General features: G+C 42.2%; 2 protein-coding genes and 1 long non-coding RNA gene across 6 annotated transcripts; 2 read left to right on the top strand and 1 right to left on the bottom strand.

Moving 5' to 3' along the window:
* Nucleotides 1-2,372: 2,372 nt before the first annotated feature.
* wdr32 (WD repeat domain 32) lies at nucleotides 2,373-103,936 on the bottom strand. Of its 2 annotated transcripts, none has more exons than XM_059645580.1 (14): nucleotides 103,832-103,936; nucleotides 96,797-96,964; nucleotides 94,010-94,109; nucleotides 88,430-88,691; nucleotides 84,978-85,067; nucleotides 73,535-73,742; nucleotides 59,280-59,400; nucleotides 56,900-57,248; nucleotides 44,819-44,932; nucleotides 34,770-34,967; nucleotides 27,539-27,741; nucleotides 17,364-17,480; nucleotides 5,705-5,850; nucleotides 2,373-3,371 (listed from the first exon to the last, which is right to left on the bottom strand). In XM_059645580.1, the coding sequence occupies exons 8-14, from the start codon at nucleotides 57,148-57,150 to the stop codon at nucleotides 3,003-3,005; spliced, it is 1,398 nt and encodes a 465-aa protein (XP_059501563.1). In that variant the 5' UTR covers nucleotides 57,151-57,248; nucleotides 59,280-59,400; nucleotides 73,535-73,742; nucleotides 84,978-85,067; nucleotides 88,430-88,691; nucleotides 94,010-94,109; nucleotides 96,797-96,964; nucleotides 103,832-103,936; the 3' UTR covers nucleotides 2,373-3,002. The 2 variants fall into 2 exon arrangements, with proteins under 2 accessions (XP_059501563.1, XP_048414260.1); XM_048558303.2 differs by lacking the exon at nucleotides 103,832-103,936 and adding an exon at nucleotides 103,592-103,729.
* Nucleotides 56,855-94,847, top strand: LOC125465237 (uncharacterized). Of its 3 annotated transcripts, none has more exons than XR_007250222.1 (3): nucleotides 56,855-57,324; nucleotides 73,057-73,191; nucleotides 94,029-94,847. It is a non-coding gene; the product is annotated as an uncharacterized LOC125465237 (long non-coding RNA). The 3 variants fall into 3 exon arrangements; XR_007250220.1 differs by lacking the exon at nucleotides 94,029-94,847 and adding an exon at nucleotides 74,404-74,771; XR_007250214.1 differs by lacking the exon at nucleotides 94,029-94,847 and adding an exon at nucleotides 74,389-74,771.
* A 2,416-nt stretch (nucleotides 103,937-106,352) lies between the features above and the next one.
* Nucleotides 106,353-110,521, top strand: smim19 (small integral membrane protein 19). Its single transcript, XM_048535538.2, has 3 exons — nucleotides 106,353-106,619; nucleotides 108,190-108,314; nucleotides 109,549-110,521. The coding sequence occupies exons 1-3, from the start codon at nucleotides 106,498-106,500 to the stop codon at nucleotides 109,602-109,604; spliced, it is 303 nt and encodes a 100-aa protein (XP_048391495.1). The 5' UTR covers nucleotides 106,353-106,497; the 3' UTR covers nucleotides 109,605-110,521.
* The last annotated feature ends 357 nt before the right edge of the window (nucleotides 110,522-110,878 follow it).

The raw sequence follows: 110,878 nt of genomic DNA, 5'->3' as shown, positions 1-110,878 counted from the left end.
CCATCCCAACCCCCTACCTGCACTCACCTGTTCTGTCTTCATCCCCACTCCTTGACCTGTCCATCTTCCCTCCACCTATCTGCTCCTCTATCCACCTTCTATCATCGCCTCCCCCTCTCTGTATTTATTTCAGAGGCCCCTTCCCCTTCCCATTTCTGAAGAAGGGTCCAGACCTGAAACGTCAGCTTTCGTGCTCCTCTGATGCTGTCTGGCCTGCTGTGCTCACCCAACTCTACACCTCTGCCCAGTGGATCTGGTTCTGAACGATCAGCATCTCAATGCAGGGCATCATGGATTGTGAAAGGATGTTGCCATTAGACTTTGCTTGCCATTAAATCTATAGAACCTTGGGGGTAACTCTCCAATGTTTTGACACATCTGTTCTGAGTTTATTCAATTCTGTTAAGGATTAGCAGCACAGGGATTGTTACTGCCTAGTGAACTCTGATCTTACTCGTGTTTGAGACCCTGCTCTTCAAATGCATTTTCTTATGTTGTTATGAGTGAGCTGCACACTGGAATCAATGATAAATTTTAGCATTTGAGGGGAAGTTCCCAGGCTATGAAAAATGTTCCACATTTTTTATGCTCTGACAATTGGTACTGATTTAGAAATAGGCAATGCGCAAGGCTAGAACAGATGTTTTGCTGCAGAAGCTGGTGAGAAGAGAACGTTACCAGGCGTCTAGTGAAATGCCAATTCTTTACCGCATCCTGTTCCTCAAAACTACACTGAAATGACAGCCTGAATTTGGCGCTCAACTCTCAGAACCCTTTAATATTTACAATGATAATGCTTAAGATGGTTTTGGGATATGGATTCTGGAAGATGTAATTTTTTTAAGCCCTATAGACTAAGTGACAAAACTTTTCACGTCAATTCAGTAAATTTTTATTACCATGGTCTAGTCCTAGTAATTCAGCAACAATTCACATTTGTTGCTGCCAATTTTTCCTACAGCATTCCTATAGTCCTACATTATCCTTGATGTTTATTTCAAATCTTCAGATCATTCAAAAAGCATCAGCATAAAAAGTGAGCAATTTATCATTGCCAAAGAATGGCAGATGAAATTTAATGCAGATAAATGCAAGTAGTAGCATTTTGATAAGACAAACGGCGCAGGATTTACGGAGTTAATGGTAGGGCTCTGAAAAGCATTGTTGAACAGAGACACCTAGGAGTGTGAGTACATAGTTCCTTCAAAGTGGCGTCACAGGTCGACAGGGCGGTGAAGGTGTTTGGCTCACTTGCCTTAACCAGTCAGAGTACTGAGTACATGGGGTGGGACGTCATGTTATAACTATACAAGACATTGATATGGTCAAATTTAGAATGCTGCCAAAATGATTTAGAAGGATGTTATAGACACGATAAGGTTGGTGTCATATAGATAGGCTGGGACTTTTTTCCTCTGGAGCATAGGAGGCTGAGGAGTGATCTTATAAAGATTTATAAAATCATAAGGGCCATAGATAAGGTGAATAGCCAAGGTCTTTTCCACATGGTTGGGAAGTCCAAAACTAGAAGGTATAGATTTACAGTGAGAGGGGAGAGATTTAAAAAGAAACTGAGGGACAACATTTTCACACAGCTGAAACAAGCTGCTAAAGGAAGTGGTAGTGACAGGTACAGTTACAACATTAAAAAGACATTTGGTAATACCTCTGAACAGGTTGACTAGGAAAAGATTTAAAAAAAGCAGACCCAAGGGCTCTTGTGGCACAGTGGTACAGTTCCCGAAATAAAAAAAAGACATTGGAACAGGTCCACAGATAAGAAAGGTAGTGTCCCCATCTCTAGACTGAGAGGACTGTGTTCAAGTTTCACCTGTCCCAGAGATGTGTAACAACATTTCAGCAGATTGATTAGAAAAATAGGTTAAATTGAAAAAAATAAAGCAGACCCAAGGACTCTTGGTAGAATTCCTAAACAAAAAAGACGTTTGCATATGTCCACAAATAAGAAAAATTTAGAGGGATACGAGCCGAACAAAGGCAAAGGGGACTAGTTCAAGTTAGAAAATCTGGTTGGACATGGACGGTTGGGCTGTAGAGTCTGTTTCCATGATGTATAACCCTCAGCAGATTATATATTCCAAGGAGGGACTAACAATTCAATCATATATACAAATATTAGCTGACCTCCTCACACTTTGACTTGTACATGGCCCAAATGGTATAATCAGAAAACACCTTGTGAGGTTTTCTTTGCACTATAATTACACTGAATTGTAATTCTTACGTATTGGCAATGTTACAAGTATAAAAACTTTACTGACAGTAACAGCACTCATACCTGTCAAGTGCTTTACATACGCTACAGTATACTATTTAGCGTTACAAATAAAGAAAATTAAGTGAAAATTGCATCATGCTAATTACTTTATTAAAAGTTGACTGACACTTTGCCGTATGGATTTGATGTCAATGTATAATGTTAGTTGCATGCATCCTCTAGCTGTTCCAATTCAATGTCTGGTAAGGTAAACTTTCATGTCAAACACAATGTACGTTTGCATCTGAATTTAAATAATTTAATTCCACTGTTACACAATATGTATAGAAAAATCAACAAATATTTTTTGCTAGCATCGCAATTGAACAAAAACAGAAGCTGAATATAATACAAGCTGAAGAAACGTAATGTTTATGAATGGACCAACAGTGCTTTTAAACTCATTTGGCTTTTCACTAAATGAACAGCATTTTTCAAGATTACATGTACAAAAACAAGCAAACAAACTTACCATACAAAGCACTGATATAACTCACATTAATAGCAGAGGGAAGGATCATCCTTTATAGGAAATGTAAGAGAAGAAACAGTATGTACTTCTGCAGCTGATGCTGAGAATTAATGGTTTATTATATTGCACTGAAACCTGTTAAATTTGGATTTTTAAACCCTGACATCAAATACTTTAAACATCAATTACTAATTATTGAAATACTTTACTTTTACTTGATGTTCAACACTTCTTGTAAGTATTTCAGGTCACTCAGAACTTTGGCTGGTATAGGTAAACTTGTCCACTAAGGCACCCAGAGGCAAGCTGACAATGAGTTGGTGAAAACTTCGTTGTAAGCACAACATCACTATGAGAATAAATAGTTCTGATTTCCTGCAGTGTACTGGCTTCTCTGGGTAAGCAATCACAGAGTTCATTGCACCTGCTATCAAAACCCAACAAACGGATTCCATAACCAAAAGGTGAGCAAATCAGTCGGCCATCTGGACTGAAGCAAAGTTCCTTAATGTAACCACGACCCACATTAGCCTCTTCAATATAGTGCGTAAGGCAGAGGGAACAACGAGGGGCAGATGCACGAACTGGAGGCCCGTCCTGAAACTCATAGATGCACGTCCACTAGTAAAAACAAAAACATAAAACATTGATGACCTCCTCCATTACCTCACAAGCTCATTGTTTTCTATTCACTCTTGGGACATGGGAATCACTGGCTGGCCAGCATTTATTGCTGGTTGCCCTTGAGAAGTTGGTGGTGAGCTGCCTTCTTAAACTGCTGCAGTCCACATGCTATAGGTTAATCCACAATGCCCTCATAGGAGGGAATTCTAGGATTTTCACCTGGCGACACTTAAGGAACAGTGATCTATTTCCAAGGAAGGACAGTGGGTGGGTTGGGGGGAGAACTTGCCAGGGGTGGTGTTCCCAAGTCCTGCTGTCCTTGTCCTTCTAGATGGAAGTGGTCAAGGGCTTGGAAGATGCTGTCTAAGGATCTTTGTTGAATTTCTGCAGTGCATCTTGTAGATACTACACACTGTTGCTACTGAGTGTCGATGGTGGAGTAAGTGAATGCTTGTCGGTGTAGTGCCAATCAAGCGGGCTGCTTTGCCCTGGACGGTGTCAAGCTTCTTGAGTGTTATGGAGTTGCACACCTCCAGGCAAGTGGGGAGTGTTCCATCACACTCCTGACTTGTGTCTTGCAGATGGTGAACAGTCAGGTGGTGAGTTACTCACTGCAGCATTCCTAACCCCTCACCTGTTCTTGTAGCCACTGTGTTTATGAGTCAAATCCTGATGGTACCTAAGGATATTCATACCAGTAACACTACTGTATGTCAAGGGGCTGTTATTAGATTGTATCTTACTGGAGATAGCAATTATCTGGCATTTTGTGGCACGAATCTAACTTGCCGTTTGTCAGCCAAAGCCTAGATACTGACCAGATCTTCTTTAATTTGCATTATTTCAGTATCAGAGAATTTTAAAATTGTGCTAACATCCCCATTCTCACCTTAAGATGGAGGGAAGGTCATTGATAAAGCAAATGAAAATGGTTGTGCCTGAGACACTACCCTCAGGAACTCCTGGAGCTGAGATGACTGATCTCCAAGAACCACAACTATGTGCCAGGTATGACTCCAACCAACAGAAAGTCCATCCCCCTGATACTCATTGAGTCCAGTTTTGCTAGGGCTCCTTGATACCACATTCAGTCAAATGCAGCCTTGATGTCATGGGCTACCACTCACCACACCTCCGGAATTCAGCTTTTTGTTTTGCCCGTATTTGAAAAAGAGGTTGTAATGAGGTCAGGAGCTGAGCGGTCCTGGCAGAACCCAACCCGGACATCACTATGCTGTTTAGCATGTAAGCAGGCCTGTTGGTAGCTTCACCTAGTTGACACCTCAATTTTAGCTACACTTGGTGCTGTTCCTGGCATTCTTTCCTGCATTTAAAACTGAACTAGGGTTGATCCATGGCTTGATGATTAATGCTTGAGTGAAGGATAGGCCGTGCCATAAAGTTTCAGATTGTGCTAGAATACAATTCTGCTGCTTGATGGCCCACAGCGTCTCACAGATGCCCAGTCTTGAATTGCTAGATCTGTCTGCAGACTGTTGTATTTAGCATGGTGATAGTGCCACACAACACAATGAAGGCAGGACTTTGTCTCTACAAGAACTGTGCAGTGGTCACTCTTACTGATACTGTCATGGATAGATGCACCTGCAGCCAGGAGGTCAGTAAGGATGAGGTTAAGTATGTTTTACCATTTGTTGATTCCCTCATCACATGCTGGAAATCCAGTCTAGCAGCTAGATCCTTTAGGAACCGACCAGCTTGACCAGCAGTGTTGCTGCCAAACCAATCTCGGTGGTTGACATTGAAATTCTTACCCAAAATGCCTCTTGCCATCCTTAGTGCATCTTCCAAGTGCTGTTCAAAACAGATTTGTACTGATTGATCAGCGAGGGAGGACAGTCCGTGATAATCAAGGTTTCCTTGCCCATGTTTGACCTGAAGCCATGACACTTCATGGAGTCTGAAGTCAGTGCTGAGGACTCCAAGAACAACTCTCACCAGACTGTGTACTCCCCCTATTGGGTCTGTCCTGCTAGTGCAACAGGACTTATCCATGCTTGGTTATGGTTGCACACACAAGTTATGACTTACATGTTAAAAAACGGCAAGACTATGAAGTGTTTGTTTGAGAGTCAGCTACTAAATGGAGATTGGGTGGGGGGTCGTGTTGAAAGATTAGTCAAAAAGAAAAAGAAATCTGATAAGGCTCCTGAAGAATATAAAGGAGGCAAGAAAGAACTTAAACAAGGAATCAGAGTTAAAAGGAGCCATGGCTAAAGGGCCTGTTCCTATGCTATATTGTTCCATGTCTATGCCCTCCACACTGAAACAAATCATCTCAGATTTGAAATATTATCGAAACCACTCACCTCTTGGTCATCAGTGATGCTAGTGCATCTAATCAATGTAGCCCAGCCTTTGGGGTGCAGTTGTAATGATGTGATACAATTCCCTCGATCTCTTTCTGCAGGAATTTCTGGTGTTAAAACTTCAAGGCTATTTCTTGGAAATTCAGCTGTAATAAAAAATTTAGTCATTTTGAAGCAATGGGATGGAATGCCTAGACAATATGTAAATTTGCATTTAAATTATTACGTTGACTTTAATAAATTTATAGCATTAGAAAATTGCAGATTATTGCTGAAGAGATATGTTACCGAACTTTTTGTCTTGCACCCATTAGGATAAAAAGAAAAATTTCAAACAATCACAACTTTTACTACAGGAGGAAAGTGATCGGGAATTATTGGCCATAATGTGGCTACAAAGAAAGTGAAAGTCAAAAAGGCACACTTGTATTAGTTTTGTTCATGAAGAATAGGTCCCTAAGTAAATGCCAACCCAATGCCAGCACTCAGGCCACACCCTTGATGAGCTGATTGAATCAAACAGCACATGCCTCCAGTTGTTTACAAATGGCATAGTACAGACAGTCTTAAATCAGCCTGTGCTTGCAAAGCCCAAAACAAAATATCTGCTGTTCGCTGTGATTCTGATTGCTCAGCAAATACTGCCAAATCCTCAGTGTGCTTACAGCTATACTCATAGCAAATTTAAGATGTTGAGTTTTGCTGTCAAAAGGCACCTTTTCATGCAGTTTTTCATCTTACAATCATCAGGACAATTTTCAAGGGGAAAACCAACATTATACTGCATGAGAGGAGAGTGCTGATTGGATTCTGATTGGGATGGGTGTTGCCACAGAGAATGTACCAATTAATAACGATTGAATTCCCATTTTTCAATGTCTCATTTGAATAAACTTTGTTTTGTTGAGAAACTATTGAGAAATTGACCAGGACGTTCTCTAATAAAGTCTAGTGCAAATCTATCTTCACTGGTCAGTATACACATTGAGATTCCTATATTTCCAAGTACCGTTAACAAAAGCGGTCTTACAATCTCATAAATAGGGCCCAAACCATATGTCACCATGCAAACCTGATGCTGAAATAGGGTGCATCAAAAGTATTCTGCAGGATAAACGGCTATCTTGATCAGATCATTTCTTGCTACATATACAAATCATTAAAGGCCCTAAGACAATCATTCCTGAACTCGAAAAATGCCCAGTCTACATCCAATTACCCAGGAAGGGCAACATTTTGCCAACATTAGAGTAACAGGTAAAGCTAGCTGTTACACACTGCAAATAAGCAGTAGCAACACAAACTTCATTCACACTAGCAGGATACTGCTGTCAAACCAAAATGAGATTCTGCCCATTTCACATAGGAGTCATGTGATATGTAAATGTCAATGTCATTGTGAATGCACCATGTCCCAAAGACTGGCAGACAGTATTTACCAACACATCCTTGCAGCTGGTCACAACAAGATACTGACTTGCAAAACTTGCATTCAAGTGCCCAATACTAGACGCAACCCACCATTTAGATAATTCCGAATCTGTGAAGTATTACACTGATAACGTTGACAACATTTTCAGATTGTCAGTCGGACTTCAGTATGGTGCACTCACATATATTGGAGGCTACATATTAATACAGAAGGGACACGTACATGCACTGTGTATGTTTCAACTTAATAAAACAGGTATCAGCCGTTTGTTGGCCTATATTTCAGGGCAAAGACCTGACCATTCAGTCAACTTGCCTGGCTTTAGTCAGGTCGTTAAACGTCAGTCATCAGAGTGCATTCTTCATGGCAAAGCATCTACCAGAATTCACTTAGCAACTACATGGAGATGACAGTCTTGCAGTACTGTCACTAGACTGTTAATCCAGAGACCCAGGTAATGTTCTGAAAGAGTTTAATGATGACTGTGAATTCATTGCCAATTGTCAGGGAGAAAAATCTGCTATCTGTTCCTGGTCTCCAAACCCACAGCAATGTGGTTGACTTTTAAATGCCAATTGGGAGTGGGCAATAAATGATGACCTAGCCAGCAATGCCTCATCCCATTAAAGAATGAAAACAAACAAATCAGCACTCTCCTTATGCAGAGTACAAGTTAGTTTTCCCTCAAATTGGTATTCCTGCAAACCGGCCTGACGAGTGCAAGATGTGAACTTTACCTTCAATACAATATGGCATTTTTCAGCAATACTCAAGATCTGTATTACCAAATTTAAGACGATCAGCAAACTTGTAGTGAGGTTCATTCGCGTTTGGCAGGTGTGACATACATTCATATGTAAAAACTCGCTTTCTGCCGACAAAAAAACACATACTTAAGCCTTGCATGTTTCTCAAAGTTCCCGAAAGCATGGACAGCAAGTAGTTCCCAGTTGTTTTCTCCATGACAATGCCTCAGACATAGCAGGATCAACTTGCCAACCAGTCATTATTGCATAAATTCTGATGATTCTTTGAAATCTAGCATTCTTTTATTAGTCACAGTAAGCACAAGATGAAAAGCTTTGGCAACGTGTCTCTCTTGTCAGCTGCATTCAAGTACCATACGACCAAGCAACGAATTGCAGATTATCACATTCCATAAACGATAAACTGAAATTTTAAAATATAACCTGTGCAATGATTAACAAGATAGTTAGCTAGATGAGATAGTAGGAACTGCAGATGCTGGAGTGTACAGCTGGATGAACACAGCAGGCCAAGCAGCATCAGAAGAGCAGAAAGGCTAACATTTCAGACCTAGACCCTTCTTCAGAAATGGGGGAGGGGAAGGGGTTTCTGAAATAAATAGGGAGGGAGGAGGAGGCAGATAGGAGACAGAGGACAAGATAGGAGAGGAGACAAACAGGTCAAAGAGGCAGGGATGGAGCCAGTAATGGTGAGTGTAGGTGAGGAGTTAGGGAGGAGATAGGTCAGTCCAGGGAGAACAGACAGGTCAAGGGGGTGGGATGAGGTTAGTAGGTAGGAGATGGGGAGGGCTTGAGGTGAGAGGAGGGGATAGGTGGGAGGAAGGACAGGTTAGGGAGGCAGGGACGAGCTGGGCTGGTTTTGGGATGTTTGTAGGGGTAGGGGAGATTTTGAAGCTTGTGAAGTCCACATTGATACCATTGGGCTGCAGGGTTCCCAAGCAAAATATGAGGTGCTGTTCCTGCAACTCCCGTCCTCACCCTCAAAAACTTCTCTTTCAATTCCTTCCACTTCCTACAGACAAAGGGGTGGCCATGGATACCCGCTTGGGTAAAGCTATGCCTGCCTCTTTGTAGGTTACAATCCCTCTTCCATACCTACACTGGCCCTAAACCCCACCTCTTCCTCCGTTACATTAATGACTGTGTCGGCGCCACCTCGTGCTCCCACAAGGAGCTCGAACAGTTTATCCAATTCACCCCAACCTTAAGTTCACCTAGACCATCTAAATACCTCACTCTCCTTCCTGGACCCCTCTGTCTCCATCTGTGGCAACCACCTAGAAAGCGGTGTCCATTTCAAGCCCACCGACTCCCAACCACCTTCCTGCAAAAAAATGCCATCCCCTTTTCCCAATTCCTTTGCTTCCACTGCATCTGCTCCCAGGATGAGGCATTCCACTCCCATACATCTCAGATGTCCTCGTTTTTCTAGCATCGCAACATCTCCCCCCCCCAACCCCCGTGGTCGAGAACGCCCTCGACAGTGTCTCCCGCATTTCCCAGGACTCATCCCTCACGCCCCCACCCCACAATAACCGCCAAAACAGAATCTCCCTCATCCTCACGTACCGCCCCACCAATCTCCGGATCCAATGCATCATCCTCTGACACTTGCGCCATCTGCAATCCAACTCCACCCTTATCTGCTTTCCGAAGGGACCACTCCCCCCGACTCCCTTGTCCGGTCCACACGCTTCTCCGGCCCCAACACTTTTTCCTGCAACCGCAGTAAGTGCTATACCTGCCCTACACCTCTCCCTTCACCCCCATCCCAGGGCCCAAGAAGACCTTCCACATCAAACAGATGTTCACCTGCACATCTGCGAATGTGGTACATTGCATCCGCTGTTCCCGTCGCGGCCTTCTCTACATTAGGGAAACCAAGCGGAGGCTTGGGGACCGCATTGTAGAACACCTATGCTCGATTTGCACTGAACAACTGCACCTCCCAGTCACAAACATTTCAACTCCTCCTCCCATTCCTCAAACGACATGTCCATCCTGGACCTTCTGTAGTGCTACCCGATGCTACCCAAAGGTTGCAGGAACAGCAACTCCTATTCCGCTTGTGAACCCTGTAGCCCAATGGTATCAATGTGGGCTTCACAAGCTTCAAAATCTCCCCTCCCCCTACCACATCCCAAAACCAGCCCAACTTGTTCCCACCTCCCTAAACCTGTCCTTCCTCTCACCTCAAGCCGCAACCCCATCGCCTACGTACTAACCTCATCCCACCCCCTTGACCTGTCTGTCCTAACAGGACTGACCTATCTCCTCCCTAACTCCTCACCTACACTCACCTTTACCAGATCAATCCCTGCCTCTTTGACCTGTCTGTCTCGTCTCCACCTATCTTCTCCTCTATCCATCTTCTATCCGCCTCCCCCTCTCTCCCTATTTATTTCAGAACCCGCCTCCCCTCACCCATTTCTGAAGAAGGGTCTCGGCCCGAAACATCAGCTTTCCTGTTCCTCTGATGCTGCTTGGCCTGCTGTGTTCATCCAGCTGTACACATTATTATCTCGGTTAGCTAGATGGGTAGCTTGGTGGTTCAGACCAACATGAACAGGACAAATTCAATTCCTGTTCCGGCTGAGGTAGACTAGGGGCCTATCTCCTCACCCTTCAAAGGAGTGGAAGGCAATGGCAAACCACCACTCTCAAAAACTGCCCAGAAAACAGCTCCAAGAAGAATCAGCAATGAACCAAATGTTACAATCCCCTCACAAAAAAGATGGTGGATTCAGAGTAGCTTGGATATTGCAGCTGCTACTGCGATTGCAACCTTACTTCTAGATTTCTTATAGTTATTACATTTCCTTTTATTTTATTTCATAAAATTTTAAAAAAATTCATGGTTCTTTTCTTGATTCGTTTTGTTTCTTTTACAATAAAAAACACTTTTTTAAAATGCTTGTGTTTATGGTGCTTTTGGAGAGGCCTACATGTGGATGGCTGAAGATTTTTTTCCAAATTATACACTAAAAAGAATTGATGTGCATAGAAGGAGCGATTACATTCTTAACATTGTGAAAGATTTTTTTTAATCTTGGAGGAGTTTTTTTTAAAAAAACGAGTTGTGTTTACAGAGTTTTTAAGAAAGGTCAACATGCTCTGGAGTGAGACATTTTTATACATCGGGATATTGAAAGCTGTCTGTTGGGGTACTTAAGGATGCATCAATTTTAATGCGATTGTTCAGCTAAGTAGTTGATTTCATTTAAGATTTTTTTTTGCATGCTTAATATTAATTCTTTAGGTAGGGAAAAGTAGTTTATTTTATATACAAGATGCTAATGAAAGCTGCTTCTTTTTAGACGTAATGTCACCAAGAGAATGCAAGACTCCGAGTTAGAAAGCTAATAGATTTAGAGAAGCAATCACACAGAAAGATTAGTCAGATAGATGGGTGACTGTCAGGAAAGGTAAGAAGGTGGTTCAGAAGTCTCCTGTGGCTATTCCTCTCAAACAGTTATTCAGTTTTGGGTACCATTGAAAGGGATAGTCTCTCAGAGGGGTAAAAAAGATTCAAATCTTGGGCACTAAAAATCAATCTTATATTAGGTGGAGTTTGACAAAACTTAAAAGAACATTTGTTATAGGGAACTCTCCTGTCAGGGGCACAGGCAGGAGATTCTGCAGCAGTGAGAGTATATCCAGGATAGCATGTTGCTTTCCCAATGCCAGGATTAAGGACGTCTCAAAATGTTTGAAGCATATTGTTAAAAGGGAGAGTGAGAAGCCAGAAGTTATTGCACATGTTAGCAGGAATGACATCATTAAGAAAAAGATTAAGGCTTTATATACTGAATATAAGAGGTTAGGTTGAAGATTAAAACGTAGAACATCAAAAGTAGTAAGCTCTGGTTTGCTTCCCATTCCAAGCTCGAATGAGGGAAGGAAGAAACAGATAAAGGAGATAAAACAATGGCTGAAGAGGTGGTGTAATGTTCAGGAATTCCGGTTCTTGGATCATTGAGATCTCTGCTGGGACAGAAAAGGCCTGTTCATAAAGGGTAGGTTTTACCTGAACTGGAAAGGGACCAATATGTTAGTGGAGAGATTTGCTTGGTCTATTAAGGCAGACTTTAAATTATTAGAAGGTTGTGGGGGGTGTTCCTTAATTAACAGAGTAAATACAAAGAAGGACTGTTCCGAATCTGAAACAGACAGGATAATAAAATAGCCTTGGCAGATAAAGCAAATTAAGGATAATCCAAAGAGATTCTACAAGTACATTAAGAGCAAGAGAGCAACTAGAGAGACCTGGGCCCCTCAAAGATCAAAGTGGTCATCTTTGAGTTGAATCTCAGAAGATGGGAGAGATATTCAATGGATGTTTCACATCAGTATTTATTGTTGAGAAAGAAAGAGGCTAGAGAGCGGAGAGAAATAAATATTGATGTTTTGAAAATAGTTCACATAGCAGAAGAGCAAGTGCCAGCGACCTTAGAAAATCTAAAGAGTGGATAAATCTCCAGGACCTGATCCAGTGTATCCCAAGACGTTGTGCAAAGTTTGGGAGGAAATTTCATACCCCTTGCAGAAATATTTGTATCATGTATGACTACGGTGAGGTGCTGGACGACTGGAGAGTGTCTAATATTGTGCCTTTGTTTAAGGAGGGATGTAAGGAGAAGCCTGGGAACTGTAGACCTTAAAAATATGCCCGCTATCTTGAAAGCCCCCACCCTAGGGAAAAGACACACTCCCTTCACTTTATTGATATCCTTCATCCTTTTTGGTGGTGGCTAAGTTGTTTGAGGTGATTCTGAAGGATAGGTTTTACATGCATTTGGATAGGTAAGGAATGATCAGGGATAGTCAACATGGGTTTGCGCAAGGAAAATCATGGCTCACAAACTTGATTTAATTGTTTTGGGGAAATAACCAAGAAGATTGATGAGGGCAGAGTGGTAGGCTTGGATTGTTTGCTTGGACTTCAGTAAAGCCCTTGACAAGATTCTGAATTGTAGACTAATTAGTAAAACTTGATCACATGGGATTCAGGGTGAGCTTGCCAATTGCATACAAAATTGGTTTAATGGCAGGAGACAGAGTGGTGGTGAAGGGTTATTTTTTGGACTTGATCCTGTTACCGGTGTTCCACATGGATCGGTGCTGGGTCCACATTTGTTTGTCATTTATATGAATGATTTATGTGAGAATATAGAAGGCATAGTTAGCAAGTTTGTGGATGACAACAGAATTGGTGGCATAGTGGACAGTGAAGAAGGTTTTCTAATATTACAAAGAGATCTTGATCAGTTGGGTCAATTGACTTAGGAGTCACAGATCAAGGTCAATTTGGAAAAATGCCAGGTATTTCATTTTGCTAAAATAAACAAGGCCTGCATTTATACAATTAAAAGTAGAGCCTTGGGTAGTGCTTTAGAACCGAGACGCAGGGGCTCAAGTACATAATTCTCAGAAGTTGGTATCACATGTAGACAGGGTGGTTAAGAAGGCATTTAGCACGCTTGCCTTCATTGCTTAGACCATTGACTATAGGAGTTGGGACATCACATTGAGGTTGTACAGGATATTGGTGAGACTTCTACTGGAGTACTTTGTCCAATTCTGGTTGCTCTCTTATAGGAAGGATATTATTAAGCTAGAGAGGGTTCAGAAAAGATTCACCAGGGTGCTTCCAGGAATGGAAAGTTTGAGTTATAAGAGGAGATTGGATAAGCTGGTACTTTTCTCACTGGAGTATAGGAGGTTGAGGGGATGACCTTATAAAGGTTATTAAATCATGAAGGAAATAAATAAGGTGCATGAAAGGTGGCTTTTCCTAGGGTGGAGGCTTTCAAGATTAGCAGGTATATTTTTAAGGTGACAAGAGGAAGATTTAAAAAAAAGACATGAGGGACAACTTTGTTTTGCACAAAGCGTGAGTTGTGTGTGGAATGAACTTCGAGACGAAATGTAAGATCCGTGTACAATTACAATATTTAAAAGCCATTTGGATAAGTATATGCATAAGAAATGTTTGGAGGGACATAGGTTAAGTATAGGTGGGTGGGACTAGTTTAGTTTGGGATTATGGATGGCATAGAATGGTTGGACCATAGACGTCTGTTTCCGGCTGTATGACTGTATAACAACTTCCTACCAGTTAATAGCAGATTGCATTTTAAGACAATATCTTATGTATTCCAATCAGTGTCGCAAACAGACTAAACACAAGATTGACTAAACACCTTTTATTGCAATTTATACTATAAGAACACAACTTGTGGATAACTGTTGATAGAGCTAAAAACAGCATCAGGTATATACTACAATGTTCTTTAGTTTAAAGAAACAGGACACAACATACCTCTCAACCTAATAATGCTCAACATATTATAAATAATACAATAATTGGAAATTTAGATGAGGAAGAACTTCTTCACTTAGAGGACGATGTATCTTGGGATTCTGTATGCAAGAGCTGTAGAGGCTGAGTCATAGCACATTATTTAAAACGGGGATTAATAGATTTCTAGATAGTAAAGAGAGGGATAATGGGACCATGCAGTATAACGGGGTGATAAGTCTAAATATTTTCCAGGCCTTACTGCATTTGTACATAGGCTTCTTCAAGATCTGTGGAGTCACAAGTGATACCAAACATTACGCAATGAGCAGCAAACATCCCCACTTCCGATCTTATGATACAGAAAGCTCATTTATGAAGCAGCTGAAAATGGTTGGACTTTGGACATTACCCTGAGGAATTCCTTGCCCTAAAAACATCTATACTTATGATAGTTCCATTGCTAACAACATAAAACAAAAAACCCAAATTAATTAAGCAGTAAGAGCTTTAAAAAGGAAGCATAAAAAGAAAATAGCATCATAATGAACCCCAAAAATCTGACTTAGCAGACATTCTGATTGGCAAGTTGAGATTTGTAAGGATTGGTGTTTGGACCTCAACTATTTCATGTATTTATTAAGAAAGTAGATATAAATATTAGCTACATTAGATATAGAAAGACAAATTATCAAAGATTGCCATTACTGAATTTCATAGAATTCAGTTTTGATAGGGGTCCTTGTTGCTACACATTGTTAAATGCTGTTTCAGTATCAATGTCAAGGGCAGTTACCCTCACTTCTCTTCGAGTTCAGTTATTTCATCCATGTTTACTTACCATGCTGGTAAATCTATTCTGTAATGTTTCACATACCCATATGTCTTACTTAAAATATGGTCCCACAATTACAATGTTTAAACACTGGAGATATAGTTAGTAAGTTTGCAGATGAAACCAAAATTGGACGCATGGTGGACAGCGAAGGTGATTACCTTGATAAGTCTCATACAATGAGACCTTGATCAGATTGGCCAATGGGTCAAGCATTGGCAGATGGAGTTCAATTTAGATAAATGAGGTGCTACATTTTCGGCCAGACAAATCAGGGCAGGACTTGTACACTTAACGGTAAGGTCCTGGTGAGTGTTGCTAAACAAAGAGACCTTGGAATGCAGGTTCATAGTTCCTTGGAAGTGGAGTTGCAGGTAGATAAGATAACGAATAAGGTGTTTGGTGTGTTTGCCTTTATTGGTCAGTGCATTGAGCATACATATTGGGAGGTCATGTTGCGGCTGTACAGCACATTGGTTCAGCCATAGGAAGGATGTTGTGAAACTGGAAAGGGTTCAGAAAATATTTATGAGTGTGTTGCCAGGGTTGGAGGGTTTGGCCGACAGGGAGAGGCTGAATAGGTGAGGGCTATTTTCACTGCAGCGCCTGAGGCTGAGGGATCATCTTCGAGGTTTATAAAATCACCAGGGAACTACATAAGGTGAATAGCTAAGGTCTTTTCCCCAGGCTGTAATGGTCCCACAATTACAATGTTTAAACATTGGAGATAATGGTTAGTAGGTTTACAGATGAAACGAAAGGGCATAGGTTTAAGGTGAGAGGGGAAGGATTTAAAAGGGACCTGAGTGGCAGCTTTTTCACACAGAGGGTTGTGTATGTATAGAATGAGCTACCAGAGGAAGTGTTGGAGGCTGGTACAATTACAACATTTAAAAGGCATCTAGATTGGTATATGAGTAGGAAGGGTTTAGAAGAATATGGACCAAATGCTGGAAAATTGGACTAGATTTATATAGGATATCATAGAATATCACAGAATCCCTACAGTGTGGAAATAGGCCATTTGGCCCATCGAGTCCATACCGACACTCCAAAGAGCATCTCACCCAGATCCACCCCCGACCCTAGACACTGTAGGCAATTTGGCATAGCTAATGCACCTAGACTGCACATCTTTGGACTGTGGGAGGAAATCTACGCAGACATGTGGAGAATGTGCAAACTCCACACAGAGAGTCACTCAAGGCTGGAATCAAACCAGCGTCCCTGCCTCTGTGAAGCAGCAGAGCCAACTACTGAGCCACCATGCTGCCCAAAACAGTTGAGCCCCAGAAACTGGCAAATATCTGGTTAGGATGGATGAGTTGGACCGAAGTGTCTACTTCCATGCTGTATATCTCTATGACTCCATGTAGCTGACAATAACTTTGTAAAGAAAGGCCCCAATTTACGAATATCTGACTTTACAAAAACTTGTATGAATGGGATTCCATATGACTATTAATTTCAAGGATACAACATGTGAACATTTGCTCATATTTACTGTTTGGTACTGAATTGCGTTTCAACTTGTGTACAGATCAACATATGGATATTATCAGGAACAGAACATATTAATAACTCAGGCCTCTCCTGTACAGCTACAGTACAACATCCATCCATAGTGTTCTAGTCTTCCAGCTTTAAAAGCCAGCATTCCCTTACCATTCTTGATTAATTTCTACAACCATTCATAACATTTTATATGAACTACAAAACCCTTCAGACCACCAATGTTTCTCAGTCTGCATCATCTTGAAAGTACCCTAAAACTGTCATTAGGGTATCTGCTTTGGACCCAAGAATGTTTGCTTATTTTAAATCTGTTTGTCACAGCTTTTCACATGTAGTTTGGCTGCTTGACAGACTTTCAGAGGTTCCGAAATTCAGTAAAGGCAATCTGTGATAATGTAACTTTCTATATCCAACGTATCTAGTCTTTAGACATAATTCATTAATCAATACATGAAACAGTTGAGGCCACAACACACATCTTTACAAGTGTCGCCCTGCAAATCAGAATATCTGTCAAGTTTGCTCTTTGTTTGGGTTCATTACGATGTTCCATGCAAGTTTCTTTTGATGCTTCCTCCTTGGAGCTCTTACCACCTGTTTAATCAAACTTGTTTTTGTTCTATATTGCTAGCATTGGAGCAATGATAATGTTAGATGTTTTCAAAGTTGGCTTTTCACTTTTGCCTCAATTAAATAAGTTGAAACTAATCATCACTTTCACGTATTAACACTTAAAAATTGAAACAAACTCTTGTTGTAAAGGAGAAAGAAAACTAATGCTATATACTGCTATGATTTACAACCATTACCTTCTCTCTCCATCCGAACACAAGACTGTGATGGGTCTTTTTCAGAGTTCTGCTTTGTGCTTATTTGATGATGTTGTGATCGTAAACCAGGTAAGCTGCAAGACGACATGGTTAAATCTAGACATAAAAGCACACAGGTAGTATTTAAAAGATTAACGATTCGAAATTACCAGTACATTTATAAAATAATAGAGATTTCCAAGTACAGATAGAGTAAATAGCTATACCAACAAAGCAGAGATGGGGGTGGCTGAAGACAGAAGGTCCAACAATTAGTGATCAAAAAGAAAAAGATGTCTAATTTTTTTTTGTACAAGGAATCATGTAACTTGAGCATTTTTTATGATCTACAGTGAACTGTAAATGCCTCTCAACAAATTAAAATGAGTGAAATCATTAGATTTAGAGTAGAAACATTAACGATGATTACTGTCAAGTATGTGGACCGATATATTTGTTTTAGCATTTAATCCAGTCGGTGAATGTAATACAGGATGAAATCTGTATGACCAACAGTCAATAATCTTGCTGGATATGTTCTCAGAATTCCTGCAGTATGGAAGCAGGCCATTCAGTCCCCCAAGTCTGCACTGGCCCTCCAAAAAGCAGACACACACACGCGCACACCGCCCCCCCGCACCCCCCCCACCCCCCGCATTTCCCATGGCTAATTCATCTAGCCTGCACATCTCTGGACACCACGGGCAGTTTAGCAATGGCCAATCCACATAACCTGCACATCACTGAACTGTGGGAGGAAACCAGAGCACCCAGAGGAAACCCATGCAGAAATGGGGAGGATATGCAAACTTCAAACAGACAGTTGCTTGAGGCTGGAATGGAACCAGTGTTCCTTGTGCTGTGAGACAACGGAAAAAAAACCACAGAGTCACCTGGCTGCAAAGCAAAGTTAAGTGTCTTGAACAGGCGTGAAGGAGGTAAATCAACTCCCCTCTTTTCAAATTCTCGATTAGATGCTACAAAGATTTATTTTCTTTCTAGCATGAGGCTACACCACTCTCCAATTAAAATACTGTAAACTAGATCAACAGAAACAATGATGAGCAATTTTAAGGTTTTGACCAAAAGGAAGAGCAAATTTAACATCCACTAAGCATGAAAATAAATAGACCTGTGTCAAATATGTAAGCAAATACAATGTTGAAAAAGGATAGCATCCAGTTCAAATCATCCTGCTATCTATCTTACTTTCTACAGAAGGACATACTTAAAATCAATCCCAAATAGTCTATTCCAAAAAAACTTTCATGCATCAGCCTATCTCAGTTACAATTCCCTTTGCTATTGAATTTCCCCCTGTCGAATTATAATTTAAAATAGTGTTTACCAAATTTCTTCCCCACTCTGACCCTAGTTGAAGGCTTCAAAATTATCATGACCTCTCAGCAACAAATGCAAAGTGTGAGCAGCAAGTAAAGAATGCAGTGGAGGGATCAGTATTCCACAACAGTCATAGTTACCTCTGTCCTCATGATCCCACTTGAGGTCCAAACCACATTTTGGAAACATTAATCAAGCTTGTGGCTCTACAAGTCATCATTCCTCAGCAAACAAAATCTGTGTATATTTTGCTCTCTTTTCAAGCCATATTACATATTCACCACCTAAATCTATCACACTAAATTTACTTCACGTGGAAAATATTTTCATAATGGTTTTTTTGGACAGCTTGACGGCTGAGTTTGATAGTATTTTCATAAAACAAGCTTCTATTACTTCCAAGTCCTGCATCCTTTATGCTAATTAAATGGTATGGTCTTAAAAAGGGCACAGCAGTACTGTCATAATGCCCTCTGATTTCTCTGACCTTCTGAATGCAATGTGAGATGGATGAAAGAATTTATACTGCTAGGACAAGGACATACGATGTTTCTGACTTAGAATTATGTCTTTTTGAGGTGTGGTGGTTTTTATGCAAGTGTTATATTGAGTCTGATGTGCTTGTATCAGAATTAAAAATCAAAAGCACAAAAAATTAGCTCAATAGCCTCTATTTCGTCCAAAAAAGAAGAAATCTTTTTCACTTGTAAGATGGATATAGCTAGATGAACATTAAATATTTTGAAGGCCAGATTCTCTGTAACCTGTGGGTACATTCAAAACCAACAATAATTCCTCAATATTGATTCAATGTTGCTTCATTATAATGTTGTTGATAAAACAGATAAAGTCTATCTTTTTGACAATATGATGTTCATTACAATGTTGCTTGCTAGAATTCCTGTCTCTCCCTGCCCCCTTGCCAATCCTGCCAATTTACACTGCATCTTCATTTAAAGTCAGGGTTATGTTCTGAAAACTTCCAACTTGAAATGACATTGATTCTAATGAATCAGTGCTTCAATGTAAAAAGTTGGTATTAGGTTCTGAGGGGAATTCTCAAGTAGAGAAAAAATTAAACATTACGCTTGTACCTTCTGAACTAAACTGCAGACTTTTAAATAACTAAATTCCTACAGTTGTAAATAACTGAAAATAAAATAAATTGAGAAAAACTTGTAAAAAACAATTATAACATTTTACTTACGATACCTCCTGTAGCAAACGTTCCAACTGTGAAGCTTGGGTTACGACTGCACGTGATTAGTGCTCCAGAGTGTCTGTTTATCAGGCCCTTGCTTGTTTCTGAGCACATTATGGCTGCTCTCTGGTACTGCCCATTATCAGGGACACTGCGCCCCTTTTGTCCAGCATCCACCTGGGCCACCGCTGGATAAGGCTGCACCTTAGCCAATTTTAACAAATCTCACAATGGACAAGATTTTTTTGTCCAAATAACTTACTAATGTTAAAGCTAAACAGGATTATTTTAAATGCAAACTACCTGTACCTTAACAAATAAGCTCACAGTGTACCTCAATGGTAACCTTCATTGTTGAGATTTTCACTGTTCTGCTCTCTCTGCTGCACCTTGGTTGAGGTGCAGGTAGCGGACATGGGCTCTGCAGCTCATAGTACCTTCTCACTTATTGGTAACCTGGGAGGAGATCCAACAGTCAGCTCCAAGGTTGCCACAGATTGGCATGATGTTTTGCAAATTTTCTTTGCACCATTAGGGTCAGTGCGCCAACACAACAAAAGCCTCTCAGCTGCTCCTCTTCCCCAGCTCCACTCCTATCTGGTTTCACCAATGACAGTCCGAATATCTACTACCAATACTAGTAAGTTGTTAGGCCGCTCAGGCACTGATATTGTCATCTGTCACCAGATGAAGCCTGCAGCTGAGCACAATCCTAGAGTCACACAGCATGCAAACAGACCCTTTGGTCCATCGAGTCCATGCCAAGCATAATCCCAAACTAAAATGGTTCCATCTGCCTGCATCTGGCCCATATCCCTCCAAACCATTTCAATTCATGTACTTAAAGTGTCCACTGTCAACTTTAATTCTTTTAAAATAAATTCAACAGTTGCTCATAAATGTAGGAATTTAGGAAAGAACACTATTTCAACTCAAGAGTTTAATACACTTAGTCTCGTGTCAAACCATCTGAAGAACTAAACTAGACTCACCATATTGTAGACAAACACAGCAAGTCAGGCAGAACTTGGAGAAAAGGAGCAGTCAACATTTCAGGTATAACCCTTCTTCCAGCCCCGAAGAAGAGTTATACCCAAAACGTTGACTGCTGCTTTTCTCCAGACGTTGCCTGGCTTGCTGTATTCTTCCAGCCTCCTGGTTTGTCTATCTTGGATTCCAACATCTGCAGCTTTTTTGTCTCTATACTTATCATATTAGTTGCAATGAGGAACTCTAATTTGTTCAGTTTTGTTTCATTGAAAGTCACACACCTTAGGAAAGAAACATTGTTTATTGAGAACTTACTGTATTCCAGGATTGCTTTTTTATGCAAAAATAGGAATTTGAGAATGAATGGACATCCACTCTTGGATGTTATATCTCTGCCAATGTTGTCCCTTTCAGGACAGCTTCAATAACAATGTGAACATGGTCAAAGGTAGAAGATAGAGGGTGGTGGTGGAGGGTTGCTTTTCAGACTGGAGACTCATGACTAGTGGTGTGCCACAAGGATCAGTGCTGGATCCACTGCTTTTCGTCATTTATATACATGATTTGGATGTGAACACAGGAGGTATACTTAAGGTGTTTGCAGAGGACACCAAAATTGGAATAGTAGTAGACAGCAAAGGAAGTTACCCCAGAGTACAACAGGATCTTGATCAGATGGGCCAAAGGGCTGAGGAGTGGCACATGGAGTTTAACTTAGATAAATGTGAAGTACTGCATTTTGGAAAGCCAAATCAGGGCAGGACTTATACAGTTAATGGTGAGGTCCTGGGGAATGTTGCTGAATAAAAAGACCTTAGCATGCTAGTTCATAGATCCTTGAAAGTGGAGTCACAGGTAGGTAGGATATTGAAGAAGGCGTTTGGTATACTTGCCTTTGTTGGTCAGTGCATTGAATATTGGAGTTGGAAGGTCATATCTGCAGCTGTACAGGACATTAGTTAGGCCACTTTTGGCATATTGCGTTTAATTCTGCTCTCTCTGCTATTAGAAGCATGTTGTAAAACTCGAAAGGATTCAGAAAATATTTACAAGCATATTGCCAGCATTGGAGGGATTGAGCAATAAGGAGGGGCTGAATAGACTGGGGCTATTTTCTATGGAACGTTAGAGGCTGAGGGGTGACCTTACAGAAGTTTATAAATCATGAGGGGTATGGATAGGGTGGAGAGCCAAGGCCTTTTCCCCAGGGTGGCAGAGTCCAAAACTAGTTGGCATAGGATTAAGGTGAGGGGGGAAATATTTAAAAGCGACCTGAGGGGCATTGTTTTCATACAGAGGTGGTGTGTGTCTGGAACAAGCTGCTAGAAGTAGTGGTGAATGCTGGTACAATTACAACATTTAAAAGGCAGGTGGATGGGTATACGAATAGGAAAGGTTTAGAGGGATATGGGCCAAGTGCTGCAAAATGGGATTAGATTAATTCAGGATATCTGGTCAGCAAGGACAAGTTGGGCAGAGGGGCTGCTTCTGTGCTGTTCAACTTTATGACTGTCAATCAATCTGGAATTACTACCTGAATCATCCACTTTTTCAAGAGGGGATACAAGTCAGGCTTTTATTCAGTACTCAAATGAATGAGAGGAAGCAGCTAAGCTGAAATTCATTCATTCAGGGTGGTAGTTAGATTGTTTCAGAGACACTAGGAATTGCAGATGCTGGAGAATCTGAGATAACAAGGTGTAGAGTTGGATGAACACAGCATGCCAAGCAGCATCATAGGGGCAGAAAAGCTGATGTTTCGGGCCTAGTCTTGGCCCAAAATGCCAGCGTTCCTGCTCGGCCTGCTGAGTTCATCCAGCTCTACACCTTATCATCTATGGTAGTTAGATTGTCTGTTTTTTTGGAGATGGTCATTGCCCGACATATGTATAGCATGAATGTTACTTGTCACTTTTCGGCCCAAGCTTAGATATTGTTTACAACTTGTTGAATTTGAACATGAACCACTTTCGTATCAGAGGAGGTGCGAATAGTGCTGAACATTATGCAATCATTGGCAAACATCCCCACCTATGACTGAAGATGGTTGAACCTAGAACACTACCATGAGGAACACCTGCAGAGATGTCCTAGAGCCGAGATGTCTGACTTCTGACAACCACAACCATTTTCCTATATGCCAAGTATTTAGAGAAGAATAGACTTATTAGAGATAGTCAGCATGACTTTACGCTGGGGAGATCTTGTCTCACAAATGTGACTGAGTTTTTTGAGGAAGTAGCGAAGATAATTGATCAGGGTAGGACAGTGGAAGTTGTCCTTAAAGACTTTACCAAAAAACATTTGACAAAGTCCCTCCTGGTAGTCTGGTCCAGAAGATAAGTCACACAGCATCTATGGTGAGTTGGCAAGTTGAATGTAAAATTGGTTTGGTCATAAAAGACAGAGGGTAGTTGTGGAGGAGTATTTTTCTGACTGTGACCAGTGATGTTCAGTGAGGATCAATGCTGGTACCTCTTATTTTATAAATATGTTTAAAAATGATTTGGATTGAAAAAGTAGATGATCTGTTTGATGCAGATAATGAGAAAGGTTATTAAAGTATGACAGAAAAGTTGGATGGAGAAATGGAAGATGGAGTTTAATCTAAGTGATGTGACGCATTTTGAGAGATCAAATGCTAAAAGGGAATTATACAGGAAATAGCAGGACCCTGAGGAGCACTGATGTATAGACTCATCTTGGGGTGCAAGTCCATAGCACCCTAAAAGTGGCAAGACAAGTCTTCAGTACTTTTGCAAGCATATTGTCAGGGCCCATAACCTTTAAACTATCCAGTGCCTCCAACTGTTTCTTGATATCACATGGAGTGAATGGGGCAACATAGTGGTCAGCGACTCCAACATCACAGCACCTCTGAGGAGGGTTGGTGTGGACTTGATGGGCTGAATGGCCTGCTTCCACACTGTCAGGATTCTATGGATTAGGAGACTGGCATCTGTGATATCAGAGATCTCTGGTGGAGGCTGAAGATTGTTGCAAATGCTTTAGCTTTACCTTTTGCACTAATGCCTTTTCCACATTAAGAAGACTCCTCCATCTATCAGTTGTTTAATTTTCCACAACCATTCAAGACTGAATGAGGCAGGACTGCAGAGCTTCAATCTGATCCACTGGTTGTGGGATCACTAAGTTCTGTTTATCACTTGCTGCTGATACTGTTTAGAATGCAAGTAGTTCTGTTCCGTAGTTTCAAAGGGTGACACCTCATTTTTGTGTGCTTGGTGCTGCTCCTGGTATGTCCTCCTGCATTCTTCATTGAACCAATATTGATCCTGACTTGAGGCTAATGATTGAGTGGGGAATATTTCAGGCCATGAGATTGTAGATTGTGTTGCAGTGTGAATCTGTGGCTGTTGATGGCCCACAGTGCCTCATGAATGCCCAGTCATGAGTTGTTACAACAGTTTCAAGTCTGTCCTGTTTAGCACAGTTATAGTGCCACACAACACAATGTAAGGAATAAGTAATGTGAAGGCAGGAAATACTTAGAAATGCATGGTGAACTAAAGCTAAGCCAGTACAGCTACATTCAAGGGAAGGTCATAACTGACAAATCTGTTAGAATTCTTTGAGGTGGTAACAGGCAAGTCAAACAAAGGAGGACATAATCAGAGATAATGGGAACTGCAGATGCTGGAGAATTCCAAGATAATAAAATGTGAGGCTGGATGAACACAGCAGGCCAAGCAGCATCTCAGGAGCACAAAAGTTGACGTTTCGGGCCTAGACCCTTCATCAGAGGACGTAATCAATTTGGATTTCCCAAAGACCTTTGATAAGGTGCCACACAGGAGGCTGCTAAATAAGATAAGAGCTCAAGGTATTAGAGCCAAGACACTGGCATTGCTCAGAGGACTGACCAACTGGCAGAAGGCAGAGACTGAGGATAAACAGGTTTCTTTTTCAAGATGGCAGCCGGTGATTAATGGAATTTGACAGGGGTCAATGTCACATTGTACATTAACAATCTGGATGAAGGAAATGGGTGCATTGTTACTAAGTTTGTAGAAAACACAAAGATAGGTGGAGTGACAGGTGTTTTTGGGGAGGGGGGGAGGCTGCGAAAGGACTTGGACAGGCTCGGAGAGTGGGCACAGAAGTGGCAGATGGAATACAATGTGGGAAAGCGTGAGAATATACACTTTGATAGGAAGAATAATAGCATGGGCTATTTTCCAAACGGGGAAAAGGCTTCAGAAATCTGAAGCACAAAGGGATTTTGGAAAAGGATTCTCTCTGATGAAGGGTCGAGGCCCGAAACGTCAGCTTTTGTGCTCCTGAGATGCTGCTTGGCCTGCTGTGTTCATCCAGCTTCACACTTATCTAAAGAGTAACATGTGGGTTCAGTAAGGAAGGCAAATGCAATGTTAGCGTTTATTTCAAGACGGCTAGAATCCAACAGCAGAGATGTACTGCTGCGGCTAGATAAAGCCATCATCAGACTGCATTTGGAATGTTGAGAGCTGTTCTGGGTCCCGTATCTAAGAAGGGATGTACTGGCCTTGGCGTGGGGTGAACAGGAGGTTCACAAGAATGATCTTGGGAATGAATGCTTGTCATACAAGGTGCAACTCAGTTCTTTGAGTCTCTACATGATGGCTTTTGGAATTGAGTGTGAGTATGAGGGACTCTGGCTCCTATACCTGTGGTCTTATGGTACATGGTAATCAATAAGAGGTTTTCTTACCCATCTGACTTCATGGGGTCCAGAGTATGTGTTTACTGAAAGGCCTGGATAGAGTACATGTGGAGACTAGGTTCCCAGTTGTACAAGAGGACTCAAGGGCATAGCCTCTGGGTGCAGGCAAGACCTTTCGATTGATAGGCAGAATTTCTTCAGCCAGTAGGCGGTGAATCTCACTGCCACAGAAGACTGTGAAGTCAAGTCACAGAGTGTCTTTAAGACAGAGATATTTAGATTCATGATTTCTAAGGGGATGAAAGGCAGAATACCAGGTCAATAGAAAGATTCTTGGTAATGTAGATGTGCAGAGGGATCTTGGTGCCCATGTACATAGATCCCTGAAAGTTGTCACCCAGGTTGATAGTGCTGTTAAGAAGGCTTACGGTGTGTTAGGTTTTATTGGTAGAGGGATTGAGTTCTGGAGCCGTGATGTCATGCTGCAACTGTACAAAACGCTAGTGCGGCCTCACTTGGAATATTGCGTGCAGTTCTGGTCGCCCCGTTACAGGAAGGATGTGGAAGCATTGGAAACGGTGCAGAGGAGATTTACCAGACGGTTGCCTGGTCTGGAGCGCAGGCCCTATGAAGAAAGGCTGAGGGACTTGGGTCTGTTCTCATTGGAGAGGAGGAGGCCAAGAAGGGATTTAATAGCGACATACAAGATGATCAGAGGATTAGATAGGGAGGACAGTGAGAGTCTTTTTCCGAGGATGATGACTTCAGCTTGTACAAGGGAGCATGGCTACAAATTGAGGGGTGGTATATTTAAGTCAGATGTCAGAGGCAGATTCTTTATTCAGAGTGGTAAGGCGTGGAACGCCCTGCCTGCCAATCTAGTTAACTCAGCCACATGAGGGGCATTTAAACAGTCCTTGGATAAGCATATGGAAGATGATGGGATAGTGTACGGGGAGGGGCTTAGATTAGTTCACAGGCTGGCGCAACATCAAGGGCCGAAGGGCCTGTTCTGCGCTGTATCGTACTATGTTCTATGTTACAGGGAGAAGACTGGAGAAAGGGGTTGAAAAATGTACCAGCCACGATGGAATGGTGGAGCAGGCTCAATGGGCCAAATGGCTTAATTGTGCTCCTATGCCTGTGGTCCAGAGTCAACATTGAGGACTCCCGCAAACAACAGTCCTGATTGGTATACCAGTGTGCCACTACCTCTCCTGGGCCCATCCTGCCACTGGAACAGGACATATGTGTGGGACGTTGTAAAGTATGATTCTGTAATTATGACGAGGTCAAGCTCTGAGAGACAGCTCTCCCAGTTTTTGGCTCTAGACCCCAGATTTGGTATGAAGGACTCTGCAAAGTTCACAGGTCTGTTTCTACCATTGTTGTTTCTGATGTCCAGGTCCATCTCATGTGGTACATCAAGTTTCACTTCTTTTTTGAGACTTTATAGCAGCTGTCACAACTAAACGACTTGCTTAGCCATTTCAAAGGATGGTTAAGAGTCAACCACATTGCTGTGACAGAAACCAGGCAAGGATGGCAGTTTTATCCCCATGTAGGTTCATGATCATCATGTGACTCAATTTCATATTTGTTAATGAATTCAAAATCAAGTCTCCAGAATTTTACCTGAGTTTCTGGATTAATAGTTTAGAGATAATACCGCTATGCCATTGTTATAGTTGAGGGGAGACAGTCATTAGCGAGAAGTCATTAAATCATCATGTGCATGCAGGAGATTCTTGCCCAGCATGTCACATTGCGAGGATAAGCAAGAAGCCAGATAATCTTTCCAAACTGATCATACCATGCCTGCCACAGAGCAGATGAAGAAATCAACACAAAATTTAAAATTCAATCTGTGTGACTATTTTAACAACAAAATATAGTAGGAATAGATTCAATCAACAAACTTACTGGTTTTTAAGACAGCGACTTTCAGAATATGATAGTCATAATGTTCAATGTACTCGCCTGTATTTGAAGCAGAACGCTTGCCTCTCAAACTGCGATAGTTAGAAACTTCCAATGATTGGGTTAAATCAAGGTCATGAAGAATTAGAAGATAACCAGATGATGTTGATATTAGCATCTTTGAACAATCTGGTGTTAAACGCATTCGCATCAGGTAGCGGGTGTGGAAAAATTTCTTATGTGGACAGCCTTCCTCTGTGCATCTGTTTCACAACAATTTGATTGTAATTACTACAACCGTACACATAGAAACACAGAAATTAGAAGCCTGAACAGGCAAATGTCCCTTAACTCTGTTCCACCACCCAACATGACTATGCTGATCCTCTATCTCAATGCCACATTTCTGCTTTCTCCCCAAACCTTTTGAGGCCTTTATAAATATATCTATTTCTTTCTTGAAAATATTCAGTGATTTGGCCTCCACAGTCTTCTGTGATAGAGAAGTCCATGAGCAAATAAATATCTCATGTCAGTCCTAAATGGTCTAGACTGCGACTGCTGGTTATAAAAAGCAGGGAAACATCCTGTCTGCATCTGATGTGTAGCCCTTTTTGAATTTAATTAATTAGTTTTAATCACATCCCTACTCATCCTTCTGAACTTAAGAACCAATCTGTCGTCATCAGCCTCTGCAATACAATGAGGGGGCTATGATAAGTCTGTAGACATCACCATCAACAGTCCGGGGAAAACAGCTAATGCAGTCTCTGAGACTTACAGAAAGCAGTCAGCGGTCTGGGCACATTGGTCGGGGGTAGGTCATGGTAAGTCCCTTAGGTCGGACTTCAGGAATTAAGGGGAAAGAAGGTTTTTTTTTGGGAGGGGGGGGTGGGAGATGATGAAACAGCAGCTGGAGCCTCGGCATTTTAGCTTTCAGAACTGAGAGCTACAGGCCCTGGACAAGGGTGTAATACAATTACGAAGGGGGTTGGCAAAACTGTACAAGATGACTTGGAAGAGTGTAACAGGAAAGGATGGTGGTGATTGGGGCTTGTACATACTCAATTGGCATCAAGAATGGGCATGGGGTAAAAGATGAATTACAACACCAAGCACAGCCGCCTCTTCATATGGCTGCATGAGTAGGAAAGTTAGAATCAGTGGAGATGAATGTAGATGGGCTGGGTAGGGACATGCTGATGTGTGAACCCTATGGGTTTGAAGGGGTAGGTGACACAGGCTTATTAACAAGGTCAGCTGAGGCTGAGAACTGCTGGAAGAGCAGTGCTCACTGTTGCCATCCATCTTGCTGGAAATATAAAGTGTGCAATGGGAAGAAAATGGCTGTAACCACACTCTGAATAGACAGGGCAAATGACAACCTGTAAGGAAGGGTTCTGCAGCACACTGTTCAGAGGGGTTTTAAAGGGCAACAACATAGGTTATATGTCTCAAAAGTCCAGCACAAAGTCCTGTAGGACAAGCACTTTTGGTCACTCTACACCATTGACCTTCTCTGAAAGTCAATCACAACCACTGCCAGACAACTCTTCAGCAGCTTCAACATTATGCATAGAGGGATCCAAACAATAGGGATCATTATCATGAAGGCCAAAAGTACCAGCAGCACAATGCGTACACATTGTTCCTGCCAACTGTAGCTGATATCAGCAACAGTGTGCACAAACCTCAATTTGTGAAGCCTATTGACCATGAACTGCTGCTAAATGGCTTGCCCTGACAATGCCCCAAGGTGGCCTTCTTCATTGTGGCACCAAAATGTGCTTAATAAGTCTTCCTCTTTTCCCCTCCCCCTACAGCCAAGCGCACTCCCTGATTCTGCAGCTGAGGTGGAAGGAGCTAGCTCTGATGTAGAGGCTGTTCACCCTTGAGTTTTGACTGGGTAATCCTGGGGTTGCTTTTGTCTACACGGGTGAGACATGCTGAGGATTGCAAGTTAACTTTCCTCAGCTTGAAATTCCAAGGGTGAGAGAGGAAGTGACAAGGTGGAGGTGGAAGGCCCAGCCTCGTGAGAAACTGCAGACGGGCTCATGTGTAGTTCCTCCTTTAGCAGCATGCCTCCTGGCACTGCCCTGTATCTTCGAAGTTCCATTAAAATTCACTAATATCATAAAGCTTATGTGATGACGTAGAAATGGATGGTTTTCAGAGACAGAACATAGAACAGTACAGTCCCTTTGGCCCACAATGTTGTGCCGAACTTTTACCCTAATCCTAAGGTCTATGTAACCTCCACCCCTACCTTTTACTACCATCCATACAGCTATGTAACAGCCGCTTAAATACCCCTCATGATGCCGACTCCACTACACTCTCTGGCAATGCATTCCACGCCCCGACCATGCTTTAGAACAAATAAGACAGTGGTTTCAAAAATGGCAAATGGATTAAACATACATAAATTTAACAATGTATTTAGGAACGAGAAATGTCAACCACGTGTACATGAATTTATAAAGTAGTAAAAGATTAGCAAAGGATAGAGCAGGGCCCTAAGGAACAAGTGGGGTAAACTGTTCACTGAAGCAAACGTATGGCAGAGGTCCAACATGGATAACTGGCTTCTATCTTGACCGAATCTCAACGTGGTGATAATGGCTGAGTTGAAAACATGGGTGTTGAGCAACTGAGCAGTACAATGATAAATAAAGACAAAGTGCAAAAAAAAGGGCTGGCAGCATTCCAGGTAGAGAAGTCGCAACGCCTGGATGGGATGTATCCAAGATTGCTAAGTTAAGGGAGCAAATCATGGAGCCGTTACAGAAAGTTTCCAGGTCTCTCTGAACACACGATTAGTTCCAGGGGACTGGCGGATTGCAAATATTATTTAAAATAGGAACAAATTATAATCCAGGAAACTACAGACCTGTCATCTTGACAGCAATAGTGGGAAAATTGATGGATGCCATAATATCGGATAAGATAAATAGCTTGGTTAGCAAATTGGAACGTTTGGGATTGATGCGTCTTTGGCTGCATGGAGTAGAAGTTAACTAAAAGAGAGGAAAGAGGACAGGTACAGATGAGGATTCCTCAGATTGCAGACAAGTTGTAAGTGGCATTCCCCAGGCACATTTGCTTTTTTGGATTTATGTAACTCGTCTAGAGTTGGGTGTTGAGGTCAAAAATCTCTTAAATTTGTAGATAACGTTAAGCTAGGGAAAATAGTGATGACGATGCTGAGTGGCTTTAAAGAGACACTGACAAGTTGGTTAAATGGGCAGACACCTGGAAGATTAATTTTGATGCAGAGAAATGAGAGGGGATGCATTTTGGTAAAAGAAACAGAGACAATACAGGCTCAATGGTACAACTTTGAAGAGAGTACAGGAATTGAAGGACCCTGAGATTCACACGCATTATTCTCTGAAGATGGCCAGCGAAGTTGACTCAATTGTTAAAAAGGCTTATTGGATCCTTGGGTTTATAAACAGAGGCATAGACTCCACATTTGGAACACTGTGTTCAGTTCCGAGCAGCTTACTTAAGGGTGGATGTTAATGGCATGGAGAGAATGCAAAGATGATTTACTAGATTGACAACAAAAACAAGGGAATTCAGATACAAGGAAGGATTGGAGAAATTGGGCTTATTCTTAGAGCAGAGAAGATTAAGACAATCACCTTATTGAGGTGTTCAAAATTATTAATTTTGACAAAGAAGGATATTCTGTTTCCACTGGTTGGTATGTCAGTAACTAGGGGTCACACTTTCAAAACCGTCAGCGAGAGAGTTAGGAGTGAGATGAGGAGAAACTTCTTTATTCAGAAAGTTGTTAGGATTTGGCTAGCCATGCCTGGGAGAGCATTGGAGGCAAACTCCATAGGAAGTTTCAAAAATAGAGCTAAATATATATTTGAAAGTGATGAAGTTAGAAGGCTATGGGAATAGGGATGAAAAATGGGACGAACTGGTTGGCTTTTGGGAGCCACACAGATACAATGGACCGAATCATCCTCCTGTACTGTAAAAATTCTACTCAATGAAGAATGCTATTTACTAGTCACTGAATTATGCGGAGTCTCCAATGCCGTCACATGGGAACAGTCGAGCATCTGCCATCTACAATGACAGTACTATTATAAATTAATAAATTCAGGTGTTTGGAAAATGTAAGGACTGATTGGGGATGGTCAACATGGCTTTTTACATGGGACATTGTGCCTCACTAACCTAATTGAGTTTTTTGAAGAAGTAACGCAGAGGGTGAAGAAGGCAGAGTGGTGGGTATGATCTACGTGGACTTCAGTAAGGCGTTCGACAAAGGTTCTTTGTTCCAGACTGGTTATCAAGGTTAGATTTCATAGAATACAGGGAGAACTAGCCATTTGGATACAGAGCTCAAAGGCAGAAGACAGAGGGTCGTAGTAGAGGGTTGCTTTTCAGATCAGAGGCCTGTCACCAATGGTGTGTCACAAGGATCAGTGCTAGATCCATTGCTTTTTGTCATTTATATAAATGATTTAAATGGGAACGTAGGAGATATGGTTAGTAAGTTTGCAAATGATACCAAAATTGGTGGTGTAATGGACAGCGAAGGTGGCTACCTCACTGTACAACGGGATCTTGATCAGATGGGCCAACAGGCTGAGGAGTGGCAGATGGAGTTAATTTAGATAAACATGAAGTGCTACATTTTGTGCCAGGCAAATCAGGGCAGGGCATATACACAATGGTAAGGTCCTGGGGAGTGTTGCTGAACAAAGAGACCTTGGAATGCAGGTTCATAGTTCCTTGGAAGTGGAGTTGCAGGTAAACAGGATAGTGAAGAAGGCATTTATTGGTCAGTGCATTGAGTACTGGAGTTAGGAGGTCATGTTGCGGCTGTACAAGACATTGGTTCGGCCACTTTTAGAATACTGCATGCAATTCTGTCTCCCTGCTATAGGATGGATGTTGTGAAACTTGAAAGGGTTCAGAAAAGGCTTACAAATTGTGAGGAAGGGTCACCAGACCCAAAGAGTTAACTCTGACTTTCTCTTCACAGACGCTGCCAGACTTGCTGAGCTGGGGCTATTTTCCCTGGAGTGTCAAAGGCTAAGCGATGGCCTTTTAGAAGTTTATAACGTCTTGACGGGTGTGAATAGGGTGAATAGCCAACGCTTTTTTCCTCCCTATGTAGGGGAGTCCAAAACTAGATGGCATAGATTTAAGGTGAGAGAGGAAAGATATAAAAGGGACCTAAGGGATAACTTTTTCACACAGAAGGTGATGTGTGTATGGAATGAGCTGCCAGAGGAAGTGGTGGAGGCTCATACAATGACAACATTTAAAAGGCATCTGGGTGAGTTTATGAATAGGAAGGGTTTAAGAGCAATATGAGCCAAATGGGACTCGATTAATTTAGGATATTTGGTTAGCGTGAATCAGTTGGACCGAAGGGTCTGTTTCCATGCTGTACGACTCTACAACTCTATTCAGAGAGCCATAAACAGCAATCACATCACTGATAAATACTAAGCCTAAGTATTGTGGGTCACAGGAGTTTAAAAAAAACATTTTGTTTCCATGAATGTGTTTAACTCAATACAGGTAAGGAATCCTCTATCTGAAAACCTTGGGACCAACTCAGATGAAGGATATATGTGGTTTTCAATTCCACTTATCATATCCTGTATGATCTTTTACAAAGTATCTCTCAACCAAAAGGAATTAAAAGCTGACATTAATAATGGTAACTAAGCCATTACCAAATTACTCTTTCAGGAATTAAATTTCTAAGTTGACCTCAGATCTACCCTCCGAAATGGCCAAGAAATTCATTCCAGAAGGTGGCTTACCATCACTTCTCAAGAGCCATTAGGAGTGGACTTTAAAATGCTAGCCTTAACAGCATCACCAATGAATGACAATGTTAAAAAAAAGTTTACATGGGATTAGGAAGTGTGAAGATGGTGTCAAATCATTGAATCAGGTAGCCATATAAACAGATAAGAAAACTGAACTGAATGGTCTCTTCTTGTCCCAAGGTTCAAGTTACTGCCTCCTTAGTGAAAAATAACAACCAAGATAATCAAAGCAATAAGTAACCAGCATAAAAGTAAAAAAAAGACAATTCCTTAATCAATATTTAAAATATATGACTGGCACTGAAGACATAATCTTTTCAACGTCACCTAACTAAGTTTCCAGGGCTGTTACATGGATGTATTTTGTTTTTTCTCCTCTCCACAGTCATTATCACTCTGCTTTCCCATTTTTCAAACAGTTTTCTTTCAGTGGATGCAAGCATTGCGAGCAAGTTCAGCACTTGTTGACCATCCTTAATCGTCCTTTAACAGAGTTGCTTGCTCGGTCATTTTGGAGAGCAGTCAAGAGCAAATTGCACTGTTGTGGATTTGGAGCCACAGGTAGGCCAGACTGGGTAAAAATATATCAGAGATAATGGGAACTGCAGATGCTGGAGAATCCGAGATAACAAAGTGTGAAGCTGGATGAACACAGCAGGCCAACCAGCATCTCAGGGCACAAAAGCTGACGTTTCGGGCCTAGACCCTCTCTGAGGAAGGGTCTAGGCCCGAAACGTCAGCTTTTGTGCTCCTGAGATGCTGCTTGGCCTGGTGTGTTCATCCGGCTTCACACTTTGTTATCTTGGGTAAATATATAGATTCTTTTCTCTAAAGGAATCAAATGGGTTTTTATGACAATTGGTGATAGTGTCACGTTCACCATACTGCTCTATATTCCAGATTTATTATTTGAATTAAAATTCCACCGTCAACTGGTTGAAAATACAATTATGAGGTGGAGAACAAAACTATGGCAATCCTGAATGAAATGTCACATTAGCGACTAGATAAACAGTGACATATAATTTTCCTCATTAAAAATGTTGACATAGAAATTGCACTTCGGGTGTTGTGGCACTGTGGTCAAACTCCTATCTCTTAAATCAGAAAGTCCAGTTTCAAATCCTATCTGCCACAGAGGTGCATCATAACAGGTTGATAAAAAGAACTTAGAAACTGTGCCTCAACAAAATGACAAAGCACCTACACAGTAAGGACATGCTAGTTTTATTTTTAAAATCTCATCTATTATTCTTGCTGAAAAATCATTCTTGAAATGTATTTCTGTTGTTAAGATTTAACCCTTTGGGCAAGAGATAGTATCAAAAAAGTGATGCCTTCCAAAGATTAAAAATAATATTTCACAATTAATTTTGCACAATTTTACACTTCCTCCCAGATTTGTACAATCTTACATAATACAAACACGGGTTATTCAGCATGCAAAGGTTTGTTTAAAAAAAATGCAAAATATCAACCTATTTGTGTCCCATGTAATTACGTTCCCATCAAATCCTGATGTTACCAGCAGTCTTGTATTTGTATCATATTCAATGTTCTTCACCCAACTAGTATGGCCATGCAGCGTGCAGACTTTTGAGTTGAGGTTACGTAAATCCCACAATGCTACTGTAGTATCATCAGAGCATGTTGCAAAGAGCCTGTTATCAAGAAACCTGAAAAAAAAAGCAGTTGCTGAACATTATTTAACAATATACATTAGCCACAGCACATGAAAGGAATATCTGAAGTAGTTTTATTAAGAAGCTATATTCAGAATTTATCCAAAATTATAGTACCTCATAATGGGAAATTTCTACCTATGTATGTTTTTGAGATGATATATCCTAACACAAACTAGAGAACAGTAATTCATAAATTAAGGGTTAAAATTATGGATACATTAACTTCTTCATGAAGAGAGTGGAGAATATGTGAAACAGTTTTTCAGTCGGCTATGAATTCAAAGTTTTTTTGTTCATTCATAGGTTCAAGGCATTGCTGGTTAGACCAGCATTTGTTACCCATCCCTAATGGCCCAGAGGGCAGTTCAGAGTCAACCACATGTGGGTCTGGAGTCACATGTAGGCCAGACCAGGTAAGGATGGCAGTTTCCTTCCCTCATAGACATTAGTGAACCATAAGGGTATTTGCAACAATTGACAATGGATTCATGGTCATCATTAGATTCTTAATTCCAGATTTTTATTAAATTCATATTGTGCCTTCTGCCATGGCAGGATTTGAACCGGGTCATTACTTGGGTCTCTGGATTAACAGTCTACCACTAATACCACCAGGCCATTACCTCCCCAAGGAATTTAAACATTCTCTGAAGTTATATTTTTTGACAGTCAAACTTACTGAAATACAATAGATACAATAATAATGGGATGTCTAAAACTTTTGGTATTGCTCCCAAGGATGGAACAAAGGTGGTGGGAAATACTGGTGGAGGGAAGATAGCAGTTAGATGTCCACTGCTATCATGTGGGCAGCATTAGTCTTCTGGACTTTGATAGGGAACCAGGAAAGAAGTTTTATAAGAAGAAAGAACTGTGGATGCTACAAATCAGGAACAAAAACGAAAGTTGTTAGAGCAGCTCAGCAGGTCTGGCAGCATCTGTGAAGAAACATCTGAGGAAGGGTTACCGGACATGAAATATTAACTATGATTTTTCTTCACAGATGCTGCCAGACCTGCTGAGCTGCTCCAGCAACTTTTGGTTTTGTTCAGAAATAAAGCCAGACAGTGAAGGAAGAAACAACAGACAATCATTACTTTGATTTATTTGGAGTAAAAAATATGTTTCACCACAGCGGAAAGCTCACCGTGCCAATGTCTCAAGTAACCAGCTGATCAATAATCCCCACTTAACCTTAAATGATACAGTTCACAGAAATATCAAAGAACCTTTCCTGACAGCCACACAGATTCCATTTTCCTCACTTGTCAAAGGTATCAGCACAACTGATGACTGGAGATTATTTTTGCCCACATTTTTTCATGGGAATGTGCAGCATTTGTTGCCCAACTTCAATTGTCCTGGATCTGAATCGCTTGCTATGCTATTTCAGAGGACAGTTAAGAGTCAACTGCATTGCTGAGAATCTGGAGTCACATTGTACAGCATGGAAGCAGGAAGCAGAACCTTTGGTCCAACTTGTCCATGCTGACCAGATATCCTAAATTAATTTCATCCCATTTGTCAGCATTTGGCCCATATCCCTCTAAACCCTTCCTATTCATGTACCCATCCAGATGCTTTTTACATGTTGTAATTGTACCAGCCTCCACCACTTCCTCTGGCAGCTCGTTCCATACACGCGCCACACTCTGTGTGTAAAGGTTGCTCCTTTAGTTCCCTTTCAAATCTTTCCTCTCTCATCCTAAACTTTTGGATTCCCCTAGTCTGAGGAAATGACCTTGGCTATTCACCCTTTCCATACCCCTCACGATTTTATAAACCTCAGCCTCTGATGCTCCGGGGAAAACAACACCAGTGTATTCAGCCTCTCTCTATAGTTAATGTAAGCTAGACCTGGAAAGAGCTAGGAATTTAAATAAGCCATTACACATAGCTACTATGCAGTGATAACTTGATTGTATATTCCACAAACAGCATGCTGTCAGTCCAGAACCAAAATTCTGCCTACCACATAACCATGCAATGCTGTCAGTTAGTTTCGGTGCCAGTGTGATGTCTGGTACATTGGCCATGTATCCTGTTGACAGTGATTTTTTCCCTCTTTATTCACGCAAAGGATATGGGCATCGTTGGCTGGGATAGGATTTCTTGCCCATCCCTACTTGCCTTTAACATGTTGGTGAGTTCCCTTCTTGAACTGGTGCAGTCTATTGAACCAAACAATATTGTTTCTCCATCTGTTCCTAATCACAGTATAAACCTAATTCAACCAACTCACACTTGTGAAACCTTAAACAAAATATTTATTGTTAGATGTGATCCTGTGAAAGGGTAGCTTTTACTGTACAATCCCAAGTGTTGTTAATACCACTACAACTAGTTACCAATTTCAGACAGTGAAGCTTATAGTGTGGCTCATTTACATTTGCTACAAGTGACAGTACTGCCAAGATTCATTGAGTAAATAAAGAAAAGTGTTTTTGTAAAATTGCCTGTAAATATGGAGTCTATAGTTTCCATTACTTTCTCTGTGGCAAAATTTTGGTAAATCAGAATCAATCTGTCAATTACTCAGCACACTTTTTCTCCACTTGTTAAAAATTAGCACGATTGTTTGGAATTTGCACATTATCCTAATAAATGCAAAGTGGAAAGCTTTGGGACCTTTTCTCTTTTTAGCAACAAGTCATGTTCTCTATAGGGAAGCAATGCATTTTATTTCATTTATGATCAGACACTGGAGATTTAATCAGTCACATTCCTGTTGGAGTAATCCAGCACGATCAGTCACGTCTCCTCCAATGTCAGAATCATGCAGTGGCACGACTCAACTATGCAACCATTTAAAAACATTCTTGCCAAGTCAGAATGCGCTGCGCTCTATCAACCCAAAATTTGAGTGCAAAGTTCAAAACTGACATTCCAGTGCATTACTAAGGCAATACTGTACTTTCCCAGGTGCCATCTGTTTGGATGAGATGCTAATCCAAGGCAACAGCTGACCTTTCAAGTGGACTCAAATGATCTATCGCACTATTACAAAGGGAGTTAACTGCAGTGTTGTGTTTAATACTTATCTCTCAGTTGACATTATAAAAATAGATTATCTGGTCACCACCACATTTCCTACATTACTACAGTTCAAAAATATTTGTTGCCTGCAAGCACTTAAGGACGTATGAGGTCATTAAAAATACTATACAAGTGCAAGACTGCCTCTATGTCTTTAAATATCAACAATTTAACTTGCTAAAAGCCCATGGGTTAATCCAAGACAGTATTTAATATAACCGTTAAGATTTGATAAGGAATATGCTGACTGAAATAGAAAACAACTTTCATTGATTGGGGAAGTCAATGATGAGGGTGAGCAAATTAAAATTCTCATTCAATGTGAGGCAAAAGGTTAGGACTAACTAAATTACAGAGGATTGTAGGTGTGAAGCAGAATACTTTGCCACTGGGAATGGTTGAGGCCAAGAATATTGCATATTTGAAAGGAAAACTAATAAATATTTGAGGCAAAAGAACACATGTTTGATATCAGTGCAGTTGAAGACAATCCTGGACCTTGTGCTAAACCAAAATGGATTTAATTCATTCACCTGAATGTATGCTGCTCTTATATTCCTCTAGTTGATCTCATATTTGAGCCCTCCTTAAAGGAATGTGTAGCACAGATGTTACAAATCTTCAGAAAGCTAAACTAGGAATCTGTAATACCACAGCAAGAGAAAAACCCATTTACATCTAAATGAAATTCTATTTGATTATTTGTCACTTTTTCCTCCTAACGCAGGGACTAAAACCTTTTCTCAGGCCTCCACCAATGCCACTTTACAACTAGCCACTGGGAGGTGCATAATAGTTTGGAGATGAATCGCCTAGCGTTTTGTTTTACAATGTTCTTGTGGTACAGCTTGGGAATTTTATTATACTAAAAGGCACTGTATAAAATTGAGATGGTACAAACCCAATCTGTGTGGATCTGTGCTGCACTATTACTGTGCATCACTGTCTGACAACAAATCTGGCATTACTGACTTTCCAAGTGTTGGAGAAAAACACATCAGTGAATTAGCATCCATTAATAGTTATCAAAGTAATTGCTGCGTGGACAGTTACTACAGCGGGTATCTGGAGACAAATGATTCACCAAAATTTAGTAACCAGCATTAAGACCAGATCCAACTGGCCTAAACAATATCTCCAAATATACTAAGTAGAGCAATGGGCTATGCCAGAAAAAGAAAATCAAGAAACACCTGCCATAATGCATATGGTAAATTCCTGATCTTGCCTCAGCCATCAAGAAGAAACACTATGTGCAGGCTTTCCCAAAGGGAGTGCAATAATAAATGAAGCTATAGCCAATCTCATGCACCTTCCAGCAGCCACTTACAGAGAAACATCAGCAGAGGCCTAGGAGCAGGTCACCTGCATGCCCTCTCAAACGGTGAACTGAGCATAGCATGGGGGAACCTAAAAAAAAGGGGAAGAAGAAAAATATATTAAAACAAAGTGCCCCATGCACTACTCCTACTAATTGTTAACCAAGGTTTGCACAGTAGAACTCAAAAAAAAAATCAATAAGTCCCATGTGAATCCTTATTTAACATGATTACATGGAAACAGAAAATAGGAGGAGTAAGCCATTTGGGCCTGGTCTGCCATTCATTGTTGATCATCCAACTCAATAGCCTGCTCCCGCTTTAGCCCTAACTGCTCTATCCAATTCCTTCTTGAAATCATATTATTGGCCTTGACTGCTTTCTGTGGTAGCAAATCATGCTCACCACTGTCTGGGTGAGAGAAAGACCTTTCTCCTCAACTCAGTCCTATATGGCCTGACCCCTGGTTCTGGGCTCCCTGTAACCAGGGACATCTTTACTGCATTTACCCTGTTTAGTATTGTTAGACTTTCGGAGATTTCTACAAGCTCCTACCCTCATTCGTCTGAGCTCCACTGAACACAATCAAAACTAATTCAACCTTTCCTCTCGTATCAGTTCTGTCATCCCAGGAAACATCCTGCCTCAGATGAGGAGACTAAAACTGCACACAATACTCTAGATGGTGTCTCAACAAGATCTTGTAAGATTAAAGCAAAATATTCCTGTTGCTAAACTCTCATCCTGTGCTCTGAATGCCAACATACAGTTTGCCTTTTGACTGCCTCCTGCACCTGTCTGCTTATCTTCAGTGACTGGTATAAGACACTACTCTAGTCTCACTGCACATTTCCCTCTCTCAGTTTATAGCCATTCAGATAATAATCTGCCTTCCTGTTTTTACTACCAAAGTGGATAACCTCATATATATACACATTATACTGCACCTACCATGCATCTACCCATTCACTCAGCTTGTCCAAATCATACTGCAATATCTCTGCATGCTCTTGACAGCTCATCATTCCACTCAGCTTTGTGTCATCTGCTGATTCAGACAGATTATGTTTTCTTCTTTCAACTAAATAATGAAGATATATATAATGGATCTCTAGGGTCTTAGCACTGACTCTGCTGTATCCCACTAGTCACTGCCTGCCATTTGGAAAATGACCCATTTATTCCTACTCTGTTTCCTGCCTGACAGCCAGTCTTCTGGCCATCTCAATACCTATTTGTAATCCCATGTGCTTTAACGTTACACGCTAATCTCTTGTGGGACTTTGTCAGATACCTTCAGAAAGTCAAAATATCCACAGCAACGAGCTCCCTTCTTTAAATTTTACAAGTTACATCCTTGACCATTTCAAGTTGATTTATCAAGCAGGATTTCCCTTTCATAAATGCATGGGACTCTGTCTGATCCTTCTACTGCTTTCCAAGTGTTCAACAATTAAACTTATTTATAATGGACTCTCACCTTTTCTCCACTAGTGATGTCAGGCTGACTGGTGTATAATTTCCGATTTTATCCATGCCTCCATTTTTAAATACAGTGGTCACATTAGCCACCAACTGGAGGAACTGTTCAGAGTCTATAGAATCTTGGAAGATGATCACCAATGCCTCCAACTATTTCTACAGCCACTTCCTTAAGTATTATGGGGCGTGGATTGTCAGTGCCTACACATTTAACAGCCTTCACTCCCATAAACGTCCCCAACATACCTGTAGAAGCTTTTAGTGCCAGGTTGATTAGTATATTTTCACAAAATTTGCAACTATTTTGTTTCTATGAGCCTTCCTTTGAATCTCTTCATAAATCTATGCAAATTGAAGCTTAAACATTGCAAGAACAAAAACGATCATCCGTCATAATTGCAACAAAATTCTTAAGTTACGATGAAGGCAAATTTTAAAATCTGCACTTGGAACAGCATAAATATAATGGGCAATCATAAAAATGGAAACACTGGGTCGTACAGACATGTTCTGCAAGACATATAAGAAAATTAATCATGGGATCACAGAAGTGATGCCACCCCTCCTACACCAGCTCTTTGACCCCATACTTATCAGTATTATTTTCCTATCCCTAGACTCACTAGAATGTGGCACAGAAAGTAATCCCGAGGTTGCAACCCTAAAGGTCCCGTTTTTCAACTTAACTTTGCACCCAGTTCCTGAACTCCCATTGCAAGGCCTCATCTCTCTTTCTGCCTATGCATGAGTATCAATATGGACCATAACCTCTGGCCGTTCAGCCTCCTGCTTCAGAATATCATTTGCCCACTCAAAGACATCCTTGAGCCTTGAGCAGAAAATGCTTTGCAACTGCAGGGGATGTCAAATTCCAAGTTTTTTTTTTCTTCATACATAAAGATTGAACCATTTAAACACCCGTGCATGTACATAGAGACTTTTTCATGAATAAAACACATTTTTCCAGTTTAAAAAGTGTTAATGACTTGGAGTCCGAGCTTAGAACACTGGGACACATCAGGGAGAGGGACAGTTAGCCAGACACTGTGCTTCAGGTGGCAATCAAACCTCTTTGACTGACTACCTCAAATTCAGTGAGTGGACCAGGACAGCACTATGTGATAATGAGCAAGGCAGACTGAAGGATCCAGGAAGGGATGGTGAAGGAACATCAGCTCTCGAGCTTTTCTAAAGGGTTTGAGATCCCGCATCTAAGCCCTCACATCCCCACCTCACAATAAAAACAAAGACAGAATTCCCCTTGTCCTCACGTATCACCCATTAATCTCCAGATTCAATGCATCATTCTCCACCACTTCCATCACCTGCAATCTGACCCCACTACGAAGGAAATATTTCCCTCCCCACCCTTAACAGCCTTCCGGAGGGACCACTCTCTCCGCGACTTCCTCATCCGCTCCATGCTTCCACTAGCCCCAGCACCTTTGCCTGCAACCGCAGGTGGTGATACACCTCCCCGCTCATCTCCAACCCAGGCCCCAAGAAAACCTTCCACATGAAACGGATGTTTACCTGTACATCTGCTAATATGGTCTATTGTATCCGCTGTTCCTGATGTGGCCTCCTCTACATCAGGGAGGCCAAGCGGAGGCTCGGAGACTGCTTTGTGGAGCACCTACACTTGGTTCACAACAAACAACAATACCTCCCAGTCGCTGAACCTGCCTGTTTACTTTATTTGACTTGCGCACAAGTATGTATATAATAATTGAGGCCCAAGCACTGATCCCCGTGGTACACCAGTAGTCATGCCTGCCAGCTGAAAAAAGACCCACTTATTCCCACTCTGTTTCTGGTCTGTCATCCAATTCTCAATTCATGCCAGTATGTTCCCCCAAGTTCCCATGTGCTTTAAACTTGCCCAATATCCTCTTAAATGGGACCTTAACAAAAGCTATTTTCAAATTCCCGCTGATCTATTCCTCTAGCTAAGTCCTCGAAAGCTCCAGTAGCTTAATTCAGCATCATTTCCCCTTCATGAACCCATGCTGACTTTGCCTAATCCCATTAATGTTTCCAAGTGTTCTATTATCATGTCTTCTACATGAGACAGAAGCATTTTACCCACTACTGATGTTAGGTAACTAGTCTGTAATTGTGTTTTTTCTGTCCTTCCTTTATAAGTCCATAAGATACAGAAGTAGAATTAGGTCATGTAGCCCATCAAGTCTGCTCTACCATTTCTTAATCCCATTCTCCCAGTAACACTTGATCACCTTACTAATCAAGAACCTACCTATCTCTGTCTTAAATACACTGAATGACTTGACTTCCTCAGCCTTCTGTAGCCATGAGTTCTAAAGATTCACCACACTCCAGCTGAAAAAATTCCTCTTCAACTCTCTTCTAAAAGGTCATCCCTTCACTCTGGGGTTATGCCCTTTGGTCCTTGTCTCTCTTACTGGTGAAAGAATCTTCCCCACATCCACTCTATCCAGGGATAGTAGGAAATGCTGATGCTGGAGTCTAAGAGAACAAGATGTGGAGCTGGAGAAACACAGCAGGCCAGGCAGCATCAGAAGAGCCAGAAAGCTGACATTTTGGGTCTGGACCCTTCTGCAGAAATGGGGGAGGGGACTGGGGCTCATAAATAAATGGAGGGTGTGGGGGCGGTGACGGAAGGTGGACAGTGGAGCAGATAGGTGGAGAGATGACTGACAGGTCAAGAAGGTGGGGATGAAACTAGTAACGGTTTCTTACTGCAGTTTTATACAAGGCCTTGATGAGATCATAATTGTAGTTGTGTGTATTTGGTCTCCCCACCTAAGACACTAACTTGCCATACAGGGAATGATTGGGTCAACTCAAGAAACTCACAAGTTCAAGTTAAAGAATGATTGGACAGCTTGGCTATCTGGGATGTCCATCCTGTGGCACGTGGAGAGTTCTACATTAGTAATAACAAAATAAGTAAATAGAAAGGGCAATGTGGTCCTGCAATTGGAGTTTACGGAGCTAGGCAGCTAATTAGCAAGCAAAATCTCTAAAGTGCAAGTACACGAAGAAATTGTGGAGACAGATGATTGTGTGGTTGGAAAGATGATGCTGGAGGGAAGGCTTTGGATTCCTGGAACACTGGGGCTTGCTCTGTTTCAGAGGTCACCCGTACCAAATAGGTTGAACAGTGCTGAGATAAAATTCTTTGCTGGATATTTTACGAGTGCTGTTAGGGAGGGTTTAAACTGACTCAGCAAGGGTGTGGGAACCAGGAGAGAACATTACCAAAGTAATATTCAGGTGCACAAAACGTTGGGAAAGGGTGTTAGCACTCAGAGAGACAGACAAAGTCAGAGTAAGGGAAAAAGTAATAAAGTTATCTGATTGGTTAGTTTTCAGCCAAAGGCTGTTTTTCATTTAGTTTATTGAGGATTTGAACTCAAATGGACTTGATGTTCACAGCACTTGCATCTTGGACATCATGTTCATGTTCTTAGAGCAAACCCTAATTTTGCAAATGCAGTCAAACCACATCATTGCTTCTCAAGAAATTAAGGAATAATATCACATATAAAGAAATAAGTGTGGTAGCATAATGTTTAACTTGCCACTAAAGCATCTCTACGTACTTGACATTGAACTTTGAAGTACATTGGTTCATTACTTACGTACAGGGTGGAGTAAGAGAGAAAAGCTTTGCAACATGATTTGACACAAAGTTTAAAGTAACAAACAAACAGAAAATTCTGGAAATGTTTAAGGTATTATCTGCAGAGAAAACCCACAAGTTAATGTTTTGGGTAAAACCTTTTTCCAAGAGGTGTTTGGAAATGTTTTGAAAAAGGGGTTTATCTACATCCAAAACATTGTTTTTTTTTCCAGATGTTGACAGACCTTATTCAGTGTTTTCAGCACAGGGACAATTTTTTTTGAGGTTCAATACAATGCAGCATTTTGCTCCTTTACCAGGGTAATGCTACAATCTGCTGATGGGAAGTAAACACAAATTTACAATATGCATTTTTGCAGTCTTGCTGTAGAACTGACCTGATGTTATTGACACAATCTTCATGAGCTTCAGACAGAGTTTTGATGTGTTTTGAAGAAACTGGGTCAAACAAAAGAACTTCAGTCTGCTCGCATGCTACTGTTAACACAGATCTACATAGGGAATAGAACAAAGACTTGGCAGCAAATCAATTAAGCATTTATTTTCAAACTGTAAATGATATTTGTCTGAACTATTTAACCTCCTTAAAATTGTTAAAAAAATTAGGTTCAAAAAGTTTAGTTATCTTTTTACTACTAAATAATGCAAGAACAACTGCCCTCAATATCAAGGTGGCATTTGACGAAGTGTTGCAACAAGGAACCTTAACAGAGCTGCTATCCAGCAAAATTAAAATTGCAGCTGATCGCCATTTATTCCACTCACATGAATGGCTGGAATATCTCAGAATTGTTACAATCCAGAAGAAGCCCATCAATGCTGGCTTCCTGAAGGAGCAATTTACTGAGCATCAGCTCACCTGCTTTTTCTGCCATAGCCCTGCACGTTCTTCCTTCTCAGATAATGATCTAAGTTTCTCAAATATTTCACACGAATCGGTCTCCATTCAGTTTGTACAATCCTGAGCAAACCAGAGACTGGAAAGAGATGTCCTCAAGTGACTTCTGTTTCTTTTGCAAATTACCTTAAATCTGTGCACCTTGGTTCTCAATCCTTTCACCAATGAGAATAATTCCTCCTCATCGATTTTGTCAATACCCCTCATGATTTTGAATACTTCTTTCAAATGTCACCTTGACATTTTCTTCTCCAAGGAAAACAGTCCAAATTTCTTAACTTATCTATACAGGTGAAGTCTATCATCATTGAAACCATTCTCATTAATCTTCTGTACCGTCTCTCGTGTCTTCACTACCTTCCTAAAGTGACGAACCCAGAACTGATGCCACACTCCAGTTGAGTCTGAAGAGCATTTTAGAAGCCTAGAAAATTCTAACATGATCAGATAGGATAAACTCGGGAGGAGTGTTCCCAAAGAGTGGAAAATCCAGAACTGGAGGGGGTTGCAATCTAAAGACACACATTAGGCCATTTAGAACCAAGATGAGGAAAACTTTCTTCAGCCAAGAATGTCGAGCTAGTGGAAATCTCCACGATTGAAAGCAATTGAGGCCAAAACATTGAATGCTTTTAAGGAGGGGTTAAATTTAGTTCTTAAGACTAAAGGGATGAAAGGGGAGAAAGCGGGAACAGAATGATCAAGAATTTGACGATCAGTCATGATTATACTAAATAGCAGACCAGGCTTGCAGGGCAAAATGGCCTGCTCTTATTCCTATTTTCTGTGTTTCTATGTTTATACAGGTTTAAAACAACTTACTTACTTTGATACTGTATGCATCTATGAATGAGGCTGAGGATGTTATAACTACTCTCTCAACCTGTCCTGCGACTTTTAATTTTTATGTATATAAAATTCCAGGTCCATCTACTCCCGTACTGCCTACAGAATTGTGCCATTTATTTTATATTCTCTCCCATTTTCTTCTTACCAAAATGAACCACTTCACATTTCACTGTACTGAATTTCATCTCTCACTTGCCCGAACATTCCACCAATCTATGTCCTTTCACAGTTTACATTGCTTCCAGGTTTTAGACCATTAACAAATTTTGAAATTGTGCCCTGTCCACCAAGGTACAGGTAACTAATACTGCGATAAAGGTTAATGATGTATTTAATATTTGGAAACTTTGATCCTAAAGTACACAGCACCGTGTACAGCTTTATATATGCTTTTATTTTTGTGGTTGTATTTTAAGGGTGTAGTTCTGTCCTAGGAAATGGCACAAGGTCTGAAGTCTTTTGATACATGCATTTTAAATATGGGTTTATTGCCTTGGAGTAGAAATTCAGGTGAACACCGGTGCAATGGGGGGGGAAAATGTCTGAAGTAAACTAATTATTGCTGAGTGACAGGTGTTCTGTCTCTAAGAAGTCAGGGCTGTAGAAAAACATACAGCAACAGAAAACTTAGAAAAAGAGGAAATATGCAAACATTCCTCATCTGTTTGCTCTGAAAATGTTTGGATATCACTAAGAAGAAAGTTCCAGAGATGAACAGTGACTTAGGTGAAACAGGTGGTGGCGATCAGTCACTTGTTTTCTCTCACGGGTGAGTACTTCTGTTCTCTAACACAAGAGTAAGGTCTTAGGCAATCTACAACATAAGGGGAAAGAACTCTTACAGTACAGAACACTGGAAGTTAGAGACAGCACAAATCTGGCAAGAAGCAGCTGAATAGAGCAGTAAGAAAACTTTCAACAGAGCAGCCCAATGTGACCTTCACTCAAAGGAAAGGAAGAGCTCCCCAGGTGACTTCAGGATTCAAAAATGACACCAGGCAAATGGAAACTACTGATGGAATGAATACAGTTAGCAACTGTTTGTATTACCACTATTGTTTATTGTTTGTCAACTTTTGTGGTTTATAGTTTGTAAAAGCTATATTCTGTCTTAACAAGGGCAAAAGTAGAAAGACCCTAACATAATTGATACAATCTGACTTTTAAGAAACTTTTAAAGCTTTAATCCAAAGGAGTAAGTTATGGCAGGACAGCTCAAAGCCAGGTTGGCTGGAAACCAGACACATTTCCAGTGGTGAGGCATGTGTGCAGAAGCAGATCTCCAGCCACAGTTCCTGGAAATCCTGATTTTGGAGAATGAGTAACCAAAAGCGGAGAAAGAGAATTAAGGAGGCAATGCAGGAATGCCTGTCACTATTCCCCTACAAAACAAACATATCGCTTTGGATATTGTTGGGGGGGAAATGGCTTCTTGGGAGAAGATAGAAACAGCCAAATTCATTGCATCATTGTTGGCTCTGGTGCTTGGGAGAGAAGAAGAAATTGTAGAATGCAACTGTTACAGGGGATTCGATTATGAGGGGAAAGAGGTATGCATTTTGGTGGCTGCAAACAAGGCTTCAGGATGATAGATTACCTGCCTGGTGTAAGGTCAAGGATGTCTCAAAGCGGCTATAGGCCATTCTGGAGTGAGAGGGTGAACAGCCAGTTGTATTGGTATACATTAGTACCAATGGCATAGGTTTAACAAATGGATGACGTCCTAAAAGCAGCATATAAAGAGTTACAAAGCAAATTTAAAAACTGGACCTCACAGGTAGCGATCTCAGGATTATTACCAGTGCATATGACAGTCAGAGTAGAAATAGCAGGATACATCAGATGAGTATGTGGCTGGAAAGATGGTGCATAGGGGAGGGTTTCTGATTTCTAGGACATTGGACCAGTCCTGGGGAAGTTAGTACTAGTACAAACTCGACAGGTAACACCTGGGCAGGACCAGAGCTGAGGAAGGGTCACCGAACCCGAAATGTTAACTCTGTTTTCTCCTCCACAGATGCTGCAATACCTGCTGAGTTTTTCCAGCAACTTTGTTTTTGTTGTTGTTTAGGACCAGAACTGATGTCCTAGCACAAGTATTTGTTCATGTGGTCGGATAGTTTTAAACTAGGATGGAGAAGGGTTGGGAACCAAAGCAGGATAAGAGAAAGAGAAACAAGGATGAAAATAAAAGAACAGTAAAATGAAAAAAGTTAGCAGTGTCATCAAGGGTGCGCTGCAAATAGGACCACTCAATGAAGAAAAGTTAGGATATTTAAAAATGGCAGAAAGGCAAGCCTAATAGCTTTGAATCTCAATGCACAAAGCATTCAGAATAAGGCAGACAAACTGACAGCACAAATCGAGGCTCTTTGGATATAATCTTGTAGCCATTACAGAGACAGTTACAAAGAAATCAACTAAAAACTTAACATTCAGGGATATTTGAACTTTCAGAAAGTGGGAGGGAAGGATAAGGTGGTGGGGTTGCAATGCAGTGAAATGAGGACGATTGTGAGAGATGATCTCAGTTCAGATGGCATAGTGTCCATTTGGATGGAGGTAAATAACAACAAAGAAAAGAAGACATTGGTAGTGGTTGTGTACAGACCCCCAAACAGTAGCCATACTCTAAGGAAGGGGAGAAATCAACAAACATTAAGGCCATGTAAAAAGAATAGAGCAATGACAATGGTCAACCTTAATCTTTATGTTGATTTGGTCAATCAAATTGGACAAAGTAGCTATAATAATAATTTCAGAGAGTATATTAGGGATCATTTCCTAAAGCAATATGTCATAGATACAACTAGGGAACAGGCTATTCTAGATCAGGTAATGAGACAGGACTAATAAATGACCTTTGAGTAAAAGATTCCCAAGGAATTAATAATCATAACATGATAGAATTTAATATTCAGTTTGAGTGAGAGAAATTTGGGTTGGAAACCATTGCACTTAACTTAAATGAAGGGAATTACAATGAAACGAGAACAGAGTTAGCTGAAGTGGAGTATGCAGATGGATTGAAAGGAAACACATAAGCAAACAATGGCAGGCATTTAAGGACACAATTCATGACTCTCAGCAAATATATATCCCTATAAAGAGAAAAGATTCTAAGGTATTATTAAGCTGGAATGGGCTCAGAAGACATTTACTAGGATGTTGCTGGGAATGAAGGGTTTGAATTATAAGGACAGGCTGGATGGGCTGGGACTTTTTTTCACAGGAGCGAAGGATATTGAGAGGTGACCTTATATAGGTTTATAAAATAATGGAGTACAGATTAGGTGAATGGTTGGTGTCTTTTCCCTCGGGTGGGGGATTTCAAGAACAGCAGGCAAATTTTTAAGGTGACAAGAGAAAAGCAATTTTTTTTATATACAGAGAGTGGTTCGTGTGAGGAATGACCTTACGGAAGAAGTGATGGACTTGGGTACAATCATAACATTTAAAAGACATTTGGATAGGTACACAAATGGGAAAGGTTTGGAGGGATATGGGCCAGAAGCAGGCAGGTGGGACTTATTTAGTTTGGGATTATGTTCAGCTTGGGCTGGTTGGACTGAAGGGTCTGTTTCCATGCTGTTTGCCTCTATGAGAGCTATAAACCAACCAAGGAAGTCAAGGTTAATATAATGTTGAAAGCAAAACCATATCAGGAGGCAAAAGTTGATGATAGTCCCGAAGGCTGACATAAATTCAGAATTATACAAAGGAAGACTAAAAAGGTAATGAAGACAGAGAAAATAAACCAAGCGGGCAAACTAACAAGGAACATAAATGCTGACAGTAACAGCTTGTTTATGTATACAAAAAGGAAAAAGAGGCTGACCATAGGCCCCTTAGAACATTACCATGGGGACGTGGTTATAGGACACAAGGAAATGGCAGAGGAGTTAAGACCATAAGACATAGGAGTGAAAGTAAGGCCATTCGGCCCATCGAGTCCACTCCACCATTTAATCATGGCTGAAGGGCATTTCAACTCCACTTACCTGCACTCTCCCCGTAGCCCTTAATTCCTTGCAAGATCAAGAATTTATCAATCTCTGCCTTGAAGACATTTAACATTCTGGCCTCCACTGTGCTCCGTGGCAATGGATTCCACAGGCCCACCACACTCTGGCTGAAGAAATATCTCCTCACTTCTGTTCTAAATTGACCCCTTCTAATTCTAAGGCTGTGCCCACGGGTCCTAGTCTCCCCACCTAATGGAAACAACTTCCCAGCATCCACCCTTTCTAAGCCATGCATTACCACATAGGTTTCTATTAGATCTACCCACAACCGTCTAAACTCTAGTGAATACAATCCCAGGATTGTCAGCTGTTCATCGTATGTTAGGCCTACCATCCCGGGGATCATCCGTGTGAACATCACTGGAAATGCTCCACTGCCAGTATGGAGTTAAATGGATATTTGCCTAAGTCTTTATTTTGCAAGATACTTCAAACATCCAACTGATACCAAAGAATCCAGTGGAGGTATAATGTATCGTCACCATCACTGGAGGAATATCGCTAGGCAAATTAATCAGGCTGAAGACAAATAGGTCCCCTGGTGGCTTGCATCTGAAAGACATAGCCACAGAGACAGCTGACACATTGATTGTAATTTTCCAAAAACCTGTGGATTCTGGAGAAAGACCAGAGAACTGGAAAACTGCCAATATGCCTCCTTCCCTTTTTGACTAGAGTGTCAAAGAGAAAGTAATTTCAGCCACTTAGCCTTATTGTGAGGGGGGAAAAGGTTAGATTCAATTAAGGAAGTCATAGCAGCACATTTAGAAAAACATAATGTAATCAAGCAGAGTCAGCTTGGCCTCACAAAAAGGGAGATTGTGTCTGATGAACTTGTTACAGTTTGAGAGAAGGCAGCCAGTAGATGTGTACTCTACTACAGGGAATTGGCTGATGGGTAGGAAGCAGTGAATGGGGATAAAGGATTCTTTTTCAGGCTGGTGACCTGTGACTAGTAGGCTTCCACTTGGATCAATAGTTGGACCACAACTGTTTACAATATGTATTAATGACTTGGAAAAAGGAAGCAAACGTACTGGAGTCAAATTTGCAGACAACACAAAATTAGGCATTCAACAAGGTTTCCAAGGTTAGATCACATGGAATTCAGGGAGAACTAGCCACTTGGATACAAAATTGGCTTGAAGGTAGAGACAGACGGTGATGGTGGGGGGTTGTTTTTCAGACCGGAGGCCTGCGACCTGCAGAGTGCCGCAAGTGTCCGCTGCCTTTTGTCATTTATATAAATGATTTGGATCTGAATATAGAAGAAATGGTTAGTGCATTTGCAGATGACACCAAAGTCGGTGGCATACTGGACAGTGAAGAAGATATCTCAGAGTAAAAGAGAACCTTGATTAGATGGCCTGAGGAGTGGCAGATGGAGTTTGATTTAGATAAATGTGAGGTATTACATTTTGCTAAGGCAAATCCGGGCAGGACGTATACGATTAATGGTAGGTTCCTGGAGAGACCTTTGGGTGCAGGTTCATAGTTCCTTGAAAGTGGAGTCATGGGTAGGCAGAGTAATGAAGAAAGCTTTTGGTCACTTGCCTTTACTGGTCTGCGAGTTGAGTATGGAAGTTGGGAAATCATGTTGCAGCAGTATAAGACATTGGTTAGACTACTTTAGGAATACTGCATTCAATTCTGGTTTCCCTACAATAGGAAGGATATTGTGAAACTTGAAAGGATTCAAAAAAGATTTACAAGGGTTTTGCCGGAGTTGGAGGGTTTGAGGGAGGGGCTGAATAAGCTGGTGCTATTTTCCCTTGAGTGTCGGAGGCTGAGCAGTGACCTTCTAGAGGTTTATAAAACCAGGACAGGCATGGAAAGATTGAATAGCCAAAGACTTTTTCCCAGCCGATGGGAGTCCAAAACTAGAGGACATGGTTTTAAGGTGAGAGGGGCAAGTTTTAAAAGGGACCTAAGGGGCAACATTTTCACGCAGAGGGTGGTGGATGTATGCAATGAGCTGCCAAAGGAAGTGGTGGAGGCTGGTACAATTACAACATTTAAAAGGCATCTAAATGGGTACATGAATAGGAAGGGTTTAGAGGAAACACGGTGTAGAGCTGGATGAACACAGCAGGCCAAGCAGCATCAGAGGAGCAGGAAAGCTGACGTTTCGGGTCTCCAGCATCGGCAGTTTCTACTGTCTCAGGGTTTAGAGGAATATGGGCCCAATGCTGGCAAATGGGGCTAGATCAGTTTATGATAAAACTGGCACGGACCAGTAGGATCGACGGGTCTATTTCTGTGCTGTACAACTCTATGACTCTAGGTGGAATCAAGGGCCGCAGGGAAAGGGCAGGAAGGTGAATGTGAGGAATGCCAGATCAGCCATAATCTGACATAATGCTGGAACAGACTCAAGGGCTGTTTGGCCTACTCCTGTTCCAATTTCGTATCATCCTTAGGAAGGCTAAAGGGGTTGGAGCATAGAGTAAAAAAGTCTTACTGCAGCTGTAAAAGGTGCTGGCGAGACCTCACCTGGAGTATTAAGAGCAGTTCTGCTCTCTTTATTTAAAAGAAGGTATTTCATTGGAGGCAGTTCAGAGAAGTTCTCTGTGATGATCCCTGTTATGGAGGGATTGTCTTATGAGCAAAGGCTAAACTGGTTTGGATTCTACACTCTGGAGCCTAGACGAATGAGATTGTTTCTCATTCTAACATATTGTATTCTTAAGGGGCTTGACAGGGTAGATACTGATAAGATATTCCACCTGAAGGGAAAGTCTAGGACTATTTGGCATAGTCTCAGAATTAAGTGGTGTGAATTCCTTGCCACGGAGAGCTCTGGGGATAGAGTGCTTATATATATTTAAGGCTATAGTAGATTGCTGATCAAAATAAAAACTGAAAGAACTGTAAATCAAGAACAAAAACAAAAATTGCTGGAAAAGCTCAGCAGGTCTGGTAGCATCTGTGAAGAAAAAATATCAGTGTTAACATTTCAGGTCTTGCAGGCTTACAAAGTCAGGGTTGGATCTAAGTGCAAGTGCATGGAGTGCAGTCAGTTCAGAGGGAGATAGGTTGGATTTGGTGAGGGGGCAGAGAAATTGAGGGGACCAATATCACAACTATTCACCCTCCCAACTAGATTGTTATCAACTCCTTTGACTGTCCAACTGCTCTTCTCTCTCCGGGCTCTAGCCTATCGTTTACTACCTACCCCTCCCCCTCCCTATTTTCTGCATATGAACTGACGTGTTCCCAGCTATCAGTTCTGAGGAAAGGTCACCAGACCCAAAACGTTAACTCTGATTTTTTTCTTCATAGGTTGTTGCTCAGTAAGGGAAAGAAGAGTTACACAGAGAAGACAGGAAAGTTTGCCTTTGTTCTAGTACATAACAACATTACCTTTATCAACTGCTGAGTGAGGCAAGCAAGGAATAGCTAGTGCACTGGTAATGATTTTCAATTCTTTTCTGGTCATAACAGCATCGTCAGAGGGATGGAGGACAGGTTAATGTGGTACTGGTATTGAAGAAGGGAGCAAGAGATAAACCAGGAAACAGTAGGCTCGTCAGTCTAGCTTCTGCAGTGGGAAAATTACGGAAAGCAGTTCTGAGGGACAGAATTAATGTGCACTGTAGAGGCAGGGATCAATCAGGAATTTTCAGCATGGTTTAAAAGGGAAGTCTTTTTGACTACTGAATTTTTTTGAAGATGTGATCAAGTGTGTAAATCATAAAATCCCAACAGTGTGGAAGCAGGCCATTCAGCCCATGAAGTTCACACCAAACTTCCGAAGAGCATCCCACGCAGACTCACCACCCCTACCATATCCACATAAGCTTGCTTCGCATGGCCAATCTACCAAATCTACGCATCCCTGGACGCTATGGGCAATTTCCACTGACCAACCCACCTAGCCTGCACATCTCTGGACTGTGGCAGGAAACCCACACTGACAAGGAATGTATAAACTCCACACAGTCACTCGAGGCTGGACCTGAACTTGGGTCCCTGGCACTCTGGTACTGAAAGGCAGCAATGCTAATCACTGAGCCACCATGCCGCCCCAGAGCAATGCATCGGACATAAAACTCCTTGGGCTTCAGTAAAGCTTTTGATTAGGTCCCTCATGGGGTTCTGACAATAAAGGCAGGAGTCCAAAGAACTGAAGGAAAATTAGAAATTTGGATCCAGAGTTGTCTGAGTGGCAGGAAGCAGAGATTAAGGGGTGTTTTTGAGACTGGAAGCCTGTGTTCATTGTGGTTCTGTAGGACCCTGGCTGCTTGTGGCAGAAAATAAACAAAGTAGACTTGAATGTAGGTGAAGTGATGAATAAATAATTATCCAAAAATTGGTGGGATGCTAAGTATGGAAAAGGATAGCCTTAGACTCTAGGAGGATGTAGACACGATGGTCAGATGTGCTGATCAGTGACTAATAAGTTTCCGTCTAAGTGTGTGTGAAGTGGTGCACTTGGGCAAGACAAACCAGGCAAGGCAATGCATGATGAATGGTAGGACCTTGGGAACTAACAAGGATCAGAGGAGCATAGTATCAGAGATAATGGGAACTGCAGATGCTGGAGATTCCAAGATAATAAAATGTGAGGCTGGATGAACACAGCAGGCCAAGCAGCCTGAGATGCTGCTTGGCCTGCTGTGTTCATCCAGCCTCACATTTTATTATCAAGGATCAGAGGAGCCTTTGTATTCGTGCTCACCGGTCCCTTAAAATTGCAAGAAGGGTACGTAAAGTAGTTAAGAAGGCATATGAATTCTTGCTTTTATTGGCAGAGGCATACAGTTTAACAGCAGGGAAGTGATGCTGGAACTGTACAAAATGTTGTTTGGGAAACAGCTTGAATCCACATGAGAAGGAAGGACATGACTGCATTGCACAGTGCGGAGACAAGATTTGCCAGGATGTTGTTTGGGCTGGAGAACTTCAGTTACGAAGAGAAATTGCACAGATTACATAAATTGTTTTCTTTGGAGCAGTGGAGTTGGAAGAAGGATCATGAATTGAGATGTATTAAATTATGAAGGCCATTGAAAGGTTAAACCGTATGGGACTTTTCCCCTTTGGTGGAGAAATCAACGACCAGGGACATACACTGGAGTTAAGGGGCAATGATCTACCCCTCACAAATACGTGCTGACTATCACGAATCAAACTGTGCCTTCCCAAGTGATCATAAGTCCTATCTCTGAGCCTTTTCCAATAATTTGCCCACCACTGGTTTAAGACCAACTGGCCTGTAATTTCCGGGGTTATCCCTATTCCCTTTCTTGAACAAGGGAATGAAGTGTGCCTCTCTCCAATCTTCCAGCACTATTCCCGTGGACAGTGAGGACAAAAAGATCATCGCCAAAGGCCCTGCGATCTCTTCCCTCACTTCCCATAGAATCCTTGGATAAATCCCATCAGGTTTCTCTAGGCCGCCTCAAATGCCAGTATTCTTTCCTCAGATAAGGGGGCTAGAATTGCTCACAGTATTCCAGGTGTGGTCTGACCAGCGTGTTCAACAAGCTTTAACAAGAGCACCTATTTTTATATTCTAATCCCTTTGAAGCAAAGGTCAGCATTCAAATTGGCTTCCCTACCACCTGCTGAATTTGCATTCTAACATTGTGATTTCTGCACAAACACTCCCAAATCCCTCAGTGTTGTAGGATTCAGCAATCATTCTCCATCTAAATAATGTTCAACTCTTCTATTCTTTTTGCAGAGTGGATAATTTCATATTTACCCACATCGTATTCAACTTGCCATGTTTTTGCCCACTCAACTTTCTAAATCTCTCAACAGACTTAATGTCATCCTCACTACTTTCTTTCCCACATATTTTGTGTCATCCCAAAACCTGGCTATTGTAAATTAATCTTTCTCATTCATAATTATGGTTTCTGCACTCATCCCTGTGACACACCGCTAGTTACAGGTTACTATCATGCAAACATCCCAATTTTCTGTCTTCTATTAGTTAGCCGATTTTCTAACCATGTTAATACATTACCTCTAGCGCCATGGCTGCTTACTTTATTAAGTAGCCTAATATGCTGTACTTTATCAAATGCCTTCTGGAAACCCAAATACATACCATACACTGCTCCCCCTTTATTTATCCCGCTAGTTACCATTTTGAAGAATTCCAACAAATTTGTTAGGCATGATTCCTCTTCATGAAGCAATGCTGACTGCTTGATTGTATTTTGATTTCTAAATGCTCTGCTATTACACATTTTATGACAGACTCTAACGTTTTGCCAATGACAGTTATCGAGCTAACTGTCCCACGGTTAGCTGTCTTTTTAATCTCCTTCCTGTTCTGAATAAAGGTCAGTTGACCAATCATTCAACAATTTTTCAAAAGCTAGTGTTTCTCGGAATCCACGACAGAACACAAGAAAGAGGAAACGAAGTGGGCCCTTCATGGCCAGTCCATCATTCAAAACAATCATGGCTGGTTCTTGTGCACTATTCTTGTATCCCTCAATGTTTTTAAGACGTAGATATTTATTTATCTGTCTTAAACCCACAAAGACTGAGCTTCCGTAACACTCTTTAGGGGGGAAAAAGGAATATTCACCCCCTCGGACAAGAGGAGTTTCTCCTCAGGGGTAAATGACCTGCCCTTATTCAGAGACGAACTCGCTTGGTTCTAAGACTTGCCCTGGAAAGGAGGCGGTGCGAGTGTAGGTTGTAATCCCGCTGCCGTTCCTTACCCGTCAGGTGAGTACTCCAGGTTGAAGGCGGCTCCATGGGTCTTGGTGCTGAGAGTTACCGAGTCGGCGGGGTGCATGGAGCCGTACAGACTGGTCATGATGCAGTAGGTCTCCCGCCCGGGGTCCACCAGCGGCCCGAGGCCGCGGCCCATCGAACGGCCGTGGACCCAGGCGAACACACCAGTCGGGCGGTAGCGGCGGGTCGGCGGCCCTGGATCCTGGGACGGAGACAGCGGTGTCTTCCCGCTCATAGCGGCCCCGGAGCTCTGGCTGCGCACATACACCGACCGTCACAACCACCTTGTTTCTGGCGTCTCCTCACTCTGTTCCGGGCCACCACACCGACCCCCTAAACAAACGTTCCCTCAGGGAGGAGCTCATCAAAAACAGTGACAATCACAGCAAAACCACAACTTCAGGACTTGGTAAGTAATTATAAATTTGAATACCTGTTCTAAATTGTTTTTAGATTAAAGGTAAATAGGACAAATACTTCACATGGTTAAAAAAAACTAAAAACCAGTCGGAAATAATAAAAAAATAAAACTGAGATGGGGGGGACAAGTGATGTATTGCACCTACATGATGTAAGAGCTGGTCAACCCCTTTGTGTCTCACAGAGAGTCCAATTTGTGACAAGTTTTAGTTACTGTAGGAACTCTGGCTCTGAGTTAAAGAACTGGAATATGAGCTTGGAATACTGGGGCACATCAGGAAGCAGGAGCACTGTTCTGTGCTGTACTGTTCTATGTTCTATTACATTGTTTTTCTGAAGAAGGGGCATAGAACATAGAACAGTACAGGCCCTGTGGCCCACGATGTTGTGCTGAACTTTTACCCTCATCCTAAGGTCTATGTAACCTCCACCCCTACCTTATACTATCATCCATATGCCTATCTAACAGCTGCTTAAATGCCCCAATGAAGCTGACTCCACTACCCTCTCCGGCAATGCATTCCACGCCTCTCCCACTCTCTGAGTAAAGAGCCTACCTCTGACGTCTCCTGATATCTACCTCCACTCACTTTAAAACTATGCCCCCGCGTAATAGCTACCTCCACCCTAGGAAAAAGTCTCTGGCTGTCTACTCTATCTATACCTCTGATCATTTTGTACACCTCTATCAAGTCACCTCTCATTCTTTGTCGTTCTAAAGAGAAAAGCCCTAGCTCTCTCAACCTTTCCACGTAAGACCTTCCCTCCATTCCAGGCAACATCCTGGTAAATCTCCTCTGTACCTTTTCCAATGCTTCCACATCCTTCCTGTAATGAGGCTATCAGAACTGGACACAATACTTCAGATGTGGCCGAACTAGGTCCTGACCTGAAACATCAACTTTCTGCTTTGCTGATGCTGCCTGGCCTGCTGTGCTCCTCCAGCTCCACACTGTGTTATCAACGTTACATTCATGCTGTGTTTCAAGACTCGGTCACATACCTTAGATTAACTACTCTGAATTCAGCCAGAGGTCAGGGACAGGAGGGCAAAGACTGTGTATGGGACAGGTAAAGGGATCTAGTACATACCACTACAGAAGTCTCTGTACTTGTTTGAGATTTGGTTTGAAATGGTTGCTCTCTGTGTGGATGAGAATGGGTCTATAGAGAGGATGAGCAAACTGACCACAGCACCAAGAAGCCAGTAGAGTGGTGTGGGGTCTTTATACTTATATGTTGTGAAGAGCTCGGTCATGGCAATGGCAGAGTTGAGATGTGCCCACTGTGGACTCATGGCTGTTGAAGTGGAGGCATATTTGGGTTCCCCACGGTGTCTGCATCCACCACAGACTCACGGAGACAGAGGCAACTTTGGGCCTAGTAGGAAACCTGGCAGCATTGGCAAGGTGGTGGGGATTGGGGGTGGGGATTGGGGGTGGGGATTGGGGGTGGGGATTGGGGTGGGGATTGGGGTGGGGGGGTGGGGGTGGTTTCAGAGGAGACTCTTAAGACTCTTAGCAGTGGTGGGGGAGTTGAGTTTGGTTCGGGTCAGGACCCAGTGACAATTGCATTGGCAAGGTCCAGCGAGGACTCATTGTGACAGTGGTGTCGGTGTTCTGGCAGTGCTGCAAGGAGTCTCGTGACTGGTGGCTCCAGGCTCATGTCTGAACACTTAACAAAAAGGACTGTAAAGTTGAACTTTGTTTTTTTATTGTTCTGCCTTTATAGTTTATGTTTTGGTTTATTTTTTGGTGTTTTAATATAGTGCCACACAATGGCAGCACTATGCAACTCTTTTATTCATGTAACAATGAATAAATTAAATTTTAAAAAAAAAGAGAGAAATCAGAAATGCAGTTCTAATCAGGCATAGTATAATTAGAGGCATAGATACCATTCTCTGTGGCAAGGATTAAGTATCCGGAATGCTGTGTTGCCTACCTCAGACCGGGGTTCAGGGCATCTCATCTCAGTTGCAGAGGAACTTAGAGTGGAAAGGGAAATATCCAGTTCTCGTGGTCCACACAGTAATCAATGAATAGGTAGTATGAGGCAAGAGATTCTGCAGAAGGAATATGGGCCGTTAGGGGTGAAGTTAAAAGGCAGAACCAAAAAGTTAATAATCTTTGGATTACTACCAGAGCCACAAGCTAACTGGTATAGTATCAACAAGATTAAAGAGGTCAATGTATGACTCAGTTTGGTGTGGGAGAAATGGGTTCAAAGTCATGGGAAATTGGCACCAGTACTGGAGAAGGAGGGAGTCATTCCTATGGGTGATAATGGGAACTGCAGATGCTGGAGAATCCAAGATAATGAAATGTGAGGCTGGATGAACACAGCAGGCCCAGCAGCATCTCAGGAGCACAAAAGCTGACGTTTCGGGCCTAGACCCTTCATCAGGGAGGGGGATGGGGTGATGGTTCTGGAATAAATAGGGAGAGAGGGGGAGGCGGACCGAAGATGGAGAGAAAAGAAGATAGGTGCAGAGGAGAGTATAGGTGGGGAGGTAGGGAGGGGATAGGTCAGTCCAGGGAAGATGGACAGGTCAAGGAGGTGGGATGAGGTTAGTAGGTAGGAGATGGAGGTGCGGCTTGGGGTGGGAGGAAGGGATGGGTGAGAGGAAGAACAGGTTAGGGAGGCCGAGACAAGTTGGACTGGTTTTGGGATGCAGTGGGTGGAGGGGAAGAGCTGAGCTGGTTGTGTGGTGCAGTGGGGGGAGGGGACGAACTGGGCTGGTTTTGGGATGCGGTGGGGGAAGGGGAAATTTTGAAGCTGGTGAAGTCCACATTGATACCATTGGGCTGCAGGGTTCCCAAGCGGAATATGAGTTGCTGTTCCTGCAACCTTCGGGTGGCATCATTGTGGCACTGCAGGAGGCCCATGATGGACATGTCATCTAAAGAATGGGAGGGGGAGTGGAAATGGTTTGCGACTGGGAGGTGCAGTTGTTTATTGCGAACTGAGCGGAGGTGTTCTGCAAAGCGGTCCCCAAGCCTCCGCTTGGTTTCCCCAATGTAGAGGAAGCCACTCTGGGTACAGTGGATGCAGTATACCACATTGGCAGATGTGCAGGTGAACCTCTGCTTAATGTGGAAAGTCATCTTGGGGCCTGGGATAGGGGTGAGGGAGGAGGTGTGGGGGCAAGTGTAGCATTTCCTGTGGTTGCAGGGGAAGGTGCCGGGTGTGGTGGGGTTGGAGGGCAGTGTGGAGCGAACAAGGGAGTCACGGACAGAGTGGTCTCTCCGGAAAGCAGACAAGGGTGGGGATGGAAAGATGTCTTGGGGGGTGGGGTCGGATTGTAGATGGCGGAAGTGTCGGAGGATGATGCGTAGTATCCGGAGGTTGGTGGGGTGGTGTGTGAGAACGAGGGGGATCCTCTTTGGGCGGTTGTGGCGGGGGCGGGGTGTGAGGGATGTGTTGCGGGAAATGCGGGAGACGCGGTCAAGGGCGTTCTTGACCACTGTTGGGGGAAAGTTGCGGTCCTTGAAGAACTTGGACATCTGGGATGTGCGGGAGTGGAATGCCTCATCGTGGGAGCAGATGCGGCGGAGGCGGAGGAATTGGGAATAAGGGATGGAATTTTTGCAGGAGGGTGGGTGGGAGGAGGTGTATTCTAGGTAGCTGTGGGAGTCGGTGGGCTTGAAATGGACATCAGTTACAAGCTGGTTGCCTGAGATGGAGACTGAGAGATCCAGGAAGGTGAGGGATGTGCTGGAGATGGCCCAGTTGAACTGAAGGTTGGGGTGGAAGGTGTTGGTGAAGTGGATGAACTGTTCGAGCTCCTCTGGGGAGCAAGAGGCGGCGCCGATACAGTCATCAATGTAACGGAGGAAGAGGTGGGGTTTGGGGCCTGTGTAGGTGCGGAAGATGGACTGTTCCACGTAACCTACAAAGAGGCAGGCATAGCTGGGGCCCATGCGGGTGTCCATGGCCACCCCCTTAGTCTGTAGGAAATGGGAGGAATCGAAAGAGATGTTGTTGAGGGTGAGGACGAGTTCGGCTCAGCGGATGAGCGTGTTGGTGGAGGGGGACTGGTCGGGCCTGCGGGACAGGAAGAAGCGGAGGGCCTTGAGGCCATCTGCATGCGGAATGCAGGTGTATAGGGACTGGACATCCATGGTGAAAATGAGGTGTTGGGGGCCTATTGGTCATTCCTATGGGATGGGCTCTACCAGAATCATGCCTGACCAGTTTTATGACAAATGACATAACTAAGGCTGTAGATAGGGCTTTAAACTAAATAGTTGGGGGAGTTAGTTCAGCTGCAGAGAAAATGAGAAAATCAAAGTTGAAGGAGTGCAGCTTAGTGATAAGGCTGATTATTACCAGAAAATAAAAGGGCCTGAATATGTGAATGTTAGATTGCACCAAGGAATCATTAAAGTGGAGGGAATTCAATAATAGAAGAAACTTATAGGCTTTGTATCTAAATGCACAAAGCATTTGAAATAAAATTACTGAGACTTGGTCGCTGGGAGACCAAGTTTGAGAACTGAATATCCAAGAGTACTCAATGTGTCAGAAGGATAGCAGGAAGGAAAAGAAGGTGTTGTAGCTTTGTTCATAAAATCTGAGTAGAAATAAAAAATAGCCAAGGGAAAAAAAAAGTCCCTGGTAGGAGTAATGGATACAGCAGCGGAGCACAGTATAAACCAAGAAATACTGTCTTCTTGTAGGAAAGGTACGTGAATAATCAAGGGTGATTTTAATATACATATAGGCTGGATTAATCAAGTTGGCAAGAATGACGTCAAGGGATAGTTGAATGTGTTAGAGATTGCTTCTTGGAGCACTATGTTGGGGAACTAACTAAGGAGCAGGCTGTTCTGGATTTTCTGTTGTGTAATAAGGTGAGATTAATTGATGATCTAATAATAAAGGATTCTCTGGTGAAGTGATCATAATATGCTAGACTTTAAAAATCACTTGGAGAGTGAAGAACTACACACTAGACTCTCCCACACTTATGTTCTAGAGTTAAACAAAGATAATTACATAGTTATGGGGTCAGAAAAGAACAAGTTAATTAGAAAATACAGCTAAGACCAAGTCAGAAAACAAAGTAACTCTGAAGAATTAAACTGAATTTATTTCAATGCAACAGATCTTACAGGTATGGCTGATGAACTCAGCATGTGTGGGAACATGGGACTGGGACGCTGTAGCTATTATAGAAACTTGGCTGAAGGAAGGACAGGACTGGCTGCTCAATATTATGGGTTTTATATGTTATAGGAAGGATAGAGAAGCAAGAGAGGATGGGTAGTGGCATTTTTGATGAAGAAAAACGTTTCTACTGTAATTTGAGAAGATATTTCTGAAGGATCATTTTGAAATAAGAAAGGGATGATCGCCTTGATGGGATTGTACTATAGGCCCCCAATAGTCATAGGGAAATGGAGAAGGAAATATGTAAGAGAGATCTCAAATGTATGTAAGAATAATAAAATTGTTAATACTGGGGATTTTAATTTTCCAAAGATTGATTGCGTATGCCATAGTGTTAAAGGTTTGGATGGTGTAGAATTTGTCAAACGTATTCAAGAAAATTTTCTTTCTCAATATGTAAACATTGGTACTAGAAAAGGAACAAAACTTGACATTCTCTTGGAAAATAAGGCAGGCCAAGTGGCCGAAATGTTAGTAGGGTAACATTTTGGGGCTAGTGATCATAATAGTACTAGTTTTAAAATAGTTATGGAAAAGGATAAGTCTTCCATAAAAGTTAAAGTTCTTAAATGCACTAAAGCAAATGTTAAGGATATGAAACAAGAACTTTCAAAGTTGATTGGAGCAGACAGTTCGCAGGTAAAGGGACGACTGACAAGTGGAAGGCTTTCAAATAATGAGAGTTCAGAGGTAGTATGTTCCTGTGACAGTGAAAGGCAAGGCTGGGCATTTACACTTTTCACTGTGTGGAAAAGCTGCCACATCATCAAAGACCCCTCCTACCCTTCTAATGCTCTCTTTCAACCTCTTCCATCAGGCAGATGATACAGAAGCTTGAACACACACACCAACAGGTTTAAGAACAAGTTCTTCTGTACCGTTATTGCTCTGCTGAATGGACCTCTCTTACTTCAAAATAATGTTGATCTTGCTTTGTGCACCTCGTGTGAAGCTGTAACTTTGTATGCCTCACTCAGTCTAAGCACCCTATGATTTGTATGCCTTTGTTTGCTATGATCTGCCTATACTGCTCGCAAAACAGAACTTTTCACTGTAGTTAGGTGCATGTGACTACAATAAATCAAGTAAGATTAAGAAATAACAGATAAATAAAGATTTTACGGTTCTAGTCAGAAGTAAAAAATGGCAGATGGACTTTAATCCAGACAAATGTGAGGCGATTCATTTTGTAAGGTCAAGTACAAGTTGAGCTTATAAAGCAAATGGCAAAACCATTAGGAGCATTGATATGCAGAGGGATCTGGGTGTGCAGGTCCACAGATCACTGAAGGTGGCAGCACAGGTAGATAAGGTAGTTAAAAAAAGCTTATGGCATGCTTGCCTTCATTGGAAGGGGCTTTGAATATAAGGAATACAAGTTACACTGCAGTTTTATAGAACTTTAGTTAGGCCACATTTGGAATATTGCAAATAGTTCCTGTCACCGCACTACCTGGAAGGATGTAGATGCTTTAAAGAGGGTACAGAAAAGGTTTACCTGGATGTAGTCTAGTATGGGGGCGTTTAGCTATGAGGAAAGGTTGGATAGATTGCGTTTGTTTTCACTGGAACGCAGGAGGTTGAGGAGCAACCTGATGGAAGTTTATAAGATTGTGAATGGCATAGAGAGTGTGGAAAGTATGAGGCCTTTTCCCAGGGTGGATGGGTCAATTACTAGGGGACTCGGGTTCAATGTGGTGGTGGTGCTGGTGAGATTTAAAAGAGATGTGTGAGGCACGTTTTTCACACAAAGGGTGGTGAGTGCCTGGAACATGTTGCCAGAGGAGTTGATGGAAGCAGACACAATAGCAGCATCCAGTAAGCACCTGGAAAAATACATGAATGGGAAGGGAGTAGGGGGATATGGATCCTGTAAGTGCAGACAGTTTTAGTATGGAAGGACAAAATGTGTCAGCGCAGATTTGGAGGGCTGAGGGCCTGTTCCTGTGCTGTATTGTTCTTAGTAATTGTATATGAGCTATACACAGAGTTCAAATGAATCTTTTGAGGAATATAAAGAGTTTAGGGGCATTCTTAAGGAAACCAGGAAGGCAAAAAGAGGATATGAGATAGTCTTGGTAGATAAAGTTAAAGATCATCCAAAATGATTCTACAAATACATTAAGAGCAAGAGAGCAACAAGAGTAGCACCCCCTGAAAGATCAACAAGGTCATCTTTGTGTGAACCTCAGGAAATGGGAGAAATATGAAATGAATACATCAGTTTTTCCTGTTGAGAAAGAAATGGAGAACTCAGGGAAATAAAGATTGGATGTTTTGAGAAAGTTTTGAAGGTCTTAGAAAACATAAAGGTAGATCAATCTCCAGGACCTGATCAGATGCGTCCAGAATGTTATGGGAAGTTATGGAGGAATTTGCAGGGCTCCTGGCAGAAACATTTGTATCATCCATAAAGACAGGGGACGTATCGGAGGACTGGAGGTAGACAATGTAGTGTCATTGTTTAAGAAAGGCTGTGAGGAGAAGCCGAGAAACCAGGGAACTAGATAATGGAGTCAGTGTGACTAAAGGGAATAGTAGTCAGGGAGCAGATGATGAAGACAAAGGGACAGGTGGTCTGAGGTGCATTTGTTTTAATGCGAGTAGTAGATAAGGCAGATGAGCTTAGGGCTTGGATCGGTATCTGAAAGTATGATGTTATTGCTATTACTGAGACTTAGTTGAGGGGAGGACATGATTGACAACTAGTTGTCCCAAGATATCAATGCTTCAGGCGGGATAGAGAGGGAGGTAAAAGGGGTGGAGGAGTTGCAATAATGGTCAAAGACGATATCACAGCCGCACTGAAGGAGGGCCCCATGGAGGACTCAAGCAGTGAGGCAATATGGGTAGAACTCAGAAATAGGAAGGATGCAGTAACAATGTTGGGGCTGTACTACAGGCCTCCCAACAGCAAGCGTGAGATAGAGTTATAAATATGTAAACAGATAATGGAAAGGTATAGGAGAAACAGGGTGGTGGTGATGGGAGATTTTAATTTTCCCAACATTGACTGGGATTCACTCAGTGTTAGGGATCAAGATGGAGCAGAATTTGAAAGGTGTGTCCAGGAGGGTTTTCTCGAGCAGTATGTATGTAGTCCAACTCGGGAGGGGACCATACTGGACCTGGTGTTGGGGAATGAACCCGGCCAGGTGGTTGAAATTACAGTAGGGGTCTACTTTGGAAATAGCGACCACAATTCTGTAAGTTGTACAATACTCTGGACAAGGATGAGAGTGGTCCGAAACGAAGAGTTCTAAACTGGGGCAAGGCCAATTATACCAAGATTCGGCAGGATCTGGGGAATGTAGATTGGGAGAAACTGTTTGAAGGTAAATCCACATTTGATATGCGGGAAGCTTTTAAAGAGAGGCTGATTAGCGTGCAGGAGAGACATGTTCCTGTGAAAATGAGGAATAGAAAAGGCAAGATTAGGGATCCATGGATGACAGGTGAAATTGTGAGACTAGCCAAGAGGAAAAAGGAAGCATACATGAGGTCTAGGTGACTGAAGACAGACGAAGCTTTGGAAGAATATGGGGAACGTAGAGCGAATCTGAAACGAGGGATTAAGAGGGCTAAGAGACGACTTGAGATATTGCTGGCAAACATGGTTAAGGAAAATCCCAAAGCCTTTTATTCATATATAAAGAGCAAGAGGGTAACTAGAGAAAGGATTGGCCCACTTAAGGACAAAGAAGGAAAGTGATGTGCTGAGTCAGAGAAAATGGGTGACATTCTTAATGAGTACTTTGCATCAGTATTCACCAATGAGAGGGACACGACAGATGTTGAGGTTAGGGATAGATGTTTGATTACTCTAGGTTAAGTTGACATAAGGAAGGAGGAAGTGTTGGGTATCCTAAAAGGCATTAAGGTGGACAAATCCCCAGGTCCGGATGGGCTGTATCCCAGGTTATTGAGGGAAACAAGACAGGAAATAGCCGGGGCCTTAACAGATATATTTGCAGCATCCTTAGACACGGATGAGGTCCCGAAGGACTGGAGACTTGCTGATGTTGTCCCCTTGTTTAAGAAGGGTAGCAAGGATAATGCAGGTAATTATTGACTGGTGAGCCTGACATCAGTGGTTGGGAAGCTACTGGAGAAGATACTGAGGGATAGAATCTATTCCCATTTGGAAGAAAATGGGCTTATCAGTGATAGGCAACATGGTTTTGTGCAGGGAACGTCATGTCGTACCAACTTATAGAATTCTTTGAGGACGTGACAAAGTTGATTGATGAGGGAAAGGCTGTAGATGTCATATACATGGACTTCAGTAAGGCGTTTGATAAGGTTCCCCATGGCAGGCTGATGGAGAAAGTGAAGTGAAGTCACATGGGGTCCAGGGTGTGCTAGCTAGATGGATAAAAAACTGGCTAGGCAACAGGAGACAGTAGTAGTAGAAGGGAGTTTCTCAAATTGGAGACCTGTGACTGGTGGTGTTCCTCAGAGATCTGTGCTGGGACCACTGTTGTTTATGATATACGTAAATGATTTGGAGGAAGGTGTAGGTGGTCTGATCAGCAAGTTTGCAGATGACACTAAGATTGATGGAGTCGAAGATAGTGAAGGGGACTGTCAGAGATTACAGCAGAATATAGATAGACTGGAGAGTTGGGCAGATAAATGGCAGATGGAGTTCAATCCAGGCAAATGCGAGGTGATGCATTTTGGAAGATCAAATTCAAAGGCGAACTACACGGTAAATGGAAAAGTCCGAGGGAAAATTGATGAACAGAGAGATCTGGGTGTTCAGGCCCATTGTTCCCTGAAGGTGGCAATGCAAGTCAATAGGGTGGTCAAGAAGGCATACAGCGTGCTTTCCTTCATCGGACGGGGTATTGAGTATAAGAATTGGCAGGTCATGTTACAGTTGTATAAGACTTTGGTTCAGCCACATTTGGAGTACTGTGTACAGTTCTGGTCGCCACATTACCAAAAGGATGTGGACATTTTGGAGAGGGTGCAGACGAGGTTCACCAGGATGTTGCCTGGTATGGAGGGTGCTAGCTATGAAGAGAGGTTGAGTAGATTAGGATTACTTTCATTAGAAAGACGGAGATTGAGGGGGGACCTGATTGAGGTTTACAAAATCATGAGGAGTATAGACAGGCTGGATAGCAAGAAGCTCTTTCCCCAGTGGGGGACTCAATTACCAGAGGTCATGAGTTCAAAGTGAGAGGAGGAAAGTTCTTTATGCAGAGGGTGGTGGGTGCCTGGAACGCGTTGCCAGTGGAAGTGGTAGACACAGACACATTCATGTCTTTTAAGATATATCTGGACAGGTACACGGATGGGCGGGGAGCAAATAGACACAGACACTTAGAAAATAGATGACAGGTTAGACAGTGGATCTTGATCAGCACAGGCTTGGATGGCCGAAGGGCCTGTTCCTATGCTGTAATTTTCTTTGTTCTTTGTGCTGCCCTGTGATTCTGACATCAATAGTGGGCAAGTCTTTGGAGGTGATTCTAAAAAATAGGATTCACATGCATTTTGAGAACCAAGGAATGATTAAGGATAGTCAGCATGGTTATGTGTGAGGACATTTGTGTCCACAAACTCAATTGAGTTTTTAATGAAGTAACCAAAAAGATTGATTAGGGCAGAGTGGTAGATGTTGTTTACTTGAGCTTTATTAAAGCTTTTGACAAGGTTCTGCACAGTAAACTAATTAGTAAAGTAAGATCACATGGGATTTCGGGTGAGCTTGTCAATTCGATACAAAATAGACTGGAAAGGCTGGGACTTTGTTCATTGGAGTGTAGGAGGTTGAAGTTTATAATATCATGAGGAGCACAGATAAGGTGAATGACAAGGGTCTTTTCTGGAGGGTGGGGGAGTCCAAAACTTGGAGATGTAATTTAAAGGTGAGAGTAGAAAGATTTAAAAAGGACACAAGGAGAAACTTATTTTTTACACAAGTGGTTTGTGTGTGAATAAACTGCCAGAGAAAGTGGTGGATGCAGGTACAGTTACAATGTTTAAAAGACGTTTGGATAAGTTCATGAATAGAAAATGTTTGGAGGGATATGGGCCAAGTGTAGGCAGGTGTGGCTCGTTTAGCTTGCCAACATGGTTGGTGTGGACTGGTTGGACTGAAGGGTCTGTTTCTGTGCTGTCTGACCATCTATGCCTCTCTCTATTTGGCCGTAGTGACCTGGGCAGGATGACTAAAGGAAAGGACAATTGATGAGTAGTTATAGATGTTTAAGGTGATAGTCAATTGCTGTGAATTAAAATATATTCCAGAGAAGAAGCAAGGTTGTGAGAGGTGGGAAGGAGCATCCATGGCTAAACAAGAAAGTTAAAGATAATATTAAGACAAATGCAAAGGAGAGCGGCAGACTGGAAGATTGTAAAACAATTAAACATCAATAAAGGGTTACTAAAAAAAAGTAATAAACTTTGCAAAGGTAAATTATGGAAGAAATAGCACAAAACATAAAAACAGAAAGTAAAAGCTTCAAAATAGCAAATTAAAGACTAGTTTTTTAAATGTGTTATTGGGAAATTATTAAAAATCGTTATTGAGGAAATAATAATAGAACATTTAGAAACAAAACACAATCCATCAGAATCAGAATGGTCAAAAACAAAGTTGCTGGAAATGCTCAGCAGGTCTGGCAGCATCTGTGAAGAAAAACGATCAGAGTTAACATTTCAGGTCCAGTGACGCTTCCTCAGAACCAGTTCCGAGGAAGGGTCACCAGACCCAAAACGTCAACTGATTTTTTTCTTCACAGATGCTGCCAGACCTGCTTGGTTTTTCCAGCAACTTTGTTTATGTTCCTGATTCACAGCATCCACAGTTCTATTAGTTAGAATCAGCATGGTGTTATGAGGGGTAAATCATGTTTGAGTAATTTCCTAGAGTTCTTTGAAGATGTAACAAGCAAAGTGGATAATGGGGATCCTGTGAATGTAATACGTCTGGACCTAAAGACATTTCATAAAGTGCTGACCAAAAGGTTAATACACAATGTTGTTAGTTTAGATAGAGGATTGGCACAGCAACACAAACCAGAATCAGGATAAAGGGGTATTTTTCTATTTGGCAAGGTGTAATAATTAGGTGCCACAAGTTCAGTTCTCAGAACCCAACTATTTACAATCTTCATTAGTGACTAGGATGCATGAATGAAAGGTTCCACAATCAGATTTGCAGATGACACTAACATAGTTGATAAGTTACAATTGAATTGAATTAGAAACATAGAAACACAGAAAATAGGTGCAGGAATAGGCCATTTGGCCCTTTGAGTCTGCACCACCATTCACAGAACATAGAACAGTACAGGCCCTTCGGCCCATGATGTTGTGCCGAACTTTTACCCTAATCCTAAGGTCTATCTAACCTCCACTCCTACCTCGTACTATCATCCATATGCCTATTTAATAGCCACCTAAATGTCCCTAATAAGGCTGACACCGTAACCCTCTCTGGCAATGCATTCCACGCATCGGCCACTCTCTGAGTAAAGAACCTACCTCTGACATCTCCCCTGTATCAGCCTTCACTCATTTTAAAACTATGCCTCCTTGTAATAGCTACCTCCACCCTAGGAAGAAGTCTCTGGCTGTATACTCTACCTATATCTCTGATCATTTTGTACACCTCTAACAAGTCACCTCTCATCCTTTGGTGTTCTACAGAGAGAAACCCTAACTCTCAACCTTTCCTCGTAAGACTTCCCTCCATTCCAGGCAACATCCTGGTGAATCGCCTCTGCACCTTTTCCAACACTTCCACATCTTTCCTGCGTGATGAGGTGACCAGAAGTGAACACAATACTCCAGATGTAGCCAAACCAGGCTTTTGTATAGCTGGAGCATAACTTCACGGCTCTTGAGCTCAATCCCTCCATTAGTGAAAGCTAACATACCATATGCCTTCTTATGCAACTCTATCCACCTGGGTGGCAGCTTTCAGAGAACTGTGGACATGAACCCCAAGAAGCCTCTGCTCCTCCACACTGCCAAGAATTGTTCCATTAATCCTGTATTCTTCTTTCAAGTTTGTCCTTCCAAAATCAAGCACCTGACACTTTTCAGGATTAAACTCCATCTGCCACTTCTCAGCTCAGCTCTGCATCCTATCAATGTCCCTTTGTAACCTAGAAAAGCCCTCCACACCATCCACAACATGACCCACCTTTCTATCGTCCGTGAGCTTACTAATCTACCTTTCCACTTCTAAATCCAAATCATTTACAAAAATCACAAATAAAAGAGGACCCAGAACAGATCCTTGTGGTACACGACTCGTAACTGAGCACCATGTTGAATATTTTCCATCCACTACCACCCTTTGTTTTCTAGGGGTCAGTCAATTCTGAATCCAATCTGCCACATTTCCCAACCCATCCCATGCCTACCTTCTGCATGAGTCCACCATGGGGAACCTTATCAAAAGCCTTACTTAAATCCATGTATACCACATCCACTGCTCTACCTTCATCCACGTGTTTGGTCACCTGTTCAAAGAATTCAGTTAGGTTTGTGAGGCATGATCTACCCCTCACAAATCCATGCTGACGATCACGAATCAAAGTGTGCCTTTCCAAATAATCATAAATCCTATGTCCTCGAGCCCTTTCTAATAATTTGCCCACCACAGACGTAAGACTAACTAGCCTGTAATTTCCGGGCTTATCCCTATTCCCTTTATGAACAAGGGAATGACATTTGCCCCTCTCCAATCTTCCGACACTATACCCGTGGAGAGTGAGGACGAAAAGATCATTGCCAAAGGCCCTCTGATCCCTTCCCTCGCTTCCCATAGAATCCTTGGATAAATCCCATCAGGCCTAGGGAACTTAGCAATCTTCAAGTTCCTCAAAATTCCTAGTACATCTACCTTACTGATATCGACCTCCTCTAGCCTGCCAGCCTGTTTCGCACTGTCTTCCTCTACAACTAGGTCCCTCTCAGTTGTGAATACTGAAGTATTCATTAAGGAACTCATTCAATGTGATCACGGCTGATCATGCAATCTCAATATCTCATTTCTCCTTTCTCTCCATACCCTTGATCCCTTTGGGCCACATCCAGCTCCCTCTTGAATATTTGTAATGAACTTGCGCCAAAAGCTTCCGGTAGGAGAGAATTTCACAGGTTCACAACTCTCTGGGTGAAGAAATTCTTCCTCATCTCAGTCCTGAATAGCTAACCCCTTATTCTTAGACTGTGACCCCTAATTTTGGACTGCCTCAACATCGGGAAGATTCTACTGACATCTAGCCTGAATAGTGCTTTACTGTCACATGTACTCAAATGAGTACAGTAAAAGTTTATAAGTTGCCACTTAACAGTGCCAGCTTAGGAACAAAGTTATGTGGCAAAGTTGGTAGTGCAGAAGAGAAGCATGTGATGGCACTTACCCCCATCGTAAAAAAATTGACGAAAAAGGCTACAACTTAGATCAAATTTTCAATTTGGATGAGACAGATTTATATTGGAAGCGAATGCCATCAAGAACCTACGTTTCTATGAATGAAGCACGTACTCCAGGCTTTAGGGTGGCAAAGGATTGTATGCCTGTGCTGCTGAGTGCCAATGCCAGTGAAGACTTAAAGCTTAAGCCTGTGGTGGCATACCACTCTGCCAAGCCCTGAGCCTTGAAACGTTACCTTAAGTCTATTCTAGGTGTTCCATTTAGGTCAAGCAAAAGAAGTTGAAAGATAGGTTAAATTTTTTTCAGATCTTATTGTTGATGTTTTGGAAGTTGGTTTAAGAAAGTATTGTAGGAAAAAAATTGGTTTTCAAGAATCTCCTCATCCTGGACAGTACACCAAGCCATCCTCCCACTGTTGGTGAGATTTCTGAAAACATCAAAGTACTATTTCTACCCCCAAACACACAAACTCTCTCCTTCAACCCATGAACCAAGGTGCAGAGTAGCTTTTAAAACTTATTATTTAAGGTGCACTTTTAAAAGGGTGATTGCAGCACTGAGGGGAATAAGGACAGTGTTCTTCAATTTTGGAAGAGCTTTAACATCCAGAATTCAATTGGCATTATCATGGAGGCCTGAGGTGATGTCAGTAGGAATGCTTGCATGCAGTTTGATGGAAGTTTCTCCCAGATTAGAATCAAAGAACATTGATTTGGATTTCGGATTTGAAGAAGTGGAGAGTGAGTATGTGGAAGTGCTGCTCGAGTCCCATTGTGAAGACCTGTCTACAGCTGATCTACAACAAATTGTCACTGAGGGGGAATTGGAAGTTGGAGATGAAGTAGTAGTAGTCCAGGATGCAGCACTATGCGATCTTTCCACTTCTGTTTTGTCTTCTATCCTGAGGGAAATTGAAAAGCAGTTGCAGCTCTTAGAGGACAAAGATTACAATACCGAAAGCAGCAGGGTAGTAGGTGGTAGAAACAAGATCTTATTTGTCACCCTATGAACTGGTCCTTCATGAAAGAAGAAAAAGGGCAAAGCAGCAAAAAACTGGATGTCTTTTTTAAGCCAAACCCCAAGAAACAGTCAGAAGATAATGAACCACAGCCATCCACTTTTGTATTAACAATCTTTCAGCCGAACCCCGCAACCACAACTACAGCTGAAGGTGGTGGTGATGATGATGATGATGATGACCCTCAGCTCCTGCATCAACAACAGAGCAACCTCAAAATGTTTTCCCCACCAAGTTTTTTATGACATTTTTTCAAGGTAAGGTGTTAAATTTACTTTTATTTCATTATTTATGAATTAAACATTCATTCAAACTGTACTGTCCTTTGCATTAGGCTTCTGAGTGATTTTTAAGTGATTTTGAGTGATTTTTTTGGTGGTTTGCCCCTAACCCTGCTTTTCCCATAGGCCGTGTTATTTCTATAGCGCAATGTTGTGCAGGAACACAGCTATTGATTACAGCGGAAGTGATTGTACAACTTCAGTTACAGATTAGTGACAGTGTAACAATGTCACCAATACATTACATCATATTAGGTACAGAGTACCTAGGTATAATCCTCAGTTACAGAACCAAAAAGTGAAGAAAAAGTTACATTACACATATACGCATCATAGTCTGTCTCCAAGGGCTCTCGACAGCAGACGAGCCCAGGGAACCTCCACATGGTTTGACTGCTGGCTGTCGCCACACTCTGCACCAGGCCACTGCTGCTGCCAGCACACTCCGCATCAGGCTGTTGGCAGCCAGCACATTCCCCTGCCCCTGCTTCACACTGGGCCGCTGGTGTGCTCTCTTCAGTGGGTCGCTAAAGAAATAAGAAATTTATAAATGCATAGGGTTAGGTGAATGAGACAAAAACTGGCAGAAGAAGGGAATGTGAATAAGTGTGAATTTATTCAGGCTGGCAGAATAGAAAGGTGGCTTATTTTCTAAATGGAGAGAAACTTCATAATTGTCATAAATAAAATGCTAAAAGGAATTGACATAGTAGATATGAGAGGATGTTTCCTCTTGGAGGCAATTTAGAACAAGAGATCATAGTTTTAGAATAAGGGTAGCAGATTCATTTAAAACTGAGATGAGGAGGAATTACTTCTCTCAAAAGGTCGTGAATCTATGGAATTGAGTATGTCAAGAGTGTGGCCGATGCCAGGACATTGAGTAAATTTGAGGAGGATGTATATTTTTAATTAGATATGGGTTAAGGTGTTCTGGGGAAATAGACAGGAAAGTGGAGTTGAGGCCAAGTTGAGATCAGCCATGGGCATAATAAATGGCAGGAGGCTGCTTAAGGAGCTGAATTTACCTACTCCTGTTTCTATGCCATGAATCATAACACGTCTCATTTCATTTGATTTTTGCTTTAATCTGGACAGGTGAAACAGTCTCAATAATAAACATTTGCCAACCAATTTCAGTTCTGAATTGTCCTTGACTCAAAATGATTTCAGTTTCACTTGTCACAGATGAAGCAGCAGCACCAACATGGTACCTCCCAAGAGGATAAGTCATGAGACAAGAACCCATGGTGTTGGAGGTAGTGCTTTGACGTGGAAAGAAAATTGGCTAATGGGCAAGAAACAGAAACTGGGAATAAAGCATTCTTTTACAAGATGTTCTCCAGCATTTATTACATTTGTTTCAGATTTGCATTTGAGATGGCAAACAGTCTCCCAGTCCGATTTCATGCATAGTAACCATATAGAAAATCTTTATCATAGAAAGCACACGTCAAGTTAGAGAACGTGAAAAACAGCATTGCTGAGGAACACCACCTTGCGTTACTCCACTCAGTCTTGGGAATTAATCTCATGTCATTTTACTGTAGGTGACTCTTCACTGCATGCCTTATTCCCATAATCCCAAATTTACCATGGCTTATTCACAGCGTCCAGAGATGTACAGAGAATTTAGCACGGCCAGTTAACTTAACCTGCACATTTTTGGACTGTGGGAGGAAACTGGAACACTGGGACGGAACCACGCAGGTATGGAGAGAATGTGCAAACTCCACAGTCACTCGAGATTGGATTCGAACTCAGGACCCAGGTGTTGTGAAGCAGCAGCACCAACATGGTACCTCCCAAGAGGATAAGTCATGAGACAACAACCCATGGTGTTGGAGGTAGTGCTTTGACATGGAAAGAAAATTGGCTAATGGGCAAGAAACAGAAACAGGGAATAAAGCATTCTTTTACAAGTTGTTAACATGTAACCATTGGTTTCTACAGGGGTCAGTGGTGGAACCACAGGCGTTTACAATATAAGTTATGATTTGGGGGAAGGAAATAAATATACTGTAGCCAAATTTGCATTTGACAAAAAAAAAGGTGAAAAGGCAGATTGTCAGAGGGATACAAACAGCTTTCAGAGAGATATTGATTGGTTAAGTAAGTGGCAAATGGACTACAATATGGGAAAATCTGAAATTGTTCACTTTAGAAAGGAGAACAAAAAGAACAGATTATTCTACAAATGGAGAAAAACTGCAGAAAGTTACAACACAAAGAGACTCAGGAGTTCTTGTGCATGAAACACAATGCTAGTGCACAGGTGCAGCAGGTAATCAGAAAGGCTAATGGAATATTGGCCTTTATTTCAAGGGGTTTGGAACATAGGAGTAAGGAGGTCTTACTGAAATTGTACAAGTTGCTGGTGAGTTGGAGACAGTAAAGACTGCAGATGCCAGAAGCCAGATCAATAGATGTGAAGCTGAAAAAGCACAGCAGCTCAGACAGCAACTAAGGAGCAGGAAAGTCACCGTTTCGTGCTGAAGCACTTCGTGAGTCCTAACAAAGAGTTTTGGCCCAAAATGTTGACTTTCCTGTTCCTCAGATGCTGTCTGACCTGCTGTCCTTTTCCAGCTTCATGGCCGTTGACTGCAAGTGCTGGTGAGACCATATCCAGGGTACTGAGCATAATTTTTGGTCCGCTTATTAAATTTCATTGGAGGCAGTTCAGAGAAGGTTCACAAGGATGATCCCTGATGTGGAGGGATTTCTTATGAGCAAAGGCGAAACAGGTTGGGACACTGCTCACTGGACTTTAGAAGAATGAGAAATGATCAATGTCTCAACAAGATCATGTTGATGCTTAAGGGGCTTGACAACAGGGTAAGTATTGAGAGGATGTTTCCTCTCATTGGTCCTAGACGCTTCAGAGTGCATAATTACAGAATAAAGAGGTGCCAATTTAAGGCTAAAATAAGGAGAAATTTCTTCTGAGGGTGAAGTGTCTTTGAAACCCCTTGCCACAGACAGCTGAGGGGGTAGCGGCCTTGTGTATATTTAAGGCTGAGATAGATTCTTGATCAGTAGGAGAATCAAGGGTTATGAGGAAAAGCCAGGTAAGTGGAAATGAAAATGTGAATCAGTTATGTTCCTGTGGAATGGCAAAGCAAGCTTGGGAGGCCAAATAGCCTACTCATATTCTTATTTCTTATAGTCTTAAAAGCAATTCCAACACAAATTCATTCTTTTTGTTTCATTCACCTGCCATGTCTAATTGTTGTCATTTGAAATTTATTGACTGAAAGGATGTGGCAGATTCAATAGAAAATTCAAAAGGAACAAAAACAGAAATTGCTAGAAAGGTTCAGCAGGTCTGGGAGCATCTGCAGAGAGAAATCAGAGTTAACGTTTCAGGTCCAGTGACCCTCCTGTAATTCAAAAGGAAATTGGATAAATATTTGAAGGGGACAAAATGCTGGGTTGAGAGACAACAGCAGCAAGTGAAACTAAGTAGCTGTACATTTCTAAGAGGTGCTTCCTGTATTGCACCATTCCATGCTCTGAAAAGACAAGTCAGTTATTTGGGACAGGCTCCACAAGACAAGCATTTCATACCCAAGTTCTCTTCCAAGCAAGCAGGGGTATCAAGATATCTTTCTAGTACAATCAAACCCTTTGGCCTAATTAGTCCCTGTTACGGCTACCCATAGCTGAAACAGCATAAAATAGCTGGGGAAGATTTTTAGCAGAAACAGCAGCTTGTCTCGTTTGATACTTAAACTAAGCTAGAGTATTTAGATGCCTTCATAGAGGGAGTACACCAAGACTGCAAGACCACACAAAAGGATCTTGTGAAAGGCACACAATGTACTCTGTTTTAACAGTTTGATAAGGAACATCCTTGAGAAACGCAAATATAAGCCTTCGTACAGGGTTGGTGCAAAGTCTGGCAATGATTGTGAGATAGAAGGGAAAGAGTAATCGTAGCCTCAGCTTAAACAGGCCAAAGACATTTTTTATGTAAATACATTGAGATTTAACTGCATTTTCAAGGATATTCAATGTAAGATAGATAGTAGCCCCTTTGCTATTAGCAGGGGGTACCAAATAACTGGTCCAGGAGCTGACGCCTGCAATATAGTCGAGCGAGATGTATTATGAAGGTCGAAGGCTAGGTGATAATGGTGTCTGATAGCCATCATGACATCATGGGAAGACAGAACTGTCAATCATGTGATTGTGCAGTCACATGTTTAACCTGATTGGATGTTTACATGATCAGTCAATAATGATTGGTTTGGAACAGCCAAAAAGAGCTAAAAGCAAATGTATCAGAGATAATACGAACTGCAGATGCTGGAGAATCTGAGATAACAAAGTGTGGAGCTGGATGAACACAGCAGGCCAAGCAGTATCTTAGGAGCACAAAAGCTGACGTTTCGGGCCTAGGCCCAAAACGTCAGCTTTTGTGCTCCTAAGATGCTGCTTGGCCTGCTGTGTTCATCCAGCTCCACTCTTTGTTATTTCTAAAAGCAAATGTATATTTCCCTTTATTCAGTGGTAAAGCTTGTAGACAGCAGGGATTTTCTTCCCATTGGTGTAAAGCAAAGCCCTGTGATAATGAAGTATACGTAGGTAGCAAGCGATTGATTTAGTCATTTCACCAAACTGTCCCCATCATTCTTACCGTTCAGATTGGCAAATAATCACAATCACACTTATGCACCCAGTTTGCACATCCCCAACCTAATCTCAAATAGTGATATAGTTTTCCATCGAAATCACAAATCCAGTAATTAGTTCCATAAATTCAGTTCACTCAGTAAATCAGTCTTTTTTAGAAAAAATGTGCCTTACATGAATTCTCATCTGATCCCTTCAATGACTGGAATCAGCTTCTGTCTACCTACTTATCCTTTCATAGTTTTAAATATTTAAAGTTATTAATGACAAATGTAAGAAATCACACGCCACCATGTTACAGTCCAATAGGTTTGTTTGAAAACACAAGCTTTCGGAGTCCTACTCCTCGTTCATGTGTTAGTGACAGAGGTAGTATCAGACAGAGAATTTATAAGTAAAAGATCAAAGTGTCACACCACAGCTGAGGTTGTGCTAAACAAACCTAAGGGTTTGACACTTTGATCTTTTACTTATAAATTCTGTGTCTGATACTACCTCTGTCACTAACACACGAAGGGAGGAGTGAGATTCCAAAAGCTTTTCAAATAAAGCTGTTGGACTATAACCTGCTGTCATGTGATTTCTGACCTTGTCCACCCCAGTCCAACACAGCACTTCCACATAGTGACAATGTAGACTAGGACATAAGGACAATGTAAGCAAAGAAACTTAAATTTTTCAACTCTTCCCATTGCCAGGCATTTAGTGAGACTTTTCTGATATTATTTAGATATTGTTCTAAGGAAGATCTAGTCAGATTAAGAGGTCTAAGCAGTTGCTGATATGGAACCAAAGTAAAATGCAGAAAACATGACAAGCACTGCAGAGTATCTTGCTCTATAAAATAGTTGAACTTTTATTTGCTGTGTTATCAAACAATCTGATAAATTATTAGGACGCTCAGACAAGATGGTCAATGATCCTTCATTTTCATGTGTATGCAAGGAGGGTTAATAAGAAGGCGGCATTCGGCTTACTCCATCATTCAATATGGTCATTACTGATCCGACACTTTAATCCCATTCCAACCCTATAAATTTGATTATTAATGACATAAAGGGTTAATCAAATTCTACTTTAAAATATACTTAAAGTCAGCATTTCCACAGCCTTCAGAAGAAAATTCCAAAGATTCACCATTATCTGAATAAAAATAATTCTCCTAATCTCCAACCCAAATGGCACTGGCTCTTAATTTTCAATTAGAACCATACAGCATCAACTCCCCAATCAGGAAAAACATCTGCCTCTACCCAATCTACAGCTTCCTGGATATTGGCATGGTGTTAACAGCACTGAACTGGTAATCCAAAATCCCAGCGTATTGATCTGAGGACATAAGTTTGAATCCCATAATGCTAGATGAATTAATTTGAATTTTCTTTTGTCTGGAATCAAAAAGCTGATCTGGATCATTAATGAATTTTAGGGAAGAAACTCTGCCACCTTCAGCTGGTCTGGCTGATCAATGTGTTCGACTTTCAGTTGCCTTGCAGGCAGTTAGGGATAAGCAACAAATGCTGGCTGAAGCGGTGATATCCACATCCCGTAAACAAAAAAAAAATCCCTCTCTATCACTTTCAGTACTTTTATAGGTTTCAATGAGATGGCTTCTAATTCTTCAAAACTCCATAGAATACATGTTTTGCATAATCACTCCTCATAGGACAATTCCATCAACACAGGAACAAGTTTAGTGAACCTTTGCTGTGCTATCTTTCCTGAAATACAGAGACCAAAATTGTACAGTACTCGAGCTGCAGTCTAACCAAGCTCCTATACAATTGATAAGCAAGAACAGAATAGGAATGCAGTCTAGCACATGCAAAAATGTACTGTAGAAGTTTGACAGATAAATGAGAAACATTTAGCTAAGGCAAATGTGGGCCCGTTGAAGAGGAGAGTCAGGACAGTTCATAATGGGGAAAATAATTATTTTGCATGTGTTTTCATAAGATAGATAACAAGAAACATCCCAGAATTGGAGATCCAAGTTAAATGGGAGAATGAGGAGATGAAGGAAGTTTGTAGAAGTGTAGAGAATGTTTTAATGAGGATCTATAGCTTGGGTTGGGGTTGGAGTTGTTGGTTCGCCGAGCTGACTGGTTTTCATGCAAATGTTTCACCTCCCTTCTAAGTGTCATCATCAGTGCTGTGTAGCCTGCGTTAAAGCACATTTTAGATCAGGACAGAACATTTATATTGTCTGGTCTGTCATGGTGGGCAGTCTTGTTTCCAGTTTTGTACCGTAGCGATGTGTAGATAGGGTCTACTTCAACTTGTTTGTTAATGCATTGGTGGTTGAAAACCAGGGCTCTAGGAATTCTCACACTTGTTTTTGTCTTACTTGTCCCAGTATTGTAACTTTTTGCCAGTTAAATTGATGTCCTTCTATGTCACCATATTGAACCGAGGGAAGAGTTGGTCATGCTGTTTTGCTGTGAGTTGGTGTTCACATATCTTGAAGGCGAGTTTCCTGCTTGTCTGTCTTGTAGTGTTTCTCGCAGCTGCTGCATGGTATTTTGTATATCACACTTGTCCTGCTCATTGGGGTATGAAGTCTATCGTCTTTGAGAATAACTGGCGAAGTGTAGCTGTTGGTTTGTGTGCTATCCTTATTTCAAGAGGTCATAGGAGTCTTGCAGTCAGTGCTGATGTGTTTGACATTGGCAATCCTACCCTGTCTGTTGGGGGCATACAGTGTCTTGCTGGGGTTGTTAGTTTGCCAGACAGACATCGGCAATGAAGCTGTTAGGATAACCCTTGTTTGCAAAGACTCTGGATAGGTTCCTCTTCGTTTTTGCACAGCTCTGGATGTTGCAGTGAGTTATTACATGTTTAAACAGAGTCTTGACAGCTCTGTTTGTGGATTGGGTGGTCACTGTTGTAATTCTGGATTTGGCCTGTGTGTGTAGTCTCTCTGTATATGCTGGTAAAGAATTCACCATTGTTTGTTCGTTTCACCTTAATGTCTAGAGATGGGACTTTTATTGTTGATCTCTTCTTCCCTGGTGAACTTGATCCCGGTGAACAGGCTGTTAATAATATGGTGCATTTCTTCCAACTTTGCTTGTTTAATGATCACGAAGGTACCGTCCATAGTTTAGGCTGGATCTGGGGGAGTGCTGAGAGTTCCAGTTTTTGCACAACAGCTTCCACTGTGAGGCCCAAGATGGGTAAACCCAAGGGCATTCTATTAATTTGGTCATAGACCTGGCCAAAGATGAAGTGGGGGGCAAAGTATAGGTCCAGTAACTTTAGCATGTTGTCCTTATTGATGGTTTCATCGGAGGTGTGTGTTTTTGGATTGTCCAGTAATGTGACCGCTGTCTCCTTTGCTAGTGTCACGTCAAAAGGTGAACAGTAACGTTAAAGAATACAATCATTTCTTCTTTGTCGATTCTTTTGTTCCTGATGTTGTCCAGGAATTCTTGTGCTGAATGTATGAAGTGGATTGATCAATTAGTGAGGTGTTTTAGTCTCAGTTGTAATTCCTTGGTTAGCCTGCAAGTTGGTGTGTCTGGCAGGCAAGCTACAAGTCTGAGGGAGATTTCAGGTTTGTGTACTTTGGGTAGTCTGTAGAATTGGGGGTGTTTGATCCATCAGGTTTCATTTTTAGGAAGTCTGTTCTTGTTATTTGTCCTGCCATTCGTAATTTCATCAGTGTGTAGGTGATTCTGCTCCCTAGCTGTGGTGTGGGATTGGACTCCCTCTGTTAGTAAGTGTTGGTATCTGTAATTAGTTTTTGTGCTTTATCAATGTAGTCCAATTTCTTCATTATAGCTGCCTCTGTCTGCCGTAAGAATATGATGATCCTGTCCTTCTTTAGTCCTTTGAGGGCTTTTCTTTTGGAGGGGTTGAGTATGTTTGCCTGGCTTCTCCTGTTCAGGGTAGAGACTATGGCTTGACAGATGGCTTTTTGTGTTTCGTCCATGAGTCCATTAGATATCAGTGTGGCCTCGAATGTAGCCTAGAAATCCGTTTTGTTGTTGTCCTTATAGTTATATTTTAGGATGTCCTATATTAGGACAGCTTTCCTGGTACATGTAAGGTGTCTGTCTGATAAATTTCTTATCCATGTGTCTGGTTTGTTCTTATCATTGCTAAGCATCAGTTTTGTCAGTTTTATTTGTAGTTAGAGTCTCTTCTTGGTTCTGGTCCTGTTTGCTTGACCCTAAAGGGCCTGTTCAAGTGTTGATGTCCATTGTTGGTTTGTCGAGTTCAGGTATAGAGATTTTTGACGTGAGATTTTTCATTCATATTTGTAGCAGGGGTTATGAGTATCCATTATCATAACTTGTAGCACCCTACAGCCATTACAGTAGTAGAAAGTTCCAGTACCAGGACAAGCAAGACAAAGACAAGCATGAGAATTCCTAGAGGCCTGGTTTTCAACCACTGACACATTAACAAACATGTTGAAATAGACACCATCCACATACCACGATAGTACAAAAACTGGAAACAAGACTGCCCACCGTGACAGACCAGGAAATATAAATTTAGATTGGGACAGAATAACACGCTTCAACAGAGGGTACACAGCACTGATGATGTCACCTAACAGGGAGGTGAAAACACTTGCATGAAAACCAGTCAGCTCGGCGAACTAACCAACTCCAGAGTACAAATTAATGGGCTGAAAGTTGATAAATCCCCAGGACCTGGTGTCTACATTTCAGAGCAAGGAAGACGACAGTGATAGAGCTGGTCAGTAGACACACATGCAGAAGATATGAATGGTCACCCTCCTATACACGATGGTACCGCCCACTTCCACAGATCACCTCACTTAAATTTTATAAAAATTACTGCTGATTCTTATTTACTGGAATTTAGGCATAAATACTTGAACTACCAAATCAAATTAACTGAAACAATATCCCAGTTCTCTTTTCTTAAAACTGCATCCAACTGAGGAAGGGTCACTGGACCCAAAATGTTAACTGTTTTCTCCTCCACAGATGCTTCCAGACCTGCTGAGCTTTTGCAGCAACTTTGTTTTTGTACCTGATTTACAGCATCCGCAGTTCTTTTGGTTTTTATTTGGTGGATATTCTTAGTATTTCCGTTATAGTTCCCAAAATTAATTGTTCCAGTCAAAGCTTAATCTTTCTATAGTCAGTCACATCTGCATTTTCCTTTCACTAACTTGTACAAATTCCAACATTGATATTCAATTACGGCCTAACAAAATAATCCAAGTTCTCAGAACAAATTTCTTATTTGTTCTGACGTATCTATTATTATCCAAAGCATTCTTAAAATGAAATATTATTTGATTTTAAGCAATTATATATTTTGCCCATTCAGTCTTTACACTTAAGTATCCAGATTTCCGAAAGTAACTTGCGAAATTCCATTAGGTATTTCATATCTGCCTCACTACCCAGCATCTTCCATCCTGAGACTGCTTCAGATTCTTTTAATTGTGGCCATATCCATCCAGCACAGGTATTCTGTCCAAAGTGCACGTACATCTGTTCCTGCTGATCAGGATTCTATTGGGGCACAACTCAACACGTTAACAAGAAACTCAGTACACAGGTCAATCATCATTTATTTTTCATGTGTATACAAGGAAAGCTAGATAAAACCAACTCTGCAAAGTTACATACCTCCGAGCTTAATACAAAACATTACATATTTCAATTCCCACATCTTTGTTCAGATGTCTTACATTTTCCACTGTCTTCCCACAATTAACATGGGTAAAATACTGCTCCTACGTTATCAGCCTTGACAATCTGTATGTTTTTGTCTGTTATTCAGTCTTTGTACATCAATAGCTCTCATTACTTTTGCTAAAACTTAGAATGATGACAAAAAGTTTAGCCCTTAACTCAATCCTTTCAGCCTATAAAAAGGATAAAACATAAAGGATGGTGGAATTGTATTTGTATTAGTTATGGCCAGCTTCTGACAGTTGGGTTTTCTATCTCATGGATCACAATTAATTTATTCCATACTAGCTAGAATTAAATTGGTTAAAAGTCAATTTTCAATGCGAATTCACTTAACCTGTAGATATTCTTGATTGCATTTGTTAATATTCATGAAAATTCAAGTTCTGCAAAACTAAATTGAATGAAATGTGCAATTATAAAAATAACTTGGACTAACAACAGTTCCAGTTATCAATTGGAGCTATGTATTTTCAACTTATTTTCCTCTCACTCCTCTTAATTCTCATTTAAATGCCATAGTCACGGGCCTGATAGTCAAAGTTTTGTTCAAGTTACCCATTGCAAAATATCTTGATGTTCTCATTTGCTCGTTTATGGTAGCCTTGCTTTACCATTATTGACTGGATCATTAATACATTGGAACTTTCAGTTATTATTGACCTTTCCAAAATTATGAAGAATGAATAATTTGTTAGCTTACGCCATGACCTCCTGTTTATGAAAAAAAGTATTAAACTTTCAAATCTTTCCTCATAACTACAACTCATAATCACTGTTCAAGTGAATTTTCATTGTACCAGTTTCATGGCTATAATCCTCTTCCTATTATGCAGTGCCTAGAACTCAAATTCTAATTTTTTTTCAATCTAGAGAACTACTCAAACTGCTGTTCAGACACAACTGCCTTTCTCTTCAATTAACCAGGAAATAACATTTTTCACAAAAATGCAGTTAAAATAGAATTATTGTACATTTTTCAATACAATTAAAATCAATTGATGCCTATCACAACATCCTGAAAACACACAAAAATGTGCCATTTTAAAACAGGCATGCAACCATGTTCAACTGAATAAATGTATAAACAAACACTAATATAGTTGATTTATTTTTAACAGAACTAATTCATATAGAATTCAGTTATACCTGTGACAGTATTCTGGGACAGAAAAAGAGTACCAGATCTGCCCATAAGACATACATATCTGTAAATAATGGGGAAGTGATGGCCTAGTGGAATTATTGCTGGATTGTTAATCCAGAGACCCAAGTAATGTTCTGAAGACTTAGGTTTGAATCCCACCACAGCAGATGGTAAAATTTGAATTGCATAAAAATCTGGAATTAAGAATCTAAGGCAACGATGAATCTATTAGTGATTGTTGGAAAAACTCATCTGGTTCACTAATGTCCTTCAGGGAAGTAACCCACCATGCTTACCTTGTCTGGCCTACATGCGACTCCAGATCCACAAGTGTGGTTAACTGCCTCTGGGCAATAAATGCTGGCCTTGCCACCAACACCCTCATCCTGTGAACGAATAAAAATATTATATAGTACAAAATTATTTGGCATGCAATTTTGTAACAGTTAGATAGATGTTCAATTCACAATTCATTTGTTATTTTCTGACTTTAATAGCTGTGTAAGAATTCTCATTTTCAACATTATATAGAAATCATTAACTTTGGGGTAGGTGGGATCTCTACAAGCAGGATGGTCTTCACCTGAGCCAGAGGGGAGAGCAGGAGGAGACATTCACTAAGGCTATTTGGGTGGGTTTAAACTAATTCAACAGGGGAATGGGAACCAAAATTGTAGTTAGAGTATAGAAAATGTTGAGAGTAGGGAGATCCGAAATAAAGTTTCAAGGATGCAAGATGGCACCGGCAAGCAAGAAATTGATTTGAAGTGTGTCTACTTCAACGCCAGGAGCATCCGAAATAAGGTGGGTGAACTAGCAGCATGGGTTGGTACCTGGGACTTCAATGTTGTGGCCATTTCGGAGACATGGAGAGAGCAGGGACAGGAATGATTGTTGCTGGTTCCGGGACTTAGATGTTTTAGTAAGAACAGAGAAGATGGTAAAAGAGAGGGAGGTGTGGCATTGTTGGTCAAGGACAGTATTACAGTTGCAGAAAGGATGTTTGGGGACTCGTCAACTGAGGTAGTATGCGCTGAGGTTAGAAACAGGAAAGGAGAGGTCACCCTGTTGGGAGTTTTATATAAGCCTCCGAATAGTTCCAGATATGTAGAGGAAAGGATAGCAAAGGTGATTGTCGATAGGAGAGAGAGAGACAGGGTAGTTGTCATGGGGGACTTCAACTTTCCAGATATTGACTGGGAACACTATAGTTTGAGTACAATAGATGGGTCTGTTTTTGTCCAGTGTGTGCAGGAGGGCTTCCTGACACAGTATGTAGACAGGCCAACAAGGGGCGAAGCCACATTAGATTTGGTACTGGGTAATGAGCCCGGCCAGGTGTTAGATTTGGAAGTAGGTGAGCACTTTGGTGATAGCGATCACAATTCTGTTATGTTTACTTTAGTGATGGAAAGGGATAGGTGTACACCACTGGGCAAGAGTTATAGCTGAGGGAAAGGCAATTACGATGAGATTAGGCAAGAGTTAGGGAGCATAGGATGGGGAAGGAAACTGCAGGGGATGGGTACATTAGAAATGTGGAGCTTATTCAAGGAAAAGCTTCTGTGTGTCCGAGATAAGTATGTACCTGTCAGGCAGGCAGGAAGCTGTAGAGCGCGGGAGCCGTGGCTTACGAAGGAGTGGAATCTCTGGTCAAGAGGAAGAAGGCGGCTTATGTTAGGATGAGATGTGAAGGCTCAATTAGGGTGCTTGAGGGTTACAATGTAGCCAGGGAAGACCTAAAGAGAGAGCTCAGAAGAGCCAGGAGGAGACATGAGAAATTGTTGGCGGATAGAATCAGGATAAACCCTAAGGCTTTCTATAGGTATTTAAGGAATAAAAGAATGACGTGAGTAAGATTAGGACCAATCAAGGATAGTAGTGGGAAGTTGTGTGTGGAGTCAGAGGAGATAGGGGAAGCACTAAATGAATATTTTTCAACAGTATTCACTCTAGAAAACGACAATTTTGTTGAGGAGAATACTGAGATACAGGTTACTAGACTAGGTGGGATTGAGGTTCACAAGGAAGAGGTATTAGAAATCCTACAGAGGGTGAAGATAGATAAGTCCCCTGGACCGGATGGGATTTATCTTAGGATCCTCTGGGAAGCCAGGGAGGAGATTGCTGAGTCTTTGGCATTGATCTTTAACTCGTCATTGTCTACAGGAATAGTGCCAGATGACTGGAGGATAGCAAACGTGGTTCCCCTGTTCAAGAAGGGGAGTAGAGACAACCCTGGTAATTATAGACCAGTGAGCCTTACCTCAGTTGTTGGTAAAGTGTTGGAAAAGGTTATAAGGGATAGGATTTATAATCATCTAGAAAAGAATAAATCGATTAGGGATAGTCAGCATGGTTTTGTGAAGGGAAGGTCGTGCCTCACAAACCTTATTGAGTTCTTTGAGAAGGTGACCAAACAGACAGTTGAGAGTAAACCAGTTGATGTGGTGTATATGGATTTCAGCAAGGCTTTCGATAAGGTTCCCCACAGTAGGCTATTGTACAAAATGCGGAGGAATGGGATTGTGGGAGATATAGCAGTTTGGATCAGAAATTGGCTTGCTGAAAGAAGACAGAGGGTGGTAGTTGATGGGAAATGTTCATCCTGGAGTCCAGTTACTAGTGGTGTACCGCAAGGGTCGGTGTTGGGTCCACTGCTGTTTGTCATCTTTATAAATGACCTGGATGAGGGCGTAGCAGGATGGGTTAGTAAATTTGCAGACGACACTAAGGTCGGTGGAGTTGTGGGGAGCGACGAAGGACGTTGTAGGTTACAAAGAGACATAGATAAGCTGCAGAGCTGGGCTGAGAGGTGGCAAATGGAGTTTAATGCAGACAAGTGTGAGGTGATGCACTTCGGTAGGAGTAACCGGAATGCAAAGTACTGGGCTAATGGTAAGATTCTTGGTAGCGTAGATGAGCAGAGAGATCTCGGTGTCCATGTACACAGATCCTTGAAAGTTGCCACCCAGGTTGACAGGGCTGCTAAGAAGGCTTACACTGTTTTTAGCTTTTATTAAGAGAGGGATCAAGTTCCGGAACCAAGAGGTTATGTTGCAGCTGTACAAAACTCTGGTGCGACCGCACTTGTAATATTGCGTACAGTTCTGGTCACCGCATTATAAGAAGGACGTGGAAGCTTTGGAAACGGTGCAGAGGAGATTTACTAGGATGTTGCCTGGTATGGAGGGACAGTCTTACGAGGAAAGGCTGAGGGACTTGAGGCTGTTTTCGTTAGAGAGAAGGTTGAGAGGTGACTTAATTGAGACATATAAGATAATCAGAGGGATAGATAGGGTGGATAGGGAGAGCCTTTTTCCGAGGAGAGCACGAGGGGGCATAGCTTTAAATTGAGGGGTGAAAGACATAGGACAGATGTCAGAGGTAGTTTCTTTACTCAGAGAGTAGTAAGGGAATGGAATGCTTTACCTGCAACGGTAGTAGATTTGCCAACTTTAGATACATTTAAGTCATCATTGGACAAGCATATGGACGTACATGGAATAGTGTAGGTTAGATGGGCTTCGGATTGGCATGGCAGGTCGGCACAACATTGAGGGTCGAAGGGCCTGCACTGTGCTGTAATATTCTATGTTCTGTGTTATCTCGGATTCTAGTTGTATTTTGCATTTTATAAACTACTAGCTCTGGGTTCCAGAGCTTTTACTTCAAACTTAAATAAAAGTAAGCTACTTTCAAAATAAAAAGCAGGCTGAAACAGAACTAGACATCAGACTATCTTAACCTTCACTCTTATCCTTCTCCCTGGGCAATTTTCGCAGTGTATAAAATTCTTCATACGGATGCAAATCAATAAGGTGAGCTAGACGGTTGGACATTGTGAAAAACGCAGTTATTGCAGCAATGTCCCAAGCATCCTCACGGTCAAATTCATGCATCTCCAGTTTTTTAAGTTGATCTTCACTGATGTTTTCTGCATTGCTCACAGCAAGAGCAAAATCCAACATGGCATGTTGCCGATCATCCAGCTGCCTGTTCACAACAACCTTAAAAGAAAAGGCAGAGGAGAGGCGAGGTCACCAACTGTCAAAACAGTCCATTTCAAAGGCCTGGCTTTGTGTAAACTGATTATTTTATTAGTATTCACTTGATCTGCTAGAATTGGATTTTTGGAATATATCCGATGTAGGGCACTATGTGCAATAACACAGTAGGGACAGTGATTATTAGCACTTGTGGCCACAATAATCAGCTCTCTATCCGCTTTGCTGAGATTACCTAGAAAAGCATTTGAGGCATCAGGTGGGAACCGAAAGACAAATGTTAAACATTTAAAGTTAAAAAGGAATTATAGCCACTTCAACAGCTTGCTCCAAAACTGTCAACTTATTGGTTTGAAATCACAAAGCTTAAATAGTAGCCTTGATATGGCAGGTATTCAGACACAGTGAAAGACAACCAGCAGTGGGAACTAAATATGCGAGCACAAAGGCTAGACTTATTTAAAATGGCAGCATGTACCAAAATGTAAGACAGGAGACACGTTATGGGCAAAATTAAGAAAGTTTAAAAACAATACAAGTCTTTCTGGGACTGGTATATAAAACCTCCTGATCACAGCTCTGAAGCAAGTGATCGCGTAAATAGAGATTTAACAAGCATCTAGCAAAGGGAGGGTGGTTTTAATGAAGGCTTTGTAACTTTAGTGTAAATTGGAATATGCAAATTAGCATCAGAAAGTAAGCAACTTCCTCGAGTGTGTTCAGGATAATTTGCTGCAACAATAACTTGTTAAACCATAGAAAGAAGGAAAGCAGTTGATTGAGAAAGGGGGAGGTGCAGCATGGGTGTTTTTGTACACCACATGCTGAAAGCAAGCATGCAGATACAGCAGGCAGTGAAGAATGCAAACAATATGTTGGCTGTCATAGGGACAGAATTCAAGTTAAGGAGCAGGGATGTCTTACTGCAATTGTATAGGACCTTGGTGAGACGGCATCTGGAATATTGAGAAATTTGCTGTCCTTGAGGATGCCTGTTCTGGCTACGGGAGGGCTTGTAACAAAGGTTTACCAGACCGATTCCTGGGACGGCAGGACTGACATATGAAGAGACACCAGATTGATTAGGATCACATTCACTTGAGCTTAGAAGAATGAGGAGGAATCCAATAACAAAAATTCTTGAGTAGATTTGTAGCTCGGTTAGGGGATGCTGTGGTTAGCTCGCTCACTGAGCTGGTTCGTTAGTTCACAGACATTTCATTACCCTGCTGGATAACGAAACAAACACGAACTAATGAACCAGCTCAGCAAGTGAACCAACCACAAAAACATATAAAATTCTGACAGGACCAAACAAGGCAAATACAGGAAAAATGTTGGAGATGGCTAGGAAGGCCGGAAACAGGGTTCTCAGTCTAAGAATGTGCCGTAGGCTGTTTAGGACTGAGATGCTTGAAAATTTCTGCAGAGGGTAGTGCCCTTGTGGGATTTTCTACCACAAAATGGTTGAAGTCAAAATATTGAACATTTTCAAGCAATAGGTATAGTTATCGGAGAAACACAGAAAATAGGAGTACGCCACTCAACCCCGAGACTGCTCCACTATTTATGGTCATGGCTGATTGTCTGACTCAATAGGCTGTTCTTGCCTTCGTGCCCACCATTTTCTTTGATCCCATTAGCCACAAGTGCAGCATCCAATTCCGCCTTGAAAGCTAGTTAACAAAATTGAATTGCCGACAGCCATAAGATCTTCCAAACAAGGTTTCAGTTCAATTAGAAATCAATTAGAATCCAAAGTTTTTGGATAGTGGTCATAACTTCAGCGTTTTCACAGTTTACAAGACAATTAAAATACTTGTAACATGAAAACTTTCAAGTTTTCAAGTACTTCAACCAAGAGAGACAGTCTCAAGAATCTTGCAAATGCACTACTCTTTCTTTGCCCCTTTGGTTTGTGAAACAAGCATAGTCCACAGAGGGTTGAGAGGCATCCATTTGCATGAAGGCTCCTACAGTCTCTTCCAAAGCTATGCAATTAAGGGCAATGAATCCCATCTATCATTTCCCTGAAGTTGTGCTTGATTATTTTACCAAAGTCATTTAACTTTCTACAATAAGCAGGCAGCCCACAGCCCACATTGAACTGTTGACCTTATTTCCAAGAAATTACATGGGCTCTCTTCAAATCTTTAGTGAAAACCCTTTATAACCTGGAGAGAGTCCAAAAGTTCAAAATCTACTAGTTCCTCCCCTTGTCCATAAATATTATAAATTGATATTTGGTCATATAGAACTTGGCTACTGCTTAAAACAAATTGAAGCCTTTCATCTTACCCATCAGGATATTTCACAAGAGTATTGATTCAAAGAGAAAATAAATCATGTTTTGTGGAGTATAAATGCAGTATTAATGTTTGTCTTAACCTTCGAAATCAATACTCTTGCAAAAACTCCTAATGAAAAGCTTTAAAAAGTGACATTTTTTAAGCAATCAATTGATATGCATCCCCAACATAATTAACCCACATTGGCCCAAGTGACTATCAAGTTTGTCCAGTTCAATTTCAAAAGCTTCCCCACCAGTGAAATTCAATTAACTCACCTCTAATTATTAGGCTTATTGTTATATCCCTTTTGAAATAAAGGTGTAACATTTGTAATCCTCCAGTATCACCTAGGCTACACTGGATTGGATATCATGGCCAAAGCTTCCTGATTTCTACATAACAAAGTGTGAAGCTGGATGAACACAGCAGGCCAAGCAGCATCTCAGGAGCACAAAAGCTGACGTTTTGGGCCTAGACCCTTCATCAGAGAGGGGAATGGGGAGAGGGTTCTGAAATAAATAGGGAGAGAGGGGGAGGCAGACCGAAGATGGAGAGAAAACAAGATAGGTGGAGAGGAGAGTATAGGTGGGGAGGGGATAGGTCAGTCCAAGGAGGATGGACAGGTCAAGGAGGCAGGATGAGGTAGGTAGATGGGAAATGGAGATGCGGCTTGAGGTGGGAGGAGGGGATAAGTGAGAGGAAGAACAGGTTAGGGAGGTGGGGATGAGCTGGGCTGGTTTTGGGATGCAGTGGGGGAGGGGGAGATTTTGAAGCTGGTCAAGTCCACATTGATATCATTGGGCTGCAGGGTTCCCAAGCGGAATACAAGTTGCTGTTCCTGCAACCTTCGGGTGGCATCATTGTGGCACTGCAGAAGCCATTGATGGACATGTTGTCTGAGGAATGGGAGGGGGAGTTAAAATGGTTCGCGACTGGGAGGTGCAGTTGTTGATTGTGAACGGAGCTGAGGTATTCTGCAAAGCGGTCCCCAAGCTTCCGCTTGGTTTCCCCAATGTAGAGGCAGCCACACCGGGTACAGTGGATGCAGTATACTACATTGGCAGATGTGCAGGTGAACATCTGCTTAATATGGAAAGTCATCTTGGGGCCTGGGATAGGGGTGAGGGAGGTGGTGTGGGGGCAAGTATAGCACTTCCTATGCAGGGGAAGGTGCCGGGTGTGGTGGGGTTGGAGGGGAGTGTGGAGTGGACAAGGGAGTCACGGAGAGTGGTCTCTCCGGAAGGCAGACAAGGGTGGAGATGGGAAAACGTCTTGGATGGCGGGGTCAGATTGTAGATGGCAGAAGTGTCAGAGGATGATGCGTTGTATCCAGAGGTTGGTGGGTTGGTAGGTGAGGACGAGGGGGATTCTCTTAGGGCGGTTATTGCGTGGGCGGGGTGTGAGGGATGTGTTGCGGGAAATGCGGGAGATATGGCCAAGAGCGTTCTCAGCCACTGCGGGGTGGGGAAGTTGTGGTCCTTGAAGAGCGCGGCCATCCGGGATGTGCGGAAGTGGAACGCCTCATCCTGGGAGCAGATGTGGCCGAGGCAAAGGAATTGGGAATAGGGAATGGAATTTTTGCAGGGGCGTGGGTGGGAGGATGTGTAATATAGGTAGCTGTGGGAGTCGGTGGGCTTGAAGTGGACATCAGTTTCTAGCTGGTTGCCTGAGGTGGAGACAGAGGGGTCCAGGAAGGTGAGGGATGTGTTGGAGATGGCCCCGGTGAACTGGAGGTTGGGGTGGAAGGTGTTGGTAAAGTGGATGAACTGTTCGAGCTTCTCTTGGGAAGAAGAGGCGGCACCGATACAGTCATCAATGTAACGGAGGAAGAGGTGGGGTTTGGGGCCAGTGTAGGTGCGGAAGAGGGACTGTTCCACGTACCACGTTCCTGATTTCTACTCACTTCCCTCAGAATCTGTGGATGAGGCATCAGATGAGATGCCTCGTCAAGTTGAAACGCAAGCAACTCCGTTACCTTTCCTGAATCTCTTTCAGTATTGTCTAACCATATTTTGTTCTTCAGCAAATGGGTTAAACTACAAGTAGCACAAATTAGAGTCATATTTCCTGAAATTTAGGTTAAGGTTGATTAAAGGTTTCATGATATGGAAAGGAAGAAATGGATAGACAAATTGTTCTCACTGACTGGAGGCACTAAAGCTCGGGACATAGTCTAAAATTAGAGCCAGACCTTTCAAGGCTGAAGTTAAGAAACGTTTCTTTCACAAGAAGTGATGTCTTCTGCAATTGGCAACTGATGCTAGATTGGCCAGATCAAGTATTCATTTTAAATCTGAGATTGACATATCTTTGTTAACCAAACACACTGCACAATGGGGCACTTAGGCAGATACAGGAGGTTATATTACAGACTGGCAGTTATTTTGCTGAATGGTGGCAGAACACACTTGGACTAAATGGCCTCCATCAATAAACAAAGAGAGTTAGGGAGGAATTCAATTCTTTTGAACAGCACCCTTATTGCTCATTTGCCTGATAATAACCTGATTACATGCTTAAAACCACACAGGAAACCCTGTCCATAGAAACTCTTCGTGAAAAGAAACACAAAGCTATTAATCCCACTGTCTTGCTTTCACATGAAATATTTAATCAATTCTTCATTCAAAAAATGTAATGGTTCCTAGGATTTTACAACAGTTTAGCTGCTCTCCTGACAATAGTTTTTGTTACAGCAGCACACAATTTAACAGAATTATTGAATTCTATTTCATAACCCGAAGAGTGGGATTTCAGCTAGTTCTTGCTCAATTTTCCAGTATTATAACCCTCCCCCTCCACAATCCCATTTTTTGTCATCCACCCCTTTGCCCAGTCACTTGATCTCAAATCTGGGATTAGGAGCTGAAAATTAAAAATGTAAAGATTGGCAAGTAAAGTAAAATTACAAATATTTGTCACTGCAGAAGCTCTAGATACACAAAACTAAGTCCCCACCAAAACACAAATACATGTATCTACATCTAAATTTAGAGGAAAAAAAGTGTAAGATAAATTCATTTATCCTACCTGTTTCTTTGTTCATTAGGGCATTGTAGTATGCAAAGAACACCCGGAATTCCACAGGTCGACAGGAAAGTACCTTGAATATGTTTGGCAAAACACCACTCTGCAAAGTAGAAGAAACTATGAAAACATGCTGCACAGTTCCCCAGGTTACAGACAAAAATGGCATTCCAAAAAAAAACTTCAAAGCACACAAAAAATTCACTGTAGCAGGTGTAGAATGGGAAGACAAAAATAATGTTTCTCCCTCTCTCCCACACATTTTAAACTTGACAAATGACCAATACAAGGACTGAGAAAATTGACAGGAAATGAAAGTAGCCACCAGAATCCTGAAGAAACAATTATGGTAGATGAAACTCCAAATTCTTTGATGTCATAATGGACATGATGGATTGGACATATGATGTATTTGAACTCTAAGAAAGATTGACGAGTTACTACACAAAAGAATTAGAGATGATTAGAGAACACAAAACTAGTTACAAATTTAATAAATAGCAATAAGAATACAAGTTTGGGGAAGTTCCTCAAGAAGCAGATTAGCAGTGTCCCTCTGGATTCAGTGCTGGGGCCACTTCATTTCAACGTGAATGTCATGATTTGGATATAGACTACGGTGAAATTTGCAGATCATGCTACAATAGGAGATGCAGAAAATCCCTCAGGAAAAAAATAAGGGAGAAAGCTGCAAAGAACTATGGTCATTATGTATGAGGCTATGCATTGCGTAAATATAACAGAAATTACACTGAGCGAATTACAAGAGCAGAAGGATTTGGGATGCAAGACATAAAGGACAGTTGTTTTAAAAGAAAAAGTTAATGGAATTTTAGAGATAATGGGAACTGCAGCTGATGGAGAATCCAAGATAACACAGTGTGAAGCTGGATGAACACAGCAGGCCAAGAAGCTTTTGTGCGCCTAACATGCTGCTTGGCCTGCTGTGTTCATCCAGCTTTTACACTTTGTTATAATGAAATTTTAGGTTGTCTCACAAAAAATGTGAAAACAAAAGTCAAATAGTAACAGCAAACCAATATAATATCTTGCTAAGATAACAAAGTGTGAGGCTGGATGAACACAGCAGGCCAAGCAGCATCTTAGGAGCACAAAAGCTGACGTTTCGGGCCTAGGCCCTTCATCAGAAAAGCTTTTCTGATGAAGGGTCTAGGCCCGAAACGTCAGCTTTTGTGCTCCTAAGATGCTGCTTGGCCTGCTGTGTTCATCCAGCCCCACACTTTGTTATCTTGAATTCTCCAGCATCTGTAGTTCCCATTATCTCTAATGTCTTGCTAAGGCCACTGTATGCAATATTAAGCTTTATTCCATGGAAATCAGACTTAAGAGTTAGTACAAGAGGGATTCAGGAGTTAAATTCTGATGAATAATTATAAAAATTGGGTCTGTTTGCTCCAGAATTTAGATGGTTAAGGGGTGATCTGATCAGAGCCTTCAAGACATTACCAGGAAAAGATAGGGGTAGATAAAAGATAAACTATTTCTCTGATTGATGATTCTAGAGCTAGGGTGCAGACCAGGTCAGGAGAGACATTAGGAAGCACTGCACCATATACAGGACGGTAGATATTTGGAACTTTCTGCCACAACAGCAGTGGATGCTAGATCAGTTGTTAAAATCAGAGATCAACACATTTTTGGTTAAGCAAAAGCTACTAAATGGATTATGGGCCATAAGCAAAGAGAGTTGGGCTATAGATCAGTTAGGCCCTTACTGAATGGTGGACGGGGTTTGAGGGGCTGATTCGCTGACTCCTGTTCCTATATTTACTGGGATTGTGCCCTATATAAGAAAATATAAATATGCAAAAAAAAAACAAAACCCAGATCTTCCTTTGTTAAGACAAGATGTATTACAGGATGACATATTCTTAAAGTGCTGAAAGGTTGGGACACCGTTGGAGAGGCAGACTATTTTCAGCAGCTGAGCACCTAGAAATGGGGATCATAGGGAGGATTACATTTAGAAGATTTACAACAGGCTGCAGATGAAATCTTTTCGAGAAAGCACACAAATTAATTTCATTTCAAGGGTTAGTGACTGACAAAACGTCAACATTCAAGATTAGATTCAAAAAGGTTCAGGATAAAGATAATGAAGAGATATGGAATCAGGGCACCTAATTGCAACTAAAATAATTTGCTTTCTTGGAGAGTAAAAAAGAGACCAGCAATTGGACCAAATGGTCAGTATTGATGTTCTAACTGATATTAAGAGTGATGCAGAACAGAACACACAAGCCTACAGTCAGTTCGTGCAATTTAATAACTGTACTTTTCATAGAATAGAATAAAATCCTAATGATGTGGAAACAGGCAATTCGACCCTTCGAGTTCACAGACACTTGAAAGAGCATCCCACCCAGACTCACACCTGCATTTCCCATCCTAAACACTATAGGCAATTTAGCATGGCCAATCCACCTCACCAGCACATCTTTGCACTGTGGAAGGAAACCGGAGCAAACCCACGCAGACTCGGGGAGAATGTGCAAGCTCCACACAGACAGTCACCAGAGGGTGGAATTAAACTCGAGTCCCTGGCGCTGACGCAGCAATGCGAACCACAGAACCACCATGTCGCTCCAATTCTATACTGCCATAGGAGATTAGAACTTGTAATTGGGATATTATCAAAATGTATTTTCACTGCTGAGTGTTAAAATGAATTATTTACCCACAGTTGAAGAGGCTAGATAACTAACTTAAATGTAATCCAAAATTCAGATGTTTTACACAGCATCAATACACAGCATCCCAACAATCTACCTTAGTTTCTACCTCCTCCATCAGTTCAACAATGTCATATGGCAGATCCTTTTTATATGGGACTGGATATCGTCCAATAGGTTGCTCAGGTTTCTCAGACTTTGTACTGTATTCCAATTTCCAAGTAGGTCTTATTCTTGTCCGTCTTGATGTTAACACAAAGGAAGACTAGAAATTGAGCAGAAAATAAAACTGAACAAAATTTCATTGTTAAACTTCATAACAATACTCAAGCTACATACATGATAACAAGTTTGGAATTCTATTAATGCAAGAAAATTGTAGGAAAAATTCCTCTCTGAGGAGGGGGTCTTTAGCCTGAACACTTTCCTTACAAGAGTTTTTAAGTACAGCTTCATTAAGATCAAAGGAGAAATTCTCCTGCTAGTGATTCATCTCTCATCAAAGCCTGACATCGATGCAAAAATCTAACACCACTGGTGAGCGCCATCTTTGGATATCTGTAATGACATCAAGATCCTTTTGTACAAGGCAGTCACCCTTCCGACTTCTGAGAGTCCAAAACTTGAACAATGTATAGGTGCCATGTCAAGGACGTGGCAAGTACCATCAACACTTTTTGAGATGGATTCTCTACTTCAGCTGGGAGGACAAATGTACCAACGTCAGTGTTCCTGGAGGAGCATCAAGGTCACGATAGTCCAGAATGGACTTCACTGGTTCAGCCATGAATTGGATACTCAAGTCTTAATTGCCAAAGTAAAACATCTTTGCCCAGCTAAAGAAAGGCACTTAATCAAGAGGACTATCACGGAAACACTTCAAAGACTTCCTGAAGGCATCCCTCAAGAAATGCAACATGTACATCAATGTATAACCCAGGGTAGTGTCCTTGGCCCAAACACCTTCAGTTGCTTAATCAATGACCATCCCTCCATCATAAGGTCAGTAGTGGGGACATTCGCCAATGATTGCACAACGTTCAGCACCATTCGCGGTTCTGCAGATACTGAAGCAGTCGATGTTAAAATGCAACAACATCTGGACAAGATGCAGGTTTGGACTGGCAAGTGGCAACGTCATCCGTGCCACACAAATATCAGGCTATGACCATCATCAATAAGAGGCAATCTAACCACAGTCCCTTGACATTCAATAGTGTTACCATCACTGAATCCCCTATCAGCATCCTGGAGGTTATCATTGACCAGAAACTCAACTGGACTCACTATATAAACACAGTGGCTACAGAAGCTGGGAATATTGCAGTGAATAACTCACCTCCTGACTCCTCAAAGCCTGTCCACCATCTACAAGACACAAGTCAGGAGTGTGATGGAATACTCCCCACTTGCCTGGATGGGTGCAGCCCCAACAACACAAGAAGTTTGACACTATCCAGGACAAAGCAGCCCACTTGATTAGCGCTACATCCACAAGCATCCACTCCCTCCACCACAGATGCTCAGTAGCAGTAGTGCGTACTATCTACAAGATGCACTGCAGAAATTCAAAGATCCTGATACAGCACCTTCCAAACTCAAAACTACTTCCATTTCGAAGGACAAGGGCATCAGACATATGGGAACACCACCACCTGCAAGTTCCCCTGCAAGCCACTCACCATCCTGACTTGGAAATATATCGCCGTTCCTTCACTGTTGCTGGGTCACAATCCTGGAATTCCCTCACTCATAGCATTATGGGTCAACCCACAGGAGGACTGCAGCAGTTCAAGAAAACAGCTCACCACCACCTTCTCAGGGGCAACTAAGAATGGGAAAAAAAATGCTGGCCCAGCCAGCAATGTCCACATCCCACAAACGAATAGAAACAAAACAAAGAAATGTGTGGGAGACCTTCGCACAGAGGAAACTGATTTGGAGAAACCTGCTGTCTTAAGGAACACAATTTTTGAGAACACCTGTTGACAAGAGGCAGTGCAGAAAAGGAACCTGAAAAAGGAACACTAATAATCAAGGCCAAGGATCAATTCCATCTCCCAGAAATACTGGCCAAGAGACCTGACTCTCAGACTGAGCTCATCAGACACACAAGAACCAACATAATCCATGACTAGTGAGTTGAAATTTCAAAAGTGAACAATCATATTCAGAAGTGAGTGATTGCCAATGATGACAGCTTCACAAATTTTCTTCAGCGGGTATCCTTGTCAGTTCAATCTGTTGGATTTACTTGGTCAAATTTAAGCAGCAGTAAAGCAAACTGCTCAGTGAGGCACAGTTCAGGTTCCGCTAAGGCCACTCATTGCCACACTGCATTATAGACGCGGTTCAAACATGAACAAAAGTGCTGAATTCTAGAGGTGAGATGAGAGTGACATTAAGGACCCCTGGCAAAACTGGAATCGGTGGGTATCGGGGTCAACTCTCCGCTGAGTGGAGTCAGACCTGGCAATCAGGAACAAAAACAGAAGTTGCTGGAAAAGCCCAGCAGGTCTGGCAGCATCTGTGAAGGCAAAAACAGTTAATGTTTCGGGTCCAGTGACACTTCCTCAGAACTGATGGTGGCTGGGAAAACGTCAGTTTATGTGCAGAAAATAGGGAGGTGGGTAGGGTAGAGAATAAACAATAGGATAAGAGCTGAAAAAAGAGAGAGAGAGACACACAGTTGGGCAGACAAAGGAGTTGATAACAATCAGGCTGGGAGGGTGAATAACTGTTAATGGGGACTATTAGTGACTAACAACAGGGGGTGTGTAATGGCAGGCTGTGTGGTAACAAGGACTGGTGTGTGGGTTAGGGGGCTAGGACATGGGAGAGTTTAGGCCCTAGAATTATTGAACTCAATATTGAGTCCTGACAGCTGTAGGGTCTGCAAGCAGAAAATGAGGTGTTATAGACAATAGACAGTAGGTGCAGGAGTAGGCCATTCGGCCCTTCGAGCCAGCACCACCATTCATTATGATCATGGTTGATCATCCACAATCAGTATCCTGTTCCTGCCTTATCCCCATAACCCTTGATTCCACTATCTATCTCTTTCTTGAAACGATCCAGAGAGTTGGCCTCCACTGCCTTCTGGGGCAGAGTATTCCACATATCCACCACTCTCTGGGTGAAGAAGTTTCTCCTCAACTCTGTTCTAAATGGCCTACCTCTTATTTTTAAACTGGGTCCTCTGGTTCTGGACTTCCCCCATCAACGGAAACATACTTCCTGCCTCCAGATTGCCCAATCCCTTAACAATCTTAAACGTCTCAATCAGATCCCCTGTTTTCCTCCAGCTTGGTTGGGCTTTGCTAGAATGCTGCAGCAAGCCAGAGACAGATGTTGGCCAAGGAGCAGGGTAGTGCATTGACGTGGCAGGCAACAGGTAGTTCAGGGTCTTTTTTGCAAACAGAACATACATGTTCTGCGAAATGGTCACCCAATCTATGCTTCGTTTCCCCAATATAGAGGGGACCGCATTGTGAGCAGTGAATGCAGTAGACTAAATTCTGTGAAGTGCAGGTGAAGTGTTGCTTTGCCTAGGCCCTTGGATACTGGGGAGGGAGGGGGTAAATGGGCAGGTATTGCACCTTCGCCAGTTATAGGGAAAGGTGCCACAGGTCTGTTAGGGAGGTGGGGGCGGGGTGTATTTGGGGTGAAGGGCATGTAGACCAGGGTGTCCCTGCAGAAGGCAGACAAAGGGACGGGAAGGGATTGTGTGTCTGGTGGCGGCGGAAAGGGTGTCTGATGATCTTCCGGACGTTAATGCTGGTGGGGTGATAGGTAAGGATAAGGGGAATCCTATCGCTGTTGCAGGAGGGATGAGAAGGGGTGGGGGCGGACGTGTGGGACTTCGGTCGGACCTGGTTAAGTGCCCTGTCAACACTGGAGTGGGGAATCCTCAGTTGAGGAAGAAGGTGGACATTTTGGAGGTTCCCTTGTCGAACTTGACATCGTCTGAACACATGCAACAGAAACGGAGGAACTGAGAGAATGGGATGGAGTCTTTGGGACGGACCCGAAATTTTTCCTTTACAGATGCTGCCAGATCTCCTGGACTTTTCCAGCAATTTCTGTTTTTTACCCCCGGTGTACAGCATCCACAGATTTTCTTTATTTTTATCTGGCATGTAGAAAGATGATTTTAGCTGTTGGAGGTCTGTCATCTCAGCAGCAGTTCCTCAGACCCGGTAGGAACTGCAGATGCTGGAGAATCTGAGATAACAAGGTGTAGACCGAGATGAACACAGCAGGCCAAGCAGCATGATAGGAGTAGGAGACTGACGTTTTGGGCCTAGACCCTCGAGTTCCTCAAGGTAGTGTCTAGGCTCAACATTCTTCAACTGCTTCTCAGATCTTCCCTCCATCACAGGGAAAAAAATGGGGATCTTGACCAATGATTGCACAATGTTTAGCACCATTCACAAGTCCTCAGATACCGAAACAGTCCATGTTCAAATGCAACAAGATCTGGACAATATTCAGTCTTGGGCAGATAAGTGGCAAGTGACATAGAATCAGAGTCAAACAGCACAGAAAAAGACCATTCATTCCAACTCATCCACACCACCCAGACATCCTAAGCTGATCTGGTCCCATTTGTCAGTATTTGTCTAGGCCTTGCCTATTCACATACCCATCAAGGTGCTTTTTAAATGTTGTAATTATACCAGCCTCTACCACTTCTATAGTAGCACATTCCATACACACACTACCCCTCCATGTAAAAGTTCTCCCTCAGATCCCGTTTAAATCTTTGCCCTCTCACCTGAAACCTAAGCCCTTCAGTTTAAATCTTCTCTATCCCGGTAAAAAGATTTGGCTATTCACCCTATCGATGCCCTTCATGATTTTATAAGTGTCTATAAGGTAATCCTTCAGCCTGATGCTCCAGAGAAGTAAAGCCCCAGCCTATTCTGTCTGTCCCAATAGTTCAAACACTCAAAACCTGACAACACCCTCGTAAAGAGATAACACAGTGTAGAGCTGGATGAACACAGCAGGCCAGCCAGCATCAGAGGAGCAGGAAAGCTGACATTTCAGGTCAAGACCCTTCTTCAGGAATGGGGGAGGGGAAGGGGATTCTGAAATAAATAGGGAGGAGGGGGAGGCGGATAGAAGATGGATAAAGGAGAAGAGAGACGGAGAGGAGATAGACAGGTCAAAGAGATGGGGTTGGAGCTAGTGAAGGTGAATGTAGGTGGGGAGTTAGGGAGGGGATAGGTCTGTCCAGGAACGACGGACATTTCAAGGAGGCAAGATGAGGTTGGTGGGTAGGAGATGGGGGTGGGCTTGAGGTGGGAGGAAGGACAGGTTAGGGAGGCAGGGACGAGCTGGGCTGGTTTTGGGATGCAGTCAGGGGAGGGGAGATTTTGAAGCTTGTGAAGTCCACATTGATACCCTTGGGTTGCAGGGTCCCAAGTGAAATAATGAGATGCTGTTCCTGCAGCTTTCGGGTGGCATCGCTGTGGTAATGCAGGTGGCCCTTGTAAATCTTTTCTGATGCCTTTGCAAGTTTAACATTATTGCTATGGCAGGCGCCACAAATGTCAAGTGATGTCCATCTCTAATAAGAGACAATCTAACCATCCCTTGGACATTCAATGGTATTAACATCAATGAATTTCCCACTGTCAAATTCTTATTTGGGGGCATGCAGGGGTTACAATTGACCAGAAACTCTATTAGAATCACCATGTAAATACATTGGCTACAAGAACAGTTAAGAAGCTAGAAATACTGCAGCGAGTTTGTCATCTCCTGAATCCCAAAAGGTAAAGTCAGGAATAACATGCTCCTAAGATGCTGCTTGGCCTGCTGTGTTCATCCAGCTCCACACTTCGTTATCTCGGAGTTTCCAGCATTTGCAGTTCCCATTATCTCTAAAGTGTGGCAACAGGCCCTCCGGCCAAACAAGTCCATAATGACCCTGAAGCAATCCACCCACAACCATCCCTTTATAACCCACCAATGCTACAAGTCCCTAAATGAACACAATGGACAATTTAGCATGGCCAATCCACCTCACCTGCACATCTCTGGACTGGGGAGGAAACCAGAGCACCTGGAGGAAACCCACGGTGGCACAGGGAGAATGTGCCAACTCCACACAGACAGTTGCCTGACAGTGGAATTGAACCTGGCTCCCTAGCACTGTAAGGCAGCAGTGCTAACCACTGAGCAACCATTCGGGAATGTGTTGGAATATTCCCCACTTGCCTGGATAGGTGCAACAAATCCCTCCGCCACCACGTAGCTACAGTGCACATTCTCCAAGAGATGCACTGCAGAAATTCACCAAAGATCCTTAGACAGCACCTTCCAAACACATCTAGAACAACAGGGGCAGCAGATACATGAGAAGACCACCCCCTGCTTGTTTCCCTCCAAGCCACGCACCATGCTGACTTGGGGGAAAAAAAATCAATCATTCTGTAACTGAGATAACAAGGTGTAGATAACAAAGTGTGGAGCTGGAGGAACACAGCAGGCCAAGCATCAGAGGAGCAGGAAAGCTGACGTTTCGGGCCTAAACCCTCCTACAGAAAAACCTAACCGATTTGCGAAGCTTCATTCTGTAACTATTGCTATATCATGGAATTCCCTCTGATCATTGTGGTCTACATAAAAAAAAGGGCTGCAGTTGTTTAAAAGACATACAGCACATCACCACCTTCTCAAGAGCAACTAGAGATGGACCCTACATACTAATCAGTTAATGACGCCGATGACCCACGAGTCAATTTTTAAAAAGCTAGAAACAGTCGAGTGAACTACAGCATTGCATTGTGCGAGTTGGAAATCAGGAGCAAAAACCGTTCTGAAGAAGTCACTAAACTCAAAATATTCACTGTTTTCCCGCCATTGTTGCTGCCAAACTTACAACTTAATTTGTTTGGTTTTCCTCAACACCTCTTTCAGAATGGGCCGTGCCCCGTTACCCGGGCACGCTCACCGACGGGCCGTGCCCTGTGCCCCGTTACCCGGGCACGCTCACCGACGGGCCGTGCCCTGTGCCCCGTTACCCGGGCACGCTCACCGACGGGCCGTGCCCTGTGCCCCGTTACCCGGGCACGCTCACCGACGGGCCGTGCCCTGTGCCCCGTTACCCGGGCACACTCACCGACAGACGGTATCCCTTGACCAAGCAACGGATCCAGGTCATGGCTCCACCCGCTGAAGCGGTACCTCAAAAACCGACAAAAAAATTTAGCCGGAAGTGTAAAACTGCTTCCGGGGAGCAATGCGCTCGGTCACCAACTTCGCTCATTGATCTGTCAATCACAACGAAGAGCCCGCCCACCAAACTGTCAATCTTTTCAGGCGACGCCGCCCACTTGGCCCCGTCAATCAACTGACTCAATTTATTCATTCAGAGGATGAACTTCGCTGTGGATTTTTAATTCATAAGCACGTTGAAGACATCAATTCAAGGCATAATACATTAATGGATTCTAATGCTATCAAGTGATAGAGAGTCGTTCAGTATGGGAACAGGCCCTTTGTTGCAAATCGTACATGTTGACAAGTTTCCTGAACTGAACTGGTCCCATTGCCTGGTTTGGCCCATATCTCTCTAAGCCTTCCCTGTCCATGCATCTGTCCAAACATCTTTGAAATGTTTTCCTTGTACACACCTTTCCCACTTCCTTTGGCAACTAGCTCCATGGAGAACAAAAACAAAGTTGCTGGAAAAGCTCAGAGATAATGGGAACTGCAGACGCTGGAGAATCCGAGATAACAAAGTCTGAAGCTGGATGAACACAGCAGGCCAAGCAGCATCTTAGGAGCACAGAAGCTGACGTTTCAGGTCTAGACCCTTCATCAGAAAAGGGGGATGGGGAAAGGGTTCTGAAATAAATAGGGAGAGAGGGGGGAGGTGGACCGAAGATGGATAGAGGAGAGGAGAGTATGGGTAGGGAGGGGATCGGTCAGTCTGGGGAGGATGGACAGGTCAAGGGGGCGGGATGAGGTTAGTAGGTTGGAAATTGAAGTGTGGTTTGAGGTGGGAGGAGGGGATAGGTGAGAGGAAGAAGAGTAGTAAGGGAATGGAATGCTTTGCCTGCAACGGTAGTAGATTTGCCAACTTTAAGTACATTTAAGTCGTCATTGGACAAGCATATGGACATACATGGAATAGTGTAGGTTAGATGGGCTTCAGATTGGTATGGCAGGTTGGCACAACATGAGGGCCGAAGGGCCTGTACTGTGCTGTAATGTTCTATGTTAACAGGTTAGGGAGGTGGGGAAAAGCTGGGCTGGTTTTGGGATGCAGTGGGGGGAGGGGAGATTTTGAAGCTTGTGAAATCCACATTGATATCTTTGGGCTGCAGGGTTCCCAGGCGGAATATGAGTTGCTGTTCATGCAACCTTCAGGTGGCATCATTATGGCACTGCAGGAGGCCCAGGATGGACATGTCATCTAAGGAATGGGAGGGGGAGTTGAAATGATTCACGACTGGGAGGTGCAGTTGTTTATTGTGAACTGAGCGGAGGTGTTCTGCAAAGCGGTCCCCAAGCCTCCATTTGGTTTCCCCAATGTAGAGGATGCCACAAACAGAAGTACAGAGGAAGTACAAAAACATAAATTGTCTCTTGGGTAAGGGAATGTCCAGTTCTGGATCACAAGTCTTAACCACTATTGTCAGAATGTTGTCAGGCCCCATAGGTTTTGCTTATTTAACAATAACATAGAGCAATTTCATCTCAAGTGAAATGAGAGAATCAGATTCGTTGAGGGCATTTTTAACGTCATTCACCAGGTAAAAATCGAACAGTTTTGAAACTGCTCACCCTGTTCATTGATTTCAATTCGGTTACACACGAAACAAACCCAAACTAGTTTAGTGATAAGAATTAAATAAACTACAAAACAATGTACATTGGTGAAATGAGTGAGCAGAAATTTTATAGTTGGTGTTTCATGTGGAATATGTCAACTTGGGCATGTTTGCAAGAAGAATAAAACAAGCTTCAAGAAAGAGATAGATAGCGCTCTTAAGGATAGTGGAATCAAGGGTTATGGGGAAAAGGCAGGAACAGGATACTGATTGTGGATGATCAGCCATGATCATAATGAATGGTGATGCTGGCTCGAAGGGCCGAATGGCCTACTCCAGCACCTATTGTCTATTGTCTAAGCTGTGATATTGTTTAACTGGACCGAGTGCATAAACCCAATTACAGGTCTGGACATCTGGTACATGAATCACAAGAAGCAACAGCAAGTAGTCAGGATATTAGAAATTACAAAGGGAATGGAATAAGAAAGTGCAGAAATTTGTGGTAGTATTTTTTGCAGACATTAATGGAGGGTAGAGAAGTGAATATATTTTCAAAACTGTGTTAGACACATATCTGAAATGAAATTGTCGAGCAGGGTTAAGCGCTGAATAAACTTGTGATAAGTGTTACGTACCAATGCTTGTAAAGGCAGCTTACCACCAAGTGAAGGTAATAAATACTGGCTGATCTAACAGCAAAACAACAAGAAAACGGAATTGGGTAAGGAAACAATTCTGTTCCTTAACACAAAAATCTCTTTGAGGCAGGATTAATAAACCTATAAACCACACCCCCCCAAACAAAAGATAATTTAACGACTTCTGTCCTGGACACAGCACCAAAGTCACTTTGTGAACACAGTTAGACCCATGACCTTTCAACCTGGAAGTAAATTCCTGTCACTGCTGGCACTTCACAAATTCAGTGAATGTTGTTAAAACGGAGCCGGTTGGGTTGGATTTTGTAGGGAGACAGTGATTCCTGTCAGAGTGGATCAGCAGTGACATGGCGGGGGCAGGAGCGGATATGGAGATGGATTACACGGTGCATGAAGCCTGGAACGATGCGACTAATGTTTACTTGATCGCCATTCTGGTCAGCTTCGGCCTCCTGGTCTACGCTCGAAAGTGAGTCACCGACAGTGGTTCACCGCGGGTCCTTGGGCTCTCCCCGCCCGCGATACCCCCACCCCCCTCAATACCCCCCACACCCCCTCAATACCCCCCATACCCCCCTCAATACACCCCCTCAATTCCCCCCGCACCCCCCTCAATTCCCCCCGCACCCCTCTCAATTCCCCCCGCACCCCTCTCAATACCCCCCACATTCCCGTCAATACCCCCCACATTCCCGTCAATACCGCCACACCCCCTACACAGCCCTCAATACCCCCACAACACCCCGACACTCCCCTCAATACCCCCCAGACCCCCCTCAATACCCCCAGACCCCCCAATACCCACCACAACCCCCTCAATACCCCTGTCAATACCCTTCAATACCCCCACCCCCCAATACCCCCCCACACCCCGGTCGATACCCCCCCTCAATTCCCCCCGCACCCCTCTCAATATCCCCTGCACCCCCAATACCCCTCACACCCCTCTGAATACCCCCACCCTCAATACCCCCCACACCCCGTCAATACCCCAATACCGCCACACCCTCTACACACCCCTTAATACCCCACAACACCCCAATACCCCCCTCAATACTCCCCACAACCCCCTCAATACCCCCAGACCCCCCCAATCCCCCCCACACCCCCCTCTATAGCCCCCACACCCCCGTCGATACCGCCACCCCCCAATACACCCCACTCCCCCGTCGATGCCCCCCCACTCCCCCGTCGATGCCCCCCCACTCCCCCGTCGATGCCCCCCCACTCCCCCGTCGATGCCCCCCCACTCCCCCGTCGATACCCCCCCAATACCCTCACAATACCCCAACCTCCCATAATACTTCTCCCCAATACATCCCCCCCATTCCCTAACCCCCTCAATACATATCCCCAATAACCAGCCCCTTCAATTCAGCACCCTTAATACCCCCACCCCATCAATTCATCCCTCAATACATCCAGCTCCCAATTCAATCCCCCAATACCCCTACCCGCCCTCGAAACATCTCCCCAATACCTCCACTCCCCTCCATACATCCCCCAATACCCTGACCTCCCTCAACACTCCCCAATACCCCCATCCCCAATACACCCCTTTGCCCCTCATTACCGCCACCTTCCCTCAATTCATCATCCAATACCCCCACCCACCCTCAATACATCCCCCTCAATATCCCCCACCCACCTCAATACGCCAATGGCATGTCATCCCCCACCATTCCATACCGCACCCATAGTCTGTCCATACCCCACCCACATCCCTACCCCCCACACCCCCTGCCCAGCTTGACACCCCAGCCCCACAAACCCTCCCACCTCCATCTTCCCTCTTCAGCACCCCCCCAAACATGCCCCCTTGCCCCCTCCCCTCAGCAGATCAAATGATTTGATTCTGGAGGAACGAGTTGAAATATACCAAATAGCCTCTTTTGTCATTGTTTAAGCCCTGAGGGCTTGCTTTCCTTTGAATTTGGCTGACTGCATAAAGACAATCCCCCATTGTTTAAGCCCTGAGGGCTTGCTTTCCTTTGAATTTGGCTGACTGCATAAAGACAATCCAAAATTTTCAATTTTAGAAATAAAAGGAAGATTATGCGAATATTCACTGTGCCTCCAACTGTTGACCGAACACCTGAGCCCAATTTTTATGACAGCTTACAGAAAATTCGATTACGGCAACAGCTAGAGATGTACTACATTGGTGAGTTTATTTAGCCCTGATGTTGTAAAAATGTTTGACGTTTTTTATTCTTCCACAAAATTTTTGAATTGCCCATTGGTATTTGTCACATGAGAAGGTGGCGATAAGCTGCCTTCTTAACCACTGCTATGCATGTGGTATATGTACACCTACAGTGCTTTTAGGGAGAGGAGTCCAGAATTTTGACCCACTGACTGATGGTGAGTGGCTTGGAGGGGAAATTGCAGGTAGTGGTGTTCCTTCATATCTGCTGTCCTTGTCCGACGAGATGGTGGAGATTGTGGATCTGGAAGACACTGTCTAAGCTGCCTTGGTGCATTGTTGCAGTGTATCTTGTAGCTGGTACACATTGCTGCCAGTGTATGCAGAAGCGGAGGGAATGAAGGTCAAGGTTGTGAATGGGGTGCTAATCAAATGTGCTTGTTATTGTCGAGTTTCTTTAACTGCATTCACCCAAGTAAGTGTGTGGAATATTCCCACACATACCTGACATGTGCCTAGTTGATGAACTGGTTTTGGGGATTCCGTAAGTGATTTTCTGAAAAGAATTTCTAGCCCCGATTTGCTGTTGTGGTCATGTATTTACATGGCTCGTCCAGTTCAGTTTCTAGTCAATGGTAGTTCCCAGGGTGTTGATAGTGGTGTCCTCAGTGATGGAAATGGAATATCTCGGATTAATGGTTAGATCCTCACTTGTTTTAATTTATGACTGTGTATTAAGCATGGAGTTAGAACACATTAGTTTCTTGTACCCGAAGCATTTAAAGCATTTTGATTCTTCATTCCAGATGTTACATTAATTTTGCTTGGTCATTACTTTGTCCTGAAAGTATATCTCTATTCTTGAAGTTATTCAGGATTTTGAGGGTCAAGATTGCATTCTTAATAATATACATATTAACCAATAGATACAAGTTTCCAGTCTCCATCACATTGGATACTAACTGATAAATATATTGTAGACATCACAGTGAGTTTGCAAGAACAATGTCCACAGAACTTTAAGACAATAAAATGTGAGGCTGGATGAACACAGCAGGCCAAGCAGCATCTCAGGAGAACTTTTGGTCTGTTATCAGATGCCTGTTCAGTTCTGGTTTTGTGGTTGCTAAAGTTGTCATATTGAGCTGGGAATGTGAATTCCAGGCTTGAATTTTACTCAGCAAATATCTAAACAACAGTAAATCTGTCTTTGTTTTTGATTTTATTTAAACATTGTTTTGTATTGTTTCAGCGCGAAAGTATGACCAGCAAGGACAGCCGGATAGCGTGCAGCTTACAGTGGACTGAGGACTGCTGGTTACAGCATAATAACACAAAAAGGCACTATTGGTATTGAAGTGGAAATGACAAAATAAGGATCATGACTAGAACGTGAAGCCATTAAAAATAAACAATAAAAATGCTGTGAATCTGAAATCCGAGTAGAATATGTTGGAACTTAATGTTCACTTGTTGCAAAACAAATAGGCAGGAGAGGTGAGATTGTTGCTTGTCATATTAAGAATACTGGCTTAATTTTTCCAATCTGCATGTAAATCAGCAAATCAACATTTTTTTCAGAAAAACAATTGATATCAATTATGTTAATGACACTGATTTCCTCAGCATAAAATATGATGAGAAGGGGAGTCAAGGTTTTGAGTGTCAGACATTTGTAAGATAATCTCCCAACATTAAGAAAAGAATGTAAGTTAATAGGAATGTATGATGTGTTGAGTAGTAGTAGACCATTTGACCCCTAACGCTAGCTATACTAGTCAATTCAATCAGAGCTAATTCTCTGCCTCAACTCCACTTCCCCAACCCTGTCCCATATCCCTGTTTCTGAGGGACCAAAAATATATCAAGTATATTTAAAGCCAAGCTCAATTATGGAGTATTCACATTATTACAGGTCCACAGGTGACATACTGGATGGAGTTGAGAAGATGAAGAATAACTCTCCAAGGATTGATGTTATGATGAAACGACATTTATGTTTTCAATTGAGGATTTTTGAACGGTATAATATTAAGCTTTCTCCATATCTATGCATGAATTTTTGTTCTAAAGGTTTTATTTTGAACTGGAATACAGTACAACTTTATCATTATTGGCGTGAGGATTCTCATTAACTCATTTGAATTTGATATGATAATTGGATTTTATAATAGGACTGTTTAGTACGATGTTATTTAGTTAAATAAAAATGTTAATTGAAAATAGCTTTCAAAAATAATTTTGGATGTTAATTTTTTTTAAATGCTTCATTTAAATATCTGTTCACTTGTTTCTCTATCCTTTTTCTCACAGCCACAGATATTTGTGGCCTTGTGGCTGTTTGTAGAGTAAGAAGCTGGACATGTTCTGGCTCTCATTAAGCCTAGCACCATCTGAGTTCCCTCAGAAGTTTAAGATGGGGCCACTGGATAGTCAGCAGAACTAAGAACTTGATCCAATTTATATTTAATACCCTGAAATTCAGCACCTTCTAAATGTTGTATTGACAGCAATAGATTAATATGAGACCAGAGATTTTGATCTCTTTGGTTACATACTGATTACTGTGATAGTTATCAAAT

Source organism: Stegostoma tigrinum, chromosome 1, assembly GCF_030684315.1.
Source record: "Stegostoma tigrinum isolate sSteTig4 chromosome 1, sSteTig4.hap1, whole genome shotgun sequence".
NCBI classification, from domain to species: Eukaryota; Metazoa; Chordata; class Chondrichthyes; order Orectolobiformes; family Stegostomatidae; genus Stegostoma; species Stegostoma tigrinum.
Note: the sequence above shows the minus strand (reverse complement) of the source record. Positions and strands in the feature narration are given on the sequence as shown.

Coding starts and splice junctions, on each gene's coding strand:
- wdr32 (XM_059645580.1), bottom strand. CDS start 57,150: ATGAGCGGGAAGACACCGCTGTCTCCGTCCCAGGATCCAGGGCCGCCG. Junction 44,933..56,899: donor CTGGAGTACTCACCTGACGG/GTAAGGAACGGC, acceptor TTCCCTATGTAG/ATCTGTGTTAACAGTAGCAT. Junction 27,742..34,769: donor ATTACATGGGACACAAATAG/GTTGATATTTTG, acceptor GTTGTGAAACAG/ATGCACAGAGGAAGGCTGTC.
- smim19 (XM_048535538.2), top strand. CDS start 106,498: ATGGCGGGGGCAGGAGCGGATATGGAGATGGATTACACGGTGCATGAA. Junction 106,620..108,189: donor CTCCTGGTCTACGCTCGAAA/GTGAGTCACCGA, acceptor TTTCAATTTTAG/AAATAAAAGGAAGATTATGC. Junction 108,315..109,548: donor GCTAGAGATGTACTACATTG/GTGAGTTTATTT, acceptor GTATTGTTTCAG/CGCGAAAGTATGACCAGCAA.